This window comes from Scyliorhinus canicula, chromosome 4 (assembly GCF_902713615.1).
Source record: "Scyliorhinus canicula chromosome 4, sScyCan1.1, whole genome shotgun sequence".
NCBI lineage: Eukaryota > Metazoa > Chordata > Chondrichthyes > Carcharhiniformes > Scyliorhinidae > Scyliorhinus > Scyliorhinus canicula.
The window spans coordinates 175,516,282-175,660,460 of NC_052149.1; the positions used below are offsets into that span (position 1 = coordinate 175,516,282).

A 144,179-nucleotide genomic window follows, 5' to 3' on the forward strand; every position below is an offset into this window, starting at 1 on the left:
TTAAACCACAAGTGAACCTGCCGTCGGTAACTCCTCCTGGCAGAAGCTGAAGTTCGCGGAAGCCCCAGAGAATACCGGATCGGGCCTGTTGATGATAATAACGGCATTTACTGTACGTGCAGAGTAGAATACATTCACGCCGTTGTATAGGGACCGGAGCATGGCATTCTGTTCGGTGCCTGGTGCCGGCCACGATTTTCGATTCATACACGATTCTCCGCCCAATTACGTTTCCGGCTTCGGTGCATGGAGGATCCCACCCCACGTTTTTGCTAGGTTTACAAACATGCCACCTTTGTCAATTAGCTTCAATCTATGTCCTCTAGTTACCAACCCTTCTGCCACCAAAATCATTTACTTCATAAATATCCATCATTATTTTGAACACCTTTGTAAAGGCTACTGTAATAACCCCCAAGACACCCACGGGGATGACCCGATTGATCTCCTCATGGGGCTCGTGGAATACAAGCTCCCCCACTGAGGGGCGGAGGCCTAACAGCGGGTCTCATTGAACTGGACAGTTAAAAGCCAGCCAGGTTTTGAACCGGCATCTTCGGATGGTCCTGGCTGGGATTGGTGAACTGCTCACCACATTGTGGTATTGCTTATATTTAACAGAATAAACCTATATGTTCAAGCTTTCTCAGGGCTCCTGTGAATATTATAGCTACCTTTAATTTACTCTGATGCTGTGATGCTGAGGACCTCAGGAGGATCAACCCCTTGACACTTCTGATTGAATATGGTTGCAAATGCTCCAATTATGTCTTTTGCATTTCATTATGGAAAAAAAGAGGGTGTCGCAACTGCTATAGTTTTTTGGTTGAATAGGAACATGAGATCAAATTTAGTAACTACAGGGCAAATAATGAAAAAATGAAAAACAGGATGCAAAGGATATGGGAAATACAGGGCAGCACGGCTTCACAGCACCAGGAATACAGGTTTGATTCCTGGCTTGGGTCACTGTCTGTGCAGAGTCTGCACATTCGCCCCATGTCTGCGTGGGTTTCCTCCGGGTCCTCTGGTTTCCTCCCACAAGTCCCGAAGGACGTGCTTGTTAGGTGAATTGAAATTCTGAATTCTCCCTCAGTGTACCTGAACAGGCACCAGAGTGTGGCAATTAGGGGATTTTCACAAGGAAGCCTACTTGTGACACTAATAAAGATTGTTATTATTATATATAAAGGCAGCTTGGAAAGGTTAAGATGGAATGTGAGAAAAAAATTAACAATATAAAGTTAAATAAAAAAGCTTTCAATGGGCATATTGATAGTAAGAGGATAATAAAGATAACAGGGCTATGAAGAGATAATGCAGACAAGACTGGTGGGGAGAGATGGAATGGCAAAGATACTGGCCAAGGTTTTATCTGATTCGAAACTTATCCACTTGCAGAGAGTTAAAAGTGAGCTCACTGAGCGAGTTTTTATAAAGGAAGTTGAAATTAAGATTCTAGAATTACCAGAAATGGGTGCAGAAGCTGATGTTTGAAGAAAAATGGTACTAAAGATGGTTTACTTAAACTTAAGATAACCAAATCAGAAGGATATATCCAATAATCCTGACAGAAGCTAAAGGCTCTGATTATACTTTTTCAACCTTTGCTGGGAATAAAGATGACGACGGCAGACTGAAGTGCCACAAATGCCAAACACTTCTTTTAAAAGAAGAAACTGGGATAGGTCAAGAAATTATGGACCAGTTTCTTTTACTTTACCTGCTAGTAAATTACTGTAATATCAGGTAAAACCTCAGTGAAATGTAAGCGAATCAGAGTCAGTCAGTATTTAAAGGGAAGGAGATTCTGATGAAAGGTCACAAATGTCTCGCTCTCTTTCCATAGATTTTGTGAGACTTGCTGAGTATTTGCAGCACTTTCTATTTTTGTTGACAGGAAAGGTGGGACCTCTTAGACCCTGCATATTGAATTAAGGGAAGAAATATCAGAGAGAAAACATAAAGCACATGATTCATATGAGTTCTCCAAAAATATCTGGTAAAGTGCCATATAATTACTTTAAACAAAGAAATGGACATGGAATTAAGAAATATATAGTTGCTTGGTTGGGGAGATAGAAAACAACAAAGTACAAGTGTAAAATAAGTTTGTCAGATTGGAAAGCTGCAGTGATCACTACTCCGCATGGATCTGAATTGGAATTGCAGTTACTTGAACATGTATATGTGCAATAAAGGGACATGCATACATTCATTCACAGGGATCTGTCCTCTGCAGGCAAAAGGAACATGTCCAGGCAATACACCATTTTCAAATTAAACAAGAATGGGGGACAATAGTTCCCTGGTATATTCTTCATGGCAACACTGTGATCAATCAGAGTGGACTTATCAACCTATCAAGCCCCCTTTTCTCATGTCGTATAAATTGTTGCTGACTTTGACATTTAATATTTTTGTGCCTCTCCTGATGAGTGCAAGATGAAAAGCTTTGATAGCTTGCCTCTTTTTTCCGCAATACTCAAGTGCTGCACTATCAATTGACTATTTGTATACAAGTAATTTGTAACTATGAATTGAGAGAATGTTTCCAACATTACAACAGTGACTGCACTGCAATAGTACTTCACGAGCTTCAAAATGCTTTTGGGCATCCTGACATTGTGAAAAACACTATAAAAATACATGCCTTCCTTCCTGCTCAAAACTTGTTGATCGCACCAAAATTTTAAGCGTAAAGCAAGTCATGGCAAGGATTACAAAAGACTGTATGAAGACAATGATGTAACTAAAAGAGTTGTCTGCTTACTGTTTTGATGATGGAAAAACAAACATGGAATTATAACAGAAATACTGCACTTTAAAAAGATCTGAATTTTAAATTGGACACAAACTGCAAAGATGGCTGAGAGATAGCCACTGACAGTCATAGCACAATTGAACCCTTCCCTGTCTTTCCAGACATAAAAGCAGCCAAAGGCTGATTACCAGCCTGGTAAAGACAAAGGAACATAATGGCTATCTCATCTCAAAGACTCTGGATACGATTTTCTGGCCATTCACACTGTCTGGTCCTGCGAATGGTGCACCCCTGCTGCAGGTTTTGTGGCAATAAGGGATGTATACAACAGAAAACCCTATTGACAAAAGGCGCGACCAGAAGATCCTGCTACCAGTCTATGGTGGTTGCCCTCCGCCAATGCAAAACAGACAGTGGGTTGCGAGGGAAATTACGCCCCCTGAGTGTACTTGCCTTGATGCACTAGTGTCTTCCTGTTTCCTCATGGAATACACAAAAAACCTAGCTGGAAGAGCTGCCCACTGCCTGCCTGCTCACTACCTGCCTACCTGTATCTGTCTGTCAATCTGTGTGTGTGTGTCTGTGTGTGTGTGCTGTGAGGTGAAGTAGCTGACTGTTTTCCATACTGAAGGTGTGTGATACAGTAAAAAAAAGCAGTGCCCTTGCAAGAAAGGAAATAACCATCTTTTGCAGGACTATCTAAAACTCTTTCACTGACTGTGGAAATCAACCATCCATCAAAAAAGGATTGCGGATTGAAAAAAGAACTGAAATATCTCTACCAAACCACAGAATACCTGAACCAATTAATCCACTTCCTGCCAGCAGAAGTGAACAATACTAAAACCAATTTGTAACTGCCACAATGCTTCATCATCTACTCCTTGCAAATCAAGCACTGTTCAGTATAACCTTTTGGTTATATTTACTTACTGTTGGACTTACTTCTCACTTTTAATCGGTATGAATATGGTTGCATGTGCTTCACCATTTCTCCTTGCATTTTTTAGTGGTTAATAAACTTGCTTTATCTTAATTCAAGAAACGCTGCATAAATTGGCTCCTTTTTAAACATAACTACTGAGTTTGGAAAAGGTATCCAAGGGGTAGAGAACCTTGTTAGATTAAACACTGCTGCAACCAGCAGTGGGTGGGTTGAATAAAGACATGGGGCAGGAACCTCCCCTCACCCAGGTTTGTAATAATTTGGGGGTTATCCCAACTGGATGGTGACAAATCAAGGTTCTCACCTAGATCAACAACTTCTGGAGAACCTCACTTGAGGCTGATTGTACCATTACTCATCTGATATCAACCTGCAGCTTGGTGTGAGATGTAACACTGAATGCTATTCAGAACTGAAAGCATTCAGACACTGACAACTTTACCCTCAGGTTACTTATTGGTAAGTGATCTCCAGAGAATATACAGAACAACAGTATAAAATTTTCAATAAAGAACTCAAGTGACAAAGTTCAATGGTGTAACAGCCAACCGCATTTTAGAATGGTCAGGCATAATGCAGTGTTAGTGCTCCCCATCAGGAAAGAGGGAACACAAAGTGGTTAAGAAAAGACTATGAAGTTCTATAGATGTGGAGAAGCTTCAAGTAGCCTCAAGTTTCATAAAAATTCAATACAGTACTTTAAATGTAAAATGAAGATAGTTACTTATTTCACTTCAGCATTCCAAATTCACAAATGTTCAGTCAGAAAGTTTTTGTTGTGAGGAATTTAAAAAGCCTATGCATGCGGATTCTCATGTCTGACTGGTAACGTTCTGAATGAACTACAAATTCAACTGAACAATTTTACCACAGAAAACAATTCTGCAAACCTGTACAGTCACACAACTCCCAGTATCTTCATTATGTGGAACTTATCTGACAAGTTAAAATACTTATTCATGACACAAATGAAATGTACACAAAACAATACCAGAAAATATCAGTTCCAGTCTGTTAACAGAAACTAACGGTGGTTATTCAATAACAGCAAAAATATACAGCGGAATCTACCTGAAAAATGGCAGTGTCAGGTTATGACTGAAAACCGATTTGTTTCTCCACAGAAATACAGCCAGGTTTTCACTCCAGATCTTATGACGCTTTGTCAAAACAAAAGCACGGGGTTGTGGTGGGGCGGGGCCTCATAGACCCAGAAAGCCTGGCTCCACAGAGATTGGTGCGTCCATTTTAAAGGGTGCACCAATCTCAAAATGCAGTTAAAGGCCCATCCCTGGACATCAGGACCCCCGGTAAACCAGGGGAACGTCACCAACCCTCCAACACAGAGGGCCAACCTCCTGCTGCACCGCTCAATAGTCAGCTCACCCTAACCCTAACCCCCCCCCCCCCCCCGCACCACCCAGGCAACAGATTGACACAACCCGTTCCCCCACCCCACTCCCATCCTCATATCATAGGAATCCCCCCCTACGGTGTTCCTCAGAGGCCATGCCACTGGCTATGCGAACCTGGCAGGCAATGGGGTCAATGGCATGGCCTCTGGGACACACCATTGGTTGGCAATGCCAAATGTTGTGCCAGGGCACTGCCCGGCCATGTCCCTCATTACCTAAGATCTAAACTCACCTCCGAGCCCTCGCCATGGTCATCACAACTGGTTTCCGTTTTCTGGAAAGCAGTAGTGATTCCCTCTGTTCCCTCAGGCATTACATAACGGCAGCAAGGTGGAACATCTGACAACCCTGGAGGCAATGGCGAAAAGTCATGTGTGAAAGTTTAATTTAACTTAAATTTATGGTAATCAGGTTCATGGATTACGTTGCCGGTGGGGTGGGGGGTATTGGTGGGGGGGGGGGGGGGGGGGGGGGGGGGGGGGGCGTAGCGGGGAACATCTCAAGCTGAGATCTCCTTGCCGCAAATCCTGTTATGGTCCTCTCGTGAGAGTTAGTGGCCATAACAGATTTATACTCGTGGCGAACGGGCCCAGGAAATATTGCCCATTATCCCTCTTTTTGATGATTCAAACAAAACTCTTATCAAATTTGCATCTTTGTCAAGAGTTGTAACCTTGAATTCTCCAAATGTGCCCAATATTCATTCTCAGATTCCCAGAATACCTTCTGTGCTCTCATTCCCAACTCACAAGCCATTTGATCTAAACAGAAAAAGATCTAAGAGTAAGGACACTGATTTGCCTTCTGGTTAAAGAGTGTGAAGAATTGACCTGCAGTTTCCACAGTCTGATTATGGAATTATACAGGTACAATTGCATTTTATTATTTAGTGATTAATGTGTTTGCTTTGGACAGTTAACTGTGTGTTTACTTTTCCATTGCACATATTAACACCACGATGGAGAGGATATCCAAACATGAACAATACAGGCAAGATCACTGTTGACTGGTAAAAGCCGCAATGTTGCTTCATGACTTTGAAATGTTCTGTTTCAAACACATTTCTATATTCTTCTAAACCCACTAAACTTTCAACCCAACAGGACAGAACATGTTACACTCTAGCTTGTAGCATTGTATGTTCTTTGAGGAGAGACACAAGTAGTTCCGTCACCACCACCTTCTCCATTTGGCTGACCTTGCTATAACACTGAATGACTTTTCCTTTGATTCTACCCACTTCCACCAAATAAAAGGAGTTGCTATGGGAACCCGCATGGGTTCTCATTATATCCGTCTTTTCCAAGGCTATTTGGAACATTCTTTGCTCAAGCCATAATTCCATTCCCTCCATCACCTCCTTTTCTACTGATGATTACATTGATGCCATTTCTTAGTCTCACTCTTAACTGAAATTTCCATCGACTTTGCTCTAATTTTCATTCTCCCCTTGCCTTTATATGATCTATCTGCAACTCTTCCATCTATTTCCATCATCGTTTTTTTCCTTGACCTCTTTGTCTCTGTTTCTGGGGACAGACTGTCAATCGATATCTATTATAAACCCATGGACTCCTACAGCAAACTTGATTATACTTTCTCTTATCGTTCTTCCTATAAGGACTTTATTCCGTTCTACCAGTTTCTTCATCTCAGTTCTGTCTGTTCTGATGCCATAGAGTCACAGAGGTTTACAGCATGAATACAGGCCCTTTGACTCAACTTGCCCATGTCGCCTAGTTTTTACCACTAAGCTAGTCCCAATTGTCCGCATTTGGCCCATAACACTCCAACCCAGCTTTCCCGTTTAACTGTCTAAATGCTATTTAAAAGACAAAATTGTACCCACCTCTACTACTGCCTCTGGAAACTCATTCCAGACACTCACCACCCTCTGTGACAAAATTGACCCTCTGGACACTTTTGTATTTCTCCCCTCTTACCATAAACCTATGACATTTAGCTTTAGACTCCCCTACCTTTGGGAATAGATGTTGACTATCTACTTTACCTATGCCCCTCATTAATTTTTAGACCTCTATAAAATCACCCCTAAGCTTTCTAAGCTCTAGAGGAAAAGAGTCCCAGTCTATTGAGCCTCTCCTTATAACTCAAACTATCAAGTCCCGGTAGCGTCCTTGTAAATCTTTTCTGCACTCTTTCTAGTTTAATAATATCCTTTCTATAATAGGGTGACCAGAACTGTATCTTCCATAGATGTGCTTTCGAAATGTCTCCCTTAACCCTGAATCACGGTGGTTGACAGGATCTTCAACAATGTCATTCAATTTCCCACACTTCTGTCCTCACCTCCTCCACTGCCTCATAGAACAATGATAGGGTAGCTCCTGCCTTCAGCTTCCAACCCACCAGCTTCCACAACCAATGGATCATCCTCTACCATTTTGTGTTATGTCACCACCAAACACATCTTGCACTTTCACTCATCTTTCAACCTTCCAAAGGGTCTGTTCCTGCCATGACACCTTGGTTCATTCCTCAGTCACCCCCCAACACCCTTTTCAGGGTACCTTTTAATGAAAAGCAGGATATTCACACTTGCCTTTTTAGCCCATTCCTTCTCACTGTCCAGTGCCCCCAAACACTCAATCCAAGTGAAAGCGTGATTTGTTTGAACTTTTTTCAATTCTGTACTCTCTGCAGACGGTGTGGGGGAGACAAAATAAAATTGGGGTTATTGATTTGGGGAACACCTCTTTTAGTCTCCAAGTATAACCCTGACATTCCCATCACCTGTCATTTAATTCTTTACGCAATGCCAACTTTGACCTTTCTGCCCTCTGCCTTTTACATTGTTCTTATAAAACCAGAGAATATAATCTCATCTTTCGATTCTCCTTCTGGACTTGACATTGAGTAAATAATTTCACAACATAACTACTACTCCCATTTTTTCAAACAGTAACTGTTGATAACGGTGTTGCTATTGCCAATTTTTCTTTCTTCTGGCCCAGTTTTTATTTCTTTACTTGTCTGATTTTGCATTGCACCACCTTTCCTTTTGTCGTTTAGTCTCTCTTGCCCTTCATCCTATCACAGGTTTTTGTTATTTTCTCTCCCCCCCCCCCCCCCCCCCCCCCCCCCCCCCCCCCCCCCCACCCCCATTTCCCTGCCCTTGTCCTTGCTCAATATCTGTTACATCTCTGATATTTTACAGTTAGGTCATCATGTAAGGTCATCAACTTAAAAGGTTTAGCAGGTTTCTCCCTCTGCAGCTCTACAGTGCTGAACACTGTTAGTCTTTTTGTTTTTGGAAGAAGTGAGTTTTCTAAGATCTTTTACAAATTGGGACTTTGATCAGAGCTGAGTTAGTAAATTGAAAAAGTTGACAATAATGCCATGGTTCACCATGCATTTTGAATGTGTCATCAAGAGCAGCAAGCTCCTTACCTTGAAGGCTATACAATGTTCACACTCTTATGGTCAGATAAATAGATAGATGTCACCCCTCTTCCCAACTCCTTGTTTGACTGTAAGTTTCTTTAAAAAAAGGATATGCTTACCTATCAGTGACTGTTTAACTGTTTATGTGCTGCAATCATGAAAGACACAAGCAGATAGGTTTTTGTGAGTTTTTTGAAAAGAAAAGAGAATTATATTTATTGTATTTAACGCAGTCTAAAAGAAATAATAAAAAGCATTCCAATATTCACCCATGCACATATCAATAAATCACAGAGTGGGAAGATAGATTCAGTGATATTTTAAAGTCCAGTAAGAAGTCTTACAACACCAGGTTAAAGTCCAACAGGTTTGTTTCAAACACGAGCTTTCGGAGCACGGCTCCTTCTTCAGGTGAATCACCTGAATCACCATTCACCTGAAGAAGGAGCCGTGCTCCGAAAGCTCGTGTTTGAAACAAACCTGTTGGACTTTAACCTGGTGTTGTAAGACTTCTTACTGTGCTCACCCCAGTCCAACGCCGGCATCTCCACATCATTTTAAAGTCCAGTAAGGATTAAAACTACAGTTCTCATAGGTTGATGACTTGGGTGAATCCAGGCTGAGCTCCGATGGTCCTTCTGCTTTCAGAATCAAGGCAGTTTAAAGATGTAGTCAGACTATCTCCCTATTGTTCTGGAGAAATAAGCTGTTGGGTTCAGTTCTTTAAAATCTCTGCCTGCAGCATATGAATATTCAAACAAGAAACCGGGTTTGAGCCTGCAATATGGGTGGAGAGAGAGAGAGCAAAGCCCATGTGGGGACTTGCCATTTTGATGCCTTCCCTGCTTTTGCTAGTGGCCTGTAGAAAACAGTTTATCACTGTCCAACTGACCAGTGACACAAATATGGTTATGTCTAGTAGATTCCAGGTCTAACTTGATTGGGTTATGGTTAGATGAATTCCTCTTTCAGCCAGAGTCCTTTGTCTGAAATGTTTATGTCTTCTGCTGGCTCTCAATCCAGTTGAGTCTAAGTCTGGATGTCCTGCAAATGGGGACCTGGGATGTGGCTCATTCATATTCTCCAAAACTAAGTCTTTGATGGGCTCTTGCAAAGAGGTTGGCTCCACTTATTTACTTTTGAGTTGTACAGCGGTACAAGTATTCAGCCATCCTTGAAGCTGCGGTTTCAAGTAATTGGAATGCTGCCTCAGTCCTTTTAAAATTCAACCATTGGCTTCCAAACAGTAAACTCATCAAGTCATTTTTTATAAAACATGACTTCATAATAATATGTTTCCTCTGAAGTCTTCCCCGCCAAACGCATGTCTAATGGTTTTGTTTCAGTGATGCATTCTCAGTGAACCTTATTTCTTGTAGGGAAACTATGTCAACCTACAGTTGATCAAGTTCCATGTCATTCACAGCTGTCTTATGAGCATTGTCAATCAGTTGCAGGATGTCTGTCAGTCCCTGCACATGCTCCTGATATTCGAGCTTGCCAATCTCGGGGTTGGCATCTTATTTCCTTTTGTGTGCATTATGTGATGGATTTGATCTACTTGTTGAGCAGAGTCTAAGGTCTAAGCATCCACTGAAGCAGCTGGACTGTGGTGGGTCAGCATCTTACTGCTCAGGGGCTGCTCAACTTGAGGTGGGCGATGGCTGACCAATGGGAACCAATGGTCGCTTCCACTATCGGATACAGACCTGCTCTCCACTCCACTCGAGTTGGACTTATCACTCATGACTGTTGTCCCCAAAGTTGTGCTAACTTTCTGCTGTGAATGTGAAGTATTTTCTCCAGGGTGTATGCCTAGGGAAAATTTATGGAGACGTTGGGCTGCCCGATAGTCAAGGTCTCCCTTTCCAGTTGAGTCCAAAGGGATGAAGAGCACTGTATGTGGCCCAGGTTGGCTGCAGGAGTTGCTGGAAAGGTGACATAGTCAGACATCAGCCTGCCTTTGGGCTCCAATCCAGCATGAGAGGGTCTGCTGACATGGAAACTGCAGGTCAGAGTCCCCATGACGACCACAGGCAGTGCTATGCTCACTCTGCTCTGAGGCTGCAGACCTGGTTCAAGGACATTGTACAGTTCTCTGACTACCTCCTTGGTGAAGCACAGCCAAACACAAATCTCTGGCTGACATCAGATATAAGTGCTCTCTGAAGACCCTACGTTGAAATGGCTTCCTGCTGAGAGACTTCCTCCTCCTTCCCTCTGAAAAGATCCTGTCTTCTTCCCTGCCTTTGTTGCCTGCTGCGATGCTGCACACCAAGGGAAACTGCTATATAGCTTCTGAGTTAGTGGAATATCCAAATGTGTTCAACGATCTGACCAAAGCACATAAATCTTTCCATACGTCTTGCACCACTCCCTCTGACCTCCTGAACTAAGTCCTCCCACTAACGCTGTAGCAGCAAAAGAATAGCAAAAAGTACCTCGCCTGAAGCATGAATGGTCCTGTCTTTAAAAAGTGTTGAATGGGTGTCTTGTGTAACTGAGCACATGTTCAGCTGTGCTTGTTTAAGAGAGAGTGTTAACAGGAATGGTTAGATCTAAACCGCGATGCCAACCACAATGTTCCCTTACAACTTGTGGTACCCTATTGGTTTCCTTTCAGTCTGCACCTCCTTTAAATGTTTTTCCTGGTCACAAACAAGCGTTATCTATCACACGACAATACCTTCAGGGGGCATTTCATGCTGCTCAGCAGGAATTTCGGTCAGGGCTCAAATCAACATTACACATTGAGTGATATCATGATCTGCCTGCTCTACATGCTACTGACACAACACAGAACAACCAGGCTAGCACCTCCACAACCTACCAAACAGCGCAAGCTGATTAATGTGGTTGTATTTCTCATAGGCAAAGCACAGCAGAAGAACACAGCAATATATCAAATAAAATGAAAACAGAAAATGCTCAGCAGGTCAGACAGCATCTACAGTGGACAGGAACGCTTGTTAGACGTTTAGCTGCTGTTGTATAAAGAGTCAAAGGTTCTTCTCCTTTTCACAAACACCTTTATTTCACTTTAACAGACTCTGCACAAAACTCTATCTCCACCTCACCTGACACAAAGGCCACCTGAAGCCTCTTTACATATCAGTGTCAATGATTGGATAATTAACATAAATGAGACAACTAATTGGAATGTTTCTTAACCCATTACTTAACAGTCTCCCCTTCTATAGAGAAAAAAATATAATTAGGTGAAAACAAAATTACAAGAAACTCAAAAACACACATGCAATTTCCCCCCTTCTATTTTTTCTTCCTTTTTTTTGGAAGAAAAAAAAGTCACAGAAACAGGCGCCCTTCATTAACAATGTCATAAAGTTTCTGTGAGCTAGCCCCTCTTTTTGTAAAACAATCTGACAATTGATAGCTACTGTCGACCCATTTAATTTTTGCTATTTCCTCTCTGTCCAACATCTGCTTCAAACTTGTGATGTCTATCCGTAACCTCTTTTCATTGACACTTTTTGTTGAGTGCACATTTTCCCACAGTGATTTATTGTCAATGTGACACTCAATATGTATATTACCCAAATCCCCTATTCCCAAAATTCCTGTCAATATGTGAGATATATAAAAGGCCATATGCACTGCCTCTACAAGGCTTAACGTCTCAGCAGCCAAAGTGCTTTTGACCACTCTCCTTATTTTTTTTGTTTCCCAGACAAGAGGGCAACATTTACCATTGTTCCACAAAAGGAAAATTATAAAATCTCCTGCGCTTGAAACCCCATCACATAAATTTGCATTGGACGCATCACTATAATCTATGAGTTTCGAGTGCCTAAGGTCACCTAAAACTGGGAACCTCAAAACACACTCCTTGCATTTTTAGTTTGACCAAATCTTTGCTCTTATTATGTCTTCCACTTTGAGATCATTCATTTTTGTACTCAACTCTAAGTCATCAAAACTCACATCCGGTCTAGTCTGTCTACCTAACAAATTCAGTTGCCCAATTAAACTTCACAGTTGCTCTTTTTCCATCTTTGAAATCATTGCGTCTTTTTGTGAAACCCGGCCATTACTAATTGCTATTGGGCTGATGTTCTCGAAATAAGATTGTTGGTGTAAAGTGGCCCCTAACTTAGTCTGTCCAATTTTCAGTCCAATATATTTAAATTCACTGGAAGCCTGACTTCCAACCCTGAATTCCTTCCTCAACCCAGAGATTACAATAGCTTTGCAATCACTAGTCCCACCCCACAAAAAATCATCGAAATGCATCATAAAGATGTCAGAAAGATTTCCTTTATAGTGCCAGTAAAACATTGCCGGATCTGCTTTCAACTGGCAACAGCCTAACTTTAGCAAAACTGACCTTACCAAAAAGTACCAGACTCTAGACGCATCATTAAATCCATATACACATTTGTTCAACTTCCAGAGTACCCATTCTGTGTTAGCTGCCTCTTTAGGAGGATGGAGAAAAATGTCTCTCTGGAATTGATGCCCCTGCGAAAAGGCAGCTTTTATATCTATATATTTGCATTCCCATGCCTTTGTGGCTAATAGAGCCAAGACGATCTTTAAAATAACCTTTTCTGCCACAGGTGAATCTACCCTTAAATCCTGATTTTCTAAGTTTTCTTCAAATCCCCTTGCCACAAGCCTGGCCTTTGCCTTACAAGTTCGATCCGGAAGAACGTTTTCCATGCAAATCCATCTGTGGGATAGAGGTCTTTGTCCCCTATCTGGTACTTCCGTGTATACCACAAATTCACTCCAACTATGCAGTTCTTGCTGTTTGGCATCTTTGATAACTTTTTCATCTAATTTATTGGAAGCCACCAAAATCTCACGTGTATGCGGGCTTCTACTCCAATTAGTATTTGTAGTCTTACTCATGTTCCGATATCTTGATAAACTGTGTCCCCTCTCCCGTCTGGTGTCACGTTCTGTATTGCTACTGCTTCACGGCCTCACGGTAGCATGGTGGTTAGCATCAATGCTTCACAGCTCCAGGGTCCCAGGTTCGATTCCCGGCTGGGTCACTGTCTGTGTGGAGTCTGCACGTCCTCCCCGTGTGTGCGTGGGTTTCCTCCGGGTGCTCCGGTTTCCTCCCACAGTCCAAAGATGTGCGGGTTAGGTGGATTGGCCATGCTAAATTGCCCGTAGTGTAAAGTTAATGGGGGGATTGTTGGGTTATGGGTATACGGGTTATGTGGGTTTAAGTGGGGTGATCATTGTTCGGCACAACATCGAGGGCCGAAGGGCCTGTTCTGTGCTGTACTGTTCTATGTTCTATGTTCTATGTTCTATGCTTGGTCTTTCCCTTCTGCTGTGGAATGTCCTTTCAATAGTTCTCGATCTTTTCCTGCAGACCTGTTCACTATCCGATGTACTATCTGAACTGGCACTGCTTTCCTGTGCCCTCCATTTTTGAACTTTGTGTTCTCAATCCATTGTCTTGACTCCCTCCCCTAATGCTGTATATTAAACCAATGTTTATACTTTCCAATGGCCTTCCGTGCTCTACTAATAACAGTTGAATCCTTCCTTTGACTAGACCCTTCAGGCAAGTATGTCACGTTTGTACCAACTTTTGGCAGTTGTCCTTTTGGAAAAATGGCCTGTTCTAATTCATCAGAAGTGTTGTGTTCTTCTACAGAAACCCTGTCTATATCACTTAACTGGTCCTCATAGGTCTGTAACACGCGCGTACTAGATGACCCTGGGTCCTCGTCATGTCTGTCTGCTCTGTCTAAATTTGAACATTTGTAATCTGTACCCATTATCCTTGATGAACGTACCCGAACAGTTTGATTGCCATGTTGCAAAATAATTGTTTTGCCATCTATGCCTATGATCTTCCCTGGGCCTTTCCATTCATTAAAAGTGTCTCTCCAGTAGTATACTATGTCTCCTTGCTGAAAAATGGTATCTGATGGCCGTATATTATGTCTTAAAGCTCTGCAAATTCTTTCAAAGACTTCTGCTTCCAAAAATGCTTTTCTACTGCTGTTGTCATGTGAGAGTACCTTTAGGAAATTGGTGTGTATATAAATATCTGTCGTGAGAGTACCTTTACGAAATGGGTGTTTAATGCTGCAGTGATGTCAGAGCGTGGTTGGAGCTGGGCTGGCTGTCAGCTTTTTACTTTTGTTTTAGGTTGTTTGCTGCAGGGTGTGTTTTAGTTTCATTTTCAGAGCTGGACAGCTGCAGTCACAGCCAGAAGGTGTATTAGAGTCTCTCTCTATAACCTAAAGACTGTAAGTCAATCCAGTTGATTTAAAACTAATAACAGTAGACTTTAACCTGATGTGCTTCTGGTAAAAGGCATTTTACGTCTTATGGATGTCAAAAGGAAAGCTTAAAGGATTACTTAGTGTTGTATTCTTTGGGGGTTGTATTTGAATTAATGGTTGCTAAGATGTTCACTTTATGTTTTAAAAAAGTTAACTTGAGTTCATAGAATAAACATTGTTTTGCTTTAAAAAATATTTTTCCATTTCTGCTGTACACAACTGGTAGAGTGAGCCGTGTGCTCCCCATACCACAATCTATTAAAAGTTGTGGGTCAGGTGAACTCCATGATACACTTTGGGTTTCTCTAAACCCTGGCCCATAACACTATGTAATGCATTTAAATGGTCAGTGAAGGCAGAGCTAATTCTAATCCCTTCCCAAACTGGAGGCTAGTCATCTAAAATGGACAGAATTTTAGGATTTCTACCAAAAACTAATTAATAGGGACTATAGCCCCCAACCATCTGCATTCTTTGTATGAACCGCTCATGCTAAAGCTGAATTTAGCTTGCAGTAAGGTCTGTCTGCCAAAATTTTCTGGAGCATGTCATCTATTACCGCATGGTTTCTTTCACACACCCCATTACTAAATGGGCGTTCCGCAGCCGTATTCATGTTTTCACACATATCCCTAAACTCATTGTTAGCAAATTCTCCCCCATTGTCCATCAGGAATTTTGCCGGTGGACCCTTTCCTGTCCCTATCCGTTTTTCACGATTTGATCCAGAATTACTCTCTTTTCTTTACTTCGTACAATCGTTGATTGACTAAATCTGGTTGCTAAATCTACAAAATGAAAAGTAAATATATTATTGGTTTTATCCCAGATCTTAAGGTCCATGGCCTCAATGCTGTTAAAATCCCTGGCCAAAGGTAGGGTTACTATCGGTTGTGCTGGTGTCCTTCTGTACTTCGTACAAACTTGACAGCGATCACTAACCTGTTCTATCACTTTAGTATAGTCTTCATCCCTTACCCCTGCATCCTTTAATAAATTTTTCAGCCTCCGAGGAGACGGATGCGCAAATTGCCTATGCAGTTTTAATACAACAAGCTTTTTATCAGCTAAAGTCCTATTTTCAACTGCCATTAACACATCCTTAACAACTGTACTTAAAATATTATTTGTCAGTAATGGAATACAATAGTGTCCTGACTGTGTAAATTGTAAGTCCACCGTCTTTCCAAAAACTGTTGCCTTATCCTGTTCCATATCCAGCTTCATGTGTGCTTTCTTCACCAACGGTCTGCTCAGAAGCAAAGGTATCTCACTTGATACAACATCTGTGTTAATGAAATGATTCACCCCGGCAATAGTACAAGGGATCACCACTCTTTTCAGCGACCTCAGAGTATTATCATCCCCAAACCTGAAACTTGTGGAACTTCCAAATTCCTTAACCTTGTTACGATTTTCACATTCAAGGAGTCCAGGTAACATTTTAACCAGTCAATTCTGTAGCCATCTGGGATGGCCACGTCCCGATTACAAAATGGACACTTTGCAAAGAATGCAGGGAAAATGGACAATACTGAGAAAGCAAGCAGGTGCAAGGTTTGTCAGTTGATTGGAGCCGTAGCTCCCAGACAAGACCAATAATGCAAAACCATTACCATACTAATGAACCATCTCCGGGGACAACGATACTAAGGCAGACACCCCGGCGCCAGAGGAGACTAGAACAAAGCAGGCCAACAGCCACCTAGGACACGCCCAGAAATCAGGGCAGCCAACCCTTTATTGGAGGAAATCGAAAGGAACGATCAAGAAACGGTCCAATTAATTGGGGCCAAGTTCAAGGCCCGCCCAAAAGTGAGCAAAGCCCCCTTTGGGTATAAGAAGAAGCCCCCAAGAGAGACTCGCTCTCTTGGCCTTGGCTCTCAGTGAGGAGAAACCTGCCTAGCAGCTGCACCAGAACAAGTAAGTCCAAAGTCAATGCACGCTACGAGACAGATGCTTTTATCTGCTATTCCGTACCAGCTCAACCCCAGCAGCCTCAGAACCGGACAACGCCCATTGTTCCTCTGACTGAGTGGGTGCCCAAAGTTGAGTATAGGCTTTAGTAGTAGTGATAGTTTAGTTGGTAGAGTTTTGTGCACGAGTATATTTGACTGGGTGTGTAAATAAATGAGCATTGATTTCGAACTTACTAACTGGTGTATCGAGTCTTTGATGAGTATTCAGTTTTGAACCTTGTGGCGGTATCGAAAGATACCTGGCGAGTCTTGAGCAAACATAATTAGAATTAAGGAAGGTGACCATATTAACCGCCATAAACAGAGCCAATTAAAGAGAGAACACAATTAGCAACATTTCCCCACACAGTAGATGTGCAGCCACTGTCCAATACAGCACAATTGAAGGATTCTGCAACCAACACGCTCATTACTGGAGTAAAACTGCTTGTTAATAGGACAATGCCTTCTTTCTGGTCACTATCTTTTTCCTCTTCTGACTCTTCCGTATCATGTGTCACATCAAACACTCTATTATAACATGTTGGATGGTTGAAAGCATAATGGTATTGAGAGTCACATCGAAAACATCGATTTATCATACCCCGGGAATTTCTGGGGTTCATCTTCCTGTTGTAGGTTCTAAGTGGGTTTCTGTCTTCATAATTTCCAGGTCCCAATCTCCTTCTATAGTCTTGCAATCTGTTTGTAGCCGTGCGATTTTGCCATCCTGTTGGTAATGCGTCTTCCATATTCTGCTTTATGGCAGACTGACCTATTTGGGCCATCAGAGCCATTGGAATCGAATGTTTCTCCAGAAACTTTTTTAAAGCTTCTGTCAGGTATCCTTCTCCACAAACTAAACTCCTACCAAAACCAGGAGCCTATCCATGTTGCTCACTGTAGCACAGTCAAGTAATTCAAAAGCCAACACAGACTGCTGTAAACTAATGCGGCTAAATCCGCCAGATCCGTTACGACCAGACAGTCGGCGCGCCCCCGCACCGATGCTCCGCCTGGTGGGGGGCTAGCAGCCGTGCAGCATAAAGCCTCGGCTTTACCTGCGGATACAGCCAGAGAATGGCCGGGTCCGTGGACGCACATTCGCACGGCGGCTGCCACACGTGCAACATGGCGCCGGCCACGCGCAGACCCCACTTGCCAAAAGCTGCCACTCTATAACCAGCCTTACCACCGCTGGACCACTCCCCACCAGTCCCCCCAGTCCCCGCCGAAGATCCCCTGCTGGCAGAACGGCTTCCGAAATACTAAGGTTAAACACAGGACAATGTTTCAAGACACATCCTATGTCAAGTCGGTGGCCAGCTACACAGAACAATACAAAAAGTAGCAAGGCAACAGCTCACCTCAGAAAGTTAGCAGAACAATTGTTATTTCCTTTCATTTACGGATAGAGACTAGGATTTTAAGTTTCAGCAATACTTTTATCTATTAAGACATATACACACCCTGTATCCAACTCATTGATCATGACCTTCTGACTTTGCTACTTCACGACTAAATTTTGAGTTGCCATATTGTAAATTAAAACATATGAATACTTTTAAGCACACCTGACATAAAGTTAGGTAATAATATATTGACTATTTATATAGTAGTTTCATTGATTGAAAACAAATAACAAATCCTATGATCACTTACAAATACTGAATAATAACCACCTTAAACCACAAAAAAAGACACTTTAAGTGAGACAATAACAATCGCAATAATTGTTTAATAGAAATAACAAATAAAACGATGGGCGCAATTCACGCAAAAAATGACTCAGGGCACGATTCAGCAGACTGAAGTTCAATTCCGCTGAACGGCGGATCAAGCGGGGTGTTTCTCAGTGGCTACAGCCACCCAATGGCATTTTACAATTTCTTTGGCCTTGGGGAGATTCTCTTAGAGTGATTCAAAGGCTCCTCGCAGTTCGGGTGGCAGTTTGATAGGCTGCCCTGATCTTTCCCCGCCTCTCCCCCCCTCCCACTGCCTGTCTGGCCACCCCAACTGGAAAGACCCAGGGAACCCCCCCCCCTCTACCTGGTAACCTGGTGCGGCCGGTTACTTCTGGGAGCTGGGAGAATGCAGCCGCAACCTGGCCTCAACGAATATTTAGATGAGTCTAATGGCTCACTTAAATATCATTATCTGGATCACGGCCAGTGAGGGTGTGATCCAGATTGCTCAAAGCACTGTGGGTCAGATGTACCCAGCACAAAGCCTATTTTGGGTCTCTCCCGCAGGGCTCCAGCGCAACATGATTGGTGCCAGGCGCAACTCAGTGGAAAAATCATGCCTGATAAAAAAGCTTTCACATACCTTATTAATAGCAGAGAATTCTTCTCTTCACTTCAAAACAGATCTTCATAGCATGCCCTTAATGGGCATATCTAGTCTGGCTCACCATAAGTGTGCGGGGCTGAAATTCTCCTGCATCAAGCCTGCGGAGAGTGTCCGCCAGAGACCCGAGGATGTTGCTACTGTCCGGTATAACAGCTGCCCCTTTACCACTTCCATGCTTAACATCCCAGGCCCAAAGCAGGTTAAGCAGCATTTCATTTGCACCTCTTTCAATTTGGTCTATTGCATTTGCTGCTCCCAATATGGTCTCCTCTATATCGGAGAGACCAAATGTAGACTGAGTGATCGCTTTGCTGAGCACCTTTGGAAAAAAAAGAGCTTTGACAAAGGGTCACCTGGCTGTTTTCTCTCCCTATGGATGTTGCCAGACCTGCTGGGATTTTCCAGCATTTTCTCTTTTGGTTTCAGATTCCAGCATCCGCAGTAATTAGCTTTTATTATTATTATTATTTTAGCTGTTATATGGAGTTCTGTTGGGATGTTTCCAGAGATAAGTATGAAAAACAAACTTCTACTTGTGACGGCCCATGTCTTTCCGTCACGAGTTGGAAGTTACAGGCCATTAACTATTTTTCTGCCCACGTATGTTGTTTGACCTTTATTTTTATTTCCAATTCCCGGCAACCATTGCTTTTGTTGTCGCAATATTTCACCACAGAATTAACAACATTCCTGTGAAGGGTGAGGTCTATTAGCATGACAGAAGTTATGTAGGCTGATTAAGGTATGTGATCAATCATTCCACTCAGTGATTTGTAATGTTATTACCAGGCCCAAAGCAAAACAAAAATACTTATTGGATATTACACAGTAATTTCCATTTCTAAATATGTGCATCTCCACATTTCCTATGAATTTGGTTGAAGATTAGAAAACTGTACACTCTGAAAGAATTTTACATTCTAACATAAGCCATCCTTGTAATATATATGTGAATTCCAGGTACACATTGTGCATATTTAATATCCGTGGTGGCCAATAATTCAACTTCCATTATATTTACTGAATGATTCAATTATCCACTTTGCATGAATTTCAAGCAAAAATAATGTTTGCTGAACACATTTTGAACACTTGTCAAAGTAAACACCACTACTTATTAAAACATTATTACAATCATTTATGGTATTGATCGCTAAAGTTTAAAGCTAAAGAACCCCTACAGTCAAATATCTTTTAAGTAATTCTCTTGTCCTGCCTTTTTTTAAAATAAATTTAGTGTACCCAATCATTTTTCCAATTAAGGGGCAATTTAGCGTGGCCAATCCACCTAGCTTGCACGTTTTTGGGTTGTGGGGGCGAAACCCACGCAGACACGGGGAGAATGTGCAAACTCCACACGGACAGTGACCCAGAGCCGGGATCGAACCTGGGACCTCAGCGCCGTGAGGCGGTTGTGCTAACCACTAGGCCACCGTGCTGCCCTTGTCCTGCCTTTTAATAAACTTATTAAAAACATCTGTCACCCATTTACATCTTCTGTATCTATAGCCTAACTAATCACAGAATTAAATAAGTATGCATTTAATTAATTTCATGTAAAAATACTCATGCATTACTAATGTTCCTAAGAGTCCATTCTGCTGTGTCACCAATACCTCCCGTTTTAATAAAATAGTTTAGTTTGTAGAAGTTAAACTATTTAAATGATTTCAAATAATTATTATTCTATTCAGTTTATCTTTTATTAATTTAAGATAATATATGACTATATTATAAAAGTATTCGGAAGAAATAATTTTATAGAGCTTTGTATTAAAATGGGATTGTACTTTTCCATGGAAAGGTTTTATTTCATGACTAACACATTTGATAATAATTTGTCTCTGAATTTAAACTCCAGAAAACATGTGATGCACTATCAATTACGACGAGACAAGAGTAGCGAGTAATCGAGGTTTTATTAAGCAGAAATGTGTTGCCTCCTGCAGCTGCTACTAGAAATGGTAGCAGCTCGGTGTGCTCACACATTTATACTCCGCCTACTGGGTGGAACCAGCAGGCAAGGATCTACCCCCGTACCTGGAGTACAGGAGCCTTACCGTATTACCTCTAATACACGTATTATACAACAGTGGTGACTACCACATTCACCCCCTGTTAAAAAAAGAGTCCAGCGGGGGTGGTGGAAAAAAAACTATTTACAAGTATGTGAGAATTTAAAGTTTACAGTCTTTTGAAAAATTCACTAATTTAGCTGGTCGGGTGCCTTGATTCTCCGCTGAGAGTGCCGCAGTCCCGGTGGTGATGCAGGCGCCGGCTTGGTCGCCTGTGACTCCGGGAGCATGTTGTCCTCATCTTCATCCCCGGGCGGAGCCAGTGGGAGGACGGATCGTCCTGGGGCAGGGGCTGTAGTGAGGTTTGCTGGGGGTGAGGGTGGGTGGTGCCGGGGCAATCGGAGGGGGGGTGCTGAGTGATGTGGGGTCGTGGGTGGGGATCCAGCTGGTGCCAGGTCCCTTAGGGAGACTGTGTCCTGGCGGCCGTTGGGGTACGCCACGTAGGCGTACTGCGGGTTTGCATGCAGCAGCTGTACCCTCTCGACCAACGGGTCTGCCTTGTGGAGTCACAGTATTTGCGGAGGACGGGTCCTGGAGCTGGCAGCCATGTTGGGAGCGAAACCCCGGAGGTGGACTTCCGTGGAGGGGTGGATGAAGCTTTCCATGCTCCTGGAGTCAAGACGGCAGGATGTCTTGTGCCCATCGACCTTTACCGTCGTCGTCGCGGTTGCGAGGTTGTGCGGCTGGGACTGGTTGATTGTGATGGAGGCGAGTGCGGTTGTTGTTGGTCGGCCCCGGGCTGGTCGGCGGTGGTGGCAGGTGATGAACGGCCTGATGAAGTCTCCGACGAGCAGGGTTCCTGAGGTGCCATCCAAAATGGTGCCGAAGATGGTGGCGCACACGGGGTGCACATGGCGGGCGTTGTTAACGATGGCGGTGCCCACGAGCTGCATGTGGTCTGCTGGGAGGAAGATGGCGGCGCCCATGGGTCGCACGTGGGGGGGTGCAGGAATAATGGGCCTGGCACACGGCAGCGAAATGTCCCTTCTTTCCGCAGGCCTTGCAGGTTGCGCTCCACGCCAGGCAGCGTTGCCGGTGGGGTGTTTTGTCTGCCCGCAGAAGTAGCACTTGGGCCCCCAGAGTTGGCTAGCTGCCGTGCGGCGCAGGCTTGGGGTTGGCTGGGGGCGGTCGCTGGTGGGGCCCATGATGTCCATGAGGGCACTGTGCGGTCGGGGGTGTATGCCATGCGGTCGGGGGCGTACAACTGTACGTTGTGGGAGGCTACCGTTAGTGAATTCGCGAGTTGCCTGGTCGTCGCGAGGTCGAGCGTACCTCCTTCTAATAGGCGCTGGCAGATGTACGCCGACTGCTGCCCGTAACGAAAGCACCCCTGATTAAGAGTTCTGTACGTTCCACGGCCGAAACTCCCTGGCAATCGCAGTTCCTTGCCAGGATGTGCAGCGCACGCCAGAAATCGTCCAATGACTCACCGGGGAGTTGTTGCCGCATGGACAGGAGGTGCCTGGCGTAGAATTTGTTGATCGGCCGGATGTAGTTCCCTTTTAGAAGTGCCATGGCCTCACTGTCATTGGGTGCATCTCGAATAAGGGGAAAAATATCGGAGCTCACCCGTGAGTACAGGATCTGGAGTTTCTGTGCTTCTGAGGGTTGTTCTGTCACTGAACCAATGTAGGCTTCAAAGCAAGCTAGCCAGTGGTCGAAGGCTGATGTGGTGTTGTCTGCTGGAGGATGCAGCTGCAGGCAATCTGGCTTGATGTGTAGTTCCATTGCTGTAAAATCTCTGCTTAATAAATTGATGCACTATCAATTACAACGAAACGAGAATAGAGAGTAATCGAGGCTTTGTTAAGCAGAGATGTGTTGCCTCCTGCAGCTACTAGAAATGGTAGCAGCTCGGTGTGCACACACATTTATACCCCGCCTACTGGACGGAACCAGCAGGCAGGGATCTACCACTGTACCTGTAGTACAGGAGCCTTACCGTATTACCTCTAATACACGTATTATACAGTGGTGACTACCACAACATGTTCTTGATTATTTAAAGTAATCTAAAGGATCATTCTAACAGTATTGCGCAAAACCTGTAGAATTTGTATAGTTATTTATATTTTTGTTGAAATTTCACAGGAATCATGTATCCATTTACAACATGTTAGCAACAAGTAATACATATTCATCTCAATAGCACTTGGAATGATTTTCATTATTTCATAAAATTGAAGCAGGAGTATACAACATTGATATAAAACTGGTGCCATGACTGTATTTTATCTTTTACATGATTTTCAAAGCCTTTTAACCATTTGAAAAGTCAGGTGAAACCTATCTTATTGTATTTGTTTTAGTAATTTCCAATAAAGTTTGCACGTTGATTTAATGTGCGGCTGATGTTTTACTTTTATTTTACTTTGTGGAATATTGCTAAAACTTGTACTTGTTCCTACGTTTAATCAGAAAGCATGGGATTATTTTCCTCCTGACAGGCATGGTCCTATCATTAGCAGTTATGAACAGTCATCAGCCTGAAATGTTAAGTCTGTCTCTCTCCACAGATCTTCTAAAAAAAGTATTTTCATTTCAAATTTTCAACATTTTACATTTTACAACAATAATAAACCCATCCAACACATTAAACCCCCACCCCAACTAGACCCGCCTCTGAGCAATCAGAAAGGCGAAGGCTAAGACATCTGCTTCCGCACCTGTCTGCAACTCTGTCTGGTCCGACATCTCAAATATGGTTCCCAGGGGACGGGGTTCCGCATCTACATGCAGAACCCCTGAAATAGTGCTGAAAAACGCCCTCCAAAAACCTTTCCAGCTTCGGGCAGGACCAAAACATGTGCACATGATTTGCAGGACCCTTCCCATACTGCTCGCAGACATCCTCCACCCCTTGAACAGCAAACTCATCCTAGACTGTGTAAGCTGTGCCCCGTACACCACCTTCATCTATATCAGCCCCAGCCTCACACATGAAGTCGAGGCATTCACCCTCCGCAGCACCTCACACCATCTATTTGCTTTGTTTGGCCCCTTGTTCCGCACTGTAACCAATCACTGTTTGCTGATGTACCATTTGTCAATGTTCTCTGTTGATTATTCTTTTGTCTACTATGAACGTACTGTGTACGTTCCCTCGGCCGCAGAAAAATACTTTTCACTGTATTTGGTACATGTGACAATAAATCAAATCAAATCAAATCCCTCCTCCATTACCACCCCCAGCTCTTCCTCCCACTTAGCCATAACTCCCTCCATGGACACCTTATCCTCCTCCAAAATCCTCCCATAAATTATCGAGATGACCCCCCCCCCCCTCTCCAACCCCCTAATGACAGTACCCCCTCCAACAAAGAAGAGGCGGGTGCTATCGGGAAGGTCGGTAAGACCTTCCTCGCAAAGTCCTGCACCTTCATGTACTGGAAACTCTCCCTCCGCGCCAACTCACAATTCTCATTCAGCTCCTCCAAGCTCATAAACCGCCCTTCCCAAAACAAATCTTTCATCTCCCTGATCCCCCTCTCCTCCCATCCCTGTGACCTCGCTTCCATCCTCCCTGGCTCAAATCCTCTCCACAGATTCTGCCTGACTTGCTGAGTGTTTTCTGTTTCTATTTCAGATATCCAACATATACAGCTAAAATAATCTCACACTGAGATATCTGAAATAGAATTTCAAAATTAAATTGAAAGTTATAACAAGACTATTCAATTCTTTTCAAAGATCTTCTATAATTAACCAAATGTACCCTCAGTCTTAGCAAAGCCCATTTTAAGAAAACCAGCTTGTTAGATTTTCAGTAGATGGTCCTGCTACACTGAATGGTAGCGGTGCAATCGCAGGAGCATTGTTGGAAGCTGTGACAGTGGCTAGATATGGTTATACTGCCATTCATACCACTCAGGCTGGAGAAAGCTGAACACCATATGCATGTATTTTGTAGTACCTTGTGAAGCTCTACTTGCTTGACACTGACTAATGATGAGATTTCTACAGTTCAAAATGGCTGACTGAATAGTCAGTCCTTTGCTGACGTGAGAAATGGAAAGATAGTCGAATTACAAAATGGAACCGTTTTGAACTTTCAGTATAGGTCGGTTGCAGGCTAGCTGAAATTACACTGCAGCCCATGCCCAGCCATTGATGTCAATGCCAGCCGCCTGTCCCCAATCACCTCACTACTGACTCCAAGCAGCATGTACACAATGAATTGCAAGGGATCATGGTGCACCAATATCAAATATGCTATCAAATTGAGGAATTGTGACTTTGGCCTAAATAGTCGAAGCATACAAAAATTTGACAGCAAATGTTGCACTATCCCCAACAGAAGTTTGCCCATTATCCAAAAGAAGCCAGCACAAGGATTTAGAGTTATGACTTTTTAAGTTAAACAAATTAATTTAAGAGATGTGGACTTTGCTGGCTAGGCCAGCATTTATTGCCCACTCCGAGTTGCCCTTGAGAAGGTGGTGATGAGCTGCCATCTTGAATCACTACAGTCCCTGACGTGTAGGTACATTCACAGTGCTGTTAGGAAGAGAGTTCCTGGATTTTTACCCAGCGACAGTGAAGGAACGGCAATATATTTCCAAGTCAGAATGATGGGTGACCTGGAGGGAAACTTCCAGCTGGTGGCGTTCCCAGGTACCTGTTGCTCCTGTCCAGATGGTAATGGTTGTGGGCTTGGCAAGTGCTGCCTAAGGAACCTCAGCGAGTTCTTGTAGTGCATCTTGGAGATGTTACACACAGTTGCCACTGTTCATCAGTGGTGGAGGGACTGAATGTTTATGGAAGGGATAGAAATCAACCGGCTGCTTTGTCCTGGATAGTGTCAGGCTACCTGACTGTTGTTGGAGCTGCACTCATCCAGGAAAATATTGTATTACACTCCTGACATATGCCTTGTAGATGGTGGACAGGTTTTGGGGTGTCAGGTGGTGAGTTACTCACCGCAGAATTCCTGGTCCCTGACCTGCTCTGGTAGCCACAGTATTTATATGGCGAGTTAAGCTCAGTTTCTGGTCAATGGTATCCTCCAGGATGTTGATAGTGGGGGTATTCAGTGATGGTAATACCATTGAATGTCAAAGGGTGATGGTCAGGACATCTCTTGGTAGAGATGATTATTTCCTGGCACTTGCCTGGAGTGAATTTAACTTGCCACTTGTCAGCCCAAGTCTAGATATTGTCCAGGTCTTGTTGCATTTGGACATGACTACTTCAGTATCTGAGGAGTTGCTAATGGCACTAAACATTATGCAGTCATCAGCGAACATCCTCACTTCTGACCTTATGATGGAATGAAGATGATTGATGAAGCAGCTGACCATGATTCGGCCGAGGACACTATCCTGAGGAACTCCTGTAGGGATGTCCTGGAGCCGAGATGATTGACCTCCAATTACCACATCCATCTTCCTTTATGCTAGGTGTGACTCCAACCAGTGGAGGGTTTTCTGACTGATTCTCATTCACTTCAGTTTTGCTAGGGCTCTGTCAAATGCTTCCTTGATGTCAAGGCCAGTCACTCTTACCTAATCTCTGGCTGTGAGCTCTTTTGTCCATGACTGAATCAAGGTCGAATTGAGTGACCCTGGAGGAACAGGTTCTTGCTGAGTAAGTGTACTTTTGATGACCCCTTCTATCACTTCACTAATGATCGAGAGTAGACTGATGGGGTGGTAATTGGCCAGGTTGGAGTTGTCATGTTTCCTGTGTACAGGATATACCTCGACAATTTTCTACATTGCTGGATAGATGCCAGTGTTGTGGCTGTACAAGAACAGCTTGGCTAGGGGTGCAGTAAACTCTGGAGCTCAGGTCTTCAGGACTATTGCTGGAATTTTGTCAGGGTCTTTTTATCCAGCGCCTTGAACCATTTCTTGATATCATGTTGAGCGAATTGAATTGGCAGTGATGCTGGGGACCTCCGGAGGAGGCCAAGATGGATCATCCTCTCGGCACTTCTGGCTGAAAACTGTTGCAGATGCTTCAGCCTTATCTTTTGCACTGATGTGCGGGGCTCCTCCATCGTTGAGGATGGGGATATATCTGGAACCCCCCCCCCCCCGCCACTGGTTAGTTGTTTAACTGAACCATGCACGATGGGTTGTAGCCGGGCTGAGGATCTTTGATCTGATCCTCTTGTGGGATTGCTTAGATCTGTCTATCACATAATACTGCAACTGGTATTTGGCATGTATGTCACCTTTTGTTGTAGCTTCATGATCTATTGAGTTTAAATGCCACGGTGGCATGGTGGGATTCGAATCCTGGATCATCACCCCGTGTCTCTGGATTACGGGTCTAGTGACAATGCCACTGCACCACCGCCTCCCCCATGTTTGCACCAGTTGCAATTTTACAATTGAATAAAGTTTCTTGCGTGCATTTTGTAGCAAAATATTTTCTTTATAAACACATCAATTTGGTCATTTTTGTTCTTATCCCATACTGAACACGTAGAAGTTCTGGAAGAAAATCAAAGGAACACCACATGTTTGATCACTAATTTAAAAGTCAGAACAACAGGCTAAAATAGCTGAGTATTTTAGGAACATAGAAACAGGAAATGGGAGCAGGAGTAGGCCATTCAGCCCTTCGATCCTGCTCCACCGCTCAATTCGATCCTTGCTGATCTTCAACATCAATCCCATTTTCCAGCACTATTCTCATATCACCTTAATGTCTTTAATAACTAGAAATCTATCCATTTCTATCTTAATATATTCAATGACTGAGCTCACAGAGCCCTCTAGGGTGGAGAATTCCAAACATTTACCACCGTCTGAGTAAAGAAACTCCTTCTCATCTGGGCCCTAAATGGTCTACCTCTTATTCCAAGACTGTGTCCCTTGGTAATCCCCCAAGGAAATACCTTTCCTGTGTCCAACTTGTTGGGCCCTGTACGTTTCAATGAAATTGCCTCTAATTCTTCTAAATTCCAGAGTATAAATGGCCCAGTCTCCTGAATTTCTTCTGATTGAACAATTCAAAAATTCAGTTTTGTGAATCTTAATTGCACTCCCTCTATGGCAAGTATATCCTTCCTTAGGTAGGGAGAACAAAACAGTGCTCAATACTCTAGATGTGGTCTCACCAAGGCTCCATACAATTGTAGCAAGACATCTTTACTCCTGTACTCAAGTCCTCTCGCAATAAAAGCCAACATACCATTTGCCTTCCTAATTGCTTGCTGCACCTGCATGCTAGCTTTCAGTGACTTATGAGCAAGCACACCCAGATCCCTTTGGACATCGATACTTTCCAATCTCTCACCAGCTAAGAAATACTCTGGGTGGGATTCTCCATCGGCTGAGGCCAAAATCGTGAAAGGTGATTGGGTGGAAAATTGGTCATGAAGCCAAAATCGTGGTCGGCTCCGGGCGCCCGTCAGAATGCCATGCTCTGGTGTGAGGGGTTTGGAGGTAAGGGGAGAGGGTGCGATGAGGGGAAGGTGTGGAGGGAGTGGTTGGAGAGTGATGTGGGTGGCACCATTGGGGGCTGGGGGAGTTGTATAGCAATTTAAAACGTTGCACTCGAGAAAGATGACGCCTCTGGTACCTTCATCCGCAATGCGGGCTAAGCACCAGTTCCCTGCCCCAGATCCTTGGGCGTGGAGGTCCTGGATACTTCTTCCCATCCCCAACACACCATGTGCAGACGATGGGTGTAAAGGAGCACTCAGTGGACAGGCAGAAGTCAGATTATGGCATAGATTGAGGGGCACCAGCTCTTAGCAAGTTATCATCACCCCTTTTCCTTCAACAGTGCCGACACAGACCCATCACCCAGATTGATGTCACACAGGCCCTGGGAGAGTAGAGCAGAATGAGCGGGGGACTGAAAGGGGAAAGGGAGAGGGAAGAGTGGGACATAGATGGGGGAAGGAGGGAGAGGGTACAGGGAAGAGGGAGAGGGAGTCCTTGGTGAATGCGGAGGGAGGGGAGAAGGTGGAGGAATGAAGGATGAGGTCACGTCCTATTTGAAGCGGGCGAAGACAAGGGCCTCCCTGGCCCTCTGGGCTTTCTGGGCCCTCGCTGCTGCCACCTGTCCTCCAGCCTCTGGCTGGTCCTGTGGGTCGTCCCTGGGCTCAATCTCCAGCCCCTCCTGCTCTGGCGTTTCCTCATCGTCCACCTCTCCCTCCTCGGAGATGGCCACATGCATGTTCCTCCACCTCCAGCACGTCGCCCTGCTGCTGTACCAGGTTGAGGAGGGCACAGCAAACCACCACAAAGCAAGCAATCCTCTGGGGGTGTATTGCAGTGCAACACCAGAGCGATCAGGGTGTCGGAACCCATCTTGAGGAGTCTGATATACCGCTCAATGACAACCCGGGTGGCCACATGGGCCTCATTGTATCTGGTCTCTACATCGGTCACCGTCTCTGTGCAGGCGTCATGAGCCAGGTCCTAGCGGGTACCCCTTATCCCCCAAGAGCCAACCGGCCATCCTGGGGTAGTCCTTGAAGAGGCTTGACATAGCTGTTGTACATACTCCCTGGGAAGCGTGCACACACATGTATGACCTTCATGTGGTAGTCACACATAAGCTGGATGTTCAAGGAGTGGTGCCCCTTCCTGTTGCTGTAGGGTGCTCCCAAACGACCCGGTGAGCACAAGTCAACATGTGTGCCTTTTGCAATCCCTGTACCAGGGGCATCCTGGCAATGGCGGAGAATCCTGCTGCCCGGGCATCTTTTGGAGCCTGGTCCATGTCAAAGTTTATGTAGTTCGCTGCCCGAGCGAACAGGGCATTGGTAACCTCACAGATGCACTTGTGGGCTTAGCTTGTGAGATGCCGCAGAAGTCAATGCTCAAGCCCTGGAATGAACCTGAGGTTTGGAAGCTCAGGGTTGGGGTGACCTTGACAGCCACCGGGAGCAGGTACCCTCCTCCTCCACGCTCCGTGGGGTCCAAGATACCATCCATCCCGTGTAACATCTGGAAGGAATTGGAGTGTGAGACTGACAACCAGTGGTGTCTTCCACCCCGGGACCCTCCATTTTTCCATTGTTCTACACCCACATCTGGCACGCCCAGTCCATGCAGCCCCGACCGCAGTGGGGACCCATACTCACCGGACCCCACATCCTGTACCCCAGCCCCCAAATGTAACATTACCTGGACCGGATGCTGGCCCCCTCCCTGGTGCACACATCCACCGTCTGGTCACCAAAATATCCCCGGTGCAAGGACCCAGCCCTTGGGTGGTTGGATATTAGCTGCTGAATCTGTGCTGTTGTCTTGTGCAGTGTTTCAGGCACAGTGTCCAGGCATCAGTCTGACTGGGATGCAAGGCAATAACTCCCACTTGCTACATGACCCGCCTAACCACGGGAATCCACTTGGGAACTGTGAAATGCTCACTGAACTATGATTCCCAATTAGCAATAGCCTTCAGCCATGTGCCAGTGGCCTCCATGGTCAGTGGGAGTTATGGGTGGTCGGTGGGGCAGACAGACAGGGGCTGGGGTTTCCCCGGAATGGGAACACACAATCCAGGGGGTGGCATGGCGGATCTGTAGGTGGTGAGACACCCATCTCCCCCTCCCCCAGGCCATGGGCGGGCCCCTCGGCTCTCCGCAGCCCCCACTACCGATAGCGGGACACCCCGGCCGAGACTGCTCCCCCAGGAGCACAGCCCCTCCACCCCCAGAACACTGGGACAGCAACCCCAGTGCCCCTGGGCTCATTGCCTGTGAAAAGGTGTACTGATTGGCGTCCGCATGACCTCTTGCTGGGGAGGCGGTTAGATCACGGGAGGCTGTTAGACAGAGGGTCACTCCCATTAACTGTATGGAGATTGGTTTTAAGTGGTGATTATTGGTTGATCGGAACGCTATGGCGGGTTCCTGATCTCGCCAATGGGAGCGGGCCGGTTGGATCGCAAACCGATCGATGCCTGGCATGGTTCTCATTTTTGGCGTCTCCCACGATTGAACAGCCTTGTCGCGTTCTCGCTTAAGCGCAACGTGATCATTTAATCGAGCCCTTAGAAACCTTTCCGTAAGATTGCGCCCTACATTTCAAAAGTGCTTAGCTGGCTGTAAAACACTTTAGGATGGCGCCAAACAAATTCAGTTATTTACTTTATAACGGGGCAAGGTCTGTGGGCCAGTTGACCTTTTCTTACATGCATGTCGTTCAAATGCTCACATGATTTTCCTATGAGCTTAACACAGAGGATATCTGCCCCTTATCTTTGTCAGAATTAACGCTTAAGGGTATGGTAGTAATGTGACATCACAAAATGAAATTAAACTTGTCACTGGAAAACATACCCATATTCGAACTTGCATTTTGAAAACTTCCGAAATTACGGTGAATTTGTTTAATGAAGCTCTAATTTGATGCTCTAATTGTCTAAGGAAGCGATCTGGGCAGTTTTCTGGAAAGGACGATTGCAACGTGAAGAAATCACACACATTTCGATTGCAGAATCACCTATCGACTGGAAGAATGTCATAGGGTCATTTGAGATCAAGCAAAACGGCCGCGCCTGCATGGGGGCAGGAGGTTGGACAACAGAACATAAAAATGTAGGGAAGTAGGAAAAAAATCAGAGACTTCAGGCAGACGGACAAGTTCCCGAGGATCAATAGGGAAGCAGGACACGCGAAAAGGGGACGATATAAGTGTACATGAAATAATCTTGAAGGTTCACCGGTTTTGTTCAATCATTGTACCGAAAATGTAGAGATTTATTCAGAAAATACTGAAAGTGGGGCGGGAACGGTGGCTGGTATGTATTACCTACTTAGCATAATTGTGCTGCTGCTTCTGAGTTTGACTTGCTGTGCGAGGGGTTGTCCCACGTGTACCAAAAACAAACAGCATCTTTTATATACATCTGTATAAGCAGCCGCACAATTCCGGGCGCCTTAGTTGACGAACTCCCTATCAGAGCTCCCTATCAAAGATAGAAACTACTTTGAAGTCTGAAGTTCAACAGCGAATGCAGCAACAGTCCAGACTCTCGGCACTTTGCCCCATCGAGGTGAGGGGGGAATTCCGGCCAGGGGTCGACCTGTTCCCGCCTTGCAGTCCCGTCAACAGGCGCGGAAGCGCGATCAAGGTAACTTGCCCCGCAGTTCATTACGGCCGGCGACTGCACCGCCAGTTTCACCGGAATTTATTCGGAAAGTATGACAGTGCTGAAGGGGAATGTAAGACAATTTGGCCGAGTTTGTGCATAAAACCGGAATCTTTAAGTCGCCTGGAGTGCGGATTTCAGTCCCGGTTCATTTCTGATCGCTGCTCGCCTCCGTCTTTTTAAGTTTCCTCACACCCTGCCCGGGCGGGGAGCCTTTCACATTTGGCCCATCATTTCCTAATAAACGTCTATCTTCAAATTAAGGTGGGTCTCTCAGAGAGAGAAAAAACTAACAAGAACAACTTTCTTTAGATTGATTTTTCTCATCAAGGAGGTTTTCAAATCTAAAATCACCTCCGGCCGAACGGTGCTGATGGGTTGGGTATGTTGTGTGAATGTTGGACGCCTCCGAATTTGCTGCGTTGACGGTCGGAATGAACGGTGGGCGCTGGTTTTTTGCTCTGTGAGGTAGCTGAGAGTTTGCAGGACTTTGAGAATGTCATGCTTCCTACTTTTCAACCCCGGGAGGGGCTTTTCACAGTAACTTCATTTGAAGCCTACTTGTGACAATAAGCGACTTATTATAGCTGCTCGAGTCCATAACATATATTGGGCATGTTAACAGGAACCTGGATCTTGGTCCACATGTATAAAGTGTCCCCCAGTGCCCGCTTGGGCAGCTAACACACTGGGGCTGGTTTAGCACATTGGGCTAAATCACTGGCTTTTAAAGCAGACCAAGGCAGGTCAGCAGCACGGTTCAATTCCCGTACCAGCCTTCCTGAACAGGCGCCAGAATGTGGCGACTAGGGGCTTTTCACAGTAACTTCATTGAAGCCTACTCATGACAAGCGATTTTCATTTTTTTCATTTCCTAACAGCCAGCAGCTGGGCCAAGAGGCTGGAGAGGGAAGGGATGGACAATCTCAATTGCAGAGGCAAGGGGCTGTGCCTGAACTCAGCTGAGCTCCTGGAGTCACAGCAAATACAGGGGTGATTGAGGTGGACTAGTTTCTCCAGCGCAGTGGTAAACCTAACCGTATGTTTCAATCGGGTTCTCCCTATATCACCCTCACTGTCACAGCAGCATCCACCCCCCCCCCACTCCTTGTTTTTCCAACTACATTTCGACCATTCTCTTGTAAATTGTACTGCTCTGTGTTTCTATCTCCAACTCCTGTAAGTGCATCTCGTAGCTTTTATAACCCCAACTTCACTGTCCCATAATAATAATTTTTATTAGTGTCACAAGTAGGCTTTCATTACACTGCAATGAAGTTACTGTGAAAAGCCCCTAGTTGACACACTCCGGCGTCTGTTTGGGTACACAGAGAGCGAATTCAGAATGTCCAATTCACCTAACTGCATATCCTTCGGGACTTGTGGGAGGAAACCCAAGCACTCGGAGGAAACCTATGCAGACACGGGGAGAATGTGCACACTCCGCACAGACAGTTACCCAAGCCGGGAATTGAACCCGGATCCCTGGCGCTGTGAAGCAACAGGGCTAACCACTGTGCTACCATGCTAAAACCCTCGGTTGACATGATTGAGTTAGAAGGTTATAGAGTTTGAATCCCATTCTAATGGCGATTTGAACACAGTAATCCAGATTGGCACTCCGCTGCAGGCCTGAGTGAGTGTGTTTCATTATTGGAGGTGCCGTTTGGGTGAGATTGTTAAATGGAGAGAGCCTGTCTGCTCTCTGAGATGAACATTAGCGATCCCAGGACACTATTTTGAACAAATCCGGGTTCAAATCTATTTGAGCTATCCGGGTGACTGCACAATTACCCCATATCAATATAACACAAAGAGTTTCCCCTGTTCATTTTCTCATTGTTGCTTGTGGGAATTTTCTGCTGCTTTTCCTACAATGTATGAATGACTACACTGCAAAAGTACTTAAATCGTTTTTAGGATGTCCTGAGGTTGTGAAAGGTGCTATATAAATGCAAGTCTTTTTGTGTGCCGCTGGTTTGAGTTTTCCTTAGTCACTGTTCTCATTTACTTTGTCCTATCCTACTTTAGTATTGAACATCAATCTACCACATGATCTCCACGTTGCTAATGCAGGCAGACTAATTCATTGAACATATATAGAAATGTTCTGCTTCTTTGTCACAGATTTCCAGTCACTTCTTCTTTGCTTCTTATGTTGACCGATCAGCAATGATAACACAATTCAATCCAATCACTATGCTGACAGAGTGCTGTGCACTCGTGTCGTTATTGAACTACTTTTCCTTCCACCGAACTCTAAGGCCACCAGAGCTTGTTCCACTTTGCCAATTTTTCATGATTCTCATTATACAAACACCATCCAACCTTTAGTTCTTCTCTCACACTCAGCATCCGGTGTACGCACTTCTGTAGTACTTAAGGAAATGGTCATAGAAATAGTGGATGCATTTGTGGCCAACTTCCAAGACTCTTTAGACTCTAGAACGACTCCTACAGGTTGGAGGGTAGCTATTGTAACCTTACTATTTAAAAAGGGAGGCAGAGAGAAAACAGGGAATTATAGACCAGTCAGCCTGACGTCAGTAGTGGAAAAAATGTTCGAATCCATTGTCAAAGATTTTATAGTAGAGCACTTGGAAAACAGTGGCAGGATCAGACAGAGTCAGCATGGATTTATGACAGGGAAATCATGCTTGGCAAATCTACTGGAATTCTTCGAGGATGTAACTAGTAGAGTGGATGAAGAGGAGCCAGTGGATGTGGTTTATTTGGACTTTCAAAAGGCTTTCAACAAAGTCCCACATAACAGATTAGCATGTAAAATTAAAGCACATAGTGTTGGGAATGGTGTATTGAGATAGATAGAAAACTGGTTGGCAGACAGGAAACACGGATTAGAAATAAATGGCAGGCAATGTCTAGTGGGGTGCTGCAGGGAATGGTGCTGGGACCCCAATTATTCACAATTTATATTACTGATTTAGATTAGGGAATGAAATATATTGGCTCCAAATTTGCAGATGACACAAAGCTGGGTGGGATGGTGAGCTGTGAGGAAGATACCTTCAGTCTGATTTGGACAAGTTGAGTCGGTGGGCAAATGAATGCAATATAATTTGGATAAAAGTGAGGTTATCCACTTTGGTAGCAAAAGCGAGAAGGCAGATTATTATCTGAATGCCATACATTAGGAGAGGGGAATGCAATGAGACCTGGGTGTCCTCGTACACCAGTCACTGAAGGTAAGCATGCAGGTGAGCAGGCAGTAAGGAAGGAAAATGGTATGTTGGCCTTCATAGCAAGAGAATTCAAGTACAGGAGCAGGGATGTCTTGCTGTAATTATACAGGGCCTTGGTGAGGCCACACCTGGAATATTGTGTGCAGATTTGGTCTCCTGATATGAGGAAGATGTTCTTGCTATAGAGGGAGTGGAGAGAAGCTTTACCACTCTTATTCCTGCAATGGCAGGACTGACATAAGAAGAGATTGAGTCGGTTAAGATTGTATTAGCTGGAATTCAGGAGAATGAGTGGGATCTCGTAGGAACCTATAAAATTCTAACAGGACTAGACAGGGTAGATGCAAGAACGATGTTCTCGATGGTGGGGATATCCCGAATCGGGTCACAGTGTGAGGATGTGGGGTTGACCATTTAGGACTGAGATGAGGAGAAATCTCTTCACCCAGAGAGTGATCGGCCTGTGGAATTCGTAACCACACAAAGCAGTTGAGGCTAAAACATCAAGAAGCAGTTAGATAAAGCACTTGAGGTGAAGGGATCAAAGGATATGGGGGAAAAACAGGATCAGGCCATTGAGTTGGATGATCAGCCATAATCACAATGAATGGCAGAGTAGGCTCGAAGGGTCGATTTGCCTCTTCCTGCTCCTATTTTCTATTTACACTCTCCATGTATTGCGCACATACCTATGAAATGTACACCATCAGTGTTCAGTGTACCTCTGGAATGTACACTCCCAGTGTCCAATGTTCAGCCCTCCAGAATGTGTACTCGGTGTCCTGTGCACCCACCTTTGGAATGTAGACTCTCAGTGCCCTATGAACACATCTTTAGAATGTACACTCCGTGTCCAGTGTACACACCTCTGGAATTACACTCCCAGTGTCCAATGCACCTACCTCTGGAATGTCTTGGAATGCTTTGCTTTGCAAAAGGTGCCAGAGAAATGCAAGCTGTTGTTATGTTCTCTTTGATCTTTCCCCATATTGCTTCTGCCGTTTCACCAGATCTTGATACACACCATAGCACTATGCATCATCCCATGTGGTCTATAACGCATGTTTATTTCTGTGAATGGGTTTACACCTGAACAACTGACCTGTGTTTTCTCAGCAAATGCTGCCTGACAAGCTGAGCATCTCCTGTGTTTTCTAACGTCATATTTCCATTTTCTGAAACAGTTTGCTCATTTGCCCACATACAGATTTTCTTCATCAAGGAGATGGGTATCATGATCAGACTCTGCGTTGTAAAATGTAACTTCAGGCTGGAGTTAAAAATAAACCAATATTAACTCAAATTGGTATGAGCCACACATCTCTGTAGTCGCCATGAGTCCCACAATTTTCACCCAACATTGCATTCTCCCAACTCTGACCCTGATTTTCCTTGCCCCACCATTGATGGTCATTTGCTCGGCTGCCGAGGCTCAATCTCTGGAATTCCTCCTTAAACCCTCCTCCTTCTCTCTCCTCCATTATGGCTCTGTTTAAAGCCTAGTCTTTGGCTGCACTATCTCTGTAGCTCCATATCAAATTTTACCTGATAATGCTCTCGTAAACTGTCTTGAGACATTTTGTTGCATTTATCCATGGTGTATAAGTGAAGTTGTTATTGTAGTTGTTGAGATAACCTTCTCGAGGAATTTTCTCAAAATGTAGCTTTATTTACTTTTCACAGTAACTTCATTGTAGTGTAATGTAAGCCTACTTGTGACAATAAAGATGATATATTATGTTATATTATTGCAAAGTCAGCTTACGACCCATCAGTATGTGATTTCCACTTTTTAAATCGGTCAACCCCTACCTATATAAAACCACAGTCAAATTAGTAAAACAAACATTTACAAAAGATGATCTACTTTGGAATTAAGCTATAACATCGTGGTATATTGCCTTTTCAAGATCTTAACATCTTGGTTAATGATTAATCGAGAACTTGAACCTTCAAAGCCAGAAAAAGAAACTGCATGGTTTGAGATAAACATGTTTTAAATATACGGAAATAATTTTCATTTTCTTCATGCACACATCTTTAACCAAGATCGCTCTTAGGGATGCTATCCCAATCAGGTCTTCCAACTTCCAACTTCTTCCATCGGGCAGGAGATACAAATGTCTGAGAACACACACGTACAGATTCAAAAACAATTTCTTCCCCACTGTTACCAGACTCCTCTTATGGGCTGACCTTATTAATACCGTACTCCTGTATACTTCACCTGATGCCGATGTCTATGTATTTACATTGTGTACTTTGTGTTGCCCTATTATGTATTTTCTTTTCTCTTCATGTACTAAATTATCTGTTTGAGGTGCTCGCAGAAAAATACTTTTCACTGTACCATGGTACACGTGACAATAAACAAATCCAATCCAATACACACCTCGGATAGGAGCAACACTGACAGAAGCACTGGTCAGACCTGATGCATATGATTGTTTAGAGAGCCTTGGGTGGTCCAGGTCTGGACCTAGTAAAGACAAACTGATTATTGTCATTTTAAAATGCAGTTATTGCGCATTCATTGTGAAACGTGAAAATCTGATTATGAACTCGCCGGAGATTAGAAGAACCATTTTACACGGACTTCACTGCAACCTAGAAGGGGTATTGCAAATAAAAGCAGAAAAGACTGGAAACTCTTAGAAAGCCAGGCAGCATCTGTAGAGAGAAAGAGTTGACTTTGAAAGTCGTTGAGCTTTTACCAAAACAGGGAATAATTAATTGATACAAAATATTTTAATTGACATGTTTATATTTTAAAAAATAACTAACATAACAATAACATATGTAGGGGAGGGAGTTCAGTTAAGTGCATAATTTTGGTTTTCTAAAAAAATATAGTAGATTAACTGTTATGAAAACAATTCATTTCTTAGAAAGGTGAAACCTGAGTTTTGGCAACCTAACTGTAGATTAATTCAAATCATATTTGAGGTACTGTCCAAATATTTTGTATGAAGCACACAGTTTCAAATTGGCACTCTAAGGTGGGCAAAATACCAGTGATTATGGTCGGATGATGGTTGTCTGGAGTAGAGCTCGAAATTTCCGATGTGTGTCTGGTGGCTGAGGTTTCCCCAACAGGTGTGTGAAGCTAGAGCACCATCTTTCCCTTTCAAGCTTCAGGAATCAGAAATTGTTCAGTGTTATTTTTGGTTGGATGGAAGAGAATATGCTTGTTTGACTGGAAGCATTCGACAGTTAAGTAAAAGCATAGGTTTAGTGGAAAGTGTTGCCTTGGTAATAGAATGTTTTATCCTTTATCTAATCATCTTTAAACCAATACAAAGACTCTGTTGCTAAACTACTGCAGACAGTAATGCATTGCAGTAACTTAATCTGCGGTCTGTCTGGGATTTGACTGTTAATGCACCTCTAGTAACTTATGCAGTTGCTAGTTTGGATCTAATAAGATTACCAAGCTTGTTTATTGAGTAAATGTTATAGATTTGAATTTGTTACTGATATACAGCATTTTTTTGTGTGTGTTTTTATCATGCCTTTGTCGCTCCACCCTGAGAATGCAACAGTCAAATTTAAAGGAATGAGATACTTTTTTGCCAGCAGTGACTCAGTGTGTGAATTACTGGAAGAAAACCCCCCCAGACCCTAATTAAGCACTTTTTAAAATATATTCAGCAAACAGAGATGAGCAGAATAATATAGGTGTCATTCTGTCCTGCTCTGAAGATGATAATGAAGCTTTGAGTCAACCATATTGTTTTGCTGAATATACATCTTGAATAACTGCTGTTCATTGATGCCTATCCAGAACAATCCTAAATGTATACTATTTAAGTTGACTCGGCAACAGAAAGACTCATAATATTTAATGACATCAAAGTAATACCGCATGTTTGTATAATGAGGGACAGAAAGATGAAAAAAGGAATGTGACAGAACGGAAACTCCCAACCAATAAATAATAATAATAATAACCTTTTATTGTCACAAGTATGAAGTTACTGTGAAAAGCCCCTCGTCGCCACATTCCAATGTAACATTAAATCTGATTTAGCAAGCACATACTGAAAATATTCACCACATAATCATCACATTACATTCCCTGAGAAATTAAATAAGTTGGGCAGACTTACCTATTCATTGGAAGTCATAGAGTGATTCAGCCCAATATGAAATAAAAACAGCTAATGCTTGATATACTCAGCAGGTATGACATATTCGGGGAGAGAAACAGAATTAATATTTCAGATTGATGGTCTTCCATCAGAAATGGTTTGCCAGTTGCTACCAGATCGGTTGAGTGTTTCCAGCATTTTCTGCTTTTAATTTTGCATTTCCAGCATCCGCAGCATTTTGGTTTTGTAGAGGTCCAATATGAATTTGACATTCACCGTGCCACCTTTATTGCAGCTCTGTCTATCAACATGGCCACACGCTCAACTTGGCAACACTGAATTTGTCTCAACAAGCACAGGATGGATGGGAGTAAGAACGTTGTGCTCACCATACACACATGAACCTGCCAGGCACTTGTAAGTTACACATATATGGCTGGGATGACAGAGGTTTTTAACTGAACTATTAGTATGCTCTCAAATAAACATGGATTTCACTTCGGTACAGACTTGTGACTTGAGAAATATTGAATTTTAAACACTTGGTACAACTTGACTTTATTGTCCAGCGCAATTTATCTCTGTTTTGACCATCATTTTCCAATTCCAACATTGTGGAGATGGAGAGGAGCCAGAATGTCACCATTGATTCTGAACACAGGACAGTGTTCTCAACGGTCCTGCTTGGGCTAGTGTTAGGAATGATTGTAATAATAATCATCTTTGGGAATGTGCTGGTATGCTTAGTGGTGGGATTGAACCGTAAACTCCAGAACCAAACAAACTATTTCATTGTATCCCTGGCGGCCACCGATCTACTGCTGGGTTTGCTGGTCTTGCCTTTCTCAGCCATCTCAGAACTTCTTGAATCAGAATGGCCATTTGGAGATACCTTCTGTAACATCTACACCAGCATGGATGTCATGTTGTCCACGGCTTCCATCCTTAATCTGTTCATGATCAGCTTGGACCGCTATTATGCAGTGACATCCCCACTGAGATACACCACGCTTATTACTCCCAACAGAGTTGCCATCTCCCTCAGTCTGATCTGGTGCATTTCTATCATGGTCTCCTTCTTACCCATCAACTTGGGCTGGAATACCAAAGATCTGTTGGTGCAAAGCTTGGACAACACCAATCAATGCCACTTGGAGCTCAACAAAGTCTACGCCCTCGTGGATGCTCTCATCACTTTCTACATACCTTTACCCATCATGTGCCTGACTTATTATAGAATATTCAAAATCGCAAGGGAACAGGCCAAAAGAATCAACAATGTCACTGGATGCACAACACTAAACCCATCACTGCCAACTGTTAAGGAGCATAAAGCGACAGTAACACTAGCGACAGTGATGGGGGTCTTCGTCATTTGCTGGCTTCCTTATTTTGTAGTTTTTACCCACGAGGGGATTTCGGGACATCCAACCAACAAGACTGTTTTTGCTGTGGTCCTGTGGTTGGGTTATGTCAACTCTGCCCTGAACCCCATTCTTTATGCTGCCCTCAACCGGGATTTCCGCAAGGCATACCAAAAGCTACTGCGATGTGGTGAGAGGAATCTATATTACAGAGACTCACCTGGCAACCTCCTGACTTGCCAGCCGTTGAACAGCTCACTGGCCAGAACTGAACAATGTCAGCAGCTGGGACAAGAAGTAACAGCAGACAATGAGCTAAATTCAGAAGACAGCAATGGTGAAAATGTGCCTCTCTCTAAAGAAACCTCAGAAAGGTAACATTCTCATTTCCTTATACTTTCAATGACTAAAACATTTTTTCTTTTTCAGTTTTTCAGTTTTCAATGTCCAAAAGTGTTTCTAATGTAAAGCCGTTACATTAATGTGCCAATTTATTAATGCCAAGTGTAAAGCAGAAAAAAACATAAATGTATAGAAATGCTGTCTTCTTCATTTACCTCAATTGTGTGGCTTTGGTATTGTTTTCTCTTTTTGGTAAGGGATTCCATTTCTCATACACACATTGAACTGCATAATAATGGACCAAATGGAATGCTTATGATGACAATTGCTAAAGCGTTCCGAGAGCATGAACACTATTTAATATAGTAAGAAGTCTTACAACACTAGTCCAACAGGTTTGTTTCGAATCACTAGCTTTCGGAGCACTGTGCCTTCCTCGGGTGAATGAAGAGGTAGGTTCCAGAAACATATATATAGACAAAGTCAATGATGCAAGCCGATACTTTGGATGCAAGTCTTTGAAGTAATTAAGTCTTTACAGGTCCAGGTGGAGCAACTGGAGAGAGGGATAACAGGTCCAGACGGAGCAACTGGAGAGAGGGATAATCACAGGTTAAAGAGGTGTGAATTGTCTCAAGCCAGGACAGTTGGTAGGATTTCGCAAGCCCAGGCCAGATGGTGGGAGTGAATCTAATGCGACATGAATCCAAGGTCCCGGTTGAGGCCGTACTCATATGGAATGGTAAGGTGAAGGACCCTTGGATGACAAGAGAAGTGGAGCTTCCAGTCAAGAGGAAGAAGGAAGCTTACGTATGGTTGAGGAAGCAAGGATCTGGCACGGCTCCAGAGGGTTGCAAAGTAGCCAGGAAGGAACTCAAAAATGGATTTAGGAGAGCTACAAGCGGGCATGAAAAAGCCCTGGCGGGAGGGATTAGGGAAACCCCAAGGCGTTTTACACTTATGTGAGAAATAAGAGGATGATCAGAGAGTAGGGCCGATCAGGGACAGTAAAGTCCCTGGAGGAGTCTGAGGAGATGGGGGAGGCCCTAAATGAATATTTTGCTTCAGTATTCACCAGAGAGAGGCTCATGAGAACAGTGCGAACCAGGTTAATAGACTCAAACAGGTTGATATTAAGAAGGAGGATGTGCTGAAAATTTTGAAAAGCACAGGATAGAAAAGTCCCCTCGGAATGACGGAATACACCCAAAATGACTATGGGAAGTGAGGGAGGAGCTTTCTGTGCTGTTGGTGATGATCTTTGCTTCTTCACTCTCCACTGGAGTAGTACCGGATGATTGGAGGGAGACGAATGTTGTTCCCCTGTTCAAGAAAGGGAATAGGGAAGTCCCGGGGAATTACAGACCCAACAGCCTTGCCTCTGTGGTGAGCAAAATGTTGGAAAGGATTCTGAGAGATAGGATTGACGATTATTTAGAAAAACATAGTTTGATTAAAGATAGTCAACATGGCTTTGTGAGGGGCAGGTCATGCCTCACAAGCCTCATTGAATTATTTGAAGATGTGACGAGACACATTGATGAAGGTCGGGCAGTGGGTATGGTGTATATGGATTTCAATAAGGCATTTGATAAGATTCCCCAATGTAGGCTCATTCAGAAAGTTAGAGGGCATGGGATACAGGGAAATTTGGCTGTCTGGATACAGAATTGGCAGGCTGAAAGAAAATAGCGAGTGGTAGTGGATGGAAAGTATTCCGCCTGGAGGTCGGTGACCAGTGGTGTCCTGCAGGGTTCTGTTCTGGGACCTCTGCTCTTTGTGGTTTTTATAAATGACTTGGATGAGAAAGTGGAAGGGTGGGTTAGTAAGATTGCCGATGACATGAAGGTTGGTGGAGTTGTAGATAGCGTTGAGGGCTGTTGCAGGTTACAACAGGACATTGACAGGATGAAGAGCTGGGCTGAGAAATGGCAGATGGAGTTCAACCTAGATAAATATGAAGTGATTCATTTTGGAAGGTCGAATTTTAATGCTGAATACAGGGTTAAAGGCAGGATTCTTGGGGAAACAGAGGGATCTTTGGGTCCACGTGCATAGAAGTTGCCACCCAGGTTGCTTGGGTTGTTAAGAAGGTGTATGGTGTGTTGGCTTTTATTAACAGGGGGATTGAGTTTAAGAGCCGTGAGGTTTTCCTGCAGCTTTATAAAACCCTAGTTAGACCATACTTGGAATATTGTGTCCAGTTCTGGTCGCCTCATTATAGGAATGATGTAGATGCTTTGGAGAGGGTACAGAGGAGATTTAACAGGATGCTTTAACAGGATACTGCCTGGACAGAACAGCATGTCTTATGAAGAAGGGTTGAGGGAGCTAAGCTTTTCTCACTGGAGCGAAGAGGTGTACAAGGTGATGAGAGGCGTGGATAGCCAGAGACTTTTACCCAGGGCGGAAATGGATCTCACAAGGGGACATCATTTTAAGGTGATTGGAAGAAGGTATAGGGGAGATGTCAGAAGTCGATTCTTTACACAGAGAGTGGTGGGTGCGTGGTATGCACTGCCAACAGAGGTAGTGGAGTCTGAGTCATTAGGGACATTTAAGCGACTCTTGGACAGGCACATGGACAGGCACATGGGCCGGGAATCTCCGACCCTGCGCCGGGTCGGAGAATCGTGCCACGCCGCTACGACGCGGCCTGCCGATTCTCGGGCACCCGCGGGATCGCCGCTCCGCTGGTCAGGGGCCGTTAAATGCCCCCCCCCCGGCGATTCTCCGCCCCTCGATGGGCCGAGTCCCACCGGCGTGGGCTACGTATGGTCCCACCCGGCGGGACCTCAGTGTTCTGGCTGCGGGGGCCCACCTGGTGGGGGCATTGGGGGTGGTGGGGGGATCCGACTCTGCGGGGGGCCTCCACAGTGGCCTGGCGCGCAATCAGGACCTACCGATCGGCAGGCGATCTAGTTCCGTGGGGGTCCTATGTTCCTCTGCGCCGGGCCCCTGTAGGGCTTTGCCATATTGCCTGGGGGCCAGTGTGGAGACGGGAAGCCACACGAATGCGCGGACACGCGCTAGCCGTGACGCACTGCTTCCGTGCGCCGGTGCAGCGGACACCACTCTGGTGCCGTACTAGCTGCCTAGGAAGGGTGCATACCCGGGCCTGGCGGCCTGTTGATGCTGGAGTGGCTTGCGCCGCTTTTGACGCCGGCGTCAGAACTTGGTCGCAGGATGGGAGAATCCCGGTGATGGTCAGCAGTAAATTGAAGGGGTGTAGGTTAGGTTGATCTTAGATTAGAATTAATGGGCGGCACAAAATTGTGGGCCAAAGGGCCTGTACTGTGCTGTACTGTAAGAGGCAGTCAGGGAATTACTGATGCTGATATATTTATGTTTTAGCAATGCTTAATATTTAATATTTTGCTGCATAAGTGGTTAGCCCGCAAGGTAGAAGCACAGTGAAGATGGTCATTTTCCGTGGTGACTTGAAAATTGGCTTATCCAGAAGCAATGAGTTGTTGTGAATGAACTATGTGACTCTGATTAACGTATTACAGCCAGATACATCGGGCTTGAGAGTCAACTAAGCTGTACCCTAGTTTGAGGCATTTAAACTATAAGAAGAGATGAAGAGCCTGAAATTCTATACTAAGGGAATTCCAGTGCTGAGGTGAGCGGGAAGAAATTGAAAACCAGGGACAAGGCAAACCAAATACAAAAGAACTTAAATAGTTTGGGGTGTTGAGTTGCAGCTTGACATTTAATGTGGAATAAATGGAAGGTAATAAGGCTAGATAAGCCAGAGTGGTGAGGGTGGGATAGAAGAAAATAGGCATTAGCATTGTAATAGGTAGATGGTGTAGTGGTAATGTCCCCAGACTAGTAATTCTGAAGCCCAGATTAATGCTCTGGGGATATGGATCAAATCCCACCATTGCAACTGGTGGAATTTAAAGTTCCATTTAAGAAAATTGAAAGCTAATCTCAGTACTGATGACCTATGAAACTATAATTGATCGGTGTAAAAACCCATCTCGTTCACTAATGCGGGAAATCTGCCATCCTTACCTGGTCTGACCTACATGTTACTCCACAGTAATTCTTAGCCACTCCGTTCAAGGGCAAGGATGGATGGGCAACAAATCCTGGCCTTGCTGGTGATGCCCATGTCCAATGAGAGAATACATTTTTTTTTGAAAACATGAAAATAAGGGGGAATGGGCACAGTGGCACATTCTGCCTCATTTTCCCTGAAGACACTGGTTGGTTATCATCCTTCATGATGAAGGAGCTACACTCCGAAAGTTAGTGTTGGACCTTAACCTGCTGTTGTAAGGCAATGAATCAAAATCTTTCAAGTCATTGCATAAGCTGCAGTAGTGCATTGTTTTAAAACTATGCACCCACAAGCACAAATGTGTACATCAGGCTGGTCAGCAAGGTTGCCTGCATTGCAAGGGATTATTATTGTGATAAGAAGGTTAAATAACAGTGTGGCCCCATTTGATTGGAGAAGAATGCAGCAACACCTAGCACCAATAAACTTCTATTTTTGCTGCCCTCAGCAATGCCCACATTCCAGAATTCACCAGCACAACTTATAAAATTAAGTTTGGGCCAAGGTGTGAGAAGATATTTTAGAAGCACAGAGACAGCAATCAAAAGACACCTGTAATAAAAAAAAATTTCATAGGTGACAGCAACATCAATCTTTCACTACTAGAGTCATGTTAATATGACATGTTCAATAATTGAGCAACTGAATGTCAAAATCTTTATCCAACTGCTCACTTTTCTGCACTATCTTGTTGATAGTGTTGCTCGTTCTGAGTAAGTGTGTTTAACACTCTTCCTTCTGAGGAAGTGTGCTTAACACTCGCTTGGCTCTGTTTCTCTTTTCTATGCTCCGGAGTCGCCAGGTGCCGTAAGAGACACCGTCACAAGTATCAAGGTCAAGTTCAAAGCAATAAAGCTATACACCAATTAGTAAGTCCAAACAGTTAGAGTTTATTAAAACAATTATAATAAATACTCATGCACACGCTAAAGACTAACTTACTTCTACCATTAAACGACTAATACTTATCTAAAAAGGAACAGGCAAGGTCAGGGAACAAGGCCTTCGTTCCGTTCTGGTCTGCAACTTCAGTTCGCTATTGGTCGGCAAGAGTATAAGTAATGCCTGGGTCAAGTAGCGATCGTTGTTTGGCACTTACTTATCGATGGCTGCTGCTCGACGGCCGGTGTGAAAGACAAGGGTCTGGAGGCTGGAGTCGGAGGCCGGAGACAGGAGACCGAACCATGTGCGGGACCTTCTTTTATAGGTCCCAGGAGGTCCGTGCCCCTTGGGGCGGGCTTCCTCACCTGCTGGGGATCGATTGGGCCTCTTCCCAATCGATATGATTTGAACCCCCCTATCCTAGGGCCATTCCTTGATGGCTGGGGCGGTTCTTAGGACTCATTGTCCTAACTTCGCTGGCTCCGTCGTGTCTGCTTCTCTATTGAAATATCGATTGATACTTAAGTGTATCTATTGTGCCCGGGACTGTCCCGGTATCACCTCATTAGTATGTAAACTGTTTTCCCATTTACAGCGCTGCCTGAACTCTGCAGCTGTGGGGAAACTGGTTTTTGCAAGTGTCCCAATGCTGAAAGCTTCTGCAAGCTGTTTGCTCTTTACTATGTCCGTTTTTCCCTGTATTCTTTGCAGTCTTCCATTTTGTGTTACTAGTGGCCATCTTAGATGGCTACACTCCCTCCTTGTGATCCTCACTAGAAATTGTGAAGGATCACCTATGTATGGTTCCTTTGTGTTCTTGTGTGTTCCTTTGGGTTCCTTTGGGTTCCCTGACCTTAGCGAGCTCCAGGGCGTCTACTCTGTCCTTAACTATGGCAAAATGTTTTTAGCTATCATCTTATAATTGGCGCTATATCAAAGGGGACATGCATTACCAATAATCGGGAACCTCTACCTATCGAAACAACTACTCTCGTCTTACTTTTAAAACATCCTATCACATTCTAAAATCTTACTCATTCATACCACAGTACATCGCGCTTTCTGACTCGGCAGTCGAGTTCAGAACAATATAATACATCCGTATCATTTTTATTTACAGATCGCTATAAATAAATTTCTTATACATCAAGGGGTTGGGGGGATTGGTGAAAACCGAAAATAGGGGATTGAACTCCGTAAATGGTTGAGGGGCAGGAGTGGGAGGCTCTCCTTTTCCATTTCCTCAACCTGAGGGTCTGCACTATGATGCAGAGAACTGCAATCACCAAAAGTGATTCAATTATATACGAAAGCGAGTACCAGGTCATGAATTTGGTGCACCAGGTCTGAACCTCGCTGATCATCGCTGAACATGGAGAAGTCGGTGTGTGGGAAACATTAATGGCGGGGGTCATGGGGGAAACATGGTTTGAGTCTACGTGCAAAAATACAACAACATTAAATAGAAATAGGTAGGCTTCCATTGTGGTCTTCTTTCTTCTCTTCCTTCTCTTCCTTCTGTATGGCTGATCTTGTTGTGAACCCTCCTTCGACTGTTCGAAAGCTATGGGATCAAGCACAGTATCTGTCAATACACAGTTTAATATCTGTAATGCTAGTGTATCTGTCCTCTCATTCCAATTGTCCCTTAAATGAATGGCCAAGTCACACCCTGTGACTCCCCTCATTTTTTTTTTTTCAAATGCGAATTTAGGACCAGACATACACCTAACAACCTTTCCACTGCGAGCCGTCTCGCAGGCTTTGCAATTTACCATCCGAATGTTCCTGGATGTAAATAGCATGTGGGATGGCTGCCGAAGGGCTACCTAAAGAAAAATGAAACCAAATTTTGAACAAAAAGGTCGAATGAGTTGCGTATGGGCCGCTACGGGTAAGATTTGTATGGGATCCCTGGGTAAGGCGTGCTGTGCCGTACCCGAGTTTAGCTGACCAAAAAGGGTTTCTCAGACAGGGCGGGTCCTCAATGCCGTTTCTCCACTGCCTGAGCAACCTGAAATGAACGGGCATGAATGTATTCGTCGTGGAATTGCAGCCTCTATTCACAGAATAGAGGGGCACCTGAAAAACAAGGGAGGAGCCAAGATGCTTCAACATCTGAAAACATAAGACAAGTCGTGAACTTTGTCGGTTCACCAGAGGATATTTAACTGAAGTTCTCAGAGATATCGGCGGACAAGCTAATGTGTATGTGAGGTGGTCACAAGCTTTTCAGCTGAAAAGACAGTGATCTGATCTCCAATCAAACCCTTAACATATAAACAAAACAAACAAACATGCAGGTTCCATCAGAAAGGATATTGCTTCCCTCAAGCGGTTCCTCTTTTACATCATCTGGACACCTCACTTCTCCTCTTTCTCTGTGAACAGGGTCACAAAGGGGTTGCCGTGTCGGGAGTCAGACATGAAGTCTTCCTCTTCTCCCGGATCCCATACTCTCGTATGGATCAGGCATGCAATCTGTGCATTATGTGACCGGGGGTCACTCTCGTCGTTACGGGCAAGTCGCCATGAATTGTCCCTGTGCCAAAATGTGGTGTCTAAATTTGAAGGGGCATAGTGGGTGTCGTCGGGGTCGGGTGGTGGGTCTGGGTGTGGGTTTGGATATTTAATGTAGGTGACCTCCATGGGGTCACTGGAGTTGGGGTCGTAGTCGCTAAAGTGGGGACTCTAGGGTGGGGTGCTGTGGCTGTCCTCATTGTCACAGTCAGTGTCGCTGTCTCTGCTGTGGCAGCTTGTGGGCGTTCCGGGGCGTGGTCTGGAGTCAGTGGGCGGAGTCGAGGGCGAGTCTGATGAGGAACTGGTCTGTGAGGGGGAGGGTGGAAATGTGTCTCTTGTGGGCGGAGCGAGATGTTCTGCAGCGTCCAGTAGGACATGGTGTGTGTGGTTAGACTGTGTTCCATAAGCCTTTAACTGGTTGATATGAAACCACGCAGTCTTACCATTGGGGTATTTTATTCTGTAAACGGAGGGGCTGATTTTGTCCGAAATTGAATACGGGCCGGAAATTTTAGGTGCCAGAAACGTGCTGGGGTTGTAAACAGATAACATAACCTGTTGCCCAACCTGAAATTCCGTGGGGTGTACATTCTTATTAAAACAAGCTGTGCTCTGTTTTCGTCTCTTGCCTAGGGTTACTGCGGCTGCTAACTTTGCAGACCTCACAGTCTCAACTAAATCTTTGACTGCTTTCTCATGTGTGAGGGCCGTCACTTCGGGGCTAGTCATGTCCAGTCCTAAAAGGAATTCTGTCCCTTTCATAGGGCATCCGGTCATGAGTGTGTGTGGGGTGAATCCTGTGGATGATGAAACCGTGTTGCGGATGAACATTAGTGCGAATGGGAGCACTGAATCCCAAGTCGAATTGTTCTCCTGTACCATCTTCCTAAGGGTCGATTTTAGGGTCCGATTCATGCGTTCGACTATTCCCCTTGACTGGGGGTGATACGCAATGTGGAAATTTTGTTTGATGCCGAATATGGTCAGGACGTTTTTCATGACCCGTCCTGTGAAGTGAGATCCCTGATCTGATTCTATACTTCTGGGGAGACCCCATCTCGTAAAGATGTGGTGGGTCAGGATCTTTGCAGCTGTCTTAGCTGTGTTGGTTCGTGAAGGGAATGCCTCTACCCATTTGGTAAAGGTATCTATTACTACCAGAACATATTTATAGCCATTCCTGCAAGGGGGCAATGGTCCTATAAAATCGATCTGGAGGTTAGTCCAGGGGCCATTAACTGGGCGAGTGTGGCTAAGTTGTGCCTTCTTTGAGTACCTCTCCGGGTTATTTTGTGCACAAATTAGACAATTCTCGATGTAGTGTGTCACATCTTTTCGTAAGTTTGGCCACCAACAGAGTTGTCTGAGGTGTCTTGTGGTCGGGTCGATCCCTTGGTGTCCATGACTGTCATGGAATAAGGCAATCATTTGATTCCTATCTTGCTCTGGAACCACATACAATTTGTCTTTAATGATCATACCCTCATGTGTGGTCAAAGCGTGTCTGAACCTATCATATTGTGCCACAAAGTTTCCTTTAAAAATCTCCCTGAGATCTCCGTCCTGTTTCTGTGACTGTATTAAATCCTTGATGTCTGTCTATGAGACCTGAACTGCACTCACAGGGGCGCTAGCTGGTGCGCTAGCTGGGGTGTCCAAAAGTGACCTCGCCTGGAACCTGCTTTTGCCAGTGCGTCGGCTTTTACATTTCCAGGGGAGATGACCTATGGTGACTCCTAACTTTAATTATGCCAAAAGTCCTATCCTTTGCTTTCTCTAGGATATGGCGGAGTAATGGGGCTGATGGAAGGGGTTTCCCGTCTGCGGAGACAAAACCTCGTGTCCTCCACAGGGGTAGAAAATCGGTCAAGCTGTTGCAAACATATAAACTGTCCGAATATATGTCTGCCGGGCTGGGAGAGGCACCTCCTAGCAGTTTTTTGGGCAGTTCAGTACTTCTCGTACATTACCGGACTCAATCCCATCACCATTTTGACCGAGCACACCCCCACACAGTTACTTTTAGACGGTCGACTGAAGGACGGCTCAGTGAGCCAGATAAGAGCAGCTAGATGGACGTTACTGTTACAAGGACGGGACATAACAGTTAAACGGACCAGGACACACACATTTTTAGCAGACAACCTCCAGTATCCAGGACAGCCCCATGAATGTGAAATTGTAGCACCCCTACACAACACAGGACCCTTCATAGCAAAGACGCCCCCCAGAAAGATAGGAAATTCAAACCAGAGCCCCCAGCACACAGACACGTGTGCCCCACTGAAAATATATGTGCTTTACTAAGATTTTTCTTATGAATTTGAGAGAGGTTCTCCCACCAAGTATGTCCTATACTCCCGGGACCTGTCTCCTCATTCATACTAAACTCATTCCAAAGGGGCCATCCTTTCCCTTTTAGATACTTGCGGAGTTCCAGCTCCCACACGGGACACTGGCCTACTCTGCTACTGCTGGTCGCTGCGACCAAGAACTGCTCTGGGTTCATGAGGCGTTCCATTGCCTGCATGGCCATTTCCTCTTTCTGTCTTAATTTGGAACAGGGGATGTTCTGGTAATGTTTTAAAAGACGGGTAAGGCTTTCACTATGTTCCGCTTAAAAAACTACCGACAGTTTGTCGCAACAAAATCTCTCAGGTTAACCTTACAACCCTGTTAGTTACGCATGCACAAAACACACTTCCGAATTATCGTTATTGATTTGAACTCCTTGAACACTTGTGATATTTCCTTTTTTCCAATTAGATTTCCAATTCAAATTTCTGGGTTCTCTCGGAGTGGGGGTGCCACTTCTGATCGAGTCCCGGCAGAGTTCGCCACTAAATGTTGCTCGTTCTGAATAAGTGTGCTTAACACTTGCTTGGCTCTGTTTCTCTTTTCTATGCTCTGGAGTCGCCAGGTGCCGTAAGAGACACCGTCACAAGTATCAAGGTCAAGTTCAAAGCAATAAAGCTATACACCAATCAGTAAGTCCAAACAGTTAGAGTTTATTATAACAATTATAATAAATACTCATGCACACGCTAAAGACTAACTTACTTCTACCATTAAACGACTAATACTTATCTAAGAAGGAACAGGCAAGGTCAGGGAACAAGGCCTTCGTTCCGTTCTGGTCTGCAACTTCAGTTCGCTATTGGTCGGCAAGAGTATAAGTAATGCCTGGGTCAAGTAGCGATCGTTGTTTGGCACTTACTTATCGATGGCTGCTGCTCGACGGCCGGTGTGAAAGACAAGGGTCTGGAGGCTGGAGTCGGAGGCCGGAGACAGGAGACCGAACCATGTGCGGGACCTTCTTTTATAGGTCCCAGGAGGTCCGTGCCCCTTGGGGCGGGCTTCCTCACCTGCTGGGGATCGATTGGGCCTCTTCCCAATCGATATGATTTGAACCACCCCTATCCTAGGGCCGTTCCTTGATGGCTGGGGCGGTTCTTAGGACTCATTGTCCTAACTTCGCTGGCTCCGTCGTGTCTGCTTCTCTATTGAAATATCGATTGATACTTAAGTGTATCTATTGTGCCCGGGACTGTCCCGGTATCACCTCATTAGTATGTAAACTGTTTTCCCATTTACAGCGCTGCCTGAACTCTGCAGCTGTGGGGAAACTGGTTTTTGCAAGTGTCCCAATGCTGAAAGCTTCTGCAAGCTGTTTGCTCTTTACTATGTCCGTTTTTCCCTGTATTCTTTGCAGTCTTCCATTTTGTGTTACTAGTGGCCATCTTAGATGGCTACACTAGAATCTGTTTTTATTTTTTAATTGTTTGCCCTATGTCTTTCTGAGTATTTTATTTCTATTTTATCTGATATTTTACTATATTTGTTTCTGTGCCTTAGCAAGTTAAATTGTTTTCCAGCCCCTGTTACGTCATTCATTTCCCTTCCTTCAGTCCCACCCAATTCTCCAAACGTTATCACATTTTTTTCCTTGTAAATCAGATGCTGTCTGGGATTTCTCCATGAACACTTTGGCTTTGTGTTCCTTACTTAGGGAGTGGAAACCATGTTATATTTTCAAGTCACCTCAACTGATAACATTGACTCCTTTATACTGTGGTCGCCTATTATTTTACTATTTCTGATAGCAATGTTGTATTGCTTTATGCAATATAAGTTACTCACTTGCTTCTTCCAGAATGATCTTTAACTTGATGTTGATTAACACTCGTAGTCTTCCAATTAGAGCAAATACTTTATTGAGTAACGTTGCTAAATTAACAGTGAGTTCATTCTCTCTCCAATGCTTAAACAAGATGTTACATGATCAAGATTAAATAAGAAATACTTATCATTAGCTACACCTGTGCTGAGCTGTCTGTCTGCTTGCGGTCCCTAGTCCCTGCACTTGCAAAGAGGTGGATCTTCGCTTGAGTGTGCTTTTTATACCCGTCTCCAGTGCTGCCCTTTCGTGATTACTTGGTTGTTACATCTAGACATTAACCCCAAATGTACATACAGATATGCAGATCACTACAGTCCCCATGGTTTAAATAGCCTGCTATGTTCAGAGCTACAAATCTTCCTTCACTGACATTTTTGTTGTTCTTTACCAAAATTATTTATGAGGAAGTGAAATTGTCGGTAACATCCTAGATTCGGTCTGTGCTGTGTCCTTAGACAGAATAATATGCTTCGGGTGTGGGAGAAGTGGGCCTGCACTCTGTAGTGGACAGCCTGCCGACTTCTGGGCCCGCTGGTCAAAGTATAATACCCTAATTTATCCGATTGCAAGCAGAGGGTAGGATTGCAATAAGCATCCTGCCCAATCAGTGTCCGAGGGCAGGATGTCCAACCTTCAATGTGAATTTAAACGGCCCCCTGGCATGGGGCAGTTTCAGGGGGCCCAGCAAATGTCTGCATTAATCAGGCATTAAGCAGAACAGAACAGGCCTTTAAGGTAAGTGTACATCTGATGTCTCCAATGTTTGCCAATGAGTAGAGGTCGCACCCTTATTGAACATAAACAAGTTTTCCACATCTTAGCTTAGAAGAGTTGTCAAGTCATTGTCTCTTTCCCTCCAGAGGTATATGAGCTATTGGAGTGATGGGAAAGAGAGGCACAGGAGAAGGGCCCTCGTTTAATGATGATTCTCTATAAATCTTCCTCTGTGCTGTTTAAAACTGATGGGATTAATTAATGCCAACCATGCGATCATGTCAAGGGCTTTCCATGTCACCATGTTCCCTCACCTCCTCTTCAAATGAGTGACCCCCATTCTTCAAGTTTAATATGCACAAAGCTTTTAACCCAGCTTTTCTCTACTGAGATGGGTTGATCAAGTCAGGAAATGTCTTAGTTCACCAGATTTGCCTTAGTAGAGAGACACAGAATCACATGATCTTTGTTCTGGGGGTGTGTGACAGTGTAGGATGGAGTCCAGCCTGCCTTCCCTGGAGCAGAGCATAGGCGGCTATAGAGCAGCCAAGTGTCAAGGCAGGCCAGTTACGACATTGTAACCCTCTAACCCTCACACCCCCTCAAACCCTCACCCAATCCCTATACCACCTCCATGCCAACTCATTCCCTTACCCACCACATGGCCCAGCATAGCACATGCCAATTTATGCGACCTTAGGGGCCTTCCATGTCCTTTTATCCACCCCACCTACCTTAAAGATGGCTAAATCTATAGCCCTTCCATGCCCATCCACCCAGTGAACACTATGTACAGAACTAATGAGCCAAATAATAACAATGCCTTGCATGCAACTGCTCATAAAAAAAACACTCATCCATAAAACTTCTTTTGAAAAAACACTGTTGTTTCAAAAAGCATATAAAAACGCCAATCAGACAGACCATTAAAGTATCAATAATAAAGGCTTCAAACACTTCATACCTTTTAATCTTCCACAAATAAACATTGAGACACAGTCAAAAGAATTCACAGAAAGAACTATGCATTACAATCACTTAAAAGATGTCAGCAAGCTAAGTTCTCTCCAGCTATCAAACAGAACCCCACAGAGATATTAATTTTGAAGAGTTGGATAGTGTAGGCTTGCGAGGTGAACATATACCACCAACACTGAGGTGAGTTCACCTCTATTTTATTAACTAACTGTTAACCAATCGACAGACGAGAACTGCGGGTTTAAACAATGCTCGTTTAAACTAGAGACCTAAGCCTGTCCGAACCAGTTGAATCTCTCAGCACGTGTGTGAGTCTGTGTTAGACTTGATGAGTTCTTGTTCTACTGAGAGGCAGCACCCAGAATGAGCGGGAACCATGGTGCCCTCTGCCTTTATAGTGTGTGTATTCTAACTGGTGATTGGCTGCGGTGTTTGTGCATGTTGATTGGTCCCAGTGTATGTCCATCAGTATGTGTCTGCACCATGATATACTGGTGTATATTATGACACCTTTTACTAATATGGGCTCTCAACCAAGCACAATAGCTTCACTGAGAATCTACCCCCACAATGGAGCTGGCAGGATCGGGAGTACAGGGTGCGGGCTCACTAATTTCACCCTTATCCCATGCCAGAAAAAAATTGGGGGTGCTGAGAATAATTGTAGGAATTCCGGAATCGAGATAATGGCTTCAGAGTTGTTACGGCTCCATGAAAATCCAGGACTTTTTCTCAGGTAAGAAGAACTGAGATATATGGGGTCAAATTGATAAATTGCACATAAGACTAATGTCAGTAAACTCTGCCTCACACAATGAATTTTCAAATAGAATATTGGAGGCCAAATCCAGGAATCATTTAAGAAATAGTGAAATGGTATGTGTGCTCTTCCTGAAGGCAGCTCCTTCGCTCACTGTCTTTGATGCTTTATCAGCAGCCAATTTGTTGCCGATTTTTAAAATCAGTAGTGATTTGTCATTTGCTTCCACTCTGGTGCAGGGTGGGGAGGCAGATCAGTTGATTCCAACCATAGCAGGAATTGTTGGCATTATTCTGGACAAAATGCTAGCCACCTAAACTAACCAGTTCCATTTAGGAAACAAAATGCTAGTCCCCTAAACTAACCAGTTCCATTTAGGAAACAAAATGCTAGCCACCTAAACTAACCAGTTCCATTTAGGAAACAATGGGCTGGATGGGATGCTCCTTTTTGCCGGCAGCCCGGGGGTTTCCCGACGGCATGTGGCTGCCCCACAATGGGAAACCCCATTGACCAGCCAGCGAAATGGAGCATCCCTGTGGCATGCTGAACTAGAAATCTGGCGTGACGGGAGAGAGAATCCAGCCCAATGTGTTCTGCAGTTTGGTGGTCTTTTAGTATGGACAGACAAAGTTAAGCTGTAAGACTTACCTCTTTTGCAATTATCTTGTGATACATATGAAAAAACTAAGCACGGTAGCAAAGTGGTTCTCACCTGTTGCTTCACAGCGCCAGGGACCCGGGCTCGATTCCCAGCTTGGGTCATTGTGGGGAGTCCGCACGTTCTCCCCATGTCTGCGTGGGTTTCCTCCGGGTGCTCCAGTTTCCTCCCACAGTCGGAAGATGTGCAGACTAGGTGGATTTGTCATGCTAAATTGCCCTGTAGTCTCCAAAGGTTAGGTGGGGTTGCTGGGTTACCGGGATAGGGTGGAGTTATGGACTTGGGTAGGGTGCTCTTTCGGGGGCTGGTGTCGAACCGATGGGCCGAATGGCTTCCTTCTGCAATGTAAATTCTATGACTCTATATTTAACTGGATTTGAATATCATGGGAATTGTTGGTTCACTGGATACCAGGAATTACAGAACAAATTATAGAACCAGAAAGTGTTTCTCGAATCCACTTCAACATATTCCCCATTACAAAGTTTGATCTATCATTTAACATTTTTGCCTCGATGCCAAATGAGTCTTAAGGACTTAATTTTTAAAAAAATGTTCTGAGCAGAGTTCAGATCCTTATTTGTTTAGACTTGAAGCCCCTACTGTTTAATGACATGAAACCTTGCATCGTCTGTGAAAGGTTAAAGTTTGAATGCCTTACTTTTTATAATAAAAAATGATTCATTTATTTTAAGATAAGTCTAGCGCTTTCAGCAGTGGTTTATTTTTCACACGGTCACAATTGCAACGAGTACTATAGCATGCAACCATGTGTGTGTTCGTCATGCATCACAAGCCACAAAACCACTTTGGTTGAGATAAAGTTACATTCAAAACTTCAGCTGCAACCTAGAAAAACACACATCAGTGAGTTCCCGTTTTCCAGTACTTTACATGGCCTGTAATTTTCTTTCATAGGGAAATTGATTTTAGTTAGCAGAAATGAAACATACCACCAGATCATTTGTGATTGAAATAGATGCAGCATCTTGGTTTTATGCCAAAAACATGAGTTAGTACCTCAGAAGGTCAGCTCCTGCTGCACCAGTGGCCTGTTTCCACATCCCACACAAGTTACCTTTTTACACATCTCCTAGGCATTTTACAGCAGGAGGTTGTGGGGCAGTGGGTCCCCACCCCACCTCTTGGCCAGAAGCTCTGGGTTCAACAAATCCCACTCTGGGACTTGATTGTCATTGAATGTGCTTTCATAATGTGGCCACATACACGTTGATGTCAGCCTGTAAATCCTTCCAATATGCCTAATGGCAGATAGTAAGAGTTGGGAGAGTTTCCTGGTTAGTCCTACTACATTCTCTTCATTCACCTGAGGAAGGAGCTGCGCTCCGAAAGCTAGTGATTCGAAAAAAGCCTGTTGGACTTTAACCTGGTGTTGTAAGACTTCTTGCTACTGCATAAGGCAATGGCAAACCAATGCAGCACTTTGCGAAGCATAATCATGGACCAGTCCATGGTCGCCAACGCCCTCTTAGTGAATTGTACGAGGAGGAGGAGATGCTAAATAATGGTTAGGTTTATGCTTTGGACTGATTGATGGTGGGGAATTATGTACTTGTGTAAAAGTTGGGCTAGGTTTTTAGTCAAAAATAGATGGCTGACTGTCATGTTCTGTAGATTGGCAGATATAATAATAATAATCTTTATTATTGTCACAAGTAGGCTTACATTAACACTGCAATGAAGTTACTGTGAAAAGCCCCTAGTCGCCACACTCCGGCGCCTGCTCAGGTACACTGAGGGAGAATTCAGAATGCCCAATTTACCTAACTTTCGGGACTTGTGGGAGGAAACTGGAGCACTAAGAGGAAACCCACAATATGAATGATGAACTACAGAACATCTAGTTCAAATAATTTATTATGAAACAACTGCGTGATAAAGATAACTAGGATAAAGGATAAATAAAATAATAAACTACTCACACTAACTAATTGCTATAGAGCTACTGCAAAATATGTCTATCCTCCAACACAACTTACTCCCAACCCCCTGGACACAGGGGTCACGTGGTGGGTTTACACTGCCACCTGGTGATCGGAGTTCGTGTATAATGTTATCTACAGAATTACTTTATGCATATCATCACGACCCCTTTCCTTTGGAAAATGAAATTATTTACATGCATTAGATTATTTTTTACAATTCACCATGATATGGATAACTATTTACATCCTTGGAATATTTACAGTCTGTTACAAGTTCAGTCTTTTGCGTTTGCGCCTTAGCCTTGTAGATCTTCTCAGTGACTGCAGAACTTGCAAAGTTACTTCATCTTCTTTAGTGTGTTTGTGTTTGATGTTCTTCATGTGTCAAAGTATCTTCCTCTTGTATTTGTTTCATTGGTTGCACCGTTTGTTCTTCAGCTGTGTTAGGACCGTTGCATGCTTCTTCTGGTGGTTACATCATAAACGGTTGCCGGACTTTGAGCAAAGCTCTTCTGTTCCTTCTCAAGGCAGCACCTTCATCCGTAATGATGAGATACGAGTTTGGACCTGCTTGTCACAGTACCTTTGCCTGCTTAGACCATGCATTTCCTTTGGAATCTTCTAATCTCACCATGTCCTCTGGCTACAGATGTTGGAGTTTTTGCGTGGACCTATCATAGAATCCCTTCTGCCTCCTATTTTGAGAGGTTAATTGTCTTAGGAATGTGTGGTTCACTGGCTCTTGAGGAATACTGGGCAAGGTCGCTCACAGTTGCCTGTTCATCAGCATCTGAGCAGGCGAGAGTCCAATGACTAGTGGTGCTGAATGATAGCTTAGGAGCTTGAGATAGGTGTCATCTTGACTGTTTAGTGCTTTTTTTTAGGAGCTGTTTAACGATATGAACGCCCTTCTCAGTCTTGCCGTTCGACTGAGGGCAGAGAGGGCTGGCGGCTACATGTTGGGAATTCGGTCCACTCAAAGCAATCAAAACAAGGACCATTGTCACTCATGATTCCCCTATTAAATGTGGATGCCAAGATTGTAGCCAAGATACTAGCACTAAGGCTGGAGCTGTGTCTCCCTCAAGTTATTGGGGAGGATCAGACGGGTTTCGTTAAGGGTCAGCGATTATTCTCTGATGTGCTGCAGTTGTTAACTGTGGTGTTGTCCTCATCGGAGAGGACGGAGCAGGAGGTCATTGTTGCACTCAATGCCGAGAAGGCGTTTGATAGGGTAGAATGGGAGTACTTGTTTGCGGTTCTAGAAAAGTTCTGGATAGGGCCTAAATTTATGCCATGGGTACGGTTGTTGTATAAGGCGCCAAAGGCCAGTGTCCGCACAAACAACCTGAGTTCAGGGTATTTTCAATTGTTTGTGTTGGCGGTGGAACCGTTGGCCATTGCCACTGCCCTGCTGGCTTTGGGTAGGTGGAGGGGGATGATGAGGGGGGTTGTGGGGTGGAACAGGGGGTGTCCCTGTTCACTGACGATCCTCATGTGACAGACCCGACAATGGGCGATATAATGGCGCTGTTGAAACGTCTTGGCACTTTTTCAGGGTATAAATTGAACCTAGAGAAAAATAAGTGCCTTCTGATCACTCCCACAGAGCACGGAGCTAATCTGGAAATGTTGACGTTCCGCTTAGCTGGTTCTTATTTCAGGGACCTGGCAGTTCAGGTAACTTGGGACTGGGCCTAGCTCCGTAAGTTTAACTTTACGGACTTGGTGGGAAGTGTCAAGACCGATTTGCAAAGGTGGGATAGTCTTCCGTTGCCCTTGGTGGGCAAGATTCAAGTTAGTCAAGATGAATATTTTACCAAGATTTCTGATCGTGTTCCAGTATTTGTCGGTTTTTCTACCTTTTTTGAGTAGTTGAGAAATAGATTTTATCCTTTTATTTGGGCAGGCAAAGTGATAATGATGCGACGGACGGTCCTTCAGAGGGATGGCCGTCAGGAGGATTAGCATTGCCGAACTGAATATATTAATGCACAGAAGATGTTGGGGCGATGGAGGGATCTGGAGGCTACATGTGTACGGATTGAGTCAAAATCATGTTGGGGGTCAGGGTTGAGGGCAGTAGCAACTGCCTCACTCCTGTTTTCACCGGTAAAATATTCGGCAATTCCAGTGGTTGTCTCCACCCTGAAGATATGACGGCAGTTTCAGCAATATTTTAAATTGGGGGCGGTACGAGGCTGGCTACGATCCGCAAGAACCAAGGGCTGGATTCTCCGCACCCCAACGCTGAAATTGCGTTTGGTGATGGGGCGGAAAATCCAGTTTCCCACATGAAATTGGGGCCAGCGCCATTCGGCAATTCTCCGCCCCTTGAAAAGCGACATACTCGGGGAGTATGCCGCGCAGAGTATCACCACCAGAGGCCACTGCCAGACGCTCACCCCGCTATTCTCCTCCCCCGATCAGCCGAATTCCAGGTGCGTATTTCTAATATGGTCCCAGCCATTCGGGAAACTCGCGTGGCAACTGCGGATTGAGTACGCGGCCGCTTTGGTCGGGAGCAGGCCAATCGGAGGGCAGTGGGGGGCTCATATGGGACTGGGCCTTTCTTGTGCATGCGGTCCGGGCCGGGCATGTGTCCGATCGGGGGCACTATTTCCGCCGTCCAGGTCGGCGATCTAAGTCCACCATGGTACATGGTGCGATCGCTGGTGGCCACTGCTGTGCGCATGCGTGGCCTCTGACCCGGAAGTGCGGTGGGCCATATCTGCAGCTGGAGCTACGAGCTCCACAACGGCTCCCTGCTAGCCCCCTGCAGTGGTGTGACTCTGTGGACCTCTGAAACCACAGTTTTCACGACTGCATGGGGACATAGTCCCTGAAACGGAGAATCGAGCCCCATATGTTTCAGCCTGCGAGTTGGAAGCCACATTCAGAGGGTGGGAAGAGAAGAGATTGGAAGGAATGGGGGAATCTGTTCTTGGTGGAATGGTTTGTGGGTTTGGAGGAATTGTCGGAGAAATTTTGGCTCTCGTGGTTTGACTCATTCAGATACTCACAAGTTTGCAATTTTGCAATACAGATCTTTCTGACTTTGCCTGTGGCATCGTCAACCTCGTTGATGGGGAGGGTTCTTTCGCATGCAGGGTCGGAGGAAGGGAGTACCTCAGATATCTATGGAAAGATCATGGCCAAGGATGCAGGGTGGGTTGAGAGGGTTTTTAAAAAAGTGTTTTTATTGGGTTTTTTGGTGTACATAACAGATATAAATATGAACAGAACAGTGGGAGTTACGCATGCGAGTACATAGGGAGTACCATTAGAGTTATTTACATCGAGACCGGTTTTAACTATTTACATGGATATATCATAGTTTCCCCTTTCCATTCTTTTGTCCTTTCCTCAGTGTTTGCTGTGGCAGTTGTGGTCCCCTGTGTATCGCTCCCCCCTGTTTTCCCCTCTCTTTTTCTCCCCCCTCACCCCTGGTTCCCAGTGCTGTTACTCCTGCCCTCACCTCCCCTTTCTTGTATCCGCTGGCTCTCCTGTTGGGTTTGGTTGAATTTCTTGTTTCCCTGAACCCCTCTCTCCCCCCCCCCCCCATTCCCTTCCTCCCTTTCTTTCCTTCTGTGTCGTGGAAACTCTTTCTTGCTCTTTGACTATCGAGTTGTTGGCTACACACCGGTCTTGGATCAACCGAGTGAATGGCTCTCACGTTCTGTGGGAACCTTCTTTCGACCCACTGATGGCAAATTTGATTTACTCCGTTTGGAGAGATTTCGACAAGTTGGACAGCCAGTCTGCAGTTTTAGGCGGCGCTGCTGACCGCCAGCTGAGCAGGATTCTCTGGCGGGTGATCAGGGAGGCAAAGGCAAGGGCGTCCACCATCCTCCCCATGAAGAGATCTGGCTGGTCTGATACCCCAAAGACTGCCACTCTTGGGCATGGCTCCACCTGACCCCCACCACTTCAGACATTGCCTAGAAGAAGGCTGTCCAGTACCCAGCAAGTCTGGTGCAAGACCAGAACATGTGAGCGTGGTTGGCCGGGCCCTCTTGGCACCGTTCACATCTGTCCTCCGTCTCTGGGAAGAACCCGCTCATTCAGGTTCTGGTCAAGTGGGCTCTATGTACCACTTTTAGCTGCGTTAGGTTAAGCCTTGTGCATGTTGAGATGGAGTTGACTGTGCAGTGCTTCGCTCCAGAGTCCCCACCCTATTTCAACCCTCAAGTCTTCCTCCCACCTCCTTCGTCTCATCCAGTTAGGTGTCGGCCCCCCTTAGCAGTCGTCCATACATGTCACTACAGTTCCCTTTCACTAAGATGTCTGCGTCCAGCAGTTCCTCTAGTCATGACTGTCATGAGTACGTCCTTGTTCCTTTACGCAGAAAGACTTTGAGTGGTAGGTACCTGAATTTGTTGCCCCCTGTTGGAATGGTTCTGTCAGCTCTTTGAGCGTTGTTAACCTGTTGTTGGTGTACAGGTCCCTAGCTGTCAGTGTCCCCACCCCGTTCTGCCTCCACATTTTGAAGGAGGTAGTTTTGAGCGACAGCGTGGACCTGTGGTTGTTGCAGATGCGGGCTTTGCCGAACATTTCGGTTAGGCCGAAATGTTATTGCAGTTGATTCCGCGACTGGAGTGTTGCCACCACGACTGGGCTGGTTGAATGCTTGGGTGGGGATGGGAGTGCCGCCGTGGCCAGGGCCCAGAGGGAGGTCCCCTTGCAGGAATCCGCCTCCCATGAGCACCTGTTCGGCTTCCGGCTCCTTTATCCGCCCCTTTACTCTCTCTGCTGCCGCTGCCCAGTGGTAGTACTGCAAGTTTGGGAGGGCATTCTATTCGTACTTTCTTTGGGATCCTTGCATTCTCTCCCCCCCCCCCCCCCCACCCCCCCACCCCCCCTCCTCCAACCTCGCATACAAATGCCATAACCCATAACCTATCTGTCCAGTGAATTGAAAAAGGCCTTGGGGATGTAGATGAGGTTGGATCTAAACAGGAAGATGTACCCGGGCAATACGTTCATTTTGATCATCTGCACCCTTCCCGCCAGGGAGAGTGGGAGCGTGTTCCACTTCTGCAGGTCCTTTTTTGCTTTCTCCGTCAGGTAGGCCAGGTTCCATTTGTGGACATATTCAGTCGTGGGCGATTTGGATCCCCAGGTAGAATTTGTGCCAGGCCTGTTTGAACGGCAGCCCCTCCAGCTCTGCCCCTCCCCCTTGCGGGTTCACCGGGAAGGTCTCGCTTTTGCTCACAGTGAGTTTGTAGCCCGAGAAGGCTCCAAACTATTTCAGCAGCGCCATAATTCCTTCCATGCTGCTTCGCGGGACCAAGATGCAGAGGAGCAGGCCACCCACATAGAGCGAGACTCTGTGCTCTCTGCCTCCTCTTCAGTTCCCCTTCCAATTCTTTGCCGCTCTGAGCACGATAGTTAGTGGTTCTATCGCTAAGGCAAACAACAACGGGGATAACGGGCATCCCTGCCTCGTGCCCCTGTGCAGCTGGGGTACTCCATAAAAAGGTTGAGTTATTTTGCCAGGTTGAAGGTCTTTCCTGTTTTGGGGTTCGACCTGTCTGTCCGGGGGTCCTGTACACAGTTAAAGTCCCCTCCCATGATCAGTCGGTGCGTATCTTTGTTGGGGATTTTTGCCATGCTCTTCTTTATAAACTGTGTCGTTCCAGTTCACCTAATACAGGTGTAACAGCGGTTTACAACATTCATCCCCTGTTAAACTTGAGTCCGGCAGGGGTGGTGGAGAACTATATACAGCAATGAATTTATATTTATAATATTTGAGAGTGAAAAAAAATGTCTTTTGAAGTCCAGTGGACTAGTTAGAGGTTTAACTGGTCCGGGGCCTTGATGTTCCGCTGGGAGCGACGTAGTGGCGGCGGCGATGTCGATGCTGGCCTGATGTTTGGCGACTCCAGGAGCGTGCCAAAATCCTCTTCATCCTTGGGCGTGGGCAGGGGGAGGATGGAAGGCTACCGGCCGTTGGTCAGTGAGGAGTGAATCTCCTGCCAGCCAGGTAATGCCTCCAATGCCACTCAACTTCAACAATAGCTTGGTCCTCTTTTTCGACGGATGAGTGCTGAATTTCTGAGGCATGAAGGATGCGGGAGAAGAATGCCACTGGTCTGCCTGCCTGATTGAGGGTGGTGGCTAGGGTGACGTCTGATGCGTGCTCTCTACTTGAAAGGGCAGTGTCTCGTCTACTACGTGCATCCCGGCCTTGGCGATATCGGCTCTGATATGGGCGAAGGCCTGTTGTGTCTCGGCCGTCAGGGGAAAGTGGGTGGACTCTATGAGTGGACAGGCCTTGTCCGCATAGTTTGGGACCCACTGGGCGTAGTATGAGAAGAATCCCAGGCAGCGTTTGAGAGCCTTGGGGAAATGGGGGAGGGGGAGCTCCATGAGGGGGCGCATGCGGTTGGAATCAGACCCCAGAACTCCGTTCTGGACCACATAGCCGAGGATGGCTAAGCGGGTCGTGCTAAACACGCACTTCTCCTTGTTGTAGGTGAGGTTTAGGAGAGTGGCGGCGTGAAGAAATTTGGCAAGGTTGGCATCGTGGTCCTGCTGGTCATGGCCACAGATGGTGACGTTGTCTAGGTACGGGAAGGTGGCCCGCAAAACGTACCGGTCGACCATTCGGTCCATCTCCCTTTGGAAGACCGAGACCCCGTTAGTGACGCCGAAGGGAACCCTGAGGAAGTGATAGACGTGACCATCCGCCTCGAAGGCAGTGTATGGACGGTCTGATTTATGAATGGGGAGCTGGTGGTAGGCGGATTTGAGGTCTACCGTTGAGAAGACCCGGTACTGTGCAATCTGATTGACCATATCAGATATGCGTGGGAGGGGGTACGCGTCGAGCTGCGTGTACCGATTGATGGTCTGGCTGTAGTCCACGACCATTCTGTTTTTCTCCCCAGTTTTAATGACTACCACTTAGGCTCTCCAAGGGCTGTTGCTGGCCTCGATGATGCCTTCCTGAAGCAGCCGCTAGACCTCGGACCTGATGAAGGCCCTGTCCTGGGTGCTGTACCGTCTGCTCCTGGTGGCGACGGGTTTGCAATCCGCGGTTAGATTTGCGAAGAGGGAAGGCGGATCGACCTTTAGGGTTGCGAGGCCGCACACAGTGAGGGGTGGTAGGGGCTCGCCGAATTTTAGTGTTAGGCTCTGGAGGTTGCACTGGAAGTCCTGGCCTAGTAGGGCAGCGCAGAGGTTAAGGAGGACGTAGAGGTGGAAGCCGCTGAATTCTACGCCCTGGACCGTGAGTGTAACCGTACAGTACTCCCGGATCACAATGGAATGGGATCCGGAGGCCAGGGAGATTCTTTGGTTGGCGGGGTGTACCACGAGGGAGCAGTGCCTTACCGTATCTGGGTGGATGAAGCTTTCGGTGCTCCCTGAGTCCAGCAGGCAAGAGGTCACGTGGCCACTGACTGTCACGCTAGTCGATGCGGTGGTCAGGTTGTGCGGACGAGACTGATCGATTGTCACTGAGGCAAGTCATGGTCGGTCGTCGCTGACGTTGGATGATGGGGAGCCTGTGGGGCCCAGGTCCTGAAATGCTGTTGGTGTCCATGTGCCGTGGGGAAGACAAGATGGCGGCGCGGAAGATCTTGAGTGGGACAAAATGGTGGCGCCCATTGGCCGCACGTTTCAGGCGTTGGACAAGATGGTGGTGCCCATGGGCCGCACGTGGTCTGAGGGGAGCAAGATGGCGGCACCCACTGGCCACGCTTGGTCTGGGGAGGTGAAGATGGCGGCACTCACTGGCCGCGCGTGGTCCGGAGAGGTGAAGATGGCGGCGCCCATTGTACGTAGACTAGGGGGGTGGGGGCGACAGCAGCGACTGCACGGGCCTGCCACACCGCGGTGAAATGCCCCTTTTTACCGCAATCTTTACAAAGGGCAGCGCTGGCCGGGCAGCATTGGCGGGGGTGTTTCTGCTGGCCGCAAAAATAGCATCGGGGGCCCCTGCGGTGCGATGGCTGGCGAGCGGCGCAGGACTATTGGCTGGGTAAGGCCCCCACTGGGGCGGCGGTCTGTGGGGTCCACGATGTATAGGAGGGGTGGGCCACGCGGCTGGGGGTGTAGGCCTGAATGTTGTCTCAGCTAGATTGAGCGTGGCCCCCTCTAACAGTCCTTGGCGTATGAGGTCCGACCCAATCCCCGTAACGAATGCATCCCTCATAACGAGGTTTGAATGTTCAGTGGCTGTAATGGCCTGACAGTCGCAGTCCCGGACAAGTGGGATGAGGGCCTGCCAGAAGCCTTCGATGGACTCACCAGGGAGTTGAGAGCGAGTGGCGAGTACGTGCCTGGCGAAGAGCGTGTTCGTCTTCTGCGCGTAGTTTTCTTTGAGAGGTGTCATGGCTTCGGCGTAGTTCGGCGCGTCCTGGATCAGCGGGAAAATGTTGGAGCTCAACCTTGAGTACAGGATCTGTATCTTCTGAGACTCCAAGATAGCGCTGGGTGCCGAGTTGATCTATGCCTCGAAACAAGCTAGCCAGTGATTAAAGTCCTTTTTGGCATCGCTTGATTGTGGATCCAGCTGCAGGTGATCTGGCTTGATACGGAGGTCCATTTTTAGAAAATCTTAGAGCAATAAATTGATGCACGTTCAATTGAACAAAGACGAGTTGGATACAACTGAGGCTTTATTGCTCTAAGATGTGTGGCCTCCCACAGCAGCTGGCGAAATGGCTGCTGCATGGGGGACACACACATTTATACTCTGCCTACTGGGCGGAATCAGCAAGCAGGGACTACCGGCGAACCTGTAGTACAGGTCCTACCATACATCACCTAATAAAGGCGTAACAGTGGTTTACCACAGGGGGGAGGGGGGGAGCCCTCCCCCCCCCCCCCCCCTCATAGTAGAACATTGCATTGTTACAGTCTTGCTCTGTGGGCACCTCATTCCTTCCCTGTTGCTGCTTTTTCAGGCCGCACTCTGCGACCAACTTGTCCTCCTCCACATGGACTGTACAAAAGTGTCATTTGCTTGGCTGGGCACAGCATTCCAAATCTTACACCGTTCCTGTACAGCGCACGCTTTGCTTTGTTGAATTCGGCCCAGCATTTGGCCAGGTCAGCCCCAATGTCCTGGTCTGGTGACATTCCCAGCTGCAGTTTTTGGACTGTCTGTCCCAGCACAGGATTCTCTCCCGGTCTTGATACCGGTGCATTTTCGCAATAATCGCCCTTGGCTGGACCCCAGCTTTGGGCTTTGGTTAGAGTGACTGGTGTGCTCTGTCTATTTCTGGTGGGTTGGGGAAGCTTTCCCTTCCCACCAGGTTAGCCAGTATTTGGGCCACATAATCTGTTGGGTCCCTGCCTTCCATCCCCTCCGGTAGGCTCACGATTCGCAAGTTCTGCCACCTTGGCTGGTTCTCTTGGTCTTTGATCTCTCCTTTCAAGCTGTCTTGTGTCGCGACCAGCCTCGTCACCTCTTTTTCTAGGCCGACGATCCGGTCTCTGTTGTCCATTGTGGCCGTTTCCAGGTCTATGATCATCGCCTTCTGGGCCCATTTCGCTTTGTCTCGGGCCAGTTGCATGCGTGCCAGAGCTCCGGCTACCGCGCCCTTCACCGCTACCTAGATGTCCAACTTTGTCTCGTCTCTGTGCTCTCTCAACGCTCTTGAGAGGAACGTCATCCAGCCATCCCCTGGTGAGGGAGTGCGTCTTGTGCGGCTGGTCTGGCCCTCTCGCTCCGGCAAGGTTAGGGTTTGCCACCTCGTGCGCCGGTCGGCCCATTGTCCGTTGTTGGTCCAGGCTCTTCCCACTCATGGTTTCAGCTCAACCCCTAGATTGGCTTTTGTTCGGAATCCTTTATTTCCCCTGTTGTTCTGCTAATGCCGCAGGAATGATTTGTTCGCTTTGCAGGATTTTTTTAAAGTAAAAAGTGATTATTTTTCAGGTTCGCGGGAGAAGAGCCTCCTGATGTGTGACTGCTCAGCACATCCTCGTCACCGGAAGTCCCAATTGAGAAGGTTAAGGCCAAGTGGGAGGAGGTGTTGGGCTAGTGATGGAGGATGGGATGTGGAGTGAGGCCCTGCGGAGGGTGAACACCCTGTCCTAGTTTGGCCTAGGCTTGGCTTCATACAGCTTAATGTAGTGCATAGGACTCATTTGTCTAGGCCTAGGATGAGTAGGTTGTTTGCGGGAGTTTGTGAGCATTGTGGGAGACGTCTGACTGATCATGTGGCATGTTCTAAACACATGATATTCTGGGTCTCTTTCTTTAACACCATGTCGGGGATGTTCAAAATTGAACTGGAGCCCTATTCCTGAATTGCCATATTTGGGGTGTCAGACTTGCCGGCCGGGGGATGGGTGGGTGGGGGGGGGGGGGGGGGGGGGGGGAGAGGGGGGGGGGGGGGTTGCAATTTGCAGGAGTTGTGTTGTTTTGGTGTTATGTATAAAATGGAAAATGTTTGAATTACAATATCATTAACGAGCCCTCTCGCCAAGACACCCCTTCCGCACTAAACATTTATTGGCCGCCGGTGTATCCCCGGTTTTCCCACCGGAACTGACACTATTGGTTTCCCAGTATCTGAGCACAGTGGAGTATAACTCCCATGGTAGTCAACAGGAATATTTTGTAAGACTGCTGCGAGTCCTTCAAGTTCTATTTAAATTCATCTCCGGTTTCAGTGTTGAAAAATTGGGTTCAAATAGTAACAGGAAGAAAGAGATCCATAAACAATTATCCCTTGTCCTTGAGATTTGAGCTATTGTTAAAACCATGGCATTTAGGATTGGAAAATACTTTTGGTATTATTAAAGAAGAGAAGGTTGAGAAGAGGTTTGAAAGAAGTGTTCAAAGTCGTGAGGGGTCTAGACAAAGTAACCAAAAAAAACTGTGTACCTGTTGATGGAAGGGCTGAGATTCAGAGGACACTGATTTAAGATAATAATAATATTCGCTTATTGTCACAAGTAGGCTTCAATGAAGTTCCTGTGAAAAACCCCTAGTCGCCACATTCCAGCGCCTGTTCAGGGAGGCCGGTACGGGAATTGAACCCGTGCTGCTGGCCTTGTTCTGCATTACAAGCCAGCTGTTTAGCCCACTGTGCTAAACCAGCCCCAGATGAAGACCATATGAAGAAAAGTATCTACACAACAAGTGCTTAGAATCTGGAAGGTCAGGCGAAGGGTGAATTCACCTGTCGTTTTCAAAAGTGAATCAGGCAAATAACAGAGGAGAAAATATTTGTAAGGCTACTCGGAAAGGACTGGGGAGGACGGCTGGCTGAATTACGCTTGCCAGAGAACTAACATGGACCCAAATTGTCCCTGTGCAGTATCCATTCTAAACTTTTATGATTCTATTATGAACTGAATGATTAATTCTTATTACATTTGTAGTGCCGTGAAATCTCTGATTTTAGCTGCATCATTAGCCCATGCAAAATAAACTGGATAAGCCATATAGATTGCTAGATGGGGCATGTCAACAGTGATAGGCATCCTGTAATTTGTTGGCTTAGTACTTTAGGTAGGTAAATAATCCATTAAGTAGCATCCATTGCGTCCACACAGAAAGATCTTAATCTCACTCCTGATAGCAAGATGGTTCCACTTAGAGTGAAGTGGGTGGGGGGTGAAGATTAGAAGGAGAGGGAGAGAACGGTATAGAGCGCGAAGAGACTTAAATACACAGCCTAGATCCCCTGTCCTACTGGTTATGCTGTTAAAAATGCACGTGAAAATGTAAACTGTTAATTTTGGAAGTAGGTTATGCATATGATATAAATAATGCAGAGGTGAGAAGGGCATTGTAACATCAGATCAAAATTGATAGGTGGTGGCCAAGTAATGCAGCTGATTGAATGCTTCTTGGCCAACTATCATATCTTCACATTTAAGAGATGCTTGTCACTCAAACTCGTTGTCCTTCACCTGGGTGAATTTTGTTTGTTTTCACCCAAGCCACTAGGTGGAGTTGTATACGGTAGAGAGGTGTCTCCGGGAGGAGGGGGAACCAGATACATCCCAGTAGAATTATGTCTCCAGCCAACTAATTGCAGAACTGCAGCAAACCCTGAAAGGAAATCATGGACACGTTTTCATCACAGGCCATCTCAGCTGGAGGAAAACAAAGTGGTGAGTGCTATCAGAAGGACAAAAAGAAAAACATATTTAAATCAATTAGTTATGATATTCTTCGTGTATTTTAGGGTACTGGTGTTTGGTGTGATAGAATAAGATCATGGGCCTTTTTTAATTTTAACATTTTTTTTCTCCTTGCCAGTTTCACTTGTTGGAGGATACCTCTGTCACAACCTGCCCCAGGGGGTATTCTTCATGTCTAGGCCTAAAACATGAATGTTGATAAGGTAATTGACAATCTGCACCTGTGTAGCGGAGTCCAAAATTCACTTACTTGATATCCATACATGATGGGATTGATTCTCATATGACCCCATTCATTGATGAAGCAGTGGGCAGAGTGAACTCATCGTCTGGCACAATACTGTGTTGGAGGCCTGAACTACTTTTTGTGATCGTGCTTCATTAAAGTATTTTTAGTCAGGTTTCCATGTATTTGGAGAGCTGACAAGAAGATCACTGATCATGGGGAAGGGATGTGGAGGAAAAGTTTTGTGGCTGCGCTGTGGAGTTGACCCAACAGTGTTTAATTAAGTGCGTAATGAGAAGCACGTATTTGTAATGAGAGGGCTGCAGTGGCAGTACAAAATATCTTTACCAGCATTTACTTGAAGCATTTTCAGAGTGGCCTGCACTGGTTGAGGTTTGCACAACACATGCCCTGCCAGTTGGAACAGTAAAATTGAATCTGGATACTATGTGCATCATAGGACACTGATTTTACCTAAGTTAGTGAGGCTTTCACCTGCTCCAGTTGGGAGGACAAGATAACTATTTCCAAGACTGTTCCAGCATTGTGGTAGTACAGACTGTTTTGTTATGCTCTTGACTTAGCATAAGCTGCTTCCTTGATGTGCACTCCGACAAAGGAAGGTCCAGACTTGAAGATAGCTTTAAAACGTTTATTAAACTATTAACAATTCTCCTACTTAGATTTGACTCTACTGTTAATCCTTCTATAGCTATTCAGACTGACGAACCAGTCTGCTACACTCCACGTGGTGGGTGTGATGCTCAATCAACCCTGTGTCTGTACTCACTGAGTGTTGCCGCTGGAAAGAGGAAGATCATGTGTGCTGTGTCCTTTTTATATGGCTTGGTGTAATGCCCTCCTGTGGTAGTATCACCTCTGTGTGTATCGTGAATTCCATTGGTCGTGTTCTATCTTACTGACCTATTGGATGAATGTCTGTGTGTCATGTCTCTGGTGCTCCCTCTAGTGTCTAGCTTGTCTATGTGTATTTACATTTACCCCTTGTGTATCTACAGTGATGCGTATCACCACATCCCCCTTTTTTTCACGTTACAGATTTTCCGTACAGTGTTAAAGAAAATTGAACAAAAACAGGTAGATAAGTGATGCTATGTACAAGTTATGAGAACAGTGATAAGTAAACAATAAGTCCAAATCACATGGATGAGTCCAAAATTCATTAATTATTATGGTCGAATGTCTTTCTTGTTGGGTTGGTGAGGTGGTGATGTTGATGGTGGAATTGCATTGTAAACGCCATCCTTGTCCCTGTGCGTGAGGAACCAAGAAGTGGTCAAATCACTTTGTTATCTGATTTGGAGTCTTTTTTTTCTTTCGATGCTTGTGGTAGCGATGTATGCAATCTGTCCTGAAAGCCATGTTGATTGTTGGTAGTGCAGCAAACGTGAATTGGGAAGCTGCATCGTCCTGCCATGGTATGTCATTGTACTGAGCTGAGTACAGTGTTCCTCCTGGGCAGAGTTGTACCATGTCATACCAGTCGTTGTGCCATAGTTGTTGTTTTTGTCGTGCTTGCTGTCAACGTTGTTGCCTTTGGTGCGCTTCCTGTTGTCGTTGATGTGGTTTTCGTAGGTTGTGATGTTGTGTTGGATGGTTCTGTTGTTTTTGCTGCGTTCAAGGACCACACCCTGTGGATAATACGAGTCCTTCACACAGTTACTCGTGTCAGTGTACTTTGTTGCATCTGCTGTTTCCTTGAGCGTGCCATCACCGAGTTTGTGGCGCTACCCATCTGGAGTCATGTTCGGCTTACTTGACTCAGCTTTGACTTGTGGTTGCTCCCCGTCTGGAGTCTGGTCTGTTTCACCTGAGTCAGTTTTAGTTTGTCTATGCTCCCCGTCTGGAGTCATTTCAGGGTTCACTTGAGTCAGTTGTGGTTTCTTGATGCTCCACGTCTGGAGTCAAAACATTCAGGAATGCTTTTGTGTGTGGAGAGGCTCGTGCAAATGAGGTTTGAAGTAACGTGGTGTCACTGGAGTCACCAGTAGTCTTACTGTGATCGTTGAGTGCCTCTGTTCATTCCAGCTGAGGTCTGTCACATTGCACATCTTGTATGGGAAGTGGGATGCCGTCGTTTTTGTCTCGCATACCGTGGGTAGAGCCTCAGTAGCTTCTGCTTGTTCACTTGAGCTGGGTAGACTGTCAGAGCCTTCTTGCTGTGCACTTGAGCATGGCAGACTGTCATAGTCTTTCTGTTGGTCACTTGAGCATGGCAGACTAGCATTGTCTGCTGCTGGTTGCTCAGAGGAGGTTGCTAGACCCTCACGGTCTTGTTCATGCAAGGACTGCGCCTTGGAGTCTTGCATTGCTTCTGTCGTGGAAGCTGTCCACGAGCTTGCTGTGGAGGCTGTGTCACTCGAGTCACTTCTTGTGTGGAGACGTGCCGTTGATCTGTTCGAAACCTATCCCAATTAGCACAGTGAAAGTGCCACACATCACAATGAAGGATATCCTCAATCGAAGATGGAACCTTATCTCTGCAAGGATTATGCAGTGATCATTGGTACCAATATTGTCATGAGCATCGCGGCATCTGCAGAAAGCAGGTTGTTTTTCCCTCACCACCTGCCACCGACCTAGTCTTGCAGCTGAGCCTTGAAGTCCTCTACCCAGAGTACATACTGCACCCTAGTCACCTTCACTACTTCCTCCAAATCGTGTTCAACATGGATGAGCACTGATTCATCAATTGAGGAGAGGTGGTCGGTGGTAATCAGGAGGTTTCCTTGCCCATATTTGATCTGGTGCCATGTTGAGGATTCCCAGGGCAACTCCCTCCCCGACTGTCTACCTGCACTGGGCCTGTCCTGCTGGGGAGACAGGACTTGTCTAGGAATATTTTATTGTATCTGTCATCTGGGATTCAAACCAGAACATGTCCTGGATTTCTGGTCCAGCGACAATACCACAACGCCATACCTCCCCTTAAATGAAAGTGCACAGGCTCTTGTACAAGTGCCAATTTGCAGTCACCGACAGGAGCGGTACGGTGGCACAGTGGTTAGCACTGCAACCTCAAAGTGCCAGGGACCTGGGTTCGATAACTATCTTGGGTGACTGTGTGAAGTTTGCACATTTTCTCCGTGTCTGCGTGGATTTCATCCCGATACTCCATTTTCCTCCCACACTCCAAAGATATGCAGGTTAGGTGGATTGGCCATGCAAAATTGCCCCTTAGTGTCAAAAGGTTAGATGGGGTTGCGGAGGAGTGGACCTACATAGGGAGCTCTTTCAGAGGGTCGGTGCAGACTTGATGGGCCGACTGTAGGGATTCTATGGTTCTTGGTTACAGTAGAGACAAAGTTTACCCTATAACTTTGACACTTCACTGGGGTACTGTGGGTGTGCTGCATTGTTAATGCTGCCATTATTCAAATTAAATGTTAATTCATGACTCTATCTGCCTGTTCAGATTGTTGTAAAAGATCCCAGAGCATTTTGATAATAAGTAGACGAGATTTTCATATGTTCTTCTTAATTTTCCATTTTGTAACCACTAAACTGGCTATTTATCTCATTGCTGTCTGAGAATCATTGTCTTCCACAAATAGGTTCCAAGTTTGCCTAATGGCATTTAAAATGCTTCAAAAGTAATTTGATAGCTGTGAAGCTTTCAGGACATCTTCAGGTTGTATAATGAGCTATATAAATGCAACTTGTTTCTTTCTTTCATTATCTAAAGACCATTTGGCTGCACTCACTCTTAAGGTTCCAGTTCAAAGCACGTCTTAACTTTTTAAATATCTCATCATCACTATAATTCTCCTGGAAGTATCCTAGTGAACTTGCACAGTAAATTTCTATTGCTTATGTATTTCTATAACGGTGTAGAACTAAACTGGCATTAAAAAGACTTTGTTTATCTTATTTTTGTCTTCTATGAATTTAGCAAAAAGACCAAAGATTTAGTTTGCCTTCTTGCTCTTCCGCATTTAACAAACTGCAAAGTCCTGTGATTTTTTATTCCATGACAAATCTTACCATTTAAGATGAAATGAAAAATGTATTTCTCCCCCATTTTAATTTCCATGGGTTAGAGATTTTGCTCAATTGCATTGTTCTTTTGGCGCAGTTCATCTAATGTACGAAGATTGTGGAATTTAAGCGCAAATTATATTTGACGTAAATTGAATTTCTGTGATCTTTTGCATTAGTATACATTGTGCTAGAAGCCAGCTCTGCCCACACATCTGACCACAGCCCCAGGATGACCTCCGTGAAGACAAAGTCCCATCTTTGCACTGATGATACCCTCCATTGTGTTATGTGGCACTACACTGTGCAAAATGAGATCCATTTAGAATAGACCTAGCAGTTCAAAACTGGCCATTTATAAGGCACTGTGGGCCATAGCAGAAGAATTGCATTTACCTGTAACCCCATGGCCTGGCATATTATGGGTCCTCACATCATCCCAATAGTTGTACTGAAGACTGTGCTGCTTAATTAGCCATGCCCCTAGCCAAACCTTTCCAGTACAGCTACACCACTGGCATCTACCCGACAATGTGGAAAATTGTCCAGATTTGTCCTGTGCACAAGAAGCAGAATAAATCCAATCCAGCTAATTACCACACTATTAATCTACGATCATTGACAAAGTGATGGAAGGTGTTGTTGACAGTGCTATTAAGCAATGCTTATATAGAAAAACCTGTTCAGTGATGCTCAGTTTCAGTTCTATCAGGGTTTCCCAGCTTCTAAACTTGGACAAAAGAAGTGAGGCGAGATTGATTGCCCATGACATCAAGGCATTTGACCGAGTGTGACGTCAAGCAGCTGTAGAAAAAGTGAAATCAATAGGAATCAGGAAATAAACTCTCCAATGATGTGGCTGTTGGAGGTCAATCATCTAATTCCCATGATAATGTTGCAGGAGTTCCTCAATGTAGTATCCTGGGCTCAATCATCTTTAGCTACTTCATTAATGACCTTTCTCCATTAAAAGTTCAGAAGTGGGAATGTTCACTCAAGAGTGCACATTGTTCAGTCTGTACCGTTCATGACTGTTTAGTACTGAAGTGGTGTGCGTGCATATGCAGCATACCCTGGGCATCATTCAGCCGGGGCTGATAAGTGGCAAGTAACATTCATGCCACACAAGTGCCATTCAACGACCACCTCCAGCAAGAGATAATCTAACCATCTACCATTGATAGTCTGCCTTCTGATTAGCAAAGGGCCGCCTCCAAAGGCAAATACCCCCTTCCTTCCTGCCTTTTGAAGAATTTATTTTAAAAATCAGGCTGCCCACTCCTGCCTGATTGTCCATGCCAAATGTTTTATGGTATGGGCGGCATGTTATCAGTCTTAATTGACTTGGTAATGAACCTAATTAACCCTTGATTATCTATTTAAATATGACAAGCGGGCTGGCAATTGTAGCACCCACCTGCCCCCGGCCCCCTGTATTATAAGGGTGAGTTCAGGGGTGGTTGGAAAGGTGGTGGGATGCAGAAAACATGCCCAGCTGGATCATATAAAATGCAGCCCCTAGACTGCTTTGAGTTCATTGCAGCCAGATCCTGAGTAGGGATGGTAGAACTGACAGTTGTATACTTGGAATAGAGAAAAACATCTGCTCGGTTTCTCTGTTTGATTGCAAAATTGTAATGTCCAATTTATTTAGTTTAAATTATTAAGAGACAGTTTTATTTTAAGACTTTAGCCGCAAGTAAATTATTTTGCTTATAATGCATCTTAAACATGTAGAACTTTTTAATTGAAAATGTTTCTATTTTTTTAAGCCTTAGACGAAAATATTTAGTCATTGGTTGAAGTCTGTCCAGTCTTAGACAAAAATATTTAGTCATGGTGTTGAAGTATGTCCACTCAAAAGATGATGAAAGTTTTTTTTAAAGACATTTGATTATAATTTGTTGACATGGTGAAAGCTCTAATAATGCATTGTTAGAAATTAGTTAAATCAAATATAATAAAAATTATTTGTACAGCAGCTGGAAATGATGCAGTGAATCTGAGGCATTGGGCCAGATTTACAGTGTGGGATTAGGAATCGGACACACAAATAAATGCCTGGTCCTGATGCCGTGCCCGGGCTGTGTTGCTCTCATGGCGCAATTTTTACATTCAACATGGCCTAACTGGACAGGAGATAAGCTTATCAGTCACTTTTAGAGATGCTGAGCAAGTCCAGGAGGGGGAGCTGCAAACCTTGTTCCAGCAGCAAATGCAGGCAGCAGCCATATTGCGTGCTGTTTTGAGCAAGCAGCTCCCCGGGGGTGGAAGGAGACAACCGCTAATGAAGTTCATCAGGCCCCATGGTGAACCTGACAATTCTGCACCAGAAGTACACACGACTGGTTGGGCTCGCCAAGGAGAACATGACGTCCAAAATGTGCATGAAAGATCCCACAAGCAAGAATGAGGTAAAGCCGACCTCTATCACCAATCCTCAATCTCCTCAACTAATGATATTAAAAGATTGGGAAATAAACATCAAAAGATTGAGAAAGAAAATGAAATAAAGGCAATGAATCCAATGATATACCAGAGAGAGAAAAATAAGCAAGGAAGAAAAACTGCATTGAGAGAGAGAAAGCGATGCTTATAAAATCTTTCTGAAAAATTAAAAACCTGGAGAGATGAAACGCTACACTTGTAATAGTTAACTTTCATTGGACGAGTACTTTATTCACAGAAATTAACAGTTAACATTATTAAAAGGGTTGCTTATTCAATAATAGCCCTACGTATCTGTGACTGCTTTATTTCTACTGCCCAAATGCAACAAATTCACAACACTCAATATGGACAGTGGTGAAGCAAGTAATGAAAAGCCCTGACTGTGATGCTAATAGCAAAGCAGCGCGGATAGCAACCACTGAATAGTCAAAGTTAACCATGCATCTTGGCTGAAGTTGCTGTACTATTTACCCACAAATATCAGAGAGCACAGTAACCCTATTATTTAGAAAGCACAGTCCAGCCCAGTCATTTTAAATCCTTTTGATCATAGTGCAAATTTCAAATGTTTTAGAAAAGGTGTTGGAATGATTTTTCTTTGTTCTTTGCAATTCCAGAATGAAATTATATCTATTGTAACATCATATCATCCAGTGACATCCTAAGAAATAGTCCATTGCTTTTCCCATTTACTAATTACTGGATAGATTTGTTTCAGTAGGAGTTGTTTGGTCTTCCATTCAGCATGTGGTGGTAACACATGAAATTATCATCACTATGTTCGTAAGCTAGAAAAAATGCAATATTGCAGTTCAACTACAGTTCAACTATAATAGGCTGGATTTCCAATAGCAGGCAGGGGAAGGAAAGTGTGGGGCGAGCTTTGAAAATTGCCCTCACAGATCGTGTTGGGATCCTGCCGCCTCCCTTACAGATTCACAATCAATGATGGGGGCGGGGAGGAGCATCTGACATCAATTAAGAATGAACCTGAAGTAAGCAAAGCTAACTGCTTGCTGTCCAAATATTTGTAAATACAATCACTGATGCAAATTCATAAAGTCAGTCACTTTGTAAAGTGACTTACTGGCGCAGTCTGTGATCATTTAGGATATGTATGTATGTGTGTATACTATATTTCAAAGAAAGAGTCTGTGAACAGATTAAATAACTGACATACAGTTGTGAGATATTAAATTATCAGGATAGAAAATAAAACTTAACTTCAGGAATGTCTGAGTTTGACAACATGAAATAAAATTATGAACAAATTTAGTTCAAGAACTTAATCAGTTTCTACAGCATTGGTATTATTAAACAATTGGAGTTACAAAAGAATAATATTGCTGCAAATCTGAAATACAGACAAAACACTGCAAACACACAGAACCAGTAAAATGTATACATTAAGAAACACTGCTTCAACTTGTTCTCCATAACTCCGCGCGGGAATCTCCCGGATCAGCGAATGGCCCGGCCCCGGCGTCACAAACGGCGCGAACCACTCTGGCGTCGGGCTGACTGGAAGTTGGGAATTCTCCACACTTTCGGGGGCTAGGCGGGCACCGGAGGAGTTGGCGCTGCGTCAGTGCAGAACTGCCGGCGTGGCTTGACGCATGCGCAGACCGGCCGGCATATTCTGTCGTATGCGCATGGGGGTGTCATCTCCCCGCCGGCCATGCAGAGCCGGAGCCCTACAGGGGCCAGCGCGGAAGGAAGGAGTGCCGCCACGGCACTGGCCCGCCCACAGATCGGTGCCACGATCGCGGGCCAGGCCAATGTGCCCCCACCCCACCCCCCCGGGGTCAGATTCCCCCCATGTCCCCCACCCCCCTGAGGACTGCGCCAGCCAACTTACCTGCCAGGTCCCATCGTGTTGGACCATGTCCAATCCACGCCGGCGGGACTGGCCAGAAACAGACAGCCGCTCAGCCCATCGGGGCCGGGAGAATTGCCTGGGGGGCCGCTGTCAACGGCCCCCGACCGGCGTGGCGTGATCCCCGCCCCGCATAAACTGGCCCGGAGAATACGGCAGCCGGCGGCGGGGCGGGATTCACGCAGACCCCCAGGGATTCTCTGACCCGGCGGGGGTTGGAGAATCCCGCCCTCCATCTTTGAAACTTCAATGGCCTACAGTGTGAGAACTATAATATAGCCTTTACAAAACAAGGATGGCAGAAAAGCCAATTTCAGAATTTCAGTGGATCATTAGCAGATTTGCCTTCCCCCTCCTTTGATAGATAAATCTAGGATGGAGGCTCCTCTAAATGTCAACAAAATCAACCCGATCCTCCCCAAAATAAATTCAGCTTAATTTAAGCATCATCATTAACCCAACGGCCAACCTGGTAGCCCTCAGTTTGATCTCAAAGTCAATGTTGCCCAAAATCATATTTATTAAGTGACACTGATGACTAGAGGACCAGTCAAGATGGCAAAGAATGTATAAAGGAAGAGATTTTATAGCAGCAACATTTTAAAGACTACTGGTTTGCTAATGTGATTACTTGTAACCATAGAGTGTGCATGAGCTGTGCAGATAACATGTAGTTAACATGGTAGATTTTAGATGGAGCATTTATATTTAATTGAAGGCACTGAAATACTGGACTAACAATGCAAGAAAGAACAATGATTCTTAATTTTGGGTTTCTTGTGAATCTAGAGTTCTATTTCCAATCGTGCATTATGTAGTAACCCGCATAGGACACACGGGGTAAATTTACTAATATTTCACGTGGCCTGAGGGGAATGGACTTCCCCGCTAACTACAAGGTGGAGATACATGTAATGGTGACAGAGAGAAAGGATCAGTGACTTTCAACTGGTCCCTTGTGTACATACTACTGAGTTAGTAAATAAGTTCTGTTTGTTACTCAACTGACTCCTTTTTCTGGTTACAAAACTGGCAACGAAGATAAAACTGGAAGCCATTGACATGTTACTCTGCCACCTACGCTGTCTTTGAAAACTTTGTTAGCCTCGCCCTAAGGTACGCCTGGTTGCACTATGCCTTTGTTTGGTCGTCTCGATGCTTTCATCCCTGCCATTGAGTCACGGAAGCAATATACGGAAGAACTCCAATATTTCTTCAGGGCCCACGACATCACTCAGATAGAGCGCCAAACAATAATCCTGCTGATGGCCTGCGGCATGGCGATTATGGGCCTGTTTTTGCGGATATGTTTCGGGACCATTTAGTATGGGATCAATAATCATGAAGTCCAGAAGAGGCTTTTGGGTGAAGGGTTGCTGATCTTCCAGCAAGCCTTGCAACTTTCTCTCTCACAGCAAAGTGCGGCCCGGGGTGTACAAGAGCTATAGTGGATGGAGGTTAATGCAGTGCGGCGCTGTGCCTCTCTGCCTTTCGCTACCCAGGATGAGTCGCCCAAAGGCGGCCAGCCCACAACCTCGTGACTTGAAGCCTCGTCGAACACCTTTGCTGGATGCGGATGGGGCTGACGGCCCATTATGTGAGAGTTGTGGCTATCGGAGTTGCTAGCTGCATCGCCCGAGAGCGGGGCAGCTTCTGTCCGCACAGGCTATGCTGCAAGTATGCTCCGTGCCCGGGTCTATCATATCGTCAGATTCTGATATGGAGACCCAGTCCTCAGATCTCCAACTCTGCCATCATCGTCCAGCCACCACCTGGTGATTTCCCCACTGCAGCAATCCAACTGCAAACGCTGTTCTCCGGCTCGGTATAAGCTGGTTTCTCCACTAGGAGGCAATGTGCCCTGGCTGAAGTACTGCATCGCGTCTGGTCCATGGGACGGAGGATGACAACAACCCACTTTACGATGAGCTCTGGTGCTCCGCATCATATGCCAACATCTGAATCCCGACCACGGTAGCACCTCCCACTGCCCATCTGGGTGAACCCTGCATTTGACCTGGCTATTCCATCACATGGTCCCATCGGATCACTGGGTTGGCGGTGGTGGGGACGGATGGGGGGTAGGGTAGGGAGCCTGGGCCACCCACAGGGTCCACCCATTTACCCCCTCCCCCCGGCCAGCCCAGTCCAGCTCACCCGTCACATGCATCTGACAGAGCACCGAGGCAGGTCGTAACGGTTTCAACAGGTGTTCAATGTGAATGAATATATACAGATTTGTGCCCCAGCCCCTATAACTAAACTGTGCCTTGCACCCATGCCAACTTAACTGGTGTCTACTTTTCTGGCCTTACGGGACCTAGCGCTGCATCTAGGTAGTTTCCCAGATGGTACAGCAGGAGTGGAGGCGCCCTGTTGTGATTCCTGCCCTGCAATCTGTGTCCCCATTGGCGGATGTCTTCTGGGGCGACCAGGCCTGGTTGGGCCCGGCTGCTGCTCGGGTGTCCTGGGTGGCATGGTGCCGTCCCGTTCTGCCTGCTGCCCACCAGATGCGCCAATAACAGGGTGGGATGGGGTGGAGTTCAAGGTGCTGCAGAAGTCACCATCACAGCCCCATCACTTCCTCCTCCCTCAGGGTGCCCGATGACCCCTGGGCTACTCCATGGGATGGGGATGTGAACAGAGCTTACTCCTGAGGCTCCCCCGCCACCTGGAGACCGGCTCTGATCTCATCCAAGGTCCACACGCTCGCGGCCATGGGGCACAGGGAGTGGACCATCTCCGTCTGGGATAGCACCACATCACGCTGGGGCTGTGCAACTACCTTCCAGGTTTGTGTCACATCAGCCAGTAATTGTGCCATCTCCCGCTGGGACTGGGCAACCTTCCTCTGTGTCTGCGCCACATTGGCCAGCGCCTGGACAATGCCGGGGTCTCACTTCCTCGCCCGCGGCTGAGCTCCACCACTATGACATCGCATTCCTCCGGGACGCCGACCACATCCAGAACCCTCTGCTCGGTCATGGAGAGGGGCCACAGGTCCATGGTCCCCGTATTAAGGAATGGGTTAAGAAACATTCCAATTAGATGTCTCATTAATCCAATAATTGACACTGATATGTAAAGAGGGTACAGGTGGCCTTTGGAGCATATGATGTGATAATAGATTTTGGTGCAGAGTGTGTTCAATGAAAAATAAAGGTGTTGGGAAAAGGAGCAGATCTCGTGACTCTTTACTCAAAGGCAACCAGAGGCTAACAGTGGTAGCAGAGGATGGTTGCTGTGCAAATGTAAAGGGTTGAAAGATACTTTTCCAGGAGAAGAAATAAAAAATATGGCTGAACCTAGAATAAAGATGGCTGGATATGACTACCACCATGAATTTTGTAAAGGGGATCGTACGACCAATGGAGAAGTGCAGTTGTTATGTGGACTAATGTAACTGCCTTGGGAAAAAGGGAACAAGGAAAAGAGGGAACAAGGAAAAGAGGGAACAAGGTATGGCATTGGCTCTTTCTCTACCTTATGAGAATAAAATCCGAAGCAAAGTGTTTTCTGAACTGGAATTGTAAGTGTTAGACTCAGAAGAAGGTCTGGAGACTCTTTTATGTTTTATGGATAAGATTTATCAAAAGGGTGACTTGTTAAGTGCGGATGAAGCCTGGTTAGAATTTGATAGGTTCCGGAAAAGAGAGAATGGGCGGGATTCTCTGCGAACCGGCAGGGTGGGCCACTCCGACGTCGAGGAGTGGCACGAACCACTCCAGCGTTGGGCCCTCCTGAAGGCGTGGAATCCTCCGCACCTTCAGGGGCTAGGCTGGCGCCGGAGTGTTTGGCGCCGCGCCAGCCGGCGCAGAAGGGCTTGGCACCATGGCAGCCGGCGCCAAGGGGCCTCTGCCGGCCGGCATGAGTTGGCGTATGCGCGGGAGCACCAGCGTGTACTGGCGTCATCCCAGCGTATGCGCAGTGTGGTTCTTCTCTGCACCAGCCATTGCGTAGGTTGACAGAGGCTGGTGTGGAGGGAAAGAGTGCCCCCACGGCACAGGCCCGCCTGCGGATCGGTGAGCCCCGATCGCGGGCCAGGCCACCATGCCCCACCCCCCGGGGGGCCAGATCCCCCCCCGCGCCTCCCCGAGGACTCTGCTGGCTGCCGTGGAGCCAGGTCCCTCTGGTAAGGACCTGTTGTGATTTTCGCCGGTGGCACCTGCCGATAGCGGGCGGCCACTCGGCTCATCAGGGGCCGGAGAATTGCCGGGGGGGGGCACTGCCTCTTGCTGCTGACCGTGCGGCACAATTCCCGCCTCTATGAAAACCCCGGCGCCGGAGAATACGGTAGCCGGCGGGGTTGAGATCCACCGATCCACCCCCCCCCCCCCGTGGGGGTCGGAGAATCCCGCCCGATATCTCTATTGAGGACTAGCAGACTATACAGAAGGCTGCACAAACACCGCCTGGAATTTCCAGTCTGTGTTGGTATTTAAGTTACTACTGGACTGTGTTAGAGTGTTCAATATGGATAGGCTCCTGGTTCTGACAGGAGTTAAGTTTGCGGATAATTATACCTTATTCGATCAGACGATAGAGGCACTAAAGAAGTTCCTGGGGAAACATTCAATTCCTATGGCTCTTGTGTCACAAATGGGTCAGTCAGCAATAAATCAGACTATAGAAGATACACTACCGGCAGGATGGCGAGATCATATGGCTACGAACAGGATATGAGAATATGGAAGGAGATTGGGACCCGACATTGAGGACAGAAACCCATTTAAAACCTATAATAGGAGGAGGGACATGGAGAATGGAAATAGGAAAATGAAGCCCAGAAATGCCCGGGGTATGATAAATCGATGTTTTTGGTGTGACTCTCAATACCATTATGCTTTCACTTGTCCAACACGTTTAAATAGAGTGTTTGAAGCTACACATGACACGGTAGAATCAGAAGAGGAAAAAGATGGTGATCAGAAAGAAGGCATTGTCCTATTACTGAGCAGTTTATTCCCGTAATGGGAGTGTTGGTTGCAGAATCTTTCAATTGTGCTGTATTGGAAAGTGACTGCCCATCTACTGTGTGTGGAATTGACTGTTCAACATGTGACCTGGACTCTTTGAATGCTGAAAATCGTAACAAGGTTAAGAAATTTGAAAGTTCCACAAGTTTCAGGTTTGAGGATGATAACACTCTGAAGTCGCTGAAAAGAGAGGTGATCCCTTGTAATATTGTCGGAGTGAATCATTTCATCAGCACGGACGTTGTATCAAGTGAGATATACAAAGAACAAACAAAGAACAAAGAAAAGTACAGCACAGGAACAGGCCCTTCGGCCCTCCAAGCATGCGCCGACCATGCTGCCCGTCTAAACTAAAATCTTCTATGCTTCCGGGGTCCGTATCCCTCTATTCCCACCTTATTCATGTATTTGTCAAGATGCCCCTTAAACGTCACTATCGTCCCTGCTTCCACTACCTCCTCCAGCAGTGAGTTCAAGGCACCCACTACCCTCTGTGTAAAAAAAACATACCTCATACATCTCCTCTAAACCTTGCCCCTCGCACCTTAAACCTATGTCCCCTAGTAATTGACCCCTCTACCCTGGAAAAAAGTCTCTGACTATCCAATCTGTCTATGCCTCTCATAATTTTGTAGACCTCTATCAGGTCGCCCCTCCACCTCCTTCATTCCAGTGAGAACAAACCAAATTTATTCAACCTCTCCTCATAGCTAATGCCCTCTATACCAGGCAACATCCTGGTAAATCTCTTCTGCACCCTCTCTAAAGCCTCCATATCCTTCTGATCGTGTGGCGACCAGAATTGAACACTATACTCCAAGTGTGGCCTAACTAAGGTTCTATACAGCTGCAACATGTCTTGCCAATTTTTATACTCAATGCCCTGGCCAATGAAAGCCAGCATGCCATATGCCTTCTTGACTACCTTCTCCAGTTGTGTTGTCCCTTTCAGTGACCTGTGGACCTGTACACCAAGATCTCTCTGACTGTCAATACTCTTCAGGGTTCTGCCATTCACTATATATTCCCTACCTGTATTAGACCTTCCAAAATGCATTACCTCACATTTGTCCGGATTAAACTCCATCTGCCATCTCACTGCCCAAGTCTCCAAACGATCTAAATCCTGCTGTATCCTCTGACAGTCCTCATCGCTCTCCACAATCCAACAACCTTTGTGGCGTCCGCACACTTACTAATCAGATCAGTTACATTTTCCTCCAAATCATTTATATATACTACGAACAGCAAAGGTCCCAACACTGATCCCTGCAGAACACCACTAGTCACATCCCTCCAATCAGAAAAACAGCCTTCCAATGCTACTCTCTGCCTTCTATGACCTAGCGAGTTCTGTATCCATCTTGCCAGCTCACCTCTGATCCCGTGTGACTTCACCTTTTGTACCAGTCTGCCATGAGGAACCTTGTCAAAGGCCTTATTGAAGTCCATATAGACAACATCCACTGCCCTACCTGCAGCAATCATCTTTGTGACCTCCTCGAAAAACTCTATCAAGTTAGTGAGACATGACCTCCCCTTCACAAAACCGTGCTGCCTCTCGCTAATATCTTTGCCTCTGAGTAGACCGTCGATGAAGAAAGCACACATGAAACTGGATATGGTACAGTAAAGACAATAGTTTTTGGAAAGACGGTGGACTTACAATTTACACAGTCGGGAATCTATTGTATTTCATTATTGACAAATAATATTTCAGGTGCAGTTGTTAAGGATGTGTTATTGGCAGCTGGAAATGGGACTTTAGCTGATAAAAAGCTTGTTGTATTAAAACTGCATAGGCAATTTGTGCATCCGTCTCCTTGGAGGCTGAAAAATTTATTAAAGGATGCAGGGGTAAGGGATGAAGACTATACTAAACTGATAGAATAGGTTAGTGATCGCTGTGAGGTTTATAGGAAGTACAGAAGGACACCATCACAACCAATAGTAACCCTACCTTTGGTCAGGAATTTTAACTATATTGTGGTCATGGGATAAAGCTAACAATATATTTATTTTGCATTTTGTAGATTTAGCAACCAAATATAGTCAATGAACCATTGTACGAAGTAAAGAAAAGAGAGTAAGCCTGGATCAGATCGTGGAAAAATTGATAGGGACAGGAATGGGCCCACCGGAAAAATTCCTTACAGACCACGTGGGAGAATTTGCTAATGATGAATTTAGGGTATGGGTGAAAACGTAAATATCACAATTATGAATACGGCTGCAGAAAGCCCATTTAGTAATGGCATGTGCGAAATAAACCATGCAGTAATAGATGACATGCTCTGGAAAATTTTGGCAGATAGACCAAATTGCAAGTTAAGTTCAGCCTTAGTGTGGGCGGTACATGCAAAGAATTTGTTGCAGATGGTTGGGGGCTATCGTCCCTATCAATTAGTGTTTGGTAGAACTCGTAAAATTACATCCATTTTGGATGACCAGCCTTCAGCTTGGGAAGGGACTACAATTAGCTCTGCCTTTGCTGAGCATTTAAATGCATTACAAAGCAGTAGAAAAGCTTTTTTGAAGCAGAAGTATCTGAAAGAATTCGCAGAGCTTTATGGCACAATGTACGGCCATCAAATACCGTTTTTCAGCAAGGAGACATAGTATACTATAATAGACACAATTTTAATGCATGGAAAGGCCCAGGGAAGATCATAGGCATAGATGGCAAAACAATTGTTTTGCAACATGGCAATCAGACTGTAAGGGTGCATTCATCAAGGATAATGGGTACAGATTACAAATTTTTAAGTTTAGACAGAGCAGACAGACATGATGAGGAACCAGGGTCATCTGGTATGCACTTGTTGTAGAACTATGATGACCAGTTAACTGATATAGACAGGGTTTCTGTAGAGGAACACAATATTTCTGATGAATTAGAAGAGGCCATTTTTCCGAAAGGACAACTGCCAAAAGTTGGTACAATAGTGACATATTTGCCTGAAGGGTCTAGTCAATGGAAGGATGCAACTGTTATTAGTAGAGCAGGGAAGGACAGTGGAAAATATAAACTCGGGTTGAATATACTGCATACATGGGAGGGTGTCAAGACAAGGGATTGGGAACACGAATTTCAAAAATGGAGGGCACAGAAACGCAGTACCAGTTCAGATAGTACATCGGATAGTGAGGTTCACAGGAAAAGCCGAGAACTATTGAAAGGATATCCCACAGCAGAAGGGAAAGATAAAGCAGTAGCAGTACAGAATGAGATACCAGAGGCAGGATAGGGGACGTAGTTTGTCAAGGTCTCAGAATATGGGTAAGACTATGAATGCTACTAGAAGTAGAAGCCCACATGCACGTGAGATTTTGGTGGCTTCCAATAAATTAGATGAAAAAGTTATCAAAGATGCTAAACAGCAAGAACTGCATAGTTGGAGTGAATTTGGGAAATACACGGAAGTACTCAGATAAGGGACAAAGAGCTCTAGCCCACAGATGGATTTGCACGTTAAAGGTTCTTCCGGATGGAACTTGTAAGGCAAAGGCCAGGCTTGTGCAAGGGGATTTGAAGATAACTTAGAAGATCAGGATTTAAGGGTAGATTCACCTAGGAAAGGTTATTTTAAAGATTTTCTTGGCTCTATTAGCCACAAAGGCATGGGAATGCAAACAAGATCAGGATTTAAGGGTAGATTCACCCAGGAAAGGTTATTTTAAAGATTTTCTTGGCTCTATTAGCCACAAAGGCATGGGAATGCAAACATAGATATAAAAGCTGCCTTTTTGCAGGGGCATCCACTTCAGAGAGACATTTTTTTCCATCCTCCTGAAGAGGCAGCTAACACAGAAGGGGTAATCTGGAAGTTGAACAAATGTATATATGGATTAATTTTTTTTTTTAAATTTAGAGTACCCAATTATTTTTTCCAATTAAAGGGCAATTTAACGTGGCCAATTCACCTAACTTGCACATCTTTGGGTTGTGGGGGCGAAACCCACGCAGACACGGGGAGAATGTGCAAACTCCTCACAGTGACCCAGGGCCGGGATTCGAACCTAGGTCCTCAGCGCCGTAGGCAGCAATGCTAACCACTGTGCCACCGTGCTGCCCTATATATGGATTAAATGATGTGTCTAGAGTCTGGTATTTTTTCGGTAAGGTCAGTTTTGTTAAAGTTGGGCTGTTGCCAGTTGAAAGCAAATCCGGCAATGTTTTACTGGCACCATAAGGGAAATCTTTCTGGCATCTTTATGAAGCATGTCGATGATTTTTTGTGGGGTGGGACTAGTGATTTCGAAGCTATTGTAATCTCTGGGTTGAGGAAGGAATTCAGGGTTGGAAGTCAGGCTTCCGGTGCATTTAAATATATTGGACTGGAAATCGGACAGACTAAGTTAGGGGCCACTTTACGCCAACAATCTTATTTTGAGAACATCAGCCCAATAGCAATTGTCGTGGACAGGTTTCACAAAAGGACGCAATGGTTTCAAAGATGGAAAAAGCAACTGCAAAGTTTAATTGCGCAACTGAATTGGTTAGGTAGACAGACTAGACCGGGCGTTAGTTTTGATGTCTTAAAGTTGAATACAAAAATGATTGATCCTAAAGTGGAAGACATAATGAAAGCAAATAAAGCATTGGTCAAACTAAAAATGCAGGAGTGTGTTTTGAGGTTCCCGATTTTAGGTGATATTAGGCACTTGAACTCATAGATTATAGTGATGCGTCCCATGCAAACGTATGTGATGGGGTTTCAAGCTCGGGAGGTTTTATAATTTTTTTTTGGAATCAAATCATAGAATTTACAGTGCAGAAGGAGGCCATTCGGCCCATCGAGTCTGCACTGGCTCTTTGAAAGAGCACCCTACCCAAGCCCACACCACCACTCTATCCCCATAACCCAGTAATCCCACCCAACACTAAGGGCAATTTTGGACACTAAGGGCAATTTAGCATGGCCAATCCACCTAACCTGCACATCTTTGGACAATCTGGGGAACAATAGTAAATGTTGCCCTCTTGTGTGGGAAACAAAGAAAATAAGGAGAGTGGTCAAAAGCACTTTGGCTGCTGAGATAGTAAGCCTTGTAGAGGCGGTGGATATGGCCTTTTATATATCTCAGATATTGACAGACATTTTGGGATTAGGGGATTTGGGTAACACACCCATCGAGTGTCATATTGACAATAAATCCCTGTGGAAAATGTGCACTCTACAAAAAGTGTCAATGAGAAAAGTCTAAGGATAGACATCGCAAATTTGAAGCAGATGTTGGACAGAGAGGAGATAGCAAAAATTAAATGGGTCGACAGTAGCTATCAATTGTCAGACTGTTTAACGGGAAGAGGGGCTAGTTCACAGAAACTTCTGGATATTGTTAATGAAGGGCGCCTGTTTGCTTTTTTTTCCCTTCAAAAAAATAGGGGGGGGATATTGCGTGTGTTTTTGAGTTTCTTGAAATTTTGTTTTCACCAAATTATTTTTGTTCTCCAAGGAAGGGGAGACTGTTGAGGAATGGGTTAAGAAACATTCCAATTAGATGTCTCATTAATCCAATATTTGGCACTGATATGTAAAGAGGCTACAGGTGGCCTTTGGAGCATGTGATGTGATGACAGAGTTTGGTGCTGAGTGTGTTCAAGGAAAAATAAAGGTGTTGGGAAAAGGAGCAGATCTCTTGACTCCTTCCTCAACAGCAGCCAGAGGTTAACACCCTCCTGTTATTCCACTCTCGGCAGTTGTGCGCGGCCTTCACCTGGCGGGGTTTGCGGGGGGAGGGATGGGGTGGGGTGAGGGGGGAGGTGACGGACAGAAAACGAGTGTTATGCAGCCAGGGTGGGTAGCTGGTGGCCAGCGCACAAGGCAATGGCAGCCAGTATGGGTACAGTCATGTGGTGCGGGTTGGGGATTTGGCCGTTCCCCTAGTTGGGGGGGGGGGTTGGGTTAAGGGTATGTGGGCCGCGGGTTAGTGCTGGGGGCACAGTACTCACCCTGGCCGTCCTGAGGAGGTTATGCACTTTTTCTGCCACTGCTGGCCCGTCCGGATGATGTTGCCCACGGCTCTCATGGCCTCTGCCACCTGCGCCCAGGCACAGCATACGGCAGTGGCTGGCAGCCTCCTTCTCGCGCCAGGGTACAGGGTCATCCTCCATGGAGAGTCTCGAGCTCTGCGTCCTCGAGCTTGGTGCCACTCTCCTTACTGCCATTTTATTGGCTGGGATGGTGTGTGTGGGGAGTGAGGTATGTATATGCGGTTGCAGCTTATCAGCCCATGAACCAGCTTGTGACTCGCGAAACCGCCGAATCCAGAAACATTTCTCATTAGAATCGATTGTGTTCCATGTGGCGCCAGTGCTAGCCCCTTAGCAGTAGTGGAATCGGTCCAGGTGTGGCGCCGGCTTTTCTGTCATGAAAGTTCACGAATTCTGTGTTGGCGTCCACACTTGGGGCTAAATTCTCCGCCATCAGGATTCTCTGATTTGCCGGCAGCCCAGGGGCTTCCCGACGGCGTGGGGCTGCCACACAATGGGAAACCCATTGACCGGCCAGAGAAACCCGATGGCGTGACACACCAGCGGGATGGAGAAACCCGCCCTTAGTCTCCGAAAAGGAGAATCCTGCCCTTTAAATCTTCACTATAATTGATTCTGCTGGTGCTGGTTGTACAATGTAGGGGCCAAAATATATAGCGAACCAAATGTTACACGAATGGCTAATACATGCTTCCTGTTCCTGTAAAAACACTGAAGTGTGTGTTGGATCATTCAAATAGAATAAGGAAAGGAAGAAAGAACTTTCATTCCTACATCATTCGTAAACTCAAAAGTGTTCCAAGACACTTCCGAAGTACTTTCATTATTATCTTGTCTAAGAATCAACTTCCAACAACCAACTGAAAGGTTTTCTCAAGTTTTTATGCAACCCAGACGGGACGGATTTTTTAGTAAGAGGCGGAACAGAAATTTGGGATGGGGACAAAGAAAGGTTATGTCATGAAAACAGAAAATGCTGGAAATATTCAACAGGTCTGGCAGCGTCTGTGGAGAGAGAAACAGTTAACTTGTCAGGTCGATGATGTCTCATCAGAAAAAATATAATACCTTCCAAGTCAAGCATATGTTACAAGCTCAAGAGGGGTGGGAGCAGAACAGGGATGAAAGAGAGGCATCAGAGCTGCAGGATGGTCAGCAGGAGTGGCAGGAGTAACAACGATAAGAAGTTCAGCAGGAATGGCAGGACAGGCAGCGGTAGGATATCCAGCAGGAATGGCAGGTGAGGTAGTGACAGAAAGGTCAGCAGGAATGGCAAAGGAGAGAGACAATAATAGCCACGCCAGCAGGAATGGCTGCAGAGACAGTGATATGAAAGTCTGCAGGAATGGCAGGAGAGACAGATAGGAAAGCCAGCAGGAATGGCAGGAGAGACAGAGATAGGAAAGTCAGGAGGATTGCCAGGAGAGACAGAGAAATGAAAGTCTACAGGAATGGCAGGAGAGACAGAGATAGGAAAGTCAGGAGGATTGCCAGGAGAGACAGAGATAGGAAATTCAGGAGGAATGGCAGGAGAGGCAGCAATAGGAAAGGAACAGGAATGGCAATAATGGCAGCGATAGAAAAGCGAGAAAGGATGGCAGGAGAGGCAGTGGGACGAACTACTAGTTTGGCAGCAAATTAACAGAGAGAAGATAAAACCTGAAATGGGTTTTGAAATGAATTAACCTGGACTTCGAATTGGAAGTTGCCTGTCTTCCAGTGCACGCCAGGAAAATAGAATATTCAACTGGCAAATAAAAGACTTTTCACAAACACATAAGATCTAATGACCAATTCTGGGATGAGAAAGAACAAGAACTGACCCTATACAGGACAGCACAGTGGCGCAGTGGGTTAGCCCTGCTGCCTCATGGCACTGAGGTCCCAGGTTCGATCCCGGCTCTGGGTCACTGTCCGTGTGGAGTTTACACATTCTCCCTGTGTTTGCGTGGGTTTGGGCAGCACGGTAGCATTGTGGATAGCACAAATGCTTCACAGCTCCAGGGTCCCAGGTTTGATTCCGGCTTGGGTCACTGTCTGTGAGGAGTCTGCACATCCTCCCCGTGTGTGAGTGGGTTTCCTCCGGGTGCTCCGGTTTCCTCCCACAGTCCAAAGATGTGCAGGCCAGGTGGATTGGCCATGATAAATTGCCCTTAGTGTCCAAAAAATTGCCCTTAGTGTTGGGTGGGGTTACTGGGTTATGGGGATAGGGTGGAGGTGTTGACCTTGGGTAGGGTGCTCTTTCCAAGAGCCGGTGCAGACTCGATGGGCCGAATGGCCTCCTTCTGCACTGTAAATTCTATGACATACATACCCGATGAGACAGAAACAGGAACACCATTTTTGTATACCTGACATCCAGGTATATAAGATTTTTAGATAGGTTAATATGGTACAGAGGGACCATCTGTTCATATCTCCTCAGTAAAGAGGCTTAATTGGGGTTCAAGACTGCAATTTCTAGGCTGATATTTGTTTGTTCTGCAGTAATTGCAGCAGTTACAATAAACGATCACCACTGAACCATGTGCAAGGTAAAACCAATTTTGCATGCAGTAGACATGGATGGAAGAAATATACTACCAGCGTTTTAACTCAAATTATATAAAAGAATGTTATTTATCTTTTCAAATACAGCAATAGAAATATTTTGCTGCTATTATCTGGGGCTGGATTTTTGATACCAAGATGAATAGCTCAAATCAGGAAATTTGCTAACTTGGGCAGATCTGATTTTGTTCAATAGAGCTATTTTTGTTCTTGGCTGTGGGGTGGGATAGAGTTAGACACACTGACGTCAGAATCAGTTCTTTGTCACCCAGGGATGGGTGACTGCCAAGGTGGGCTGGTTAGAAGGCCCATAATGATTCGTTGGGACAGGGAACAGTTGTTTGATAATGGGAGGATGTCTAGCTCTCACCCTTCACACCCCCACATCGTCAAAAGCCCCCATGCCATCTCCATGCCAACTCATGCCTTACACCACTCCCATTTCCTCTCATAGCTCCATGCCAACTGATGATCCCCACTCATTCTTCCATGTCCCAATACCAACCTATGCTGTCCACACACTCTGCCATGTCCCCAAATTGCCCCCATGCCACCTCAGTAGCCACTCACCTAGTGTCCACCATGGGCAGACCTCAGGAGGAATGTAGAGATGAAAATATAATCTTCTAACAATCGAATTCAGCTTTCACTCATACACACTTAATAGTATCAAATTCATGAAACCCATTCAAAACTTTAAATCAATTCAACTCGTTAACCTTTCATAAAAACAATTAAACATTAATCAAATTGTGAACTCAGAACCCCTTACTGAGATAATTCTAGTGTTTGAAACTGAGTCAAGCATTCATGATATAATAAAAATCCAAGAGAACGTCAAACAAAAGCTCTAAAAGCACTCCAAGTAGGCAGCACGGTGGAACAGTGGTTAGCATTGCAGTCTCACAGCGCCAGGCACCTGGGTTCAATTCTGGCCATGGGTGACTGACTGCGTGGTTTCCTCCGGGTCTCTGGTTTCCTTCCTCAGTCCGAAGATGTGCAGGTTAGATGGATTAGCGATGTTAAAATTGTTCCTTAGTGTCCAAGGATGTACAGGAATGGTGTAGTATGGGGATAGGCTCAGGGAGTGGGCCTAGGTAAGGGGCTGAATTCTCCGATTCCCGATGCCGAAATTGCATTCGGTGACGGGGCGGAGAATCCCCGATGATGACAGAATCGGGGGCGTTGCCGCTTTCGCGATGCTCCGCCCCCTGAAAAGCAGCATACTCTAGAACCGCACACTGTATCCATGGTCTCACCCGTTGGGAACTCAGCATGGCGGCTGCGAACTCAGTCCAGTATCACCACTATTCGGGGTTGGGGGCATTTTGGGGGGGGCGGTCCGGGGTGCGCGAACCGGCCAAAGGAGGGGACTATTTTTGCGGGCTGCGTCCGCCATGAAGCACGCTGCGGCCGCTGCAGGTCGCCGCCCTGCACATGCGAACCAAGGACCCGCCAATCCTTTGGGCCATTTTGGCAGCTAGAGCTGGGAACTCTATGCTGACTGGCTGCCAACCCCTTCCATTCCCCCAAAGTAGGGAATCAGTGGCCGTTTTGCACCAGTTTTCCTGATGTAAAACACCACTGTGTTCACTCCGGCGATGGGACTTAGTCTCCCAAACGGAGAATACAGCCCAAGGTCTTTCAGAGGGTCAGTGCAAACTCGATGGGCCAAATGACCTCCTTCTGCACTGTAGAGATTCTATGATTCTATTGAGAGTGCACGAACAGATGGTAATTTTTTTTCAAACCTACACCAGATAACCTATCATTCAAAGTAGTCCAGCAGAGGGTTATGCATTAAATCTCACTGACAGCTTAAACCTATTCATCTTTCATGTTTAAAGAGCAGGGAATATAAACAGACATTTCAGATCATCACACTTAAACAGTCCTATCTATCCTTTAAGAGTATGTCTACTCTACCATGACTCCCGCACTGCAGTTTAAGGTCCTTAGAATAACCACAAAGAGATCAGTTTGATCTCGGCATCAAATTCAAATCGCCCTCCTGAGATTGAGTTTTCCTCCTGTGTGAATCAGGCCTTGCCCCACCCCTTGCCTGCAAAATAGTCCTGTTGGAAACAGGGGCGTCCAGCTGCCGTTTTTAAAAGTCTCCAGAGTCAGCCCAACTCTACAAAAATACAGGCATTCATCTTCGGCCAACAGATTTTGATAAACTTTTTAACTTGGGCTTCTCAAGCTAAAGATAGCTCACAGCAATGATTTTCTGATGGGATTCTCAGCTATTAATTGTACCTACAGTTCCACAAATGACATACAGTAAATTCTTAAAATCAATACATTATCAGAGTGAAGTGAACAGGTATACAGGGAATAATTTGCAAAATAATAACTACTTTTCAACCATTTAATTGACTATATATTCTCTGAGCAGCTTCAAAAGGCAGTAATCAGTTAATTTCATAGCATAATGTAGAGAGCAATCTGAATGAATGATTCTATATTCCATTCATCAACCATGACAGAAACCCACTGAAAACATAGGATACTTCCAGTAGCTAAAGGCAATTAAGAGTTCTCTGTTTCATCATCAAAGGTGTTTAACCAAATTGCTTACTAGATTTCACAGCTAGAATAAACACTTCTGAATATATGAGAATTGAGGTGTTCAGTGATAGTAAAGAGCCAAAACATACCTAACTGCGATAGTAAGCATATTATTGTAAAGATTCTGGGGCATCATTAATCATCATTTAGTAACATATGGATCAATCAAGGACAGTCAGCATGGATTTATTCAGGGAACCAATTAGGAAGGCTAATGGTGTGTTCGCCTTTATCACAAGAGGATTTGAGTACAGAAATTGCGAAGTTTGCTTCAATTGTATAGAACCTTGGTTCGACTGCACCTGGAGTACTGGGTGCAGTTTTGGTCTCCTTACCTTAGGAAGGATATTAGTGCCATAGAGTAAGGGAAACAAGAGTTCATCAGACTTGCTCCCGGGATGCTGGGATTGTCCTTTGAAGAGAGATTGTGGAAACTGGCCCTGTATTCAAAGATTGAGAGATGATGTAATTGCAACCTACATAATACTTAAAGGGACAGACAGGGTCATAGGTGCAGGTGAGATGCTTCCCTGGTTGGGGAAGTCTAGAATCAGGGAACAGAATTTTAAAATAATGGAGAAGCCAATTAGGACTGAGTTAAAGAGAATTATTTTACGCAGAGTGATGTGATTCTTTGGAATTCTCTACCTGCTGGCTGTGACAGCTCAGTCATTGAGTAGGTTTAAAGCAGAGATTTACAGATTTATAAATACCGATGCGATAAAATGTGGATAGTGTGGGGAAAAAGACAATGAAGTGGATGATCAGCCACGATCATATTGAATGGTGGAGTAGTCTCGATGGGCTGAATAGCCTCTTTCTGCTCCTATCTTGCTGTGTTCCTCAGGGTGTTCTGGTTATTTAAATCGGCATTATCTATGGTAAAAACACAGACTAAAGGCAATGGGAACAATGAATTAAGGGATGCAAGAAGGGAAAATAATTCAACTGCCACAATTTGCAACCTGTCTAGTTTTTGTGGATGTGATTTCCTCCACACAAACATTGCACAAAGTTAGGTTTTACAGTATCTATAGAGTATAAGTAGGGTTGTCAACTCTGGATGGAGATATTCCTGGAGGTTTAATCACATAATTTCCTGCCTCCAAATGCCCCACCCCCAACCTCTTGGCATTGGCCATCCAGCTCGTCAGTCTTCATGGGGCTCTGTTTTAGCATCTTTACAGTATGGAGAGAGGCCCTTCGGCTCACCGGGTCCACATATGCTATCAAGCACCGATCTACCATACTCCCATTTTCCAACACTTGGCCTGCTGTCTAGTATGCTATGGCACTCTAAGTGATCATCCAAATAGTTAAGTGTTGTGGGGATTCCTGCTAAGGTGGTACTGCTAAGGTTTGGGTCACTGTCTGTGCGGAATCTGCATGTTCTCCCTGTGTCTGCGTGGGGTTCCTCCAGGTGCTCCAGTTTCCTCCCACAAGTCCCGAAAGACAAGCTCGTTAGGTGAATTGGACATTCTGAATTCTCCCTCAGTGTACCTGAACAGGTGGCGTAGTGTGGCGACTAGGGGATTTTCACAGTAACTTCATTGCAGTGTTAATATTAGCCTACTAGTGACATGGATAAAGATTATTATTCTTATTCTAGATGTGTGAAACAAACAATCTTTGGATGAAATATTTTCTTCAATGCATTGCATCCCACTGTATAGCCCATCCAACTGCATGTTTACTCTGTCAGGTGAACAAAAAATAGAACATTCATTCCCAATTGGATGATTCATGACAGTTAGTCAAAAAGCCAATTCTCCCATCGCCAAGATATTTATAACTCCTAAACAGAAGTGTTCAAAAGAATTCATATGTTTTTTTTTATTATGTTCTCTGATTTTTCTTTAAACATTTTAAAAACAGTGATCCAGAGATGTAGGGCGCGAATGGGATCGGAGTCATGTAGTGAGGTCGTTTAGCCAGGTGCTCAGAGTGCGGAGAAACTCTATGCCATTGGACTCCCATTCGGATAAACACAGGGCCTCAGCGGAGAACACCACAACGAGGCCGCATTTAGTCCCATTCTTTTGTACTGGGTGGCTCTGCTTGCCAGAAATCCTCAGTGTACCGGGTACCACACTGCCCACCTGGGTAGATTGTGGGAGTGCATATTAGAGTGAGACTAGCTGTCTCACTCCAATATGCAGATATGCCAAAATGTGATCCGTCCACAAGCGGTAGATTCACATCGCGCCGTCTTGCAAGATTGCATTAGATCTTGCTAGGCATGGCAAGCCGGGGAGATCCCGGAAGAGGGGTTAACGCAACCGGTAGATCATACCCTAGAACCTCCAGGGCAATCCTAAATTTTGGCTGCACTGTATTCAAGAGGAATGAAAGATCATGGGCGGGATTCTCCCGCATTTGGCGCGATGGCCCGATGCCGGCGCCAAGAACGGCTCGAACCACTACGGCGTCGGGCCACCCGGACTTTGCGGAATCCTCCGCACTTCCAGGGGCTAGACCGGTGCTGGAGGAGTTGGCGCCGCACCAACCAGCGGTGAAGGGCCGTAGTGGTCCAGCACATGCGCAGAACCGCCGGCGTGTTCTGGCACATGCGCAGGGCCGCCAGCGTGTTCTTGCGCATGCGCAGGGGGTTTCTACTCCGCGCCGGCCATGGCGGAGCCCTACAGAGGACGGCGTGGAAGGAATGAGTGCCCCACAGCATAGGCCTGCCCGCAGATCGGTGGGCCTCGATTGCGGGCCAGGCAACCATGGGGGCCCCAGCGCCCCTGAGGACTCCACTAGACGGACCATGTTAATTTCACGACGGCGGCATTGGTTGAAAACGGGCAGCTCGGAGGATTGCCGCATTGGGGGGTCGCTGCCAATGGCCCCCGACTGGCGCGGTGTGATCCCTGCCCGAAAATGGGCGCCGGAGAATTCGGCAGCCGGTGTCGGAGCAGCGGGACGGGATTCACGCCGCCCCCCAGTGATTCTATGACCCGGCGGTCGGTCGGAGAATCCCGCCCGATGTCCTAAGTAAGAGGCGGGATTCTCCCGTACCCAGCGGGGCGGGGTGTCCCGGCGGGACCGAGTGGCGTGAACCACACTGGCGTCGGCCTGCCCCAAAGGGGCAGAATCCTCCGCACCTTCAGGGGCTAGGCCGGTGCTGGAGTGGTTTGCGCCCCGCCGGCTGGCATGGAAGGCCTTTGGCGCCGTGCCAGCCGGGGTCGAAGGGACTCCACCGGCCAGCGCGGGTCCGTGTATGCGCGGGAGCGTCAGCGGCTGCTGACGTCATCCCCGCACATGTAGGAAATGAGTGCCTCCACGGCACAAGCCCACCCGCGGATCGGTGTGCCCCGATCGTGGGCCAGGCAATCGTGGGGGCAGCCCCCCCGGGGCCAGATCGCCACACGTCCCCCCCCCCCCCCCCCCCCCCCCCAAGGACCCCAGAGCCCGCCCACGCCGCCAGGTCCCGTCGGTAAGGGACCTGGTCTAATTTACACTGGCGGGTCTGGCAAAGAATGGGCGGGTTTTCAGCCCATCACGGGTCGGAGAATTGCCGGGGGGGGGGGGCACTGCGAGCGGCCGCCGACCGCGCGGCACGATTCCCGCCCCCGCCGAATCTCCGGTGCCGGAGAATTCGGCGGCTGGCAGGGGCGGGATTTACCCTGTACCCTGGCGATTCACCGAGCTGGCGGGGGGGGGGGTCGGAGAATCCCGACCAACGGGTTGATCTGCTCGGTGAATATGTGATGAGTTTTCAGCCTAGATGTAAGGCTAAAACTACTATTGGGGATTGCTTGAATGAGAATTGAATGGTTTCCGTACTGGACCCTCAATACAGAAAACCAGTGCGGCACCCTGGTTTCAAGATCAAAAGCTCCCTTTTATTAATCACTGGTGACATCTCAGATCGATTCCTGTGCCTAACTGTGGATATCACAATTTAAAAAAGTTGTCAAGGCCACCAAAAGGGTGAGAAGAGGGGATTTACTGGAATGGTACGTGGGAGTTATTCAGAGAGAATGGAGAAGCTGGGATTGCTGTCCTTAAACAGAAAATGTCAACGGAAGATTGCACGGTAGCACAGTGGTTAGCACAATTGCTTCATAGCTCCAGGGTCCTAGGTTCAATTCCCGGCTTGTGTCACTGTCTGTGCGGATCCGGTCTGGACATTCTCCCTGTGTTTGTGTGGGTTTCCTCCGGGTTCTCCGGTTTCCTCCCACAGTCCAAAGATGTGCAGGTTAGGTGGATTGGCTATGCTAAATTGCCCTTCGTGTCCAAAAAAGGTTAGGTGGGTTTACGGGGTAGGGTGGAGGTTTGGGGATAGGGTGGAGGTATGGGTTTAGATAGGGTGCTCTTTCCGAGGGCCGGTGAAGACTCGATGGGTCAAGTGGCCTACTTCTGCACTGTAAATTCTATGATTCTATGAATAGAGGTGTTCAGAATTATGAGGGGCTCTGATGGAATAGAAAGGAAGAAACATTTCCTGGCGACGGGAGAGTCGATAGCTAAATGATGCAGATTTAAGATAATTGGCAAAACAACAAGCATAAGAAGGCTGTTTTTTAAACTATCGAGTTGTTATGACTTGGAATGCATTGGCTGACAGGGCAGTAGAAGCAAATTGGATAACTTTAAAGGAAAGTACATATAAAGGAAAAGTGTGAAGGGCTAGGGGGAAGAAACTGGACAAAGAGCTTGCACCGACACAAAGGGCCGAATGGCCTCCTTCTGTGCAATAAGAATCAGTGATTTATAGTCATGTTGGATGCCCTTCATTGACTTTTTTGAGGACGTAACGGGAGGTCAGTCACTGTAGCACGCGTGATGCAGTCCACATTCAGTTGAGCAAGGCTTTCCGCAAAGTATCACAGGACAAACTGGTCAAAAAAGTACAAGAGTACAAGTCCATGGGATCCAAGGGTAATTGACAAATTGGATCCTAAATTGCCTTTGTGACAGAAGTATAGGAACATATGTAAGCAAAGGATTTTATTGTGACAAGAACACTGTTCAACCGGGCTGGGTAATAGGTCCTTGCTTTGTTTTTTGTGGACAATATCAGTGATGTAAACTTAAATTTAGCAAATGGAATAGAAACTGGAGAGGTGTGAGGTAAATAGTTTGGGAAGGTCAAAGAAGGCAAATGGCAAAAATATTGAGAAGTGTGGAAGAGCTAATGGACTTCGGAGTACATATCCGTAGATACTTGAAACAGGGCTGGTAGATAAGCTGGTTAAGGAGACAGAGTGCTTTCTTTTATTCACCAGGCGTAGAATGTAAGAGCTGGGAAGTAATGCCAGAATTATATAAAATTGTAGTAGTTTTGGCCACAGTTAGAGTCCTGATCATTACAGGGAGGATGCGATTGCAATAGAGAGGGTACAGAGGAGATTAATGAGATGTTACCAGTACAGGAAAGTTTTTTGCTATGAGGAAAGTCGGGAGGGCTATTTTTTGTGAGCAGAGAAGGCTGAGAGGAAATTTAATTGAGGTGTATATTTTCATGGGGAGCCGAGATAGGTCCTCCTATCAACACTATCTCCATTACAGAAAGGTGAATAACCAGGGGGCATATACTTAAAGTAATGGGTTAAGATTAGAGGGGAGTTGAGGAATAATCTTTTTACCCAACAGGTGACAGGGATCTGGAACTCACTGCCTGGATAGTGGCGGAAACCTTTATTACATTTTTAAAAGTACATGGGTATGTACTTCTAGTGCCATAACTGACAAGACTACAGACTAAGAGCTAAAAACTACAACCAGCCTGGATTTCTGAAAGAAACGCAGAGGGATTTAATTAATGCAAGTGCTGCCTAGATATAAACATTAAAATGTGTTTTTAGCCACCTTTTCTACCACATACACCTAAGTACCTGAGAACCACATGGCAGAATATCAGCTTCTGGCAGACTAAAATTGAAATATTACTTACTGGGCGCGATTCTCCCAAAGGGAAACTAAGTGCCGACGCCGGAGTGAAAACCGGAGTGTTTCACTCCGGTGTCGGAGGCCGCTCCTCGCCCCCTATTCTCCCACCCCCAGGGGGCTAGGAGCAGCGGCGCGGCAGTTTCGCGCGCCGGGCCTTGGCGCCCGCATCAAAGCGGCGCTGCCTAAATGACACGGCTGGCGGCGCCTAAATGACGTCACCCGCACATGCGCAGGTTGGCCGGCGCCAACCCGTGCATGCGCGGTTACCGTCCTCCCCGCAGGCGCCCCGCAAGACATGGAGCATTGATCTTGCGGGGCGGCGGAGGGAAAAGAGTGCGTCTTTTAGAGACGCCGGCCCGCCGATTGGTGGGCACCGATCCCCCCCCCCACAGGCCACCCACAGGCCACACATGCAGCGTTCTCGCGCTATTCACGCCGGCAACGACCAGGTGTGGTTGGCGCCGGCGTGAACCGGATGTATTGGGCAGGCTGCTCGGCCCATCCGGGCCGGAGAATTACCACTCGACCGTTAGAAACGGCACGCCGTTTTGGTGGGGGGGGGGGGGAGAATCACGTGCGTGTGCCAAGGCGACGTGGCGGGAATCGTCCGGCACCCCTGCGATTCTCCCACCCGGCGGGGGGTTGGAGAACCGCGCCCATTGTGTGTCAGTCCAATTGTGATCTTTCCTCAGGTATGATTTGATATGATATGATTACACACCTCTCTATAATGCAATACGTCACTTATTGTTAAGCTTCTTCCAGATGTGAATTCTAGTTGGAAAAATAGGTAGCATAGTAAATTAAACAGCTATTTTATGAAGTGTACTCAGCTATAATTACATACTTGGAAAGGGGTTGATTCAAAAGAATATCATTAGTCCTCCTATGATTGCCAAAACAGTGCTGCATATGCACCAGCAAACTGAACTGAACTAGCCACAGAAAGTTAGCAGTGGTATTTAGCAATGTAAGGCACCTTTTAGTGACATGGTTTATGATCCTGCCATGTGGGGTTAAGTGGCGTTCCCACTCCTGTAGGTAGTAAATTATTCCTAGGGGCTTATAACATTTTAAATTATAATTTTTGCTTTCTTACTTTTCCATTTTCTCTTTCTTTCACTTTCCTAATCCAATCTTTACTTCTCTTTATCTCACTTTTTGTGGCCCATTTGACTCTAATTGACATAGACATAGAACACTACAGTGCAGTACTGGCCCTTCGGCCCTCGATGTTACGCCGACCTGTGAAACCATCTGAAGCCTATCTGACCTACACTATTCCATTTTCATCCATATGTCTATCCAGTGACCACTTAAATGCCCTTAAAGTTGGCGAGTCTACTTCTGTTGCAGGCAGGGCGTTCCACACCCCTACTACTCTCTGAGTAAAGAAACTGCCTCTGACATCTGTCCTATATCTATCACCCCTCAATTTAAAGCTATGTCCCCTCGGGTTGGTCATCACCATCCGAGGAAAAAGACTCTCACTGTCCATCCTATCTAACCCTCTGACTATCTTATATGTCTCTATTAAGTCACCTCTCAGCCTTCTCCTCTCTAACGAAAACAACCTCAAGTCCCTGAGCCTTTCGTCGTAAGACCTTCCCTCCATACCAGGCAACATCCTAGTAAATCTCCTCTGAACCCTTTCCAAAGCTTCCACATCCTTCCTATAATGTAGTGACCAGAACTGCACGCAGTACTCCAGGTGCGGCCGCACCAGAGTTATGTACAGCTGCAGCATGACCTTGTGGCTCCGAAACTCAATCCCCCTGCTGATAAAGGCTAGCACACCATATGCCTTCTTAACAGCCCTATTAACCTGGGTGGCAACTTTCAGGGATTTATGTACCTGGATGCCGAGATCTCTCTGTTCATCTACACTACCAAGAATCTTGCCATTAGCCCAGTACTCTGCATTCCTGTTACTCCTTCCAAAGTGAACCACCTCACACTTTTCCGCATTAAACTCCATCTGCCACCTCTCAGCCCAGCTCTGCAGCTTATCTATGTCCCTCTGTATCCTATAACATCCTTCAGCACTATCCACAACTCCACCGACCTTCGTGTCATCTGCAAATTTACTAACCCATCCTTCTACACCCTCTTCCAGGTCATTTATAAAAATGACAAACAGCAGTGGCCCCAAAACAGATCCTTGCGGTACACCACTAGTAACTGAACTCCAGGATGAACATTTGCCATCAACCACCACCCTCTGTCTTCTTTCAGCTAGCCAATTACTGATCCAAACCGCTAAATCACCTTCAATCCCATACTTCCTTATTTTCTGCAATAGCCTACCGTGGGGAACCTTATCAAACGCCTTACTGAAATCCATATACACTACATCAACCGCTTTACCCTGATCCACCTGTTTGGTCACCTTCTCAAAAAACTCAATAAGGTTTGTGAGGCATGACCTACCCTTCACAAAACCGTGTTGACTATCGCTAATCAACTTGTTCTTTTCAAGATGATTATAAACCCTATCTCTTATAACCTTTTCCAACATTTTACCCACAACCGAAGTAAGGCTCACAGGTCTATAATTACCAGGGTTGTCTCTACTCCCCTTCTTGAACAAGGGGGACAACATTTGCTATCCTCCAGTCTTCCGGCACTATTCCTGTCGACAAAGACGACATAAAGATCAAGGACAAAGGCTCTGCAATCTCCTCCCTGGCTTCCCAGAGAATCCTAGGATAAATCCCATCTGGCCCAGGGGACTTATCTATTTTGACATTTTCCAAAATTGCTAACACCTCCTCCTTTTGAACTTCAATTCCATCTAGCCTGGTCGACTGAACCTGAGTGTTCTCCTCGACAACATTGTCTTTCTCCAGTGTAAACACTGACGAAAAATATCCATTTAACGCTTCCCCTATCTCCTCTGATTCCACACACAACTTTCCACTACTATCCTTGATTGGCCCTAATCTTACTCTAGTCATTCTTTTGTTCCTGATATACCTATAGAAAGCCTTAGGGTTTTCCTTGATCCTATCCGCCAACGACTTTTCGTGTCCTCTCCTCGCTCTTCTTAACTCTCCCTTTAGGTCCTTCCTGGCTAACTTGTAACTCTCAAGTGCCCTAACTGAGCCTTCATGTCTCATCCTAACATAAGCCTTCTTCTTCCTCTTGACAAGTGCTTCAACTTCCTTAGTAAACCACGGTTCCCTTGCTCGACAACTTCCTCCCTGCCTGGCAGGTACATACTTGACCTTGTTTCATTCTCTGGCATTTTTCTGTTTTTTTTAATTACTCTGAAACTGCATTGGGAGTGAAGGAGATTGATGGTTGCTTCTGTCATTCACAAAGGTTCGAGATATGCTTCCATCGGGCAGGAGATACAGAAGTCTGAGAACACGCACGAACAGACTCAAAAACAGCTTCTTCCCCACTGTCACCAGACTCCTAAATGACTCTCTTATTGACTGACCTCATTAACACTACACCCTGTATGCTCCAACCGATGCCAATGCTTATGTAGTTACATTGTATATCTTGTGTTGCCCTATTATGTATTCTCATGTATTTTCTTGTCTTTTCTTGAATTTTGTTTAATTCCCTTTTCTTCCATCTACTGAATGATCTGTTGAGCTGCTTGCTGAAAAATACTTTTCACTGTACCTCGGTACACGTGACAATAAACAAATCCAATCCAATCCAATCCAATCCTCCTGAATTTGATGTGCTGTTATCAGCTTGCACTACCAGTTATTGGTGGTGCAATTCTTTTTTCAGGCAAAGCATGAGGAAAAGTTGTAACTAACCATATTCTGGCAAATTCTAGGCCAGTATAATTAACTGTTCGGATGAAGCAAAGCAGTGCAGACAAGCAGCATAAGTCACTTATGCCACAATTTCCTCGAATTTTAATGCCATGATATTGATATGCATCACAGATGCAAACAATTTTGATGCAAGTATGCAGGAAATTCCAGGACTATATTTATATACTAGCTAATGTTGTCAGTGTCACCCCCTGTATTTGTTTATATATGTTTTTATTTCATTGTTATTTATGCACACCACAGAAAGGTATATCCATTCCTTTATCATTGCCTCTCATTTGTTTCTTCAGAGATTTTGTCACTTCCTGTGGAAGGTCAGCAGAGATGATCTGTTACTGCAGAGACTTATGGCTGACAAAGGTCAGATTGATGAAAAACCTGTGGAGTCCTGAAAATGAAGAGACTGAAGTGGAACCTATGGGATCCCAAAGGATGTTGGACCCTGGGCACTGAACTACCAAACTTTTAATTTATGCTGTTGCTTTCTATAGGCAATGAATGTGCAATATTGATTGGTCTACTGAAAACCACCTTGATGTGATTGTCCTTAAAGTGTGCTTTAGAGTTGTTTGTAAAAAAAACGGTGGAAGTCCAAAGTTTACATGTGAATCTGAAAGTTAATCCTTAAACCTGCTTTCATTTATGTTGCTCCAATTGTATTATTGCTGATATTGATATTTATAAGTGATATGGATAACATATCGAAAGCATCAGATCAATCACAATAAATTATTTATCAGCCTATTACTTTTACCAGTAATCATGTCTTTCGATTATTTATTTAATTTGATTAACCATGCAATAAGTGAAAAGTTATTTTCTGTTCACTCTAAATGCATAAGACCATAAAACGTAGGAGCAGAAGTAGGTTGTTCCACCCTTCAAGTTTGCTCTGTCATCCAATGAGATCATGATTGATCTGATATTATAATTCTAAACTCCACTTTCCTGCCTTATCTCCATTACCCTTGATTCCCTTGCTGATTAAAAATATCTCAGCCTTAAACATACTTAATGACCCAGCTTCTACAGCTCTCTCCGGTAAAGAATTCCACAGATACATTATCCTGTGAGAGAAAAGATTCCTCCTCATCATCTACTGTGTCAAGCTTCCTGAGAATCCTGTATGTCTCAAATAGATCCCCTTTCATTCTGCTAAATCCAATGAGTACAGGCCCAACCTATTCAACCTCTTCTCATAAGAAAATTCCTCCATACTCTGCATCAACCTTGTGAAACTTCTCTGAACTGCCTCCATTGCCAGTATATCTTTCCTTGGATAAGGGGTCCAAAACAGTTCACAGCATTCCAGGTGTGGTGTTAGAAACCCTACTAATGTTAAATGTTAGAGTATCTCAAAACCCAGAAGGGTAACTTGGCACACCAGTTCAATTGGTATACTGTGAGGCCAAATATGTGAACCAGGGAGGAATAGTCCAGTTGTTGTGTGAACAACTAACAAAAGAATATTTATTAACTTTAAAAGAAACACACAAGAAAGCCTATAATACACTGCCACGCCTAATTCCACTGATGGCTATACATGCACAGTATTGCATAATGCTACCCTTGGCTCCAAACTTCCTATGTTCTCTGAACTCTGATATACCCATTTATTTCCAAACAACATCCAATATTATATAACTCTTTGAGCTAAATCCAGTAGATAATTACCACGCACAGGTTATTTAACCACTGGGATAACAAACTTCAGTTTCAACGAAAGTGAAATGTTTGCATTTTGGATCTTAACCGGCTGCCCATTTAGCAATACCTTGTTTTCAAAGAAACAAGCTGAGACTGTGTCCCCTTTCTCCCATAAAAACTCCATCTGACCAGTTATTGTGCTATGGGTATATTATTCGTTCCCTTTGATATTACCCACCCTGCAGATCCAGCTTTTGGTATATATGTGTCAATTTCCTTGGGCAGGATTCTCTCAGCTACGCCGGGCCGGAGAATCGCCGGGCCGGGCGTGAATCGCGCGACACCAACCCCACACCAGTCCGCGGATTCTCTGTAGAGTGGAGAATTGGCGTCGGCGCGGCGCCGGTATGGGGCCGCGCCTCCACCCGGGATGGGCCAAGCAGTTTCAAAACAAATCCAAGCCCTGCCGCGCCGTCCACGTGTGGTCTTACCCGGCGGGACCTTGGCATATATCCATCTGGAGTTGGACTGGTGGGGGGGAGGGCAACCCCGGGGGACAGCCTCCGCTGTGGCCTAGCCCGTGATCGGGGCCTTCCGATTGGCGGGCTGGCCTCTCGGGCTGGGGGCCTTTTTTGCTCCGCACCGGCCCCTATAGCCCCACACCATGTTGCGTCAGGGCCGGCTCGGATAAGGAAGCCACCGCACATGCACGCAACTGCACTGGTCGCACTGTGCATGCGTGCATTGGCGCCAGTCGCAGTGCACATGCGCAGACCTGCGGCGCCCATTTGACGCCGGCATCAGCAGCTGGAGCGGCGTGGATCGCTCTGTGCAGTTCCAGCCTACTGAAGGGCTTAGAATTGCTGCTCCTGACGGTCGTTGTGAAACTCGACGGCGCTTTCAGCGGCGTCAACACTTAGTCTCAGGATCAGAGAATCCCGCCCCTTATCTCCATTTTGAAGTTACCTCTTTGTTTTCCACTCGTCACAAAAGTAAACACTTGTTTTTCTCACTTAAATGCTAATTCGCATCTCAAAATCTCTTCAGACAGCTGCCCAGTTTTTTTATCCCAATTTCATTTTTTTCATCTTAATTTTCCCCAATTCTTAACAGTGGTTTATCTCGTGCCTTGTATCATTTTAGCAAGACTTCCTCCTTTGTATACTCCATTCCCTTTTAAATAAAGGCCATCAATCCATTTACCTTCCTTATTACCTGCTGAACTTGCATGCTAGCTTTTCGTGATTTATGCATGAGGGCTCCCTAATCTCCCTCTACTGCAGCTTTCTGCAGTCTTTCTCCATTTAAATAATATTCAGCTCTTTTATTTTTCCTACCAAAGTGGAGAACTTCATATTTTCCTACATTATATTCCATCTGCCAAGATTTTACCCATTCTCTTAACCATTCATTTAGCATTAACTCACAACGATCAAAAAAAATAAATTGATTTGCAAACTTCTCTTTCTCTGTGTCTGTATGAGTGGACCCAATTAAGGGATATTGGAACCAATGAGTTATAATAGTGAATCACAATCCTATGATCAAGATTATGTACTAATAACACAGCAGCAATGCTGCTATGAACACATGACCAAATGCAACACACACTAACTGTCATTGTGTCTCACAGATACTATTTAGTTTGTAATATAGGTAACTGCACAAGATCAGGATTCAGTGCAAGAAAACCTAGAACGAAATGGCGACTAACATCTGATACACTATACAAAAATAAGAAAAGGTGATGGTGGAACTTCAGTGCAAAAATATGGGAGGATACAAGCTCATTCCTTTCATTCGGAGGAATGAGATGGTGCATCGGCACTTTGTTCTAAATACAGGGAAATCAACAGGCAAGTTATTACGGGCCACTCTCCAAACCTATGAATGACCAGTCCAGGTGTCATGGAGTTGAGCAGGTTGATGGACTGCTCTCTAATCATGCCTTAAGAGATGAAGGGCATTATTTTGAGGAAAGTGTACAGCGGGTGGCTGCTATACTAATAAGGCACATCTGTTTGAATGTTTGTATCTTGTTTTGTATTTAGCTCACAAATTTGAACCTTATTATTGATTACTATCATTTGAACTTACCTGGAGCACTAAAACTGACCTCTGCAGTGTTATTGGAAGCAGGGGGCGGGATTCTCCCAGCCCTGAGCCGGTCCGGAGAATCCCTGCGACGGGGCCACGCCGTCCCAATGCCGACACGCGATTCTCTGCAGAGCGGGGAATCGGCGCCATTGGCGCTGGCGTGTTTAGCGCGGTGCCGGTCGTGGGCCTGGGATGGGCCGAGCGCCACAGGTAAAATGCTGAGTCCTGCCGGCGCCGTCCACACCTGCTCGCAGCCAGCGGCAACTCTGCGTGCAAGGGTCGGGTGGTGGCCTGTGGGGGGAGAGGGGTTCCGACCCCGGGGGGGGGAGCCTCCGATGCGGCCTGGCCCGCGATCGGGGCCCACCGATCGGTGGGTCAGCCTCTCTGTCCCCCGGCCTCTTATCCTACGTGCCGGCCCCTGTACTCCTGTGCCATGTTGCGTCGGGGCCGGTGCGTTGAAGGAGGCCACAGCGCATGCGCACGTTGGCGCCACGTAGGGGCCAGGATTACTCCTGGCTGCAGCCCATTCATGCCGTTGTAAAACGCAACGGCATTTACGACGGCATGGACACTCTGCCGCGGGATGAGAGAATCCCGCCCCCATACATGAACGCCATATATCTGCTTCCCATGTGGAGAAGGCTGTCTGATGCACAGCAGTCAGGATATTCGTATGGTTCAGGGACAAAGTAGCATAGTGCACAGCTTTCCAGTGGTGGAGGGAAGTCCTGTACCCAGAGCGCAGAAAGGGATCTCCTGCCCATCTCTCTTGTCGCTGGTGCTACTTATCTGACTTTGCCATTGAAAGCAATGTATTGCATGGTGCATTAAAATATATTCTTCCACAATAATTTAAGACATTTTCACAACATAGCATAAGGTGAGGAATTCTCCTCCCATTTCTCTTGCAGACTAAACCCCAAGCGGGATGTGCATGATCAAGCTCTCACTTTTTCTTCATGATCGCTCTAACGGGACCAATACGTTGGATGAGATCAACAATTACTCTTTCTAGGTCAAGCCCTCAGAGAATTTCAAGTTTTGATGAAGTCATTAGAAAATGTCCCAAACAAACCTGTGTGCTTCAGAAGTCAGGTTCAAAACTCCAGCAGCAAGTGAAGAGTAAACTGTGAGTATGTATTTAAACCCTCAGCAATGATTCCTATTCGGTGGTTGCTGTTGGGGGGGGGGGGGGGGGGGGGGGGGGAATACAGGGTGAATAACTATGCACCAAAATTCCAAATAATGTGTTTTAAAGTGATATCTCAGTTCAAAACACCATCTTGACTCCTTAGAGGCTTCTTTGCCCCCAAATGAGCCACTGAAAATTACACCCATATTATTAAATTTTCAGTTACGCTGCACAGGTGTAATCTGGTGAAGAGGACTGACCACCCATTGTACAAAGACAATTTGTTTTTGTTTAGTATCTTTAATTTATAGAACTTGCCTGATTATTTTTCCAGAAAAGGGCAGAAAATACAAAATGGGGACAGGAGGATAAAGACAGGACTTTCCACACCCCTGCAATGCATTTCTCACCAGTAGGAGGCAGCCCACCGTTGGCCGCCGGTAGGAAGCCCGTGGCAGGAGGTCGCCGTGGGCGGGCCCGGAATATCTCTTTGCTTTCAAAATCTGGATGATGTGAACAAGGTTACATTTATTCTTCATCCCCTGGTGAGAAAATGATGGTGGGCTTTCTTGAACCATGTTAATTGTGCTCCCACAATAATTTTAGGTGAACAAATTAAGGAATTTCAGGAATGATGATAGAGGCCCATGCCACCTGATAAATAATTTGCGCCTGATGGACTTCAGGATTGGATTTGTTTATTGTCACATGTGCCGAGGTGCAGTGAAATGTATTTTTCTGCGAGCAGCTCAACAGATCATAAAGTACATGAAAAGAATGATTATAAGTTAAATAAAAAGTGGCTCTGTTGGGGAGAGCTCGCAGAGAGTCGCCATGCACCGGCACCATCTTGTAATTGCTTCTCATGTAAATGCTGTGTATGACCTTCCTATTGGTAGCCCTTTCAGAGGAGGGTGACACTGTTCTTATGTTTCTCCATCTTGTGAGCTGTACATATGCAGTCACAGTGCATTTGTAATGGGGAAGGTGGATATACAATCTATTGTCAAAGGTGTGAATTGTGCAAACTACTTGGTCCTGGATGGTGTTTCTAATAATGCATTTTCAGAGACTTCATTAGTGAGAAAAGGGGTTTTATTCAGTGTTTGAGTAGATGCTGCGAGTTCTGAAATAACTCAACCGAAGACAACTCCTCCCCTGGGGTGATTCCCCACTCTGAGTCCCAATTGCTAACCCAGGCCACCTGACCTTTACTCTCGTATGTTGCCCTTAAAGGGACAATCACCACAGTGTTATAGGCTGATTGGATTCTGTTGAATTTATGCTGTTTTCCCACATCGTCTTTCTCGATCCCACCTGCAACCTTTGGCACAGTTGATCACACCATCCTCCACCATGCCTCTTCTCTGCTTTGGAGTTGTGTGGGACTACCCTCACCTGGTTCTATTCCTGTCATAGCTAGAAAATCACAGGCAATAGATTGTTTTCTGTTCCCTTACAATTACAATGGAGGGGCTCCGGATCTATCTTTGGTTCCCCTCCATTTCATATCCACACGTTGTCCCTTGAAATGAATGAAATGAAAAATGAAATGAAATTAAATGAAAATCGTTTATTGTCACAAGTAGGCTTCAAATGAAGTTACTGTGAAAAGCCCCTAGTCGCCACATTCCGGCGCCTGTTCGGGGAGGCTGGTACGGGAATTGAACCGTGCTGCTGGCCTGCCTTGGTCTGCTTTAAAAACGAGCGATTTAGCCCAGTGTGCTAAACCAGCCCCTTGGTGACATTAACAGAATCTTTGGTTGCACATGAATGCTGATGACATCCAGCCTTACCTCACCATCTCGCAAAACCTTTTGTTGCCTCTGATTTGTATTGCTGTTGATCTAACACCCAGCATTGGAACAGTAGAAACTTCCTTCAAGCTAATTATTGGAAAGGCTGAAGTCATTGCCGTCATTCTCTATGGAGCCTGGCTACCTTCTGGGGATAAACCAGACTGCTAACAACCTTCGTTTCCAATTCAATCCTGAGATAATCTTTCAACCCCATGGACTGGACTTTCAGGATTGGAACTGCCCACTCTGACAGGCCCATTGCCGTTTTACCTTCAATTGAGCATTGATTGGCAGCAGCAGGACTTCCTTCTGCCCTTGATGGAAGCCCTGTCGTGGAGAGCTGTCAGCCAATCTGATTGGCCATCAATTCCAGTCCTTCCAGGCACAATTCTGCAGTGGCCAGAAGAGGTACTGCAGTGTCATGCATTAGCCTCAGTCCCAGACTGCACTTCAGGCAGGTACCAGGGGCGGGATTCTCCAATAATCTCGCTATGTCCCCACTCTGGCGTCAAAACGTGGCAATTCACTCTGGACTTTCCTGAACAAAGTCCAGAGTGATTCTCCTACCTGAAGGGGGCTGGTAGGGCCCCGGAGTGCTCCTCACAGCTCTGGCTGCAGATACGGGGCCCTGCACTTCTGACCGGGAGCCCGCGCATGTGCACGGTGGCGGCCTTCGCCGGCTGCCCCCTGCGACATGGTGGACTCACACCGTGGACCAGCCCCGAAAATATAGCCCCCCCCAAGATTGCGCGCGTCTGTGGATCGAAGGCCCCCAATCACTAGCCTGGCCATCCATGCGACTGACTCTGCAGCCGCCACTGGCCGTTCCCGACAGACAAAACACGGTTAGAACCACGCCGTCGGGAACTCGGCCAGTTTTCGTCTGAAAATCGCCGTGGGGTCCTCTGTAAATGACCCCCTACCCGGAGTTGACGCCCATTCTCCGCCCCCACGCCGATCGCGATTTCAGTGCGGAGGCTTGGAGAATCCTGCCCTGGGGTCCCAGAGAGGTGAGGGTACGGGATGCTTTGGAGGGTCAGGAGGGGTGGTGTTGGGTTGGGGGGGTGACAGTAGGAGCTCCCAGGTCCTGAGGGGAGTGCGTCCTCAATCTGTTAAGGTCTGTAATGGACAATTTTAATACTTAATATTGAATAACTGCTTAATAGTGTGATTAACTAAAGCTGCAGGCGTTTGTGTGTGTGCACGGTTAGAGAGAGAGAGAGAAAAACTGATATCCCAGCTGTCTGAAGGTCGAGATGGTAAAATTAGGAGAAAAACAACTTATATGGAATGGAGATTTACTTGTATCTTTTGAATGTTTAAAGACTGAAGGTTGAGGCGCTCGGCGCGCTTTCCTCTCTCTCCTGTAGAGAGAGGAGGGTGTTCTCTGCAGAGTTAAGAAATAAACTAACTTGCTCTTATTCATGACTCATTGTTTCTGAGTTTTCCTTTTTCCCACCACAGATCTTGGCGACGAAGGATGGGATCCCGTGCTTGAGATAGACACTGGGAGATTCCGGGGAGGCGTTAGTGCTGACGCCTTGAGGGCTTTTCACCTCATCTCAAACGCTTCAATTGGGCATCAGCGTGAGAGGACCAGGAATTACTGTGTCACCTCAGCACCGGGATCCGGACTGAAATCTGTGGTAAGGAATTTCTCTATTATTAATTATAGACAGTGGTGAACAGTCTCACAGTGACGGGTGGATTTAGACTTGGATTTATCAAACAGGTTGGACCTGTAAAAATACCTAAACAATAGGTATTGGTTTGCTGGTTTAGGAAAACCAAGCCACCTAAGCGGACACGCTTACGTGCGGGAGCCTCCGGAGGAAAATCAAGTCACAAGGGATAAGGTCGCTGTGAGTCTGGGTCACAAGTAAGAGACCGGTCATGGGTAATAGCAATGGGAAAAAACAAACAAATGCTGCAAGTTTAAATAGCCCTCATATATGATACACGGTTACTAATTATGGACAAGACTCAGTGAGTCAAGTTAAAATGTGGGTGAAGGAGTGTGGTTTTCCTGAAGGAGGAAATTTTAGTTTAAGACAATTGGAATTATTAAAAACTCAGTTAGAACAGAGGGCAAAAGAACGTGGAAAGAAAAGCAAAAGGAAAAGAGAAACAATAAATTGGGCGGCTTATGGTATGTGGAAAACAGAGACAGAAATAAGAAATAGACGATCACAGGCGAAACCCAAAGAAACTGCAAATAAAACCAACTCTCTTCAGTGTGTTAAGTCTATTTCAGGGCACCCCATTCCGGATGATCCCGACCTGGATGGCTGCCTCCCGCGCCCAATGGCTCCTCCACAAGTGGCCCCCACGATCCCAGGCCAACAGTCGCGACCGAGCCCTCCACCATATAGTGAACCCCCTCGGGGAATGCCTGAGACGTCCATGGGAACTCTACCGTCAGGAGCTGACCGTCACCCCCTTTACCCAGATATCAGTACTATGACTACATCTGACTCCCCAGTAGCTCACCATAGCCAGAGTAAGGCGTCGTGCAGACCTAAATCTGCCCTTCCAGATGCACCAGGACCGTTTAATTATCACAAAGGCGACAAAGAAAGGGAAGGAGACAGTAAATTTCTCGGCAGTGTCCTCAATGCTCCAATGATAGAGGTGGCGGGCCCGGAGGGACAACCGATACTTGTCCACAGACCGTGGACAATGAAAGACATTGAATGTGCCTATGAACAACCCCCGGATCCCAGAGAAGCTGGAGGCCAGAAATTTGCAGGCGAGGCACGCAAGTTCTGCCTTGAGTTTCGCCCCACATCTCATGAGATGCGGCGATTATTGGGGATGAAATTGGGCGCAGACATCTCCAAGATCCGATACAATTGGCCAGATGATAATGTACGAGCTCGCCAAGTTCAACCAGACCATGCAGATAATGTGCCTTATAACGCCTTTGTTACAGGTCTGGTGGACGCCTGTCAAACTGCCTTTCCGGTAAGAATGGACATGACAAAAATTGCCATGTGTAAGCAGCGTGACGGTGAAACTGTGTCCCAGTACCTGACCCGGCTCACAGAAGTCCATAACGCTCATAGTGGACTTACACCACCAGCTGACATGAATATAGCTGAAGTGACTCCGTATGAGGCACATCTGCGGAACAGTTTTATGAATAGATTAAGTGAGGACTTTGCTAAGAAGGTGAAAAATACATGTATTACATGGGACACAGGGAAACTCAACTTAATCGAACAACACTCCATACACACTGAAAAGCTACTGACACAAGAAAAGGCGAAGCGGAACAAAAGGAGGGAGGATCAGAGTCACCAAGCACAGCTAACTATGATGCAGATGGTGACACAGTTGCAGAAGGTTAGCAACGAGGAAGAGGTAGAGGACGGACAAGAGGAAGAGGCAGAGGAGTTCGAGGGCGAGGACGCGGTAAGACGGATGGGTGTTTCACGTGCGGAAGCAAGGACCACTGGGCAAGAGACTGTCCAACAAAGAGACAAGAAGGGCCAAGAGACGATGATGACAATGGTAATTGACAAAGGGGAGGAGAGGACGATGGAGGTATGCCTGAAGGAGAGGGTGAGTCCAAAACTTTGATGGTTTGCAATGAAGAACCGCTTAAGCTAACCTCTTGTACTAACGTTCTTGAAAACTTTACACAGACTATAGAGAGTGTGATGCATGAATCTAAATCGCGAGGCACTTATGTTAAGTATAATGAAGAATTCTATTGACGAATGCCAGTGTGCGTATTAACTGTGGAAGGGGAAAGGCTTACGTTTTTAGTTGACTCCGGTGCGGGAAACTGTGATACAGATTAGTCAATTAAAGGCACCGATTAAGACGAGTGTGAGGTACCTGAACTCCATCGGGGCATCTGGCGTCATAGTACAAAAACAATTTACTGCACCCTTAAGGTGTGAGACTAATTATGGAGAAAGGTTTAAATTTGCATTTTTACTCTCTAGGTGTTGCCCGATTAATCTCTTGGGACGGGATTTGATAGGAAAATTGGGACTTAGCCTGGTCAGCACCCCAGAGGGACTAAGGGTTATGGAAGGAAAGGAAATAGCATTCCAAGGAGTTAAATTTGATGCCAGACCTCTGATGTATATTTATGAATGGAGATTGACTCCAGTGGCAGTGAGTTCAGTAAACCGAGCACTCATGGGAGAAGCACGCGAACGCGTTAACCCTATTAACACTGACTTTATGTCCAAGGAGAATCTACACTGCACCGCACATATTCACTTGGGGGGAACCAGATAATCAATATGAGAATGAATGGCTCGGGAAGTTGCAAAAGTCTGAGGTGCTGCTGATACGGGAGTTATATTGGGATGAGCATAGGTGCGCTGCAAGTATAGACCTGTCTAGAATACGTCTGAGATCGGGAGTACCACACCCCTTTACAATAGAAGGGTCACACCCCCATGTATCGTTAGCGAAAGAGCGCAACAGACAATGGAAAGATTTGGGACCGTGGGTCCTTAAAAATCTCAAAGTCAATGATTGGACACTGCTTTCAGAAAGAACTGTGTGGTTCAGTACGAGTATGCGAGCTTATAAAAAGAATCTTAACTGGCTATCTCAGGCAGAGAGAGTGGTGGAAATAGTCCCCACCTCGGACCAGAGCCATAGGGGAACAACCTGGAGTTTTGTACAAATTACTGCCGATGACCCGCGACTGCAGACAGTTCCGGGGAAACTTTGGGAAAAGGGAAAACATGATGTGGGTCTAATACGCGATTGTGAGCCCGTAAAGATTACAGCAAAGTCTGATTATAGACCATGCAGAACACAGTATCCGCTAAAACCCGAAGCGGTAGAAGGGATCACCCCCGTATTCAATTCACTATTGAAGGTGGGAGTCATCGTACCCTGCGAAAACTCACCAATGCGTACACCGATTTTCCCTGTAAAAAAGGCGACTCTCCCGGGAGAACCCGAGGGATGGAGGTTTGTACAGGACTTGCAGGCAGTCAATGATGCTGTTATGGCCAGAGCCCCTAATGTTCCGAATCCATATACCATTTTGGCACAGATCCCACCCGGGAGCAGGTGGTTCTCCATAGTAGACCTCGCTAATGCATTCTTTAGCATTCCTGTTCACCCAGACAGTCAGTACTGGTTTGCTTTTTCATTTAAGGGAAGTTCTTATACATTTACAAGGTTATGTCAGGGATATTGTGAATCGCCCACCATCTACAACGAAACGTTAAAAAAGAGTTTGGAGCCACTAATCCTGTCCCTGGGATCAGCCCTCGTACAGTATGTAGACGATTGTCTAATCGCAGCTCCAACCAAGGAGCAGTGTGAGCAAGACACAGTGGCACTATTATGCCACCTAGCTGAGGAAGGACACAAGGCAAGCCTTTCAAAATTGCATTTCGTGCAAGAACAAGTAATGTTTCTGGGACATTTTATATCAGCACAGGGTAAGACCTTGGGACAAAGCAGAGTGAAAGCAATCCAAGAAATCCCTAAACCCAGGACTAAAAAAACAGTTGATGTCCTTCTTGGGGGTGTGCTCATACTGTAGGTTGTTTATTCCCAACTATGCCGTCCTCGAAGCCCCTCTGAGTGACATAGCCCACGAGAAGGGGCTTGCAAGCCCACAGTGCACTCAGCTGGACCCCAGAAGCAGAAAAGGCGTTCAGCGACTTGAAATTGGCTTTACAGTCTACACCGACCCTAGGAATTCCCAACCCAGATAAAATTTTTACCCAAACGGTAGATGGAAAACGAGGCTGCATGACGTCCGTGCTGTTACAAGAGCACGGAGGGAAACTTCGGCCTGTGGCATATTTCTCTGCTAAATTGGACCCAGTAGCAGCGGGGCTGCCTACTTGCCTGAGAGCAGTCGCAGCTGCAGAAAAAGCAATAGCAGTCTCTAGAGATATCGTGGGATACAGCGAATTAACTTTGTTGGTACCACATGCAGTCTCACTACTTCTCCTAGACCAAAAAACAGCTCATATGTCTGCGGCAAGGTGGTTAAGATATAACACGGTCCTGCTGGAAATGCCAAACATTACAGTGAAAAGGTGTACCATACTTAACCTCGCCGCTCTTCTTCCCACCGCAGGTGATGGGGAACCACATGATTGTGTTGCTCTAACTAATGAAGTTTGGAGTCCGTGACCTGACTTGCAGGATACCCCCCTACAAAATCCCAACATGGAATTGTTTGTGGATGGGTCTGCGTTCAGAGATCGAGAAGCGGGCCAGAACTGTGTGGGGTATGCCATAGTCACATCACACAACATACTGAAAGCAGAGCTGCTTCCTAGACACCTCTCCGCACAAGCTGCGGAACTGATAACCCTTACAGAAGCATGTAAACTTGCAGAAGGCAAGTCCGTTACTATCTACACAGACAGTAGATATGCCTTTGGGGTGACTCATGATTTCGGAACCTTGTGGAAACATAGGGGATTCTTAACATCAACAGGCAAACCAATCACGCACCATGGGCTGATTTCTGATCTCTTGGACGCAGTCCTCTTACCTAAGTGTATTGCAGTCTGTAAGTGTGACGCACATACAGGGAAAACCGATCCAGTCTCACAGGGAAATGCAAGGGCGGATGCGGCAGCGAAAGCAGCAGCGCGAAAACCTATCAGTGATAATGTAAACATGCCAATGCTAACAGTTCCTATCCCAACAGCGGACATACAAGACCTGCAAACACAAGCATCACGGGAAGAAAAGAAAGAATGGTCAAAGGCCATTAAGGTAAAAGAAGGGATATGGTACGGCCCCAATGATAAGCCATGTCTACTGAGAGCGCTATTTCCTCATTATGCTAAGTTGACACACGGCAAGGACCATGTGTCAAAAGGAGGGATGTTCAAGAGTATCGCTGCACATTGGTACACCAGAGGCTTTACTAGTTACTCCCAGAAATTTTGTGAGCGATGTGTTATTTGTGCTACCAATAATGTGGGGAGAGGAATTAAGATAAGCCCAGGGGCGCACCCAGAACCACTGAGACCCTTCGAGCATATTCAAATGGACTTTAATGAGCTAACCCCAAGTGAAGGGAAGAAATACTGCCTAGTAATGGTTGACATGTTCTCTAAGTGGGTAGAGGTGTTCCCTAGAGCCAAACAAGATGCTAGTGCAGTAACCAAGGCCCTGTTAACTGAAATTATTCCACGATGGGGCATCCCAGAGAAAATCAGCACTGATAATGGCACGCCATTTGTAAACCAGGCCCTTAAGCAGGTAGAATACCTAGGCATTGATCTAAGGCAACACTGCATACCATCCAGCGAGTGGAGGAGCGGTAGAAAGGGAAAATGCCACTCTGAAAAATAAGCTAGCAAAGTGTTGCGATGAAATGGGAATACCATGGACGAAAGCCCTGCCCGTAGTACTAATGTACATGAGGACTAGGGTCAGAGGTAGAGCCAATTTAAGTCGATTTGAAATATTATTCGGCAGACCACCCAACACTGGAATTGGGCCAAAACCTGTCGCGAGGACCCTGACTAGCCATTGTGAGGATGAAATGTTACGTTACTGTACAAAACTCTCTGGGATTTTATCTCAGGTGCTCGTTGCTCGTTCTGGGTGAGTGTGCTTAACACTCAATTTGGCTCTGTTTCGTTACTTTGCTCTGGAGTCGCCAGGTATCGTTAAGATACCGCCTCAAGTTTCAAGGTCAAGTTCAAAGCAATAAACTGTACACCAATTAGTAAGTTCAAACAAATGAGTTTATTATAATACAATTATAATACTACCCATGCACACGCTAAGATGATTAAACTATTCCTACCACTAAATAAACCAATACTTATCTTAAAGGGAACTGCCGGATCAGGGGACAAGGCCTCTTGCTCTGCACTGGTCTGCAGACTTCAGGTTGGTACGGGTTAAAAAGGGGTCAGGAGTGTCTATCTCTGGTAGCGATCATTGTGAGACACTTAATTGCTGGCGGCTGCTGTCCCAAATCTCTCCTCTCTCTCGGTCAAGGTCTTCTACGGTAAAAGGCTGGTCGAGAGGACTGGTCCAGAGAGGAGGGCTGGTCAAGCAGAACGAACTAAGTTTGGGACCTGTCTTTTATAGGTCCTAGGGCTTTGCACCCTTTTGGGCGGACCCTTTACCTGCTGGGAATCGATTGGGTCTCTTCCCAATCGATTTGTTTGAATCCCCCCAATACTGAGGCTGTCCCTCGGTTACTGGGCGGGCCTTCAAGTGCTTTGTTTTCGAACCCCGCTGGTGCTGGGGTTTCTGGTTTCCCATAAACTGTTGCAATCACTTCCCTATTTGTGTCCATTGTCCCTGGGATTGTTCCATTACTATGTTAACTATCCTGGAGATTACCTCATTAGTATGCGGAATGTTCGTTTTGGTGCTGTCTGCTCTCTTAGCAGACAGAATACACATTGGCTTGGTGCAGCCTGCTTGTGCTGCAAACTTTGTCCATTCTAACCTGCCAGCTTTGCATTCCTCCATTTTGTATTGAGGGAATGGCCAACTTCGGTGGCTACACAAGCTCAAGTGAAGGAAGCCCTGCCACGACCGGCTGAGGGGAAGTTGCATGACCTGCAGCCAGGCGACTGGGTAGTGGTGAAAGACTTCAGGAGGAAGAGCTGGAGAGCTAGACGGTGGCTGGGACCATTCCAGGTGCTCTTGTGACGCAGACAGCGATAAAGTTAGCAGAAAGAGCAACGTGGATTCACGCTAATCATTGTAAGCGGGTTCCGGAGCCCCAGCTCACACCCGACAAGTCAACATGAAAGGGGTAATGTCGCTTATCATGATGCTTATGCTGGAATTGGTAATGGGAAAAGCGTATTGGGCTGGAGAGGTTACAGTGACATTAACCAGAGGAGAGACAGGCACATTTACGTGTGACCCATGGCCCTATGACTCTAAATACTTGCAAGATGATAAGTACTTATGCCGAGACCCCTGTGGCCCATACAACTGGAACCTGGTGGTGGCGACCACGGTGAAAGGAATCCCCAAAACTGGACCATGCATCTGCCAATGCCTACAGAAAGCAGCTATAGCAAACCTGTCCCGCAGTTACCGGATGTTGAAACTATCTGACCCAACAGCAGCAAGGGAACAAGTTGACTTAAGAGGAGGCAAACCAGTGGATACCTCCATTCGAGAATGAACTGTCAATAGACTAATCTTCTGTATCATATAGCTAAAATGACAACCTGTTTCCCATTTTATGTACCAAAGATTAATGATGGTATTATTGAAAAATCTACAGGAGTACGATGATACCTGATGTATGTTCTTTGAGCAAACATTTGTTTAACAATAAGGGAATGTAGATACTGCTTAGGTGACTGGCTGCGATTAAAATTTTGATAGATGTTGTCATTAGCATGACAAAAAGGAGTGAATTGTAATGGACAATTTTAATACTTAATATTGAATAACTGCTTAATAGTGTGATTAACTAAAGCTGCAGGCGTTTTTGAGTGTGTGTGCAAGTTTAGAGAGAGAGAGAAAAAAACTGATATCCCAGCTGTCTGAAGGTCAAGATGGTAAAGTTAGGAGAAAAACAACTCCTTATATGGAATGGAGATTTACTTGTATCTTTTGAATACTATAAAGACTGAAGGTTGTGGCGCTCGGCATGCTTTCCTCTCTCTCCTGTAGAGAGAGGAGGGTGTCCTCTGCAGAGTTAAGAAATAAACTAACTTGCTCTTATTCATGACTGATTGTTTCTGAGTTTTCCTTTTTCCCACCACAGGTCTTCCAATTGAAGAGCCCTCCCCTCTGCCATTCCCACCCAATACTGAGGATTAAAAACCTTTTCAGTTTCCCACCCTCAGTCAGCAGGCGCCCGTTTGCCTAAAAAATGAGGCTGAGGCAGGAAAAGGCCCTTTAGTGGCCATTAAGTGATATTGCGTCTGGGTCAGGGCAGGGTAGGAATCCCGTCCATGCAATTTTATACCCCCCCACCCTATCCCCTGCCTCAGAACCCCCTGCCGGGGGAGCAGGGGGTGAAATTCTGGCCAACATCACCAATGCCATCTACTTCTACCTCTGAAACATTGTTCATACTTAGCTCTGTCTCAGCCCAATTGCTGCTGAAACTATAATCAGTGCATTTGTTACCTCTAGCCTTAACTATTGTAGTGCTATTTTGCCCACTTCGCCCTTTCATTCATCTGAAGTTCCGACGCTTGTGTCTTAAATCGTACTAAGTCCAAAATCATCCATTACCCCTGTGCCTGCTGACCAACATTAGCACCTGGTCCAAAGCAACACAATTTTCAATTTATTTTTCAAATTCCTTTATGCCTTGGCCCCATCCCACCTCTATAAACACCTCAAACCCTCTGAAGTCTGTGCTTCTCCGGCAACTTACGTATCCTCATATTTCTTGGTACACCATTGGCAACCACGCCTTCAAATGCCGAGGTCCAAAGTTCTCCAATTTGGGGAGGCAGTGGTGTAGTGCTAGTGTCACTGGACAAGTTGTTCACAGACCCTGGGGACCGGGTTTGATTCCCACCATGGCAGACGCTGGAATTTAAATTCAATTAAAAATCGGGAATTAAGAATTTAATGAAATCCATGAAACCATTGCTGATTATTATAAAACCTCATCTGGTTTCACTAATGCCCTTTAGGGAAAGAAATCTGTCATCCTTGCCTGGCCTACGCGTCACTCCAGACCCACAGAAATGTGGTTGACTCTGAACTGCCCCTTTTGAAATGGCCTAGCAAGCCACACAGTGTAAGGGCAATTAGGGATGAGCAACAAACTCTGTCTTTACCAGCGCCGCTCACATCCCACGAAATAAATATTTTTTTTAATTCCCTCCGTAGCCATCTTTCCCTCTCTCCCCTCCTGTACAAGACTTCAACCAAGCTTTTGGTCACTAGATCAGCTGGGTCGGGGCACTGTGCAGGCCCCACCGTGGGGTGGTTCCAGTTCAGCCACGCCCTCTGATGATGGGCTACGGGAGCGTCCATGGAGGGCAGAGATTTAAACTACAGCCCTATCTTGAACATAGAGCAAGCAACAATCCTTCCAGCTGTTAGCTGTTTGTAAAGGTATGTGGAAGTTTCTAAATTGTTTGTTTTTTGTTATTCCTTTTGAACAGTTAATCCTATTGTTACTGATTATTTTAAAGTGTATTTTTTAATTTAATTTTTCCGGAGTTTTGATGATTATTACGTAATATTTATGAGTGAACACAGGTATTGTTATTTGTTTTAAATTTATGAAACTACTGTATAAATCTGCACTATAATCTTACGTGTGCCATGCTTAAAAGTGTTGTATGTTTTAAGTTACAGTATGGCAATTGAAAATTTATTGTGAAGAAAAGAACCCAGAACGTCACAGATGATGACCTGGATACCTTATTGCATGAGGTGGAAGGGAGGAGAGCTTATATTCTAGGCAATGGAAAATCTAAGCCACCAAAGAAAGTTCGATCAATGGCTTGGAAGCAAGTGGCGGAAAATCGGTCTGCAAGCAGTGAAGTGCCTAGGACAACTGATCAGTGCCGAAAGAAACGTAACGATCTAATGCGTTCAGCCAGAGTATGTATAATAAAAAAATTATTGTTAAAACTTAAATCTGCATGCAAAAGTTAAAAAAAGAAAAGCAATCACAAGCCTGCTATGATGTAAATGTAGCATCAGCTGCAGAGGGGTTAGGTTACAGGCCATAACATTTACTAACAATGCTTAAACTAATTAGGACATGCAATGTAAATGAGACTATCTCCTTCATAATCTTCTTAAGTGCCATAAAATGTTGTTACCTTGGAGATGTGTTGGAACAAGAGCACTCAGAATCTTCAGTAGGTTCAGAGCCTTTGACATTGTCGGTGGAAGACCACGCACCTCTTGAACATCTATTTGTAAATCAATCGGACATCACTAATGTTTGCTTATTCAGAAATACGTGATGTTGTAATAGCAGTGGCTGGACGTGATGAGACCAGCTGCAATGTGACATTTTGTTTAATCATAACTACCGCAACTTTTCCAAATTTCTTGCAATAAAATATATTTTCTCACTTAAACACAATGGTCAATAAAATAATTTTCCACTAAAACACAATGGTTCTGTCTTTTTGTAAAGGGGAGGGACGAGAGGGAAGAAACCGAGGGAGGGAAGCAAAGTGGGGGGGGGGGGCAGGACGGAATAGGAGTGGGAGGGAGGGACATAGAAATATACGAGCAGGAGGAAGCCATTCGTCCCTTTGAGCCTGCTCCGTCATTCATTAAGGTCATGGCTAATCATCCCACCCAGTAGCCTATTCCTGCTTTCTTCCCATATCCTTTAATCCCCTTCACCCCACGTGCTATATCTAACAGCTTCTTGAAAATACAATGTTTTGGCCTCAACTACTTCCAGTGGCGACAAATTGCATAGGCTCACTGCTCTCTGGGTGAAGAAATGTATCCTCATCTCTGTCCTAAATGGTATACCCAGTATCCTCAGACTGTGACTCATAGTTCTGGATACTCACACCATCGCGAACATCCTTCTTGTATCTACCCTGTCTAGTTCTGCTAGAATTTTGAAGGTTTCAATGAGATCCCCCCGCAATCTTCTGAACTCCAACAAATACAATCCTAACTGACTTAATCTCTCCTCATGCGTCATTCCTGCCATTCCAGGAAAAGGCCTGGAAAAACTTTGCTGCACTCCCCCTACAGCAATAAAATCCTTCCTCAGACAAGGAGACCAAAACTGCACACAGTATTCCATGTGTAGCCTCACCAAATCCCTGCATAATTGCAGTAAGACATACTGCTCCTGTAATCTAATCCTCTCACAATGAAGGGCAACATACCATTTGTCTTCTTTACCATCTGCTGCGCCTGCGTGCTTGCTTTCAGTGACTGGTGCTCGAGGACATCAGTGTGTGAGGACTGGTGTACAAGATGAGGAAGGAGGGAGGGTTTTGACATATCAATTGTTAATTTTACAAGCTCTAGACCGAAACCAGCAGAGCCATGCAATCTTGAACCACCCTTATGTAACCTGGAGCTTGGGCCTGCACACCTACACCATGAGTTATGCCTGCATTGGTTTCATATTGCCCTCCTCCAGCTCATCCATTTCTGATGGCAAGACATCTTCCGGGTGAATGCTCAGTCTATGCTGAAAAGCAAAGTTGTGCAATGCACAACACACTTCAACAATCTTTGTGACTATTTCCAATGCATACTGTAACATGCCCCCAGACTTGTCCAGACATCGAAAACATGATTTCAAAACATCAATTGTCCTCTCCACTACCTGCCGTGTTGTTACAGGTGCACAGTTCTATCGTTCCTGTGCTTCATTGTTGGTCCTCTGGAATAAGCCATGTTCTCCATTGGTATCCCTTGTCACCTAGTAACCATCCTTTAATTCTTTTCTGTGATTCCAAACCCACTAATTCATTCAAATAGTTTTTAATGGAATTAACAGCTTCATTACAAGCCAAAGTTTTTTAAAAAAATAATCGCGGCGTGCATGTGCGGCATACGATCTCCGTACACCAGAAGATTGTGTGGAAGTTACGGGTGCCTATCAGAAAATAAGGCTGATTTGATGCTGGCATCGCCATTTTGCAGCTCAATGATCGAACTTAAACGGTCTCTTATTTGAGCATGGGTCAAAACATGGTCAGCAGCAGGAAGAATCATTCCCACCCGTGATGTTTAAAGGGATTATAAATTACTTTAAACTTAGTTGCTGATTGAATTCTACCCAAGGTTGCTGAGATTGTGTGATTATTTTGATGCTTTCTTGAGTTCTTTAAAGTTGGTGAAATCTACAGCAAGCAGTGTGACGATATTGAAGGCCTTGAAGGTACTGACCTAAGGTTTCAACACTCATTTGCTCTCAGAAATGGGTTGGAGTTTCCTAGCACGTCACGCTGGCGGAATCTTCTGGTCCCACCGATATGAACGGAGATTTCAATGGCTCACTGGTTCCACCGTGGGGAAACCTGGATACCTCTGGCCACGGGAACAGTTAGGTAGGAATTTCCCTCAGAACACAGCATAATTTGGAACAGAGGCACACAAGTAAGGGCAGATTGTTGGAAGAGGGAGGAAATTGTTCCATTTTGCAAATATTTTTAAAGAGCATAAGATTTCGCCAATACAGTGCTACACTCGTGGGTACAGTGTAACTGGAGGGCTGCTGATTATTAGTGGAGGAACAGAGGATGGTCCTGGAGGATAATGTTGAGCAGTTTTTGGACTAGAAACGCACGTTTTACACTGCGCCAACTCAAATGGGCAGCAGCAGCCTGGACTGGTTGAGTGACAGGCAAGAGTCGATGTTGGGGAGACCTGAATGCAGCCAACAAGTTCATGCTCAACTGCGCCACTGCCACTACCTTAGAAACATTAGCAATCTGCTGGAGGACAGATTGGTGAACTGTTGTGACATCCTAAAACCCCTTTGAAAGCTGGTATCTGGAACCATGATGGTAGCAGTTTGAGCCTGTACAGCAGCAAGCTAAGCTTGCATGACTTTAATTTGTGCTTCCACTGCAGCATCCAGGCATTGGTTGGCTGCTGCTTATGTTGCAATGTAAGTTGAGACCATCAGATGATGCACCATGGCTGGTTCCAAAAGTATGTCAATAGTGTTGGCTGCCAGTTCCACACTGGAGAGGATGAGCTCGCAGCTCTGAGCAAAACCCTATGCAAAGTTGGTGCCAGATTTCTCCAGGCGTTTTTACATAAGATGAAAGCTTTTCTGGCAGGTTTGTACATACCAATCATTCTACCCCATAGCTCGTTCCATCGGACATCTCATTTGTGTCCTCTAGCAGAACTCATGTGTCTTTACTCTCCAGCAAGTCAACATCTCTGTTGTCCTCTTTCATATGCCTTGACTGCAGCTCCCTTATGGCCGGTGCATCATCTTGTGCAGCTCCTTGCCCTAAACTATCCTGTAAAGTACACACAATGTCAGAATCTGAGGTGATAAGTGCGAGTGTGAGATTAAGTGACTGTGTTTCTTCATCATCACTGTCCTGTTCCTTTTCCACCATTGCTTGTCCTGGATGCTGTTCTTGGATGTCTGAAACTAAAAAGGCAAAAGAGTACAGTTGTGATGTGTGGAGTGTAGGAAAGCAGGAAGTGCATTCTTACATTATCCACAGCTTCTAAATCAGAAGAGATAGTAAGATATGGGGTGGGCAGGGAGGTTATATGTGAGAATGAGGGGAGGGTAAGATGATATTGTCATCTTTGATGGTTTGATGGCCCTGCTAGCCATGGCCTCAGTGATCTCCTCCATGAGGGTAAAGATGTGCAGCTATGCCTATCTCTAACCAATTTGCACTGCTGCCTCCAGTTGCCTTCCTCTTGTCCAGCAAGAGAGAGAACTGTGTGTTGGTGAGCGCGGTGTAACCAACTTGGGTGATGTGGATGTCATGATTGAATATCTGGCAGTGTGTGAAAGCTGTGAGATATGAGTGTGAGACTTTACAACAATGCTGTGTGTGTGAGGGTGAGTGAAACTATGAATGTGAGGTATGAGCCCTGATTGATAAAAAATACTTTGTAGGAGCGTGTGGTGCTTTCAGCAGTGTGATGCTGATGCTGTAGTTTGTGAGAATTTGGACACGCATTCACTGGCCTGAACACACTTGTGGGGGTCATTGAACATTTTGCTGCACTGCATCCAAGTCTTTGAGGCTTGATTGCTGACATTGACCACCATGGCTGGTCCCACTGCCTTCTGTGGAAGTGTGTAGATGTATTCCAACCCTCCTGTGAGAGAGCCCATCTCTCTTGTATTACAATTCCTTGACCAAAAACCTCTGGTTCAGCTTTGGAAAACCTTGGAGCCCCCTGTCACTTCTTGGTGCTTTTTTTCAAGGCAGAATATGTTCCTGAATCTGTTTCAGCCACAACACACCTTCCCTTTTAGGGGTGCTGGCTGGCTTTAACTTGGGCTCACCTCTAATGGTTCTGGGGTCCCTTCCTGCCACCGCTCAATAGACTGCATGCTGCAATCATGTAAATTAGTAGACGAACAAAGTTGGCATGCTGCTTGCATCAAAATTAATGAGGGCAGGTTAATTCCACACTTTGATCCCAGCAGTTGTTCTCAGGGGCTGTTGAATTTAGCCTACAAAATTTTGAACAGTGCGGAAGGAAAATAGTTCCCCATAACCCACGTCCTAGTACATAGTAGAGGCCACTTAAGGTGAACATCCCAATGAAGTCGGTTGCAACCTACATAGGTCTTCAATGTAAAGCAATTGCTCTGTGAAATATAATGGTTGTGTGTGGAATCTTGCATTGTGAATACTTCTTGTAATAATCACTTGGTCTAGATTTCTCTCTGACTGGATAAACAGTACCATCTGTTTGTTCACCGTTGGTGGTCACTGCACAATTTTGGCATTCAATCCACAGACTGATCAAAGAGAAACAAAATCTACCGATATCACCCGAAGTGTTTATCGATAATGACGATTAAAGTCTTAGGCCGGTCAATCCTGAATGGGTAACATAACATGAACAGATTGTTTATGAAGCTAAATCCTTTTTACCAATACAAGTAGTCAATATTGTAAACTTTGTTTGAATTGAATGGACTTTATAAAAACAGAAAGAAGTCTCAATTGTATGACAGCAATATTTGCCTTGTTATATCCAATCTTGTATCATTACCAAAAAACATGCCAAAATACATTTGAGAATGTGATCTAAATGCTGCAAATTGCCAAGCTTAATACAAATAATATTTTCACTTCATTTTAAAGATAAAAGAGTACTTCATTTTTCAATGTATCTGAAGTTCACTTGATAGGGTTGTAAGAAACTCAAATACTTATGTTTAGTTTGTAGTTTAGAAATTGCAGTTTCCAATGAACCTTAAACTTCTTGCCAGTCTAAAAATAGGCACACATCCACAGTTAGATTTTGTATGAAAATGAAAATCGCTTATTGTCACAAGTAGGCTTCAAATAAAGTTATTGTGAAAAGCCCCTAGTTGCCACATTCCGGCGCCTGTTCGGGGAGGCTGGTATGGGAAAAACTTTTATTTAAACGTTCTTTAGGTGAGGGACCATCCCTGTGTGCCTGCGCGGGAAGGAAAAGAGAACAGTACAAAGAGGCAGGTCAGATGACCTGGATCGGAGCACTATCATCTTGTAAGTGTCCCAGGGAGCAGGATACAGGAGGGAGAAGATCCTAAAAGGCAGTCTCAGGTAAGGGACAAAGCCAGGACATAAACATTAAGTAAAGTTATAGGAAAAAAACAGGATAATAGGCTCTGAATTCATGAAAGAGCTGCAGGGAGCAGATCTTAAGCGAAGTGGACATGAGAAAATCCCTGAAGATTTAAGAAGGCAGCCAAAGGCACGGTGGCACAGTGGTTAGCAGTGTTGCCTCACAGCTCCAGGGATCCTGGTTCAATTCTGGCCTCGGGTGACTGTGGAGTTTGCACTTTCTCCCCGTGTCTGCTTGGGTTTCCTCCGTGTGCTCTGGTTTCCTCCGACAGTCCAAAGATGTGCTGGTTAGGTGGATTGGCCGTGCTAAATTGCCCATCAAGTGTCCATAGGTTAGGTGGGGATGGGGCAGGGGAGTAGGTCTAGGTAGGGTGCTCTTTCAGAGGGTCAGTGCAGGCTCACTGGACCGAATGGCCTTCGCCTCCATGGTAAGGATTTTATGAACTCATACTTATCCTGAATGTTAGAGTACAAGATGGATATTCCAAATTGTTTCAACTTTCTGAACTTGTTTGTTTTAAACCCATGGAATCTTATGGCTAAATAAGCATCTTGATTTTCAACTTCATCTACTTTAAGCAAAATGTTATTGGTTCCAAATAGGATCTCCCCCCATGTGCTGGGGTCTGGCCAAAGATTGTAACAGGGCTTCCTTTTTATCTCTATTAGACAGTGAAATACTAGACGAACCCTAGAAATAAGAACAGGAGCAGCCCCTCAGGCAGCCTTTACCATTTGATAAAATCGTGGGTGATTTGATTTTGGTCCCAACCTCACTTTCCTGTTTGACCTGCCCCATAACCCTTAACTTCCTTGTTGATCAAAATTCTATCTTAAACAGCCTTAAACACATTCCATTGAACATCCTCCACTACTCTCTAGGGAAGACAATTCCAGAGACAAAAGACCCTTTGCAAGAAAAAAAAACAAGTCTCTTGATCTCAGTATTAAATGGGAGGCCCCTAATATAAAAACTAATTCTAATTAACATAGAACATAGAACAGTACAGCACGAACAGGCCATTCGGCCCTCGATGTTGTGCCGAGCAATGATCACCCTACTCAAACCCACGTATCCACCCTATACCCATAACCCAACAACCCCCCCCACCTTACTTTTTAGGACACTACGGGCAATTTAGCATGGGCAATCCACCTAACCCGCACATCTTTGGACTGTGGGAGGAAACCGGAGCACCCGGAGGAAACCCACGCACACACGGGGAGGACGTGCAGACTCCGCACAGACAGTGACCCAGCCGGGAACTGAACCTGGGACCCTGGAGCTTCTCAGTATCTGCCCTGTCAAGTTGCCTCAGAATCTTGTGTGCTTCAATAAAATCAGGCCTCATTCTTCTGAATTCCAGTATGTATAGGCCCTCCTGTTTAATCTTTCTTCGTGAGATAACCCCATTCATCTCAGGAATGAGTCAAGTGAACCTTTTCTGAACTGCTTCTAACGCAATTATGCCCTTTCTTACCTAAGGAGACCAAAACTGTACACAGTACTCCTGTTCAATCTAGCTAAGCAACACTCCCCTACATTTATATTCAATTCCACTTGGAATTAACATCAACATTCAATTTGCCACCTTAATCACTTGCTGCAGCTGTGTAACAACATTTTATGATTCATATACCAGGGCACACAAGTACTTCTGTATCTCAAAAGTTCTGCAGTCTCACTCCACGCAAATAACATACTGCTTTTATATTCTTCCTGCCAAATTGGACAAGTTCACATTTTCATACTCCATCTGTCAATTTTTCCCCACTCACTTAACCAATCTAGATTCCTCAGTAGATTCTTGGGCCTGAATTTTACACTTGATGGCCTTTTAAGGGTGAAGAGAAAAATTGAACAACCTAAATCTAGGGCTGGACGGTATGGGTGGGGTGGAGAGGAAGGTTAGGGGGTGCTTCCATCAGGAACCCCTTTTCTGAAGACCCAGACCTCCCTCCCTGCACAGCATATCTCCCAGGACCCCAAAGACCTCCGTCATGAGCCCCCAGATGATGCCTACCCCCTCACCTCTGGGACTCCTACCACCTACCCGGCTTCCAATCCAATTAGCCAGCATCTCTCCAAGGCGGGACTTCTGCCCAAGTGATGGCAAAAGTCCTGCCTGTGACCAATCAATGCTTGTTAGTGTTTTAAATGATAATGGGCCTGGTATAACCAGCATGGGACACTCCAGATGGCAGGGGCCGTGCCTCCACCATACAAAAAATTCAAGCAAGCTTTTGTGTGCCCTTGACAACTTACTTTCCCACCCACCTTTGTGTCACCAGTAAACTTAGCTACTAAATCTCCAGTCTCTTCATCGAAGTAATTGAGACCCCAGCACTAATCCCTGTGGCGCTAGTATTAATAATAATCTTTATTGTCACAAGTAGGCATACATTAACACTGCAATGAAGTTACTGTGAAAAGCCCCTCGTCGGGTACAAATTACCTAACAGCACATCTTTCAGGACTTGTGGGAGGAAACTGGAGCACCCGGATAAAACCCACGCAGACACGGGGAGAACGTGCAGACTCCACACAGACAGTGACCCAAGCCGGGAATCGAACCTGGGACCCTGGAGCTGTGAAGCAACAGTGCTAACCACTGTGCTACCGTGCTGCCCTTGCTAAGCCAAAAGAGGATGAATTTATTCCTACTCTCTGCTTCCTGTTAGCTAACCAATCCTCCATCGATGGGTCGAATGGCCTAACTCTGCTCCTTTGTCTTATGGTCTTATCGAGGCTAACATGTTACCTCCTACACCTTGAGCTCTTATTTTGCGTTGTAACCTTTGATCTGGAAACTTACCAAATGCTTCCTGGAAATTCAAGTACAGTACATCCACAGGTTCCCCATTATCCAGCTTGCTTGCTACTTCCTCAAAAACGCCAATAAGTTAGTCAAATGTGATCTCCCTTTCACAAAGTCATGTTGATTCTGCCTGATTATACTATGATTTTGACTGAAATTGACATTGTGAAAATTGTATTTTGTCCAATTAATTTAACCATGATGGTCATTGAAAGCACAGAATGATTTGAGCAAAATAAACTTGAATATCATTGTGCCAATCATAAATAAGGCATAAACTAGCACAAAGATATATCTTTTGAATCAATTCTTCTTTAATTCAGAGAAAGAAGCTTGTAAATTAATTTTTTTTTTTTTTTTTTTTAAATTTAGATTAGCCAATTATTTTTTCCAATTAAGGGGCAATTTAGCGTGGCCAATCCACCTACTCTGCACATTTTTGGGTTGTGGGGGCGAAACCCACGCAGACACGGGGATAACGTGCAAACTCCACACGGACAGTGACCCAGAGCCGGGATCGAACCTGGGTCCTCAGCGCCGTGAGGCGGTTGTGCTAACCACTAGGCCACCGTGCTGCCCTTCTTGTAAATTAATTGACGGAATCGTACCCATAGCCCAAAAATGTTACTGGGTAGGTTTTAACTTTTGGGTGGCTGGCTGACATTTTCAGTTATTGTGTTGCACAAAATCGGACCGGTTGGTGTATGTTTGGATTTTACCAATAGGTGACTGGTATGGATGTTGTTAGAGGCCAGATGAAACAAAGTTTTAAATTTAGAGTAGCCAATTATTTTTCTTTTCCAATTAAGGGGCAATTTAGCCTGGCCAATTCACCTAACCAGCACATCTTTGGGTTGTGGGGGTGAAACCCACGCGGACGTGTGGAGAATGTGCAAACTCCACACGGACAGTGACCCAGGGCCAGGATTCAAACCCGGGTCCTCAGCGCCGCAGGCAGCAATGCTAACCACTAGGCCACATGCCGCCCGATGAAACAAAGTTAATGCCTCTTCCAGCAGCTCTGAGGTGAATTTGGGCATCGATCTGGCCAGCAGACACTCATTGCTGCTGCCATGTATCGAGACTTGTCGCAGATATCCTAATTAAAATGGTGTCACAGAATCACAGAACAATATAGCACAGAAGAGGCCATTCAGACCATCGAATCTGCTCCGATGCATGAAAAACACTTGGCCTGCCTATCTAATCCCATTTGCCAGCACTTGGCCCATAGCCTTGAATGTTAAGACGTGCCAAGTGCTCATCCAGCTACTTTTGAAAGGATGTGAGGCAGCCCGCCTCTGTCACCCTCCCAAGCAGTGCATTCCAGATCGTCACCAAATCTCCCGTAAATCTCCTGCCCCTCACCTTGAACTTGTGTCCCCTCTTAACTGACCCTTTAACTAAGGGGAACAGCTGCTCCCTATCCACCCTGGCCATGCCCCTCATAATCTTGTACACTTCAGAGAAGGGTTTTTGGGAGGATCTAATGAATAGGTGAAAGATCTTCAGATCATTAGCAGCACATGGTGGACTCTAAGCCCTGAAAGACAGATCTTCAGTGCCTCATGCAGATTCTTCCTTTCCTGGGCACTCAATACCTAATGCACTTAGAAAGCTATCTGACAAGCTCTTGAGCTTCTTGATGCTTCCCAGTGCCTTCACACTCTCCAAAACAGACTACACTGAATTAATTATCTGGAACTGGAGTCTGTATTCATCCAGTCTCTGGATGAGGAGTGAAGTTACATTTCTGACTAGCTGAATTTAGATTGTACAATGTTTTCTGATGTTTTTCTCTGGTAATGTGGGGGGGGGAAAAGAATATGGTAAACTTAAATGAAGGAAATCATTCAATTATTGAAATGGGAAATCTTCGGCATCACACAGGCAATTTAATCCCAAATGTTGTCATGAATGCTCCATTTGAATTAGAGCAAGTGCTTATCCCATGTTAACTGGAGATAGAATTTCCAAGTTTGTTCTACTCCTGAGGTTAGTTATCCTGTCTGTATCTCACACAACTCATTGTTCTTGAATTTTTTAAAAACATTATTAAAGGCATTAAATGCCTGTATCAGCCCCGCGGCCTACAAATCCCAGAAGCAGATGTCAGAAGTAAAAAAGTGCAGCAAATATATGTAGTGCTATTGCATGCTAAAGTGAAGGAGTATATTGTGAGAGTGTTGCAGAGAAGTGGTTGGGGAACATCAGGCTGTGTGTATTTATTATTTTGCAAAATGGCACGTTGTGACAGTGTGGCAAAAAAACAGACTGAGGAACATTAAGCCAAACACTGTTTGTTATTTAGCCAAACAACACCACCATTGCAGTAAAAACAGAATGTGCTGGTAAAACTCAGCCAGTCTGGAAGCATCTGCGGGGAGAGAAAGTGCGTTAACACTCCAAGTTCAGTAGAACTCTTCTTTGGAACTCTACCAAACCTGCTGAGTTTTCCCAGCACTTTCTCTTTTTATTTCAAATTTCCATTATTCGCAGTATTTTTCATTTACCATCATTGCAGTGTTTCCACCCTTTATTTTTGGTCCCTGTCAACCTTCAAGTGTTTACAGGAAATTATTTAAAGTTGTGTGGGAACGTAACAGGGTGACACGGAATCTCTGAAACCCAAATAACTCATAGGATCTGAAGTACAATTAAGTTATCTAGATTTGTTTCATAGAACGTACAGTGCAGAAGGAGGCCATTTGGCCCATCGGGTCTGCACCGACCCACTTTAAGCCCTCACTTCCACCCTATCCCCGTAACCCAATAACCCCTCCTATCCTTTTTGGACACTTGGCAACTTAGCATGTCCAATCCACCCAACCTGCATGTCTTTGGAATGTGGGGGGAGGAAACCGGAGCACCCGGAAGAAACCCACGCAGACATGGGGAGTGTCATAATATACACACAAGTATATGATGGTGCACAGACAGACATTGATTGACACACAGGATGACCAATGAACACACAGAACACAGCAGCCAATCACCAAACAGGGCACGGCCACTATAAAGCCAGAGGGCACTAGTTTTCCCGCTCCCTCGGGATCCAGCCTCTGAGACAGTCAGAGCCCGTGAGCAACAACTAGAACAAACACCATGTGGTAGTAAGATAGTCTGGTCAGGTTAGCCTCAGGTTTCCAGTCAACTCAGCATAGTGTCAACCCACAGTTAAAGTATGTTTAATAGTTAAGAGTTCAATAAAATAGAGTTGCATTTCTTCAAGTGTTGGAAGCCTGTCTCTCTCACTGCTATGGTAAACGCAGTCCTCGCAGACCCAGCATACCCAACACATCAGGGACAATGTGCAGACTCCGCACAGAAGGTGACCCAATGGGGATTCGAACCTTGGATGCTGGCGCTGTGAAGCCATAGTGCTAACCACTGTGTTACCATGCTGCTCCTAAATTCACATTTACTAACAAATATCAGTCTATTTTAGCATGGAATGAGAAAATGAAAGTGAATTTAATCATTCATCTTGAAAATGTCAGTACTTTGAATGAATGTAAAAAATTATAAACAAGTCCAATCCCATTTGACTATTTTAATAACTTTCCATCCGGGTAGCATGGTGGCACAGTGGAGAGCACTGCTGCCTCACAACGACAGGGATCCAGGTTCGATTCCAGCCTTGGGTTACTGTGTGGAGTTTGCACTTTCTCCCCATATCTGCGTGGGTTTTCTTCAGGTGCTCTGGTTTCCTCCCACAGCCCAAAGATGTGCCGAATAGGTGGATTGGCCATGATAACATTGCCCTTTAGGTTAGGTGGGGTTACATGGATAGCGTGGGGCAGTGGACCTAGGTAGGGTGCTCTTTCAGTGGTTCGATGCAAACTCAATGGGCCCAATAGTCTCCTTCTGCACTGTAGGGATTCTGTGGTTCTGATGTTCTATTCTACTTCAAGGTTTTAAAGCAATGGAGTAGAAATGGGTTATGTCCATTTTAGATGTTCTTAACTAGTTGCACACCAACGGCGCACACCCCAAGGCCAGCCAGAAATTGGTCTTCATATTTTACTTGGAAGAAAATGGAACCACTGGTCACACTCGAATTAGTGGTTCAAAGTTATGTCCCAAGAGGGAGGTGAAAGCAATTGCAAGGAATATGGGGTTGAGGGAACCTACCCTTCCAATCCCTCAGTGACTTTTACAAACATTTCAAGAGAAAAAGTAAAGTAATGTTTTGGAGGCCAATGTCTGTTTTCGGCAGCTGCCAGAGGCACCTATGAAACCACCTTTACCAATATTACATCAATCAAACATCTGATAGTGCACCACAATGTTGGTCCATTTTTCTCGCAGTCTCTACCTGTAAAACAGGTGCAACAAAGATCAATTTCTACACCAAGGTATTGGTGTTGTAATTATTGACATATAATGAAATTTTTATAACGATTGCCGGGTAAAGAGAAACTATAAGATGAGGAAACAGAAAGTAAAGCAAAAGAGAGGAGTGTAAAGGTCAGAAACAGGGCACAATAAGTTGAGTAATGATGTCAGATGAGGTTTGAGCTGTGGTTGTAAAGGGTTGGGTGACAATATTGGTGGGTTTAGAGACACAACATTATCAACCAGCAGACCAAGTCAACTCAATAAATAATTTTTTAAAAAGGAGGTAAGGTGCCAATGTTAACTTTAAAATGTACAAGAACATGGGGCGAAATTCTCCGACCCCCAGCAGGGTCAGAGAATCGCCTGGGGCCGCCTAAAATCCCACCCCCGCCGTGGCAGAGATTCTCCGGCACCCGGGAAGTGGCGGCGGTGGAATCTCGCCACTCCGATCGGAGAGGCCCCTGCGGTGATTCTCCGGCCCGGATGGGCCGAGGTCCTGCCGCTGGGAGGCCTCTCCCGCCGCCGAGGTTTGAACCACCTCTGGAACGGCGGGATCAAAAGCGCGAGCGGGCCGCGGGGTCCTGGGGGGGGGGGGGAGCGATCGAACCCCGGGGGGTGCCCCCACGGTGGCCTGGCCCGCAATCGGGGCCCCCCTGGGTGCACTATTTCTCCTTCCGCGGCCGCCATGGCGGAAGTGGAAGAGAACCCCACATCGCGCATGCGCCGGCAGTGACATCAGCGGCCAGCTGCCGCTGACGTCACTGCCGGCACATGCGCGGACCGGCGAAAGCCTTTCGGCCAGCCCCGCTGCTGGGGGCGCCGGTTATTTGCACCAGTCTTCTGGTGCAAACCGCTCCGGCGCGGGGCTGGCCCCCAAAGGTGGGGAGAATTCCCCACCTTTGGGGAGGCCCGACCCCTGAGTGGTTGGCGCTACACCCCTACTCCGGGACCCTCCGTCACGCCGGGTAGGGGAGAATGCCGCCCATGGGAACTATATAGAGAATAAGGGCGCGATTCTCCGCTCCCACGCCGGGTGGGAGAATCGCGGGAGGGCTGCTCTGGCACCCCCCCCCCCCGCGATTCTCCCACCCCCCCCAAAATGGCGTGTCGCGTTTTGCGACACGCCGCTCGGCTGCCGTTTTTCATGGCGACCCCCGATTCTCCGACCCAGATGCCGTTCCCGACCAGTTCACGCCGGCGGCGACCACACCTGGTCGTTGCCAGTGTGAACATGGCGCCAGAAGCTGGTTTGTGGCTTGTGGGGGGCGGAGAGGGGAGTGAGCACCACGACCGTGCTCAGGAGCGGACTGGCCCACGATCGGTGCCCACCAATTGTCGGGCCGGCGTCTCAAAGGGACGCACTCTTTCCCCTCCGCCGCCCCGCAAGATCAAGCCGCCACGTCTTGCGGGGCAGCGGAGGAGAAGAAGCATGCGCGGGTTGGCGCCGGCTAACCTGCGCATGCGCGGCTAATGTCATTAGGCGCGCCGGCCGCATCATTCTCGGCGCGCCGGGCCTTGATGCCAGTGACAAGGCCCCGCGGCCGAGATTTGCAGCACAGCCCTTCTAGCCCCCCGGAGGGGGGGGGGGGGGGGGAGAATTGAGGGCGAGGAGCGGCCTCCGACGCCGTCGTGAACCTCTCCGGGTTTCACGACGGCATCGGGCCTTGCGGAGAATTCCGCCCTAAGTATTTGGTTAAGGTTAAGGATATTAGAGAATATGGAACAAAAGTGGGTAAATGCAGTTGTGATACAGATACATTTTGATCTAATTGAATGGCAGAACATGCCTGCAGAGTTGAATGGCATACCCCTGTTGCTACAATCCCAGTTGATGTTATAACTGGATGGGATGATCCCAGAATGGAATGCTGTCTCAAAAGAGTGTAACTTTATGGATCAGTCAGTCTGACATCAGTAGTGGGGAAAATTCTAGGACCCATTTTAAAAGATTTAATAGCAGAGCAGTTAGAAAACAGTGGCAGAATCGGACAGAGTCAAGGTGGATTTACGAAAGGGAAACCATGCTTGACAAATCTACTGTAATTCTTTGAGGATGTAACTCGTAGGGTTGGTGATGAGGAACCATTAGATGTGGCTTATTTGGACTTTCAAAAGGCTTTCAGCAAAGTCCCATGAAAGAGATTAGCATGTAAAATTAAAGCGCATGGAATTGGGGGTAATGTATTGAGATACATAGAAAACTGGTTGGCAGACAGGAAACAAATAGTAGGAATAAATGTTCTTTTTCCAAAATGATTAGTGGGGCACTGAGGGATCAGTGCTGAGACCCCAGCTATTCATAATATATATTAATGATTTAGATGAGGGAACTAAAAGTGATATCTCCAAATTTGCTGATGAAACAGATGGGAGGGTGAGCTGTGAGGAGGATGCAGAGATGATTCAGTATGATTTGGACAAGCCGAGTGAGTAGGCAAATGCAGTATAATGGGGATAAATGTGAGGTTATCACTTTGGTCGCAAAAACAGGAAGGCAGATTATTATCTGAATGGATGTAAATTAAGAGGGGAATGTGGAATGAGGCCTGTGTGTCCTCGTACACCAGTCACTGAAGGTAAGCATTAAGGTGCAGCAAGCAGTAAAGAAGGCAAATGGTATTAGGCATAAGGCAAACCATATTGCAAATGGTTAGCTTCATAGAGAGAGGAATCGACCACAAGAGCAGGGATGTCTTGATGCAATTATACAGGGCCTTGGTGAGACCACACCTGGAGTTTTGTGTGCGGTTTTGGTCTCCTTATCTGAGGAGGGAGTGCAGCAAAATGTTTACCAGACTGATTGCTGGGAGGCTGGGACTGATACATGAGGAGAAATTGAGTCAATTAGGAGTATGTTTGCTGGAGTTCAGAAGAATGAGGAGAGATCTCGTAGAAACCTAAAAACTTCGAACAGGACTAGAAAGGTTAGATGCAGCAAAGATGTTTCCGATGGCTGGTGTGTCCAGAACCAGGGATCACATTCTGAGGATACTGGGTAGACCATTTAGGACTGAAATGAGGAGAAATTTCTTCACCCAGAGAGTGGTGAGCCTGTGGAACTCACTACAACAGAACACAGGTGAGGCCAAAACATTGTGTGTTTTCAAGAAGGAGTTTTATATATAGCTCTTGGGGTGAAAGGGATCAAAGGATATGGGGCAAGGCGGAAACAGGCTTTTAAGTTGAATGATCAGCCATGATCATAAGATTGGCGGAGCAGGCTCAAAGGGCCGAATGGTTTCTACCAATTGGGGAACAGTCACAATGTTTTGGCCTCACCTGTGTTCTGTTGTAGTGACTGCTAGTTCGTTTTAACAAGAAGAAAACATATTCAACCTGAAAAACTGGATTATCATACACTACCCTTTTACTCCCCCCTTAGCTTAACAAATACACACAGGTTTTAGGATGAACATGGATTACATTTTAAGCTACAATTGTCTCAGTAAGTTCTTTTAGGCACACAGATTGGGTGTGATCAGATACACACACTCCACTCTGAACCTAAGTGAACATCTGTGGATTTCCCCTCAGAATCCCCTAGATGATTGTCATATGAGAGTTTCCAAACTCCACTTCAAAAAAGCATATTTTAAGATCTTCTTTCACAATAATGCTTTCCATTCATGGTTTGCATTCAGAATTCCAGTCCAGGTATTTCAACTGACTCTTTTAAACAAAGCTTCTGCTCCACTTTTAACAATAAATCCAGCATCCAAGTTTTACCTCTTCCCCTATAGGACGTATTTGTCTTGACTGCTGTACAAACTGTTCACACTTGGTTTAACTATCAACCCCCAGAATCTATTAAGATGGCGCCAAACTTGATTTATCTCTGAAGTCTGCTGCCCCACTTTAAATCTGGTTGCTGCAGCTGTCTCTTTCACTCACAACACCTTGTCTGTTTCGCCCTTTGAATTCTCCTGAACAATACCTTGATCTCTATTCTGTTAACTTCAATCTTCTTAAGACATTCTTCCTGTCCCAATTCCCTAGTTATCTGGACTGTATCTGGTTCTTTGGAAGCCTGCCACTTTACAGTGTCCTGGTCGTGTCCAGCCTTTCTTCTGGGAGAGTTAAGAGAAGTTCATTCCCTGGTGTCTTTCTTCAACTGTCAACAAATTCAGCTTAGAACTAAATTCAAAGCTTTTCTACCTTACATGGTCTCTAGTTGCTAAGCAACCACTGCTAGTTTATTCTTCATGCCGTAACCTTCTCTACGTACAATAGAAACAAATGTCTATGTAAACACATAATAATAATCACTTATTGTCACACGTAGGCTTCAATGAAGTTACTGTGAAAAGCCCCTAGTCGCCACATTCTGGCACCTGTTTAGGGAAGCCGGTACGGGAATTGAACCCGCGCTGCTGCTCTTGTTCTGCATTACAAGCCAGCTGTTTAACCCACTGTGCTAAACCAGCCCTTCCACTGTGCTAAACCTGCCCATTTGAAATTGAAACAAATCCCCATACACACAAACACATTTGTCCGGCATGAATCTAACTATAGGTTTTACTCTTCCAGGCACAGAATCATTACATTAAACCCACTCAAAACTATACCTTACTTCTAATGTTTACCAAGACAAATATAAATCCCCTCAAACTATCTTGTTTTCCTAACACTTTTCCTCTGTTGCTATGCAAGGAGTAAGAACTTAAATGTTACTTCCTTTGGTTATATTATAGATTGCCAACAACGGGAAGGAAATTGTGGAAGAGATACATTAAGGAGGGTCATAATAATGAGTGACTTTGAGTTATCTAGAGAAAGACTGGGGTATGAGTAAGGGGAGTGACAAAGAAGCAGAGGGCATTTCACAATCTGTCAAGGACATTTTTTGCTTCATTTTGTTGCACACACCCATAAAAACAAAAGCTTTCAAACATAAATTTAAACTTCTAGTTAATAGCTTACTGGATGACATGACAGGATTTTCCAATTTAAGACATTTACTGTAAAAAAACAGACAAAAAGCACCATTGTCTAAGCACTGTTTTTGTAGGCAACTTGCACTTTGAACTTGAGAACTGAACTCTTAACAGAACCAAGATAACCCACCATCAGGGATACAAAACATTGTATTTTAAGTTGACATTCAATTCTCTCTGAATCAGTCCAAAATTATTATTGGCTCCTATGGATTTATGCCTATTCTTTTCCTTTCTCAGTTTGGAAACTTTTAGCTCCTGAACTGACTTTCACAGTGTGAGTTTTACTGGAAACTCCACCCTCTAGCCAAAGCTAGGCAAATCTAATCACCCTTGTTTTAGCACCTCCAGAGTTTTCCAATCCAAGTGCAAACTTCCACCCACATTCCAGAATGACAAACCATAGTGATATTTGGCCTCTTGCTGTTTGCTCTCTCCAAGGTCCTGGCAGACTAATCTGCCTGAGATATTGAGTGATATTTTAGAAAAACCTATAACCTAAATCACAATGACTTCAGGGCAGCATGGTGGCACAGTGGGTTAGCACTGCGGCCTCACAGCACTGAGGTCCCAGGTTCGATCCCGGCTCTGTGTCACTGTCCGTGTGGAGTTTGCACATTCTCCCCTTGTTTGTGTGGGTTTTTCCCTTGCAACCCAAAAATGTGCTAGGTGGATTGGCCACGCTAAATTGCCCCTTAATTGGAAAAAATGAATTGGGCACCCTAAAAAATAAATCACAATGGCTTCCTTTGTACCCGTCCCAGCTCAAAGCCCATCGGTATGGCAATATGAATCGCACAGGCCTTATATCCAGGGAGAGGTGCTGATTGGCTATTCCTTATGCCCCAACTCTCTTTTATCTTTGAAGTAAATTAACCCGTCATTCACAATCATTTTCTGGGACTTTAGAGACTCACCATCCATCTTCTGTTAGAACAAAGGATTCTGCCATTGTCTCAAAAAGTAAACATTTTTCACCTTCTTCCTAGTAAAACAATTTGGGTTCCCTTTGATGTCTAACATTCACATCACCCACGCTTGACGTCATGCAGTCTTCAGAACAGGTGACAGAGTCCCAACATAATCTTATAAATTTCATAATTTTATAAAGCAGAGAACAGCTGAGGCTGTTAAACAGCAAGTAAAATGTGTCCACACAAATGCCATGCCTTGACCTCTTCCCCAAGAAGAGAGATTCTAATCATCGTCCCTTGACAGGAGATGACATTGCCATCACTGAATACCCTACCATCAACATTCTGATAATCACTGTTGACTAAATTGGACTAATCATTGGACCAACTACATAAATACTCTGGCGACAAAAAGATTAAGAATTCTACAGCATGTCACTCACCTCCTGACTCCCCAAAGTCTGTCTACCATCAACAAAGCACAAGGTATGAGTATGATGGAATTCTTTCCCCTTGCCTAAATGAGTGCAGCTCCAATAATGTTCAAGAAGCTCAACACCATCCCAAAAAGCCATTTATTACAGTCACGCCCCATTCAGCACTTTAAAGATTCAACCCCCATCACTGGCACAACTTGTCTGCAGCCTGACCATCTACAAGCAACTCACCAAATCTTCATTGATAACACCTCCCAAACCTGTGACCTTTACCACCTAGAAGGACAAGGGCAGAAAACACAGGTGATATCAACACAACACCTTCAAGTTCTCCTTCAATCACATTCCAGTCTGACTTGGAACTACATTGCTGTTCCTTCGTTGTCCTGGATTGTGGATCCCCCTCCTTAACAACACAATGGGTAAAGCTAGACTACAGACTGCAGCAGTTCAAAATAGTGATGAGTCATCATCTTCTTAAAGGCAATGAGAGATTGACAATAAATGCTGGCCTGGTCAGTACCACATGCATCCCATGAATGAAGAAATGCTAAAGATTTGGTCCCTGCCTCTTTATGCTGTTAACCTGCCTATTGCAAAAGGCACAGTGGTATTGCTAGTGGAATGAATGAGACTGAAATACTTTACTTCACACATTTTCTTTTAACAATCATGCCCAACTTTGTGAAGGAGAATCCCACCCCCACCCCCCAGCACCTGATTGTGTATTTCTAGACTGTTAGCATGACTTGATGTTTTGTAATGATCTATATCTGCAGTGTCTGCACACATTTATACTCCCAAGACTTCTGCATCAGATTAACATTCTAATTTGGATATTTGTGCAGCAACAAAGGAATACTTTCTGCTTTACTGTGTACTATTCAATCAGCCCAGATTTTAGATTATACTCCATGACACTTAGCAATGACATTTCATTTGCTTTTTCATAGGTACAAGTGATTTTATCAGTAATAATGCAGTCTTACATTTATTAGAGTTTTAAATCCATGAAGGACCCATTTTGAAAAGAGCAACAATGATTAATTTCATTTGTTTGTTTTACAATGCAGTGATGCATTTGCTGAACTTTAGCTTGGATAGTCAGTTCATTGGATCTCTAGTCACCATTTATTGATAAATACAATACCTGTTACTATACTGGTAGTATAAAGCATTTACCTTCAAATACCTTTAGTGCAGTAATCTGATTAAAATGCTATTTGCATCTTAAACGATTAAAAGAAAAAACACCTGCATAGTTGTTAAAAGTAATGTAAACACAAAAAGCAGATAACTCTTATCAAATAACTTTGAATGCCTGATATTTGTAGCTTTTATTTCAACCTAAGTCCTTGATTTCACCTTTCTAAAGTTCAATGCCAATGCGTGTTACTGTTGGAATTTGGTTGAATTTTGCTCTGAGTTGTTGACTTATTGCATTATCTTGTCAATTTGTTATAACACGTAACTGTGGATCTTCTTCAACAATCAGATTGAATGATCATTAAGAAGCAGTGCAGAGTCTGACCCAGGAAGTGTTGGAAGGAATAATGAATCCAATGTCAAATCAGGTTTAGCCAGCCAAATAAGGAGAGTAAAACCGCGTTGGATTATGGTCGGGAGATAAGAGGGACAAAAAAAGAAGTAATTCTCCAACAATAATTAACAGCTGAAGGAATAATTAAAAGTTCCAGGAATGAAACCCCACATTTGTAAAGATGAACTTTCAATGTCAGAAAGGTTGGTTGGCAGTAATTAAGATTTACCATACTATTAAAAGGAATGAGTAAGCCTTAACATTTTCGGGTGAATTCAGTTTTGATCTATGAGGTTAATGCAGGAATTTAACAAATTCATATTATTTCATTGGCAAGTCAGATGCCGTTTTCATGAAGCTTTTAGCAGAGAAGAGCTTCTTGGACATCAGAATCCAGATATTAACATTTAAGTACCTGTGCGTGCTTGCATCTAAGTTATGAAAATGCTGTTAGCAAAATGCAACCCAAAATATTAATCACACAACTGCAGTAAATTCTGCTTTAGAAATCACTGGCCGGATTCTCCTTGTGGACTTCTGAAACCTGGAGAAAGGCTGAAATGTTGGTCAAAATCCAGCATTGGTTGGTATTTAATCAAGGTGTCTCACCTGTCATTTAGAGTCAGTGGGAGATCTGAATTGTCTCCTTTGGGACAGTCAAGTGGCCAGCAGCAACCCCAGAGAGAAAGCCCCGACATCGCAAGCTGTCAGAAAATTAGAACCCGGCAGCTATTCTGGCAGTGCCAACAGGAGCAGCCGGCAATTTACGAAGCAGGGGCTCAGGATCAGGTGAGGAACCCAGGTCACATGTAAATTAGGGCAGGATGGGTGTTCCCAAGTGTACATTGTGGTGGTGGTTGGGAGGGAGTGGTGGTGGAGGGAATGGGGAGGCACTCTGTTGGTGAGAGGGAAAAGCTGT

The 144,179-nt window shown here is 45.5% G+C and overlaps 2 protein-coding genes across 6 annotated transcripts; both read left to right on the forward strand.

Annotated features, from left to right (window-relative positions):
* Positions 1–31,969: 31,969 nt before the first annotated feature.
* Positions 31,970–105,164, forward strand: LOC119965186 (histamine H2 receptor-like). Of its 5 annotated transcripts, none has more exons than XR_005460449.1 (4): positions 31,970–32,233; positions 39,841–41,283; positions 69,875–70,048; positions 104,711–104,880. XR_005460449.1 is itself a non-coding variant. In XM_038795592.1 (3 exons), exons 2-3 carry the CDS (start codon positions 40,166–40,168, stop codon positions 104,871–104,873), a joined length of 1,281 nt encoding a protein of 426 aa, XP_038651520.1. In that variant the 5' UTR covers positions 31,970–32,233; positions 39,841–40,165; the 3' UTR covers positions 104,874–105,164. The 5 variants fall into 5 exon arrangements, 3 of the variants coding, with proteins under 3 accessions (XP_038651520.1, XP_038651522.1, XP_038651521.1); XR_005460450.1 differs by lacking the exon at positions 104,711–104,880 and adding an exon at positions 70,197–70,275; XM_038795592.1 differs by lacking the exon at positions 69,875–70,048 and having other exon boundaries at positions 104,711–105,164.
* Positions 105,165–113,823: 8,659 nt separating this feature from the next.
* LOC119964181 lies at positions 113,824–117,210 on the forward strand. Its single transcript, XM_038793466.1, has 2 exons — positions 113,824–114,659; positions 117,169–117,210. The coding sequence occupies exons 1-2, from the start codon at positions 113,892–113,894 to the stop codon at positions 117,199–117,201; spliced, it is 801 nt and encodes a 266-aa protein (XP_038649394.1). The 5' UTR covers positions 113,824–113,891; the 3' UTR covers positions 117,202–117,210.
* Positions 117,211–144,179: the final 26,969 nt, after the last annotated feature.

Coding starts and splice junctions, on each gene's coding strand:
- LOC119965186 (XM_038795592.1), top strand. CDS start 40,166: ATGGAGAGGAGCCAGAATGTCACCATTGATTCTGAACACAGGACAGTG. Junction 41,284..104,710: donor TCTAAAGAAACCTCAGAAAG/GTAACATTCTCA, acceptor TTGTTTCTTCAG/AGATTTTGTCACTTCCTGTG.
- LOC119964181 (XM_038793466.1), top strand. CDS start 113,892: ATGCGGCGATTATTGGGGATGAAATTGGGCGCAGACATCTCCAAGATC. Junction 114,660..117,168: donor AGGTATGCCTGAAGGAGAGG/GTGAGTCCAAAA, acceptor TTCCCACCGCAG/GTGATGGGGAACCACATGAT.